Raw genomic sequence first — 126505 nt, 5'->3', positions numbered from 1 at the left:
TCTGGATTTGGGAACTGGGGCACTTCCCTCCGTTCTCCTTTGGTAGAAGGTGAGGAAGAGGAAGATGATGAGGAGGAAGATGATTTGGATGAAGAAGTCATTGATGACGAGGAAGATGAAGACGATGACCTGGAAGGTGAAGAGGAGGAGGATGGAGTAGATGATGAGGTGAGGCTGTCACTGGTTCAGCACCAAGGTCACGTGTTTGTCCCTTGTGTGGTGGCCCAGATGTCACAGGAGCCTCTCCAGGGCACATCTGAGGAGTTTGCCATCCACTCTGGCTCTTGCCCTGCACTCTGGACTCCTGAGAGTCCACAACTCCAAAGAGTTTCCCAGTTCAGTCTTGGCCTGGCACTTCCCATGGCTCTGAGTCTGATCCATGCAGCCCCGTCCCTGGGGATGTGAGCAGCTCTTGGAGAACCAGCAGCTTCTGCCACCCTGAGCCTTCAGTGGGGTGGGAGAGGGGAAGACTGGGGTTACTGCTCATGGGGCTGTAGTTCGTGCAACAAAGCCTCTTGTTTTCATTCCAGGAGGAAGATGAGGAGGAAGATGGTGAGGAGGATGAAGAAGATGAAGCTGAGGAGGGTGAGTTGAGTCCTAACAATCCAATTCCTTGCAGAGCTCCCTCAGCAGTCAAATGTTTGGTGGTTTTGGAGCTTCCTCAGCCTCAGTGCAGGGCTGTTGTTGCTGCAACTTTTCTGGACAAGCTGGTACTGAGCAGTGTCATCATCAGGGGTCACACAGGGAGGGATGGGTTTCAGGACCTCCAAATTCCAGCCATGCTGGGTAATTCCGGGAAATGTGAGGTCAGTTGCTTAGAAAAGCAGTTCTGGGAACAGATGGGCGGTGCAGGAGCAGGGCTCCTGTCACAGGAGTGTGTGAAGGAATCTCCTGGGGACACCTTCCCCTCTCACCAGCCTGGACCTGAGCTTGGGGCCAGACTCCTCTGGTTGTAACAAACATGAACACTCAGATGAAAGTTGGCAGAATATTCTGGCTGGTGTGAATTCAAACAATCTTCGATGAATTATGGAATTGTTAAGGCTGGGAAATCCCTGTGAGTGCAACGCCACCATGTTCACCACTGACCCCTGTCCCCAAGTGCCACATCCACACTTTTTGAACAGTTCCAGGGATGGTGATTCCACCACTGCCCTGGGCAGCCTGTGCCAATGCCTGACCACCTTCTCCTTGAAGGGATTTTTCCCAATATCCCATCTTAAACCTCACCTCATGCAACTTGAGGCCGTTTTCTCTTGGCCCTGGTACTTGTCACCTGGGACAAGACTGAGCTTCCCTGGCTGTCCCCTCCTGTCAGGGAGTTGTGCAGAGCCACAAGGTCCCCCCTGAGCCTCTTTTTCTCCAGGCTGAGCCCCTTTCCAGCTCCCTCAGCCCCTCCTGGGGCTCCAGCCCCTTCCCAGCTCCGTTCCCTTCCCTGGACATGCTCCAGCCCCTCCAGGTCCTTCTTGTCCTGAGGGGCCCAGAACTGACCCAGGATTTGAGGCCTCAGCACTGGGGGCCATGAGCTTGGTCAGGAATTCCTAAATTCTGCAGATGCTGTGTTTTTGAGGGTGCTCAAAAAAAAAAAAAAAAAAACAAAAAGCCCTTTTCAGCTGTTACCCAGGATGCTTGGAGGGCAGAGAAAGTTGTTGGTGTCTCATGTCAGCCCAGGGTGGATCTGCTCCCAGATGGTGCCAGTCTTTCCTGTGCTTGCTCAGCTGCTGCCCCCTGGGCTGGGCTGGAAGAGTGAATCCCCCTTCTCTTTGCAGACCATCTGTGTGGGGAGAAGAGAAAACGAAGTCTAGAGGATGAAGGAGAGGAAGATGCAGAGGATGAAGAGGATGATGAGGATGACTGATCCCAGCGAGCCAATCAGTTTTACAGACTCTGACTGTGCTTGTCTTAACCTCCCCGTTGTGTCTGTGTGAGACTGTAAATCCCTGTCTCCCACTCCTCCTCCTCCCCCTTTGTATGGCTGCAGCGTCCACAATATATTTTTTTAAGATTTAGAATACTGTAGGCATTCAGGGGAATCTTCCATACAAGGCTCACTTTTTTCTCACAAGTATCTCATGACCAAAGGCTTTTCTCCGTTCGGTGGTTTGTGCAGCAGCTTGCAAAACAAAACAAAAAAAACAAAAAAAGAGAAAAAAAAATCACGGGAAAAAAAAAATCACAAAAAAAAGAAAAAAAAAAAATCTCCCCCTTAGGGTATCTGTGTGTCTGAAATCAGCTGTGCCACACTGGACCCAGAGCTCCAGCTCACACCCTGCCAGCACAGAAGGCCTTTGCCACCCTCGTGCCCTCAGCCCAGGGCTCTGAAGACGCTTTTTGAGCCATCTCGGGTGCAAAATCTGGTTCATCTCCGTGGACTCGGAACCATCCCTGAGGGTGTGTCAGATCTGAAATCATGGTGATGTGATCTCTGGACATGCTTGAAGATGCTTTAGTGCTGGGGATGGGGGTTGCCTGGGGTTTTGGGGGGGAGGGAGGGAGGGGCTGCTTGCATGACCAGGTACCTCTGCTGATGCACCTTGCAGTAGCCCTGCACTTGCTTTCCTAATATTTTTATAAACTGGAACATTTTTCCCATTGGCCAGCTACGAACCCTCCCTTGGGCTGTGCCAGGTGAGGGGGTTTTGTGGCCGCGTCTGTGCTGTGGGGAGGCTCCCGGTGCCCTGCAGCACCTTTGGGAAGGGGTAGGGAATGCAGGTGAGGGGATACTGCTCCTCCATCCGCCTCCATTTCACACTGTACGCCCTGTGCAGCCACCATCACTGTGATGCTCCTGCAGACCGTGTTAGCCTGTAAATTCTCAGGGTCCTTCTGCCAGCCAGTGCCACCTCTGCACAGGCCCCCGGTGCCAGCCTGGCCTGGGCATCCTCCTCCTCCTGTGTTCCCAGCATGGAACAGAGCTCCAGCTCCCCGCCCGTGTCCCCACTCCGGGGGTGCCACCCCGAGGTGACTGGAGGGAGGATTTGGGGAGCCCAGCCCCATTCCCACCTTCCCTCTCATCCCAGAGGTGTCCAGCCAGCGCATCCCGTGGGAGAAGGGCCCGGGGAGAGGGAGGGATGCTCGGGGTGGGGACAGCGCTGTGCTGCTGCCCGGGGGTGCAGACAAGCACTGGCACTTTGTGGCATTCCCGCTGCGTGCTCCGGGCGCTCCGGGCGCCCCCGGGGCTCCAGCCCTCCCCTCCCAGCGGGGTGTGGGGTGGGTGGTTGTGCTCTGCAGCACGGCCCCGGTCCTGTCGCTTCGTTCTCGCTGGTGTCTCTTGCATTGTACAGTCGCTGTGACCATTCGGAGAAGAACTAATCCTGTAAAATGCAAACTGAGTAACTTATAAATGTTTTAAGGAATTTTAAAAAGAAAAGGAAAAAAAAAAAGTCAGAGCAGCAGTTACTTTTAATTTTTTTTCCCTGCATTTTTAGCAGATTGTATGGATTTTATATTAGCCTAGTAACTGTCAGGTTTTGATTGGTCAAACTAGTCCCAGAAATAAGGATCTCCAGCCCTTTTGTATCTTTTGTTACAAAATTTGGATAAAACTTTAATAAAGACTTCAGTTTTTAAAAATCCATTGCAATGGAGCTTGTCTTGGCTGCCTCTGCCTTGGGAACAGGCAGGAATGCTCGGAGTGGGGCTTGGGGCAGGTTTGGGTTTCTCCTGGGAGCAGGGACTGTCCCCTGTCCCCAGGTGGGCTGGGTTTGGCTGGTGGGGACAGAGGGGGGGCTCTGCTGTGGGGTGGGGTCCCAGCACGATGGGGTCTGCAGGACCCCCATGGCCCAGTGCTGCCCTTGGAGGGGCCCAGAGCCAGATTTAGGGTCAGGCAGAGCTTGGGCAGGGTCTCCCCTCTGGCCTTTGGGGGGTGGACACCTGCCCTGGAGGAGGCAGGGGAGTGTTCAGTGGGCAGCTTCTTGTGCCAGCTGGGCACGGGGGGCTGAGCTGTGCCCCCTCCCCTCTCTGGGACCTCGGGGTCCCTCCCCTTGGGGGGCTCTGTGACCCTGTGATGAGCTGTCACTGTCAGGTCTCGCAGCTCAGGGACACTTCAGGGTGTCCATCCCCCTGCTCAGGGCCTGAGGGGACTGGGGAGGGCACAGTCCCAGCTCGGGGGGGCTGCAGGAGGGAGCTGGGGCACCCTGGGGTGCTGCTCACCCTGTGTGGGGATGGCAGCAGCAGGAGGAAGGGATGACAGGAGAAGAAGGGACGGCAGGAGGAGGAAGGGATGACAGAAGGCAGGGAAGACAGGAGGAGGAAGGGACGACAGGAGAAGGGATGACAGAAGGAGGAAGGGATGCCCACCCCGCCCAGGGGGCCATCGGGCCTTTCTGAGCCCCACCCCGGTGTTTGTGCCCCTCCCGGGGCTGGCAGCAGCAGAGCAGGGGCTGCCGGCTCTTCCATGGCTCCCATCCCTCGCTCCCAGCCAGGGCTGGCGTGGGCACCAGCAGGTCCCAGCACGCCTCCCCTCAAACCAGTTTGCAGCAAACTTTTCACCCCGCTGAGCTGGGACCGGCAGAGCAGGACTGGGGGAGCCCCAGGGTGCTCCCACGGGGGGTGCAGCCCCTCCAGGCTGGGCACCTGGGCCCCTGCCCCTCCCAGTGGCTCTTCTGTGCCATTCCATGCCCTCCTCCTGTGCCAGGGTTGGGACAGGCACCGAGGCTGCCCGGGGCTTGGGGTTCCACCCTGGGCTGGTTGCTGGGGCGCAGTCGGCAGAGGCTCCAGCCCTGCTGCTCAGGAGCCCTGCACGCTCTGGGATGTGCTGGCAGTGGGCAGGGGGAGCACGGAGCGTCCCTTCCCCTTTCCCAAACACTTCTCTTTCCCCTTTTCCACGCCAGCCCCTGGCAGGGCCAGCCCGGGAGCACAGGGTCACCCCCCTGTCGCCCCTCCTTTGGTTTTGGGGGGCTCCCTTCGGCCCCACGGGGATCCACAGAGCCTCTCTCGCCCGCCACTCCTGTACAATTCCCATTTATTATTCCGAGATCTCATTCCAGAGAAGTCCACTAACTCCTGAGAACCTACGGGGCTCTCCGCAGAGCCCCCGGGGCTGAAGCAACAAAACCTTTAGGGGAGGAAGATACACGGGCTCCGGGTGCTGGAGAGTTCCCGAAAATAAAAAGGGGAGAAATTCCAGGGGAAACATCTGCCCCTGTGGCACCCCAGGCCGGGCTGGGGGTGCTCCTGTCCCCAGGGAGAGGTGCCTGTCCCAGCACGGGGCCAGGGGCTGTGCTGTGCCCCCTGCCCGCCTCAGGGCACGGACGGGGAGGTGCTGGAGAGTCCCGCGGGAGCCCAGGGCATCAAAGCTGGGAGTACAGGGAGTTCTCCATCTCCGGCGGCAGCTTGGTGTGGAACGGGGCCAGGCCCACCCCGAAATCTGGAAGGAGAGGGAAGAGAACTGTCAGCACCTCGGGGTGGGGGGCACATGGACCCCCAGGGGCATCACAGGGACTGGGGGCACAGGGAGGGCACTGGGAGGGCACACAGACCCCCAGGGGCATTGCAGGGGACATTGGGAGGGCACTGGGAGGGGACCTGCACCCCGCAAGGACATGGCAGAGGCTGGGGGTACAGAGAGGGCAAGCACATGGAGCCCTCCAGGGCACAGCAGGGCTTGGGGGACACAGAGAGGGCACTGGAAGGGTGCACAGACCCCGGCGGCACTGCGGGGGCCGGGGGACAGGGAGGACACACAAACCCCTCCAGGGCACTGCAGGGGCCGGGGAAGCAGGGACTGGAAGCTGTCCGGGCTGTGCCAGGACACAGGGAGCAGGATGTGCCTCATCCCTGCGGGGCACGGAGCCCATCCCCGGGGGGATCCCTCCCGTACCCATCTCGGCCTCCAGGCGCGGGGGCGGGGGGTTCTTGCGGTGGTCCTCGATGTGCAGAGTCATCTCCTCGCGGGAGGCGGTGGAGAAGGGGCACTGCGTGCAGCTGTAGCGGCCCCGCGTGTGCTCCCAGACGATGCGGCTGTTGGAGGAGTGCCCTGCAAGGACGGGCGGGCAGGGAAGCACAGGGATCGGCCCGGGATCACCCCGGGATCGGCCCGGGATCGCCCGGAGCCGGGTGTCCCCGAATCTGGGAGCAGGGAGCCGGGCTGGGCCCCCGCCCTGGAGCAAAGGGCACAGCGGGTTGCAGCCCGGGCTCGGCACTGGGGGCACCGGGGGCACTGGAGCCCAGGCTGCTGCTGCTGCTCCCGCCGCCGCTTCTGCCCTCGGGGCCAGGCTGGGGGGTTTTGGGGGGGTGCAGCCGGCAACCCCCCTGCCTCAGAGCCCACCTGGGCCGCCTCCCCTCTCCGCGTGGCTCCCGAAAAGGAGGGAGCCCGCCCTCCCGCTCTGCTCTCCGGGCAGCACCGCGGTGCCCCTGGCGCCTCGCCCATCCCCTGGGGTCCCCCCGCCGCCCCCCAAACCCCCCAGCGACAGAAAGCAGCCCCCACCCAGTAGGTGCCGAACTAACCTGGAGTCACTCCTGAGCCAAAGCATGGGAGGAGTGGGCTGACACTCACACCTGCGGAGGGAATCGAGGGGCAAGACAAGCATTAGGTCTTCCCCTCCCTGGGGGGGGACACGTGGGAGGGCAGGCCTGGCCCGGCCCCCCCGCCCCGCACCCCCAGCACGCCGGGGAGCAGCAGGGCCGGGAGAATTTGGTGGGTTTTTGTGGTTTTTTTTTTTTTTTTTTTTGGTGGTCGCCGGTGCTTTGCCCAATCGAACACCACAGAGGGGGTGGCACGGGCGGGACGGGGCTTTGGGGACATGGCCGGGCCGGAGGGGGAGGACGGGGCCGGATCCTCGGCTGGGCGGCGGCGGGTCCTCCTCGGGAGCTGCTGCTGGTCAAGGCGGGAGCAGAAGAACGTTTGTCCCGAACGGCTCGGCGCGCTCACCTTGGCTTTTCTTCCAGACGGCGTTGGAGACGCTGGGGGGGCCGTGGCCCGGCAGGAAGGGCCGCAGGCGGTGCTGAGCCGGGGGCTGCGCCAGCCCGTAGGGCGAGGGGGGCACGTAGGGCAGGAAGGGCCCGGCCACCGAGGACGGGGGTGGCCCCGAGAACCGAGTCAAGGACGAGGGCCCGAACAGGCCGGGCTCCAGCAGCGGGAAGGGGTGAGGGGCCGGCGACACCAGCGGCAGCGGCTCCAGCGAGCCGGGCAGCTCGGGCAGCGCCGCCGGGCCAGTGTCCGCGCCCGCCGCCGGCGCTTCTTTCTCCGGGGCCCGCAGAGCGCTCGGCAGCTTGGGCAGCCCCTCGGGTGGCTTGGCCGGGGGCTCCTTCTCCGGGGCAGAGGTAGCGGGAGGCAGGACGGGCTTGTCGGGCTTGGGGGGCGGCGCGGGGCCGCTGGCGCTGTCGGAGCAGACGTGCAGGTGCTTGAAGAGGGAGCGGTGCGTGCGGAAGCGCAGCAGGCAGTTCTCACACCTGAGCGGTCGGGAAAGCGCCGTCAGAGGCGATGCTGCCCCGGGCACCGCCCCCAGCCCGGCCGCGCTGCCGCGGGGGCTCCGGGAGCTGCCGGGTGTCCCCAGAGAGGACGGGGTGGGGACAGGGAGCAGCCGGACTCACTTGAAGTAGCGGTTTGGTTTGTAGTGCACCTTCATGTGGGTCATGAGGTCCTGCATGCTGGGGAGAGTCTCGGTGCAGCCCAGGGTGGGGCAGTGGAAGGTTTTGCCTGGGCAGAGGAATTCAGAGAGAGATTCGGCAGCAGCCCCTCTGCTGAGTCTGCAGCACCTCCCGCGCTGCCCCCACGCCCATCTCCCACCACCAGCGCTGCCGCAGCTCTCAGCCCTGCTCTGCCCCCTCCCAGCCAAAAAAAGGGCACGCGGAGTGTCTCGGCCTTACCCTCGAGGGACTGCGTGGGTCTGTAGTGGACCTTCAGGTGGTCCATCAGCTCCTGCATGCTGGGGAAGGCCAGTTTGCAGCCGTAGCTCGAGCACTGGTAGTGTTTCCCTGTAAGGACACAGATCCGTCGGCCTCGTCCCTGCCCCGGCTGTCGCTGTCCCCTCCCCGGGGCGGGGCTGGGCTCACCTGGGACAGGTCTGCGCTTCAGCGGCCGCAGCTCCGGGGCCGGGGTCCCTCCGCTCCCCGCCACCGGCATCGGGGCACTGGGCAGGGCTGGGTCACTGCAGCCTGCGGGGGAGAGGTGGTGAGGCTCGGCCCTGCCGAACCCTCCTCTGCCCTCCCCATCCCTTCAAAACAGGGAAATGGGGACTGGGGATGTGGATGGAGAGGGCCAGGGAGGCTGGAGCCCTCCAGGGTGAGAGAGCTGCCAGGGAAAAGCCGTGGGGAAAGCTGAGGTGTGAAGGTGAAGCCTGACGGTGTCTGGAACACGCCGGGTGATGCCAGCTGCACACCTTGGTACACCCTGGCACATCCCGGCACATCCCTATGGGGGGGATTCGGCCAAAGGCACCTCCCAGCCGCAGTTCGCCCCCGAGGGCACTCACCTGCCCCCTCCGCGCCGAGGTTCCCCCGCAGGGAGAAGGCGGCCACGGCCTCGTCCTTCTCCGTCTTCATGGCCTGGCCGGGGCTGGGCACGGGCACAGCGACACGGCGGCTCCTCCCGGCGATGCTGCACCGGGAGCAGGGGAGGGAGGTCAGAGCCCAGCCCGGGGCCATAATGATTCCCTGCTCCTGCTCCTCCTTTTCTCTTCCTCTTTTTTCTCCTCCTCCTCGGCGCCCCGTGGTCGTGGGACCGACACTCCCACCCCGGGCCCGCAGGAGATAGCGGCTTCCAGAGCTGTCACTGTCCCTTTCTGCCTCTCCCACTCCAGGGTGGTTCCCAAAGCCCCTAAACGTCCCCCAGGCATCACCAGCATCCTGCTCGTGTCCAGCCCACAGCACCTGTAGCCAAAAATTCCCCTAAACTGCAGGATCCCCTCCAAGGCACGGCCAAACCAGGGACTGCTCCAGCCTCCTGCTGCCAGGGCTGGGGGGCTCACTGGCTGCTCCCCTCAAAATTCCGAAGGGTTTTCCACCCAGGAGGAGCAGCAGGTCCCACTGAGTGACTGGGAGCTGATGATGGGCACGTGGGGACAGTTCCTGCCCAAAAATTACATTGGCTTGGCCTCACCACGCCTTGGCACGAGGCTCCCACACGGATAAGCCAAACTTTAATTCCCAGAAAATCATCTGGAAAATCCCCTCAGTTTGGGAGATTTCTCTGTAATGTCTTAATGTTGGAGTGCGAGAGAAAATGATGATGATAATGGCAATAATAATGCTTATTATCATAAATAATAAGCAATAATAAGCAATGATGAAAATAAGGAAAAAAAAGGATAAAATAAAAATAATAAAAGGGTACAAATATTTATGATAATGATGATATTGATAATAATGACAATAACCACAACAATAATATCAGCGTTGGGACTGCGAAGTGGGCACTGAGCAATGTTTCCCCGAGAGCTCAATAACTCCTTGGGAAATCTCCCTGGAGATCAGCTCTGCTGGCTGGGGCACCCCATTCTTCCCGTTAACATCTGCTCCAGAGGCATTTTTCCAGCTTTTGGCTCTGGGGGGTCTCGCCCAGAGGGGCCCAGCCTGGCCAAGCTGGGCTCAGCAGCTGTTCCTGCAGCACTGGGATCACAGCCCGGTGGGGAATAAATCAGGGAGAGGGGAAAAATCCATGTGGGATTATTCCTGTGGCTGCCCCTGGGCTCCCGGCTTTGTCTGGAGGTTGTGGGGCTTTTTTTTGTTGTTGTTTTCTCAGCTCAGCAGCCTCGGGATGGACTCAGCCAACCATGGAGGGGGGTTGGCCATGGAACAGGGAATTTGGGGCAGGGTTGCAGCTGGTCATTGCCCAGAGGGGAAATTCAGCCCTGGATGGAGGGGGTGCTCCATCCCCATCCTCCATCCCCGCAGGACATCGGGGAAACACAGAAAGTTCCTGGCAGCTTTGATGGAGCTTTGTTTATGAGGTAGAGATGAGGGGTTTGGGGGGAAAAAATGGTCTTGGGAATCTTCTTTTTGGGGGGAGACAATGCTGAAAAGGTCGAGGCAGGGCTGTGTCTGCCTGCCCAGCCCCTGGGCAGTGTTCCTGTGGCACTGCCACATTTTGGCCCGACCCTGAAGTGTGGGAGCTGCCAGAGCTTTTCCTGGAATCACTGAGACAGCAGTGAAGCAAAATTCCTGCTGGAAATGCCTCTCTGGATCAGGATTGGGTGGCACAGCCTGGGCTCAGCACCCCTGGGACCAACAGCCTCCATGTGAGCCTGGGGGAGCACTGGGAGCTCAGGGAAGTTTTTCCAAGCAATCAGGAAATTCTTCCCCAACAGCACTGCCGCAGGGGAGTGGGAGCTCCTGGAGCTGCAGGGTCAAACCCAGCAGTGCCTTTGGATATTGGAACCTCTGTCCTGCCCCTCTGGGACCACAAATGCTGCTCTCTGTCCCAGTGATGCCTTGTAAGCTGATTTTTTTCCTCTGGAAAAGCTGGGAAAATGCCTCTTGAGCAGCTTTCATGAGGGCAGGAGGACACTTGGCTTGTGGCCCCAGTGTTCCCCACGGGTGACATGGCAGAGGACACGGTAGCAGCACTGTAGCATTGCCCTGTGCCCAACCCAGGACTGGTTTTTGGAGAGCAGGTGGCACCTGGACCATCTTGCTGTCATTTGTCACCTCCCATGGGATGGTGGCCAACACTTCTCCTCCTCCAGGACCGTCTGTTCTACAGCCCTGAGCGTGACACCCTGGCCCAGGTGCTGCTGACCTGCCACTGTCCCCAGCCCCAGTGACCTCCTGTGGTCACCAGAGATGTGACAGCCCCAGAGATGTGACCCCCTGATGACATGATTCCCCCAGGGACAGGACCACCCCCGGAAATATGACTCCCCCCAAGACGTGACCACCAGTGCAAACCTACCCTGGAACCCCCAGTCCCGAAGCCACCACTGTCACTGTCATTATCCCCAGGGTTTTCCCAGCTTCAGCCTCCCCAAAAAGCTGCTGACACCAAACTCCCTCATCCTAACCCCTGTGGGGTGAACAGGGACCCCAAAAACCCTTCCAGGGGGCTGCCAGCCATGAGAGTGGGCAGGATGTTTGCCGCTGCCGGTCACCCCGAGCAGGCTCTGCTGCTGATTCAGTGAATAATTAACACAGCTCATCCCCCACAAACCATCCGGGGGCTTTATCCACATGCCGAGACTTTCCTCAACCCACCCCGGGAGGATAAATGGGACAAATAATCCGATTTGAGTATCGTGCGTGCTCTGAGGCCCGAGGATGAGGAGGCTCCCCCCGAACGCGGCTCCTCGGCGCAGGAGATGAGACAAAGGCTGGGAACAAGGGGCTCATGTGATCGCGCAGCCGGCGAGCGCCGGGGGAGGCAGCGCCAGCGGCTCGGCTCCTGCCAGTGCCGCCAGCCCCGCGCTCAGATCCACAGCCCCAACCAAAACACACCCTGGCGATTCTCCTGGAGCCTTCGGATATCGCGGGGAGCCCCCCGAGAGCCGGGGGATGCTGGGGGGAGGATGCTCCAGGCGTCCAAGGCAAGGTGGATGCCCCAATCCCGGCATGGGCTGGAGCAAAGCTGCTGCCTCGGGTGCTGCCCCTCCCTGGGTGCGTTCCCTGCTTTCCAACTCGGAACCTGCCTGAGGAGCCCACCCCGAAGCCAGTGACAGGGTGGGCATCCAGAGGGGCGAGCGCTGAGCCGTGTGCCCGGCCTCGGTGACACATCCCCGTGGTGGCCACGGGGGCAGCTCAGCCCAGGCCCTTCTTCCCTCTGAGGGGGGGAAATCTGGGGGTCCCCACTATCCCCCAGACCTCTCCAAGCCCTGCTGCCAATTTCCCCACATTCCCACACCACCCTGGTGCCCACCATTACCTGCCTGCCCATCCACCCGGCTACATCAGCTCTGCAGCTGGAAAAAACCCACTTTCCCTTCAGGAGCCAGCTGGGGATGTTGGAGGTTCCCTCCTGAGCCTGCACAAAGCTGAGCCCGAGCGGCAGCACCAGACAAGTTCCCACCGTGGCCAAGGCCCGGAGCCCCGGCTCTGGCAGCACTCACAGGTGTGGGAGGGAGCACGGGGAGATCCCGGCAGGTGCATCCCGGGACGTGAGGGCAGTCCTGGTGTTCCCACAGGCCACACGCCTGTCAAACCCCAGGGCTGGTGGCTCCCTGTTAGCCCCACAAAAGGTAACCCCACGGGAAGCCCCCATGGCTACTGGTTTTTGGGGCTGGTAGCCCCCCACGGGCCATACACCCATGGCTACAAGTCCAGGGGGTAGTGACAGCCCCGGGGGCACCCCATGGGCAGTGGCCCGGTGAGCCGGAGCCCCCGCGGGCAGCAGCCCCAGGGCTGGTGCAGGTCCCTGCACAGTCCCGGTACCGCGGGCCCCACTCCGGGACCGCTGCTGTCCCAGGGCAGCTCCAGCTCGGTGCCGGTCCAGTCCCACGCGCCAGGACAGCTCTCGGTCCCAGTCCTGGCCCGGTGCCGGTCCATTCCCCGATACCAGCACAGCCCCGACACCGGCACAGCCCCGGAGCTGGCTGATCCCCGGTACCGACCCAGCTCCGATGCCAGTACATCCCTGGCCCGGTACATCCCCCGGTGCCAATGCTCCCTTCCCGGTGCCAGCATAACCCGGTACCGGTACATCTCCGGTGCCCATACGGTCCCGGTGCCGGTCCCACCCCAGCCGGTGCCGGCGTATCCCCGGTGCCGGTAAAACCCCCGCTGTCCGCGCTCCCCTCTGCGCCAGTCCATCCCCGGTGCCGGTCCGTTGCCCGGTGCCGGTCCTCCCCCGGTGCCCGCCCGTCCCTCCCGCTCCGTCCCGCCCGTACCGGGGCTGCGGCGGGGCCGGCGCCGCCCGGGTCGCGCATCAGCGGCGGGGCGGCCGCGGGGCCATTTTCTGTGCGGAGCTGTCGCGAGAGCGGGGGGAGGAGGAGGAGGAGGAGGAGGAGGATGACGGGGGGAGGAAGGAACGTGCGGAAGGGCGGGCGGGGGCCTCGGGGGGGGGACACGGCCCCGCCCCGTTCCATCCTTCCCCGGCTGCTTTTCCCGGGAGATTCTCCGCACCCCGCATCCCGGCGGCTGCGGGCATCCCGGGGGTTGGGAGCATCCCGGGGGTTGGGAGCATCCCGGGGGTTGGGAGCATCCCGGGGGTTGGGAGCATTCCGGAGGTTTGGGAGCATCCCGGGGTTTTGGAGCATTCCAGAGGTTTTGGAGCATCCCGGAGGTTTTGGAGCATCCCGGGGTTTTGGAGGGTCCCGGGGACTTTGGAGGATCCCAGGAACTTGGAGCATCCCAGGGGTTTTGGAGCATCCTGGGAGTCTCGAAACATCCCGGAGGGGAAAGGCATCAGCACATCCTGAAGCTTTTGGAGCATCCTGGGGTCTGGGATCTTGTCAGGGGCTCAGAACGTCCTGGGGACTCGGAGCATCCCAGGGGCTTGAGCATCCTGAAGCCTTGGAGCATCCCTGGGCTTTTACAACATTCTGAGACTTTGGAGCATCCAGGGAGTCTGTGGAGTACTCCAGGGGCTTTGGAACATTCCAGGGACAGGGATCATGGAGCATCCTGAGGCTTTTGGAGCTTCTGGGGGGCTTTGGAGCATCTTGGAATCCTCAGAGCATCCCGCGGCTTTTGCAGTGTTCAGGGGGCTTCAGAGCACCCTGGGGTGCTCAGACCCTGAGCCCTGTGGGAAGTCCTGGATCCCTTGGAGCATCCCAGGGCTTTGTGAGCACCCCAAACTCCTGGGAGCACCTTGGGCTCCTGGGGACCCCCTGGGCTCCTGGGACACCCCTCCAGCTCCTGTGTGCCTTGAGGGGCTGCCCAGACCCCTTGGACTCTCCAGCATCCTCACAGCAAGAGAAGCCCCTGAGAGACCCCCAAGTCTCTGGAGCTCTTTGGAGAATCCGGAGCCCTCAGGAGCACCCCAGGGAGTGCCTGAGCTGGCCCAGCTCCCACCTCCCTGCAGGGCTGAGCAGGAGCATCCCACCGACAGCACCCACTGCTCCCGTCCTCAGTCCCCCAACCCCCAGGAAGGGCTGGACAGTGCAGGAAGGAGTTTCCTAAATCCCCAGATTTTCCAAAGCAGCTCTTTTTCATTAAACTAAAATCAGGCACCTCCCTCTTGCAGTCTGCAGTGTAAGGACCCCTAAAAAGCTCTGATTTTCAGGAAAAATCACCCCAAGGACTGCAGGGGCTGAAAAAGCCCATAATGGGGGGAGAAGGGAGAAAACCACAATTTCTGGTGTGGGGCTGTGAGGAATTCCGTGGGGAACTTCCCATCCCAGTGGGGTTCTGCCCTCTGTTAATCCCACCCTGGAGGACGCAGGGTCCCCTGAACACTGCTGGAGCCCCACATCTGAGCTGGGGAGGTCTGTGTGACATGGGAGCAGCTCCAGTGGGGCTTTGGGAGGGCGAGAGGGAGGAAGAGGAGGGCCGGGCTTTGGGATCAGGGAGGAGGAGGAGGGCTCTGGGATGAGGGCTGTGGGATGAGGGCTGTCAGCCGACACCAGGCTGTGGGATCAGGGAGGGAGGAGGGAGGAGGAAGGGGAGGGCCGGGCTCTGGGATGAGGGAGGAGGAAGAGGAGGAGGGCCGGGCTCTGGGATCAGGGCTGTCAGCCGAGGCCGGGCTGTGGATGACGGAGGAGGAAGAGGAGGGCCGGGCTCTGTGGGATCAGGGAGGAGGGCCAGGCTGTGGGAGGAGGGCTGTGGGATGAGGGCTGTCAGCCGAGGCCGGGCTCTGTGGGATGAGGGAGGAGGAGGAGGAGGGCCGGGCTCTTGGATCAGGGAGGAGGAGGAGGGCCGGGCTGTGGGATGGGGGCTGTGGGATGGGGGCTGTGGGATGAGGGCTGTGGGATGAGGGCTGTGGGATGAGGGCTGTGGGATGAGGGCTGTGGGGCCGGGCTGTGGGATGGGGGCTGTGGGATGAGGGGTGTGGGATGGGGGCTGTGGGATGAGGGCTGTGGGATGAGGGGTGTGGGATGGGGGCTGTGGGATGAGGGGTGTGGGATGGGGGCTGTGGGATGAGGGCTGTGGGATGGGGGCTGTGGGATGAGGGCTGTGGGATGGGGGCTGTGGGATGGGGGCTGTGGGATGGGGGCTGTGGGATCAGGGCTGTGGGATGAGGGCTGTCAGCCGAGGCCGGGCTCTGGGATCCGGCCCCGTCACTTCCTCTGGCGCCGGGCGCGGCGCGGGAAGCCGGACACGGGCCGGCCCTTGGGGCCCTGCTCATCCCTCTCCCGGCTGAAAACCCTCTGGAGCAGCCCCGGCTGCCCACCCAGAGCCCCACCCAGCTGTCCCCTGCCCTGCCCTTTGGGATGTCCCCGGGCCGCACAGCCGAGGTCGCGGCTGCCACCCCGAACATCGGTGTGGCCCCACACGGCTGAGAGCCCCTGTCCCCGCAAGCTGCGGAGCCCCTGAGGAAAAGCTGTGACAGCTCCGTGGGCTTTCTCTGAGGGATCAGCCTTTTCCCTGTGGGGAAGCAGGGCATGGTGACAGTCCCCCGGTCCTGTTGTGGCACACCGCTGCCCCAACAGCGATCCAGATTCACACCGGAACGTGGAGATGCCTGAGCTGGATCCCTGCAAGAGCTGGATCCCTGCAAGAGCTGGTTTGTGTATTCAGCATTTTCTGGAGGGTTCACTGTGGGAGGAACGAGGCTGCGTCTGATCTGTGTCTGCCCACGTCACAGCTTTTGTCACAGCCCCAGTGGGAACTGGCACCAGGGTGAAATACAACCCCCAAACTCAAAATCTGAGCCGAGTTTGCTGAGTCTGGTTATTCACCGTAATTATTGACGATTCTATTCACATCGAAGAGCAGTTTCAGTCTCAGAATATGAACAAGCCGCCAGGAGCCCGTCCTTACTGCAGGGGTGTCCCCAGCTGAAGGGGCTGTGGGATCCAGTGCCTGGCACTGGCACAGTCTGGGAGCTCGTGAGGAATCGCTCCCTCTGTGCCAGCATTGCTGGAAACACTTCATGGAGCCACCCCAGGGCTCCACCGCCTCTGGAGGTGGGCTGGCAGGATGGTGACCTCCTCCTTTCCTCCAGCTCAGATCTTCTGCACATAATTGCCGGGGAAAAGCCCTTCCTTGCCGTGCAGCCGGCCTTTCCACCAGCCAGAAGCATCTGGGAAGGGGACCAGAAGTCAGGTGTGGTGCCAGCACGGCAGGGAGAGGAGCTGGGCAGGGCAGGAGCCTGGTACCTTCCATCAGGATGTCGATAACGTCCCCCACGTTGAAGCTGAGCTCGTCCACGTCCTGCCCCATGTACTGGTAGAGCGCCCGGCACCGCGGCCCCTCTGCCTTGGGCTGGGCCTTGGGGCGCCGGGCCGGGGGCGGCCGCTGGCTCACGCTGCGCCGGCGCTGCATCCTGAGGGCACGAGCCATGTGGTGACACCGGGAGGGCAGGAGGGCCTGGGCTGTGCTGCTCCCTCCTGCCCGTCCTGCTGTCCCACACCCGTGGGGTGCTCCACGCCTGCAGACCCTCTGTGCTCCCAGTTCAGGGACTGGGGGAGCTGGGGCAGGAGGAGCTGTCCATCCTGCCCATCCTGAGGTGCTCTATGCCCGCAGGGGAATTCTCCCAGTGCAGGGACTGGGAGGAACTGGGGCAGGATGAGCTGTCCATCCTGCTGTCCCCCATCCATGGGATGCTTTGTGCCTGCAGACCCTCTGTGCTCCCAGTTCAGGGACTGGGGGAACTGGGGCAGGAGGAGCTGTCCATCCTGCTGTCCCCCATCCATGGGATGCTCTGTGCCTGCAGCACAGCTGGGTGCTCCCAATTCAGAGACTGGGGGAAGTGGGGCAGGAGGAGCTGCACCCTCCTGCCCATCCTGCTGTCTCTCATCCATGGGATGGATGCTCTGTGCCTGCAGATCCTCTGTGCTCCCAGTTCAGGGACTGGGAGGATTGAAGCAAGATGTGCTGCCCATCCTGCTGTCCCTCACCCACGGGATGCTCTGTGCCTGCAGGTGGGTGCTCCCAGTTCAGGGACTGGGAGGACTGCGATGCACAAGAGCCTGGGAGATGTGTCCTGCCAGCAAAGCCAGACTGCCCCACTCTGGTCCCGTCAGAGGGAAAAGCACCTCCCAGCACTGGTGGCAGTGGGAGAGGAGGATGGGGCAGGGAGAGGGATGTGGGACAGGACCTACCCGGCCACTCCCTGGTCAGGCACGTTGAGGAAGTCCATGTTGTGCTCGGATGGGGGCCGTGCCTTGGGCTGATGGCGGGCAGGCAGAGCTGTGGCCGGGGGGCCCCGTGTCTGCTTCTGGGGCATCTTGTAGGTGTCCCTCTGGGCCCGGCCATCGCCGCGGGAGATCTGGGCGCCCCCGTTCCTGCAGGCTCCTAGAACACCCCATCCCAGCAGGGTGCATTACAGGGGGGCCACGGACAGCCTGCACCCCTGGGTGTCCCCCACCCTGGTACCCCTCCTCACCTCTGGGTGCTGCTGGGGCACTTCTGGAAGGGGCTGGATGCCTGCTGCCGCCTCTGCTCTGTGCTGCCTCCTTCCTTGTGGGCTCTGGGGGGACACAAGCCCCCCGTTAGGTGACAGTCCTGAGAGCCAGCTGTAGGGGCTGTGTCGTCCCCCCATTTTTACCCTGTTCCCCAAAGGTCCCCGTGCTGCCCCATCAGCAGAGCAGAAATGGGTCCTTCCCAGGGAAGACACAAACCCCACAGGGCACACCCAGCTCACCCCAATGCTCCCAGGCCTCCAGCTGTGCCTTGTGTCCCCCCTGTGCCACCCCCCAGTGCCCTGGCACTCACTGGCATTCCTGGGGAGCCCATCCCCGATGCTGACCGTAAGGGTTTTGCCTCCAGCTTTGAGGGCGGCCACATCGCCCTGTCCTCTGATGAAGGTGACGTTGCGGGTGCCACCGCCGCCCCAGCCCTCCTTCTTCACCCGAAACTGTAGTCTGGGGGCGAGAGAAGCCATGAGGCTGCGGTGACAGGAGCCTGTCCTGCTTTGTCACCTCTCCTGGCCTCCATCCTTACGTGTCCTTGAAGGAGAGGGGCAGCTTGGAGCGGGTGATCTCCTCGAAGCGTTTGCACAGGAGACTGATCAGCTCCGTCTTGAAGATGGACTCCAAGAAATTGTCGGCATTATTCTCGTGGAGGATGAAGAAGTCGTCCTGCCTGGTGCTGGGGGAGCAACCAGGGGTGTCAGTGCCACCATGGCTGGTGCCAGCTGGGCTGGTAGGGGAATTTGGGGACCCCACTGGGCTTGGGCCCACCCCAAGGATATTTGGAGGGAGATTTAGCTGAAAAACTCCCTGGATTCTGCGAAGCATCCATGGGGAGCCTCCTCCTCAGGGCTGGATGCCCCATGGATGAGGGACTGGGGAGCACCAGGGCATGGAGAGGCTGCTGGAGGTGAGAGGGGAAGCCCAGCCATAAGGACCCACCCTGCAGAGCCCCTGTAAGGGACACACCTCAGCGAGACGCCGCTCACCGCCTGCAGCTCCACCTTCTTCTTGAGCACCTCCTTGATCTGCCCCTTCTCAGGCCCCTTCTTCACCTTCTCCCGCCCGATCAGGTAGAAGTACTTGGGGGTGAGGATGAAGTCCCGCTTGATGGGCTGGGAAAGGGCAGGAAAAAAGGGGGTGAGGGGGTTTTTCTGGGAGGCACAAGCCCCACACACGCACACACACCCCAGCCAAGGGAAGCCACCAGGAGCTGCAGCCCCAGCCCCAGGTGTGTCCTGGTACCTTGAACCTGCGGTCGTATTTGGTGATGGAGTCGGCAAAGTCGATGCGCTCCCGCTTGGCCAGGAACTGGCGCAGCTCGGGCCGCTCCTCCATGCCCAGGTAATCCCCCACGAAATTCCTGTTGATGCTGTTCCTTCGCCGCTCCTTGAAGTTGTAGAGGATGCTGGCGGCTGGGAGGGAGCCCAGAGAGGGGCAGGTCGGACATGGCTCTGTGCTGGTGGCTCAGAGCCCCCCTGAACCAACTGTGGGAGCTGTCACACGGATCATGGCAGCAAAGGGGGGGCTTGTTTCATGCCCAGGTGCTTGAGCTTGGCTGGCTTTGAAACCCATTAACTGCCCTCAATAAACCTTGTGCTGTGGGGGGAGAGGGATGGACCCAGCTGTTTTCTGGTTTTTCCTCTTTGATTTTTTTCTGTGTGCTTGAAAGGGTGGGAAAACCCTTGATGGGGTCAGGCAGAGACCACTGGCTTGTCCCACCCTTCTCCCAACACTGACTCCCAACTACTCCCCCCCATCCCTGTGCAGGCCATGAAGTGCAGAGTGAGACAGTGCAAGGATCTCAGGGCTGGAAACAGGAGCAGGAAATCTGTGCTGTCCTTTCAGAGTGGGAAAAGACTCCCAACAACTCATGGGCCACTTCCTCCATCACCTAATCACCATTAGTGCCATGATTAGGAGCCAAGCTGCTGCTCTGCCAGCCGGGCTGTCCCAGTGAAAGGTGCCAGTGTCCCTGTCCCTGCCCAGCCTTACCCTCCTCTCTCATCTGCTCGTATTTGCGGATGGCGATGTGCCGGCGCCACGCCTTCTGGATCACCCGGGCGAAGCTGTCAAACTTCCTCTCTCGCATCTCCTCGAGCAGGAAGAGCTGGGAGGGACAGGCAGTGCTGAGCCAGGACACCCCAAACCCTCCCCAGCGATGCCCAGCCACGGGCAGTGTCCCCCAGTGTGGAGTCCTTCGAATCCCTCGGGGGAGTTGCCAGGGTCTTGCCCTGGAAGGATGGACCATAGTCTTCCCTGCCTAGGCTGAAAGAAAGCCCTCCCCCATGGTGCCTTGCACACTGTGGTCTGCCTGATCTCTCCCCATGCCCCTGGTTCTCCTGGTTTCTCCTTTTCCTGTTTCCCTGTTGGTTGTGGCATCCCTGGTGACTGGCCCCGTTTTCCCTATAGGTCACTGACCTTTGCCCTGCCCCTTGTACCCTCCCGTGCTGCTCTCAGACCATTGGTTTCTGACCCCTGTTTAGGCCTGTGCACAGCACATGGCCAGGTCTTTGTTCCTGATTTTCCTTAGGTGCCAGGAAAAAACCTCGCTGGAGCTGATAATACAAAGGCCCTTCTTGCCTCTCTTTACTGAACTCGCTGTGGTGTGTATGTGTGAGATGTGTGAGCTTGGCTGCTTTGCCTGAATTCCCCCCAAGTGGCTTTTCCACAGGAGATGCTTATTGGGATACAGGTAGCAGCTCCAGCATTAAAAAGCTACACCCCAGGGGTCAGGGCCACCCACCGACTCGGGGTTCTTGACGAACACCTTGCTCTGGCCCATCTGGTACTGGTCTGGGTCCATGTTGACCGAGCGCAGCAGGTGCTGCACCCCTTGGCGCTCGTCCCCGCGCCACGACGGCCACGTCTCGGGGGTGAGGATGGCATAGCTGTGGGGAGAGATCAGGGTCACAGAACCCACAATGGTTTGCGTTGGAAGGGCTCTTAAAGCCCATCCCGTGCCACCCCTGCCATGGGCAGGGACACCTTCCACTGTCCCAGGCTGCTCCAAGCCCTGTCCAGCCTGGCCTTGGACACTGCCAGGGATCCAGGGGCAGCTGCTCTGGGCACCCTGTGCCAGGGCTTCACCACCCTCACAGGGAACAATTCCATCCCATTATCCCATCCAACCCTGCCCTCTGGCAGTGGGAAGCCATTTCCTGTGTCCTGTCTCTCCATCCCTTATCCCAAGTCCCTCTCCATCTCCCTTTAGTCCCTGGAAGAGGCTCTAAGGTCTTGCCGAAGCCTTCTCTTCTCCAGGTGAACACTCCCAGCTCTCTCCACCTGTGAAGCTGCACCAGGGCCTCCCCACCCTCACAGGGAGGAATCTCCTCCTGCCGAGGTGCTGTGGGATCTGCCAGCCCCACGCCAGTGGCCGCTCACCGTTGCAGGAACTTGTGGAAGAGGCGGCGGTAGGCGAATCCCGCCCGGCGCACCCGGATGTTCTCCTTCAGCCCCAGGTACTCCACCTGGTGCTTCACCCTGTGCAGCAGGGAGGGACAATGTGGGATGACAGCTTAGGAGGGGACATAAAGGTACACCTAAAGATGACAATGTCCCCCCACTTATACTTCCCGAGGTTTGTGGACAGCTTGGAGGGACCAGCCCAGGGTGGCAGGTTTTTGGAGGAAAGCTGGTCCTGGCCAAATCTCCACGGCCATGTCCAGTTCCCTGGGCTCTGTGGGCTCCCTGTTACCTGCTCTCCTCCCAGTCCCGGGGTTTCTTGGTCTCGTTGGGTTTGATGCAGCGGATGTAGTGTGGGGTGCACTTCATGAGGGTGTTCACCAGGTCGTTGGCCTGTTTCTGGTGCAAGGATCGACCTCTGTAGTATCAAAGGGGGTGGTGGGAGCACCGCCCCTGCCACCGCCCCAGAGGCAGCTACTGCTCTGCAGCCCATGGGACACACCTTGATTTTGGAGCCCGCGGTGGTCGGTCGTCCCTTTTTGTCAGAATCAAGTTTTTCTGGGAAAAGCATCCGGATGAAACCGCTGGAAGGGAGGTGACAGTCCCCAGGTGAGAGCTGCCAGGCTCCTCAGGCTCAGCATGGCCTGGGCTGGGGCCAGCTCCAGCTCTGCCTTTTGCCACTGGGAAATCCTCTACTGTGGGGCTGTCCCTCCTGTCTGAGCAGGAGCAGGAGCAGGAGCAGGAGCAGGAGCAGGAGCAGGAGCAGGAGCAGAGCTGGTGGATGATCCCACTCTGCCCAGCCCTGCAATCCTGGGATGCCCCTAGTGCCCCGGGGCCATGCAGGACTGAGCACCCCAAGCTGTGACGCCCACAAAGGCAGGACCAGCCTTTCAGATGTGGATGTTGAGGACTCTGCCCTTTCCCCCAGCCCTTTTGGGGTGCCCCAGGTGGCCAGCACTGCCAGACTCACTATTCACTGCTCTGCATGAGCTCGATCAGGTCAGTGAAGAGCACATCCCGGTTGCGCTCGCAGAAGCCGTTCACATCATAGGACACCTGAGGACAGGAGGGGTCTCAGCTGCGGTGGGTGGGGCTGTAGGGTGCAGGGTACGGGGTTTGGGGTGCCCTACCCACCTTGCCAGCGTAGTGGTGGATGACAAAGCCTGAGTTCCAGCTGTTGAAGTGCTCGTGGGTGCCCACGGCCGCCTGCAGCTTCTGCAGCAGGGTCTGGTCGGCGCCCTCGCCCGTGGCGTGCATGGTGGCACACACGTCATCCAGGACACTCATGATCCCAGGAGGGTTCTGGGACAGGGAAGAGGAAGCCATGGGTGGGGCAGGGCCCAATCCTGCACCTGGTCACAGCTGCTTCATGCTGAGCCACAGCTTAGAGCTGGTGCCCTCGCATGCGTGCTGGAAGTGTCCAGGGCCAGGCTGGATGGAGCTTGGAGCACCCTGGGATAGTGGAAAATGTCCCTGCCCATGGCAGGGAGTGGGACAAGATGGTCTTTAAGGTTCCTGCTAACCCAAACCAGTCTGGGATTCTCTGCTTCTGGGCAGGACCAGCTTTTGCCACCTCAACAATCCACCCAGCCCCTGTCTCTGGGTGCCTCTGCTCCCCAGAAAGCCTCCCCAGCAGAGGGGCCCCACTCACCAGCTTGTTCTCTATCAGGTCACACACCACCTTGTTGTTGAAGTACTGGATCTGTGTCCACTTGATGCCCTCCTGCACATACTCCTCCTGGGGAAGCACAGGGAGAGTTGGGTGGGCCCCGAGCCCCTGGGATGTGCTGCAGACCCCCTGCTCCAGCTGTGCTCTGGGGAGGAAGGGGGTGCAGGAATTGGGGTGCTGGCACAGCCCCACAACCTCCAGCCCAGCCCTCTGTACCTGCTCTGCCTTTAGGGTCAGCTCAATGAAGATCTGCTGCAGCTTCTCATTCACAAAGTTAATGCAGAACTGCTCAAAGCCGTTTCTCTGCATGGAAAGATGGAAGAGAAAATGTGTTGAGTTGTCTTCTCCTCCTCTGGCTCATGGGGGAGACCCCAACCAGTAATGCTTGGTGCTACTCCAGGGACCCTTCTCGGGGCCAGCTGATCCAGGTGCTGTCTTTGCTGTGGGAGCAGGGCAGGACATTCCCAGCCAGGCTCCCAGAGCACAGCCACACACACCTGGAATATCTCGAAGCCGTAGATGTCCAGCACGCCCACGCTGTACTCCTCATATGGCTTCTGCATTGCCCGGTTGATGGACTGCAGGGACAGAGGGGACAAGGTGGGGACAGGGTGGTGAGATTGGCTGTCTCCTGGAGCAGGGGGTGACCATCCCCTCTGAGGAGCCCCACACACCTCCACAAGGAAGTCAAAGACGCGGGCGTAGAGCCCCTTGGCCAGGGCGTCCCGGGTGTAGGCTGCCTGCTCCACATTGAGGGTGACGGTGATGGACTCGGAGCGCCCGCCCCACTTGCTGTCCATTTTCCTGCTGGTGACCTTCTCGTTGAGGCGCTCCTGGTCGACCCCCAGCAGGTAGGCAGGGAAGGCCAGGGCTGGGCAGAGTGGGGCTGGTCAGGGCTGTGGCCTCCCCACCTGGCTCTGGCCACGGTTGAAACCCTCAGCCCCATCCAAATGTGAAGGACAGCAGTGGGACAGTGACAGGGGACATGGGATGGGTCCTTCCTCTCCCAAAGTGACACCTGGCATCTGCCCCCTGGCTAATCCAGCTCTGGCTGAGCCATTTGTTTGCTGTCTCAGTTTCCCCATGTCTAACCTGGGGAAGGTGCTGGTTCTGCTTCCCTCCTCTGCCAGGGGATTTGTGACACAGCCAGTTTGCTACTCATTCCCGAGGGCCCCTGGGACCACCCCCCTGTCCCCTGGAGCCCCTTGGCCACTCACAGTCAGCGTTCTCCACCCGGGCATAGTTGCCCTCCTCACGGAAGCTGATGTTGCCCAGGTGCAGGATCCCGGCCACGATCTGCAGCACCAGCTGCTGGTCCTCGCCGCGGATGCCGATGACCTGCATGGCGTTCTGGGGGTGCACAAACCCCCTGAGCCCCTGCCCAGCCCCAGAGCTTTTGGGGACTCTCCTCCCTCCCTCCCTCCCAGGCACTCACCATGGTCTCGTGGAAGTCGCTGCGGTCATCTGTGCCCTCCACCTGGTAGGTGTCAGTCTGGTTCAGGTAGAAGTAATAATCTGGGCTCATGATGCCCAAATTCTGCCGCTGCTCTTGGGATGCCCCTTGGATGAGCTGGAAGGGGGACAGGGGGCTGTGGTCACCCAGCTCCTGGTCCCCTCCTGCAGCCTGGTGGCTCCAGGCTACCCCCATACCTGATAGTAGATGTGGAAATTCCGCTCACACTCGTTCTGGCTCACCACACGCGACTTCTCCAGCAGGAAGTTGGAGATCTTGCCCCCGTCGGGTTCTCCGCCTCGGCTGAACTGGATCTCAAAGTATTTTCCCTGCTCCAACAGAGATCCCACTCATGATCTCAGAGCCCTGGCCATGCCTCAAGGGATCCCTCATTGCCCCCAAACCCTTCCCCACCAGACCAGGAGCTTTGCTGGCATCTGCAGCCCCTGGGGAAGAGTTTATGGGTTCTGTGGAGACCTCATTGCTCCCTAAACTGCCAAAGGGAGGCTGGAGCCAAGTGGGGTTGGTCTCTTCTCCCAGGTAACAGGATGACAGGAAATGGCCTCACATTGCCTCAGGGGAGATTTACATTGGATATAAGGAAAAATGCCTTCACTGCAAAGGTGGTCAGGCACTGGAACAGACTGTGGAGGAGTCACCATCCCTGGGACGATTTAAAAGCTGTGTGGACGTGGCACCTGGGGACATGGCCCCTTGGTGGCCTTGGAAATGCTGGGGGAATGGTAGGACTTGATCTTAAAGGTCAGCTTTCCAACCCAGCTGGTTCAGTGGTTCTGCTGCAGTGCTGACCCCTGAACCTGCCCTACAACTTACAAAGCGGCTGGAATTGTTGTTCCGGACAGTTTTGGCATTTCCAAAGGCCTCCAGCAGCGGGTTGGACTGCAGGATGATGTCCTTCACATGCTGGGGACAGAGGAGGGGAGGGCTCAGCACAGCTGTGTCCCACTCCAGGCCTGGGGACAGACCTGAGGCTTTGCATGTCCCCAGGCCTGGAGTGGCTGCCCCGTGTGTCACCATCAGCCAGGGGGACTGGGGGCCGGGGTGGTGAGGATCAGATGGGAGGTGAAATGATGAGTGGCAGGGGGGACAACAGACCTACCTGGACTTTCTCCCCACCCCCAGACACTTTGGAGATGTAGCCCATGATGTATTTTGCTGCCACTGTTTTCCCGGCTCCACTTTCCCCACTGTGCAAATGGCAAAACAGAGGAGATGTGAAATGGCCCCACCAGAGACACCCATCCTGGGCGCTGTGGGGTGGGTCCTGGAGCAGGGCCAGGGGATGACAGCAAGTTTTAGGGACTGTGGCCACTCCCTTGGATGGGGCTGCCCAGGGGTGTCAGTGTGAGCAGAGTGTGGCTCGGCGAGGAGCTGCTCCAGGAGATGTCAGATTTCTTGTCACCGGATTTAGAAGTGGAGGAGGGGGACTTGGGAGCCTCAGAGGGAAGTTTCGGACCTTGCCCCACATCCTGACCATTTCCCTTGCAACACTGCCCTGGAGAGCTGCATTGCACAAGGCTCTGTCCCTGCCTGGGACGTCCCTGGTCACAGCCTTGTGGCCCTGGGGGTCCCTCCAAACACCCTGGGGCCCAGGAGCCAACCCTTCAGCCACCTCTTAGCTGGGGAGAAGGGGTGGAGGGGACAGATGTCCCCAGGGGCAGTGACACCCCAGCTGTGCCCCGGTGTCCCCCAGTACCTGATGATGACACACTGGTTCTCGCCGTCGATCAGCATGTTCCGGTACATGTTGTCAGTCAGGGCGTAGATATGGGGAGGATTTTCATACTGGGCCTGACCAGGGGACAGGGACAGCGGGGCTGAGCACAGGGCAGCCCCCAGCTGCCCTCCCCAAACCCTCTTAACTTGCCCACAGGGGAACCAGCCTCTTCACACTGACCCCAAACAGAGGACAAGGACAGCAGTGCTGGGCACAGAGCAACCCCCAGCTCCCCAAATCCCCCTCACCCTGCCCATGTGGGAATCAGCCTCTTCCCACAAACACCAGCTCATCAGCAGCGTGGCTGGTGTTTTCCAGCTCTCCCCTCCTCCTTGGGAAGCTCGCTGGGGCAGAGCCACTCCGGCTGCATTTTACCATGTTTGGGTTTCTTTAGTGTGCATTTCTGAGCTGAATCCCCCAGGAATGTGGATTTGCTGCTGGGTCTCCTGTTGGGAGCACTGACCCCTGCAGCAGCCAAGGGGCTGTGGAGGATGTGGACCCTCAGGGGACGCCCCCCGGGGACTTTGCACAGAATTAATTTGCCCCGATTGCCCCCGGGGCAGCCTCACCGCGCCCTGGTACAGCTCGATCTCGCGGTCGGTGAAATACGGCATCTGCTTGAATGGGTTCACGGAGATCAGCACGGGCCCGATGTAGGTCTGGGCAGCAGGTCAAGGGCCGTGTGTCCTTCCCGTGTGCCCCTTCCCCACTGCCCAATCCCACCCCGGAGGCAGTGATGGGGTCCCTGCCACGAGGGTTTCCAGCTTGGCACAGGCAGAGCTGCTCTCTGCCCTGACCTGGGGCACTCCCGGAGCTTCCTCAGCCCTGGAGTGTGCTCGGCAGTGTGAGGGGTGCAGGAGCATCTCCTCAATTCCCTGGGCTGAAGATCGGCTCCAAAAGCTTCTCCAGCAGCCCTGGAATCCACCCTCTGCTCACGCCCCATTTGCGGCTTTTCCAGCAGGAACCCATCCTGATTTTACATCCAGGGAAACTGAGGCACGAAGAGGAGAGAAACGGCAGCTCCTGCCTTTCTCTGCCCACCAGCCATTCCGCTGCCCTTCCTGCACCATCCCCAAGTCACTCAGTGAGGGCAGGGCCATGGAAAAGCAGGGAATTGCACCTGGAAATGGTGCAGGATGGGGATGAGCTCCCAGCTGGGAGAGGAGATGGAGGTTGCAGATGAAGCCCTGCAGGTGGGGTTATCCCAAGCTTTTGATGTCCTATTTGTGTCCCACCTGCCAGTGGGGCAGGGGGAGAGCGGCCAAAGGGCAGCAAGAGGGAGCTTTTCTGGGAAATGCAGAAGCTTGGGATGTTGAGTCATGACTGGACTGGAGCCCTGCGTGCAGCAGCACAGAAAAAAAGGAAGAGAGAGGCTGCGTGGGGTATTGTTCCCCTCAAAAAAAAAAAACAAAAAAAAAAAACAAACCCAAACCAAATCAAAAAACCCAAAACAGCCAGCCCCAAACCAAGCCCCAAACGCATGTAAAGGCTCGGGGTGTGGGGAGCGGCGGCTGAGTCACAGCCGGGACAGCATCGCCTTGTAAGGACAGGGCCACCTCTCATGGGGAAATGGAGCGGTGTGGGCAGGAGCCCCAGCCCCTCTGAGCCCTCCCCGTGCCCTGCGGTGCCCCTCGGGCTCTGCTCCTTGTCCCCAGCAGGGCCAGCCCTGCGGAGCAGGAGCGCTGCCAGGGCACCGAGCTGGCCGCAGGCAGGGATGGGGTGAGCAGGGCAAGGCTTGGGGACACGTCCCTGTCCTCCCCCAGAGCTGTGGTGCTCAGCAGTGCCAGCTCGGCGGTGGCAGCAGGGAGCTGGGGCAGCTGCGTGTCCCCTCCGCTGGGATGGTGTCCCCGGTGTCCCCGGCACCGCTGGGGACCAGGGCTGGCACCTCCTGCCTGTACCTGCAGGGATGCTCCTGCTCCATCCAGCGTTTGCCTGGATTTGTGGGGGTTCAGAGCAGCCAGGACGTGCTGTGGGCATGGCTGGGGGTGGGTGACAGCAACAGGGGACAGTGGTCACTGCTGCCACCTCGGTCACAGGCAGTGTGCAGGAGCAGCGAGAGGTGAGGGGCTTTGCTCGGGGCTTTGTGGCTACAAATGAAGGAGCACAGTGGGTTCTGTGGCGTGGCAGGACGGGGTTTGGTTGTTGTGTCTCTGCCGAGCTCAGCTCAGCTTGGGAACGGCGACATTCCCGTCCCAATCCTGTCCCCGCAGGGCACGGGACACGCTGCACGCACTGGGACAGCTCCAGTTCATCCCAGGCCCTGACAAAGCCTTGAAGGCCATCCCTACTGCTCCCCGGGCCTGGCCCCACCGCCTGGGGAAGGATACGAAGATGAAATCATCCATGAAACGCTTCTTGAGGTTCTCCACGATGGCCTCCTCGGAGATCTTGGACAGCAGCACCATGTCGTCCACGCCGCTCTGCTTGACATTGTGGCTCTGCCAGTGGAAGCGCTCCTTGCTGCCCTGAAGGGACGGGGACACAGCCACTGTGCCGGGGCCACCTCCTGCCACCAGGGCTGGCTGTGACCCCCCGAGGTGCCAATGACTGGGACTTGTCCCCGGCTCAGCTGTCCCTCCAAACTTCGTGGTGCAGAGGGAGGGGTTTGGCCAAGCCGAGAACTCGCACAGCTCGAAATTCAGCTCTCTGGGGCTTGTCCCCACCCTCTGGGTGCCTCCTCACCTCCTGGCACCCGCAGAGGAGCAGATGGGACCTGCCCCAGCCCCGCTGCTCCTCACCCAGGCCAATGAAGCACTAACAAAGCTGTTGATGCACAGACTGATAATGAGGCAGAACAACGCAGGGGAAGGGTGGTGGTGGTGGCATCCTCTGCACCCCACATCCTCCTTGCAGCACCGGGCCCCTGTTCCCCTTCCTCCTGGCCCGGGAGATGCCAGCACCCTCTGCTCAGCTGTCCCCAACTCCCCCAGCTCTGTCCTGGGGACAGCAGCAGAGCTGGGCTGTGATTTCAGCCCTTGTGGGGTGAACCCTGGGCTGGGAGAAGGGGATTTCATCATGCAGAACCCACCCACAGGCCTCCCCCTGCCCTCGCTGTCCCCACAGACAAGCTGGGCACAGCTGTGGTGCCCCGTGGGCCCCGGCACAGTGCCCAGGAGGGGACGCCCTGTGGGGACCGCTCTGTGGCTCCTCTTTCCTCATGCCCGCGGTTCCTCTTTCACCCCCCGTGCTCCTGTCACCGATTTCACTTCTCTCCCATCAGCCCTGGCCTCTTTCCATTTCCCTTTTCTTCTTCTCTTCCCCTTTTGCTTGATTTTCCTGCTGGTTCTCAAGATTTCAGGGCTCTGTGTCCCGACGCCTTTGCAGGCTCCTGGCAGCCTCTCATTTTCTTTGGGTGTCCCCAGCCCCTCACAGCCACCCTGGGGTGTCTGTCACAGTGCTGCTCCCCTGCCCACCTCTCTCCTCACTGGACTCTGCAACCCCAAACATCCCCTGTGCCCCCTCTCCAAACCTCAAATGTAAGTCAAGCCCGTGTAGCTGCTGAAGGGGTTTTTGGCTCTGTTGTCCCACCACCTTTTTGTGGGGTGCACAGAGCTGGGTCAGCTCAGGGGGTCCAGGGCTTCTCACACAGCCTGAAATCACCCAGGAAGCTTCTCCTCTTCCTCCTGGGCCTTTTCCTTGCCTTCGTCCTAATATCCCCTAGGAAATCCAGCTGGATAAACACAGGCAGGCTCAGCCATCCTCTCCAGTCACTGTGGTGTCACTCAGGGAGCTGCCAGGGACCCCAGGAGCTGCCCAGCTTCACCCCAACCTGCCCCAAACCCTGGGCTTCAGGAGAAGGGTTGGGAAGAGCCCATGGGCAGCCAAACACCTCTGTGCCCTGTCCCCATCACCCCAAACCTGCTGGTACAGGCACCCTGGGCTCCTGATTGAGACCAAATTAAGGCAAAAGGAGCATTTCCTGCAGTGAGAGAGAGCTCAAAGGCGGTGAGCTGAGACCCGGAGATTCTCCTTCAGGCACATGACTTCTCAGAGCTCTCAGTGGGGAGAGGTGTCTTCACTCCTCTTCCTCTGGGCCAGCTCAGGGGCTTTCCTGCTCTGCTGGGGCACCTGCTGCAGCCCAGCTGTGAGAAAAACACCAGCTCAAGGTGCTAAATGAAAGGTTTGTCCTGGAGACCTGCAGAGCTCTGGCTGTTCCTGCCTGGCTCCCCTGAGCGTGTCACAGAGGGTTTGCAGGGCCAGGGCTCACTCAAAATTCAGGTTAAATTAGGCTAAAATCAGGATGAAGAGGAATTAAGATCCCTTAAAGCCCTGGTATTGTCCCAGCTCGGTGCCCAGAGAGCTCCCATGGGACAGAGCTGTAGGTGACATCCCTGTGAGGAGTGGGGACACAAGTGAATTTGCTTTCAGAGGTTTGGGGTAGCATTTTGTCCTTCCCCTGCTCTGCCCTGTCCCCTCTGTCCAGTCCCCTCCTCTGCCCCAGGCCAAAGCTGCCCAGAGAAGGACACCTGGCCCAAGCCATTCCATCCTCATGCCAAGCAGGGAGAAGCTTTTGTCCCCTCTCCATCTCCCAGGTGCCCTTTGCAGCGCCTGTGCATGAGGGACTTTGCTCCAAAGGTGGCAGGTGACACCTGAGGAGCCCCTCAGCACCCCCAGTTATGGGACAGGCACTGTCCCCACCCTGTGCACGGGGCCAGGATGCTCCTGACGCTCACACAGGATCTCTGGGCAGGAAGGGGAGCAGCCCTGTGGCAGCACATAAAAAAACACCGTGTTGTCTTCAAAGCTGCGGTCTAAACCACAAAAACCCTGCAGCCCTGAGCAAGGAGCAGACACAGCCTGAGTTGGCACCTTTGGAGTTGAGATAGGCCAAGCCCAAATGCACCAACACCTTAAAACCACCGGCAGCTGCGAGGAGCAGGATGTTTGTCACATCCCTGTCCCAGCCAGGCACAGGCAGGAGCTGGGGATGGGACTGGCCCTGGAGCTGGGCCTGACAGCGTCAGGATCACAGCTGCAGAGTCCTTTTGTCCTCCACCCACAGAACTGCTTCAGGTGGCAAGGAGGGGATGGTGCAAATGTCTTTGGGGACAGCATCTGGGCAGCCTGTTGGAGGTGACAGCCACAAGTGTGGGTGGCAGAAGGTTTATTTGCAGCCTGGCCACTGGCCCCTTCCTGTCTGGGGACAGACAGCATCACCCCAAGGGACACAGGAAGCAGAGCTGAGAACTGTAGCAGCTCTTTACCCCATGTCTGAGCATCTTCCTAATTTTGAGAGCTTTCTTCTTCCTCTTCTGCCTCCAGATCAACTTCCAAAAGTGGCTGCTGCCCCCTCTGCAGCCCCTGTCCCCTGCAAGGCCTGACCATGGGCATCAGCACCCAGAGGGTCCCTCCTGGCCAGGGGCATGTGGCTGCCACCCCTCTGCCCCACCAGCACCACCAGTGCTGGCACCAGCAGCACCAGTGGGAACACAAAATTGTCCCCTGGGTACCACGGCAGTGACAGCAAAATCCAAACCTCTCTGTGTCAGCACAGACCCATCCCCATCCCCTGGCTGTCCCCACCCTATCCTGGGGGACACCAGCCCCCAGCACCCCACACCCATCCCAGTGCCTCACCCAGCCCTGTCCCCAAGCTGGGAACACTGTCCCCTCTGCAGCAGGGACAGGGGCCAGGCCGCTGGCACCTCCCAAAGCAGCAAGGGAGCAGGTTTGGTACAGGGGAGGGCAGGGCTGAGGTTGCCCTGAGGTGGCAGGAGTAGGAGGTGACACCCAGGGTGGCCCGAGGGGAGCAGGGTGGGTCCCCAGGTGGGCCCTGCTGGCACTCACCATGCTGTCCCTGTGTCCCTCCCCAGGCAGAGGTGCTCGGGGCTCCTGTCACCAGCGGCCCGGGGCCATCCCTGAGCACTCGGGTTTTGCCTCTTTGCTGTAACATCGATTGTGACGAATTTGCTTTCCCTCCCACTTCCTCATTTACACCCTTCTGGGGGTGGAGAGGACAACGGCAGCTTTGCTGCTGGGAGACTTGGGGGTGGCTCTGCCCAGGGTGTCCCCACCTCTGCTGCTGCTGGGTGTCCCTGTGCTGGGTGAGGGAGAGGATGCTGGACAGAACCTGGCAGGGATGCTCAGAGCCTCGGTGACCTTTCCCCTCACTCTGTGGTGACAGTCGGATGTCACTTGTGCGGAGGTGATCAGACAGTGCTTGGATGTGGTTTTAGGAGCAAATTGCTCTTGGTTGCTGCATTTTTATTTTTTTTCCCCTCCCAGGTGTTTTAAATAAAAGAGGTCCCACTTGAGGTGCAGAGAAAAGGGGAGTTGCTGCAGGAAGCTGAGGCCTGAGACAGTTCTTGGCCACCCTGTCCCCACTGTCCCCTGCAGAGTTACAGAATGGTCTGGGTTCAAAGGGACCTTAAAGATCCTCTCATTCCATCCCTGCCATGGCAGGGACACCTTCCACTGTCCCAGGCTGCTCCAAGCCCTGTCCAGCCTGGCCTTGGGCACTGCCAGGGATCCAGGGGCAGCCACAGCTGCTCTGGGCACCCTGTGCCAGGGCCTCCCCACCCTCACAGCCAACAATTCCTTCCCAATGTCCCATCCAGCCCTGCCCTCTGGCAGTGAAGCCATTCCCTGTGTCCTGTCCCTCCATCCCTTGTCCCAGTCCCTCTCCAGCTCTCCTGGAGCCCCTTTAGGCCCTGCAAGGGGCTCGGAGCTCTCCCTGGAGCCTTCTCTTCTCCAGTGAACACCCCCAGCCCTCCCAGGCTGTCCCCAGAGCAGAGGGGCTCCAGCCCTTGGAGCAGCTCTGGGGCCTCCTCTGCACTGGCTCCAGCAGCTCCACGTCCTCCTGATGTTGTTCCCCAGGGCTGGGGCAGCTCTGCAGGTGGGCTCTCACCTGAGTGGGGCAGAGGGGCAGAATCTCCCCTCCCCTGCTGGCCAGTGCAGCATCACCAACATCGGGGGTTGTGTGATGGGGGAAATTGTTTCTCCATGTCTTAAAGCAGCTCTGGGTCAATCCCCACCTCTCCAACCTGCTCTGATCCCCAGGGAAAACCCTCCCCTGCTTCCAAACCCCTCCTTTGGGGTGGACTGTGGTGCTGTGGGTGCCCAAAACCAACCCTGGGCTGGGGGAACACAAGTGGGAGCAGAGGCTGTGCCCGGGATCGTAGCTACTCCTTTATTATAATTCATGCCGTTACGTCGCTCCTCCTCAGAGTTAGTATGTTAAACATTGGTCAGTAGATATATATTGATATAAAAATGGTGAAACACCCCCTCCCCTCGCCCAAAAAACGTCAGAACGGAGCATGGCACCAGGAAGGAAGAGAAACGAGGTTTGCTGAGCACCAGAGAAGCTGCGATCGGCTGAGGAGCAGGTGGACACAAAAACACAGCTGGGAGAGGAACACACGGGGGCTTTGCTCTGGGGGAAGGGGACTGTCCCCTCCCTGCACCGTGGGGGTGGCCCCAAGGGAACAAAACACGGCTTTGGAGAAAGGTTTCCCATCGCTGTGATGTGGAAAGGCCTGAAAATAATCATAATAATAACAATTACACTGCTAACAAAAGGCACATGCTTTGGAGAGTGGGAATCAGGTCTCCTCCACAGGCTGCCCGTAGAGAGATTGGCCCAGGTTTGGCCACGAGGTGACCAAAGGAGGAATTTCAAGCCTGATCTTTTCCCATCACTGGAGGCCTCCTGTGGGCAGAGGAGTGGGTGGCACTGGGACTGGCACCTCGAGGCCACAGCCACACGTGGCCAGGCTGCCTTTGGAGGCAAAGCACCTTTCGGAGACAAAGCACCTTTGGAAGTCAAGCACCTTTGGAAGTGAGGCCGCTGCAGAGGCTGAGGGGATCTCTGGGCAGGGACACTGTGACAGGAGTGTTTGTGTCCTGTGTCCTCCTCTGCTTTGCTCCCTGAGCCTGGCACAGCCTCGATGCCCATGGAGTGACCCCGAGCACGCCTCTGCCCCCACCTCAGCTCGTGCTCTAAGGGATAAAAACTGCTCCTAAAAGTGACAAGGGCGTTAAGGACAGACAGGGGAACACCCCAATCCAAGTTGGTCGCTATGGGAGTTTGGAGAACCCCCTCTCCCAGTTAAACTGGTGTCACCCTCTGCTCACGGGGTGACCTGCTCCCTGTCCCCTGCTGCCGGTCCCGAGGTGACAGGGTGCAAACCAAGGAGACTAAATCCCTGCTCCAGCCCCACTCCCCACAGCGGCTCCTCTTCATCCACCGCCCAGGAGCCACAAGCCACGCTGGTCCCCTGAGGCACCTGAGCCCTCCTCCCTGTGTCCCCTGGGATCCCGGGGAAGGGCAGCAGCCCCGGGAGTGCTCAAGCCCCGTGATGGTGCCCTGGGGACCCGGAGCAGGATGAGGCAGGAGCTGGGCCAGAGGTGCCACCTCCCTCAGTGGCGCCTGCGGGACCTGGCTCTGCTACGAATAAATAACAACATCAGAATTTCAAGTAAAGTCCCTGCTCTGCCCAGCTCCCCCCTCTCCCAGCGCTCATCCAACTGGGGCTGCAGTGGTTTAACTGGGAACCTGCCATGGTGAAGCTCGGGGGCCACGGGGATCTGTGGGGGACGGGTTTGGGGGACGCCGGCTCCTGCTGGAAGCGTGGCTGGAGTCTGTGGGAGCCAGGGGAGATTCCCAGGGCGGGCAGGGAGGGCCCGGCTCGGAGCACTCCGGTGGAGATTTGGCCTTCCAGTTTTGCCACGGGGGTCCCGCTGTGTCCCACTGTGTCCTAGTGGCCCTGGCAGGTTTTACAGCACATCTGTCGAAAGTAGGTCCGGCTGCAGAACTTGAACTTGAGGACGAGCGGGCAGTAGGCCACTTTGTTCACATCCTTGCACTCTGCAGGGGACACAGAGCAGGGGGAGCAGGGTCACAGCCAGGCCAAGGAGATCCTGGAGGGTTTGCCAGGAAGCTGAAAGACGCAGCCGTGATGAAGAAGCTGCTGAGGACCTCACTAATTAAAACCTCTCTTGGCCAAAGTGCAGTTCCTGCGTTTTTCAAGGTGTAGTTCCTTCATTTCTTGGGGCCAAGGCACACCAAGTTGGGACCAGAGACACGGGATGATCACATTTCAGAGTGATTTGTGTTGGAATGGACATGAAAGACCATCCAGTGCTACCCCTGCCATGGGCAGGGACACCTCCCACTATCCCAGGTTGCTCCAAGCCCCATCCAACCTGGCCTTGGACACTTCCATGGATGGGGTTTCTCCACCCCAAAGCCCCCCAACTGCTCCTGTGCTGGCTCCAGTGTCCCTGTCCCCAGCAGGACACGTGTCCCCTCCCCAGAGACCCCTCACCTTCAGGGTTGTCCGTGGGCCCCGACTCGCACTTGGTCTCGCACTGCTGCATCCCGGGGGGCTGCAGGGCCTCCACACAGTCCATGGACGGCTGCCCGGTGTGCGCCAGGCACTGGACGGATCTTCTCTGCTGGCCAAGGCCACACTGGGCAGAGCACTGTGGGGACAGCACAGGGGGAGCTGCCGTGGCCACCACGGCTTTAGGAACACGACAGCAGTGGGCACAGATGGGGGTTCGGGGGTGCAAAGGGTGCTGGAGGTGGTTGTCCCTCCCCTCCCCAGCGGGGACTCCCTGCCATGACTGAGTGCTGTGGCCCTGCATCCCAAACCAGCTTGGTTTGATTCTCCAGGGCTCAGGGAGGATCCCCCTCCCAGCCCTAAATCACTGGCCTTTCCCAGGCCTCCTGCACCCCGATGTCCCCCTGCAGCTCGAGGGGTTCTGGAGGGCAGGGAGGACTGTCAGGGCCACCCCACTGGGCTCTGGGGGGGATCAGCAGTGGCTCTGCTTGGCAGAAGGGTCAGCCCACCTCTACTACTGCCCTGCTCACCCCCAGCCATCCATGGGGACCCTTCAGTGACTTCTGGGGGGTCCTGCTAGACCTGGGCCACCCCCAGGGTCAACTCTGCCCTTGGGTCACCATCACAAATGAGCCAGAAAGGGAGCAGAGAGCACTGCCATGGGGTCCTGCTGCGTAGTTGTGGTGGCCACACAGTAAAAGCCTCCTGCACCACAGGATCTGAAGGGCTGGGGAGGCTTCTCCTGCAGTCCCCCCATGGGTGGGGCTGTCCCCTACCTCTCCCCACTCGCCGGTGACCCAGCGGGGCGGGGGGCAGCGCCGCAGGTTGCACCTCATGCTGGTGGGGGGCTTGGCAGCCTCGTGGCACTGGGCCGTGGGCAGGGTCACGCTGTGGTCGCCGCTCTTGCACAGGACGATGCGGTGGCGGAAGCCAGGCCCGCAGCTTGGGGTGCACTGCAGGGACAGGGGACACGGGGGACACGGGGGACACGGTCAGGGCAAGGAGGGGACACAGGCAGCTCTGGCTCCCCCCGTGCTGCTCCCACCTTTCCTGGCTCCTGAGCTACAACATTCCCACACTGCTCTCCATGGCCGTCACGGGTGATTGGCACTGCCCTCCTACGGAGCAGTGCCCTCGGAGACATGAGAGATGATGTCTATCACAGAATCAGAATATCCTGACCTGGATCCCACAGGGATCATTGATCCAGCCCCTGTCCCTGCACAGACACCCAACAATCCCACCCTGAGCATCCCTGAGAGCCTTGTCCAAACCCTCCTGGAGCTCTGGCACCTTGGGGCTGGGACCATTCCCTGGGGAGCCTGGGCAGTGCCCCAGCACCCTCGGGGGGAAGAACCTTTCCCTGAGCTCCAGCCCAGCCCTGGCACAGCTCCAGCCCTTCCTGGGCTCCTGTCCCTGTCCCAGAGCAGAGCTCAGCCCCTGCCCCTCCGCCTCCCCTCAGGAGGAGCTGCAGCCCCCGAGGAGCCTCCCCTCAGTCTCCTCTGCTCCAGCTGGACGAGCCAAGTGCCCTCAGCCTCTCCTCAGACCCTTCCCCAGCTCCGTGTCCCTCCTTTGGCACTTGCCTCTGACCAGTCCAGGGCCACCCACTCTGGAGGACATGTTTGGTTGTTGCAGGGCTCCAGCATCTTTGGCCGTGGCTGGGAGCAGGAGGCATCATCCAGGGTTTTCTCCTCGCTGGCAGAGATCTTCCTCTTGCAGAAGACGCTGCGGGTCCGGACGCCCTCATTGCAGCTCCGGCTGCACTCGGACCAGTTCCCAATGGCCCAGCTGGAGATGGGTCAACAGCAGAGCTTGGAGGGGCACGCTGGGCTGGGCTTGTCCCCACACTCCTGCACACAGCCCTGGTCCTACTCCAGCCACAGGCAGCTGTGGCTGAACCACAGAGTTCCTGCACATCTGCCCTTCCACTTCAGGAGAGAAGCTGGGACAATTCCTGAGGGACTCACTGAATATCTGGGACACAGACGAGAAACCCCATTCCCCAAGAGAGCTGCTGCAGGCAGGCAGTGTCACCAGTGGGGGCTGTGACTTGGGAATGGCAGCCAGGGGGGAATCTCACTCTCTTCCAGCCTGGTTTTCCCCCCTGCCCCCTGCCCAGGTACTCACGCTGGGGGACAGGGCTCGGTGTTGCAGCTCCTCTGCCGCTCGGGCACTTTGGTGTCAGCGCTGCAGAAATGGTTGGGGACGGTTGAGCCATCGGAGAGTTTCCTGCACACCACAGACTGGATCTGGCTGCCTGCCCAGGGAAAAGAGGGAAGGGGCAAAGGGAGGAGGAGGCTGAGGCTGGAGCAGAGCCAGGCTGCGGGTACCAGCCCCACAGCTCTGCTCCCACAGGGTGATGTGACACAGCAGCCGCTTGTCCCTGCACATGGAGTCTGAACTTATTCCTCCATTCATAACCACGGGCTTCTCTGACACCTCCAGAAAAAAAGGATGGTTTGGAATGGTGGTGTCAGTGCCTGGATGTGGCATTCTGGGGGACAAGGTGGGGATTGGGCACAGGTTGGCCTCAATAACCCTGGAGGGTTTTCCAGCCTTGATGATTTTGGGATTCTAAAGCTCATTAGTCAGGGGTTCTCATGCTCAAATGAACCTGTTCTACCTGTTCAAATGAAGCCTGGCCTTTCTGGGCAGCACTTGGGGAATAACAGGAACAAGGAAGGACAACACTTGATCAGTGTCTGGAATGGAAGACAAGCCCTGAGCTTTAAACAGGGAACATTATTGGAACATTTTTTCTGAACCCCAGCTCAGCTGCCCCTCCCAGCCAGGCTCTCCCAACTCCTGAGACATGGCCCAAACCTGTGTGCCAATCCCCTTGGGAACAAGCCCAAGGATTCAGGGCTAGCTCCCCTCTAGATCTGAGGCCACAGGGGCTGTTCTGATCAGCCAACCTGTCCTTGCTCCATCCCTGGCAGTGCCCAAGGCCAGGCTGGACAGGGCTTGGAGCACCCTGGGACAGATGAAGGTGTCCCTGCCCATGGATGGGGTGGCACTGGATGGGCTTTAAGGTCCTTCCCAACCTAAAGCCACTCTGTGACTGATGTACTGCATGAATAAATGGGTTTAAAAAGGGGTGGAGAGGGACAGGACACAGGGAATGGTCCCCACTGCCAGAGGGCAGGGCTGGATGGGATATTGGGAAGGAATTGTTGGCTGTGAGGGTGGGGAGGCCCTGGCACAGGGTGCCCAGAGCAGCTGTGGCTGCCCCTGGATCCCTGGCAGTGTCCAAGGCCAGGCTGGAGAGAGCTTGGAGCAGCCTGGGATAGTGAAAGGTGTCCCTGCCATGGCAGGGGGTGGAAAAATTTGATCTTTAGGGTCCTTCCACCCACACCTGTGGCCTAGCTGAAGATGGCACCCAGATTCTTTGCCCTGGCACTGCCTGACACAACTCTCACACGGCTGAGAGCAGGGTGGGGCTGTGCAGAGACTCCAGAGCTCCTCAGAGCCCACCAGAGGCCCAGACACAGCACAAGAGGGTCCCACATGTCCCCCCAAACCAGCGCAGCACCGAAGCTCACCCCCTGCACACAGCACGGAGCACTTGGTCCATGGGGTGTAGTGCCAGGAGTACTGGCTGGAGCCATCCCTGCCCACCGGAGCGTTGAACTTGTAGCGGATCCCCTGTGGCTCCGTCCGCACCAGCACCTGCGGGAAAGGCACCCCTGGGACATCAGTGCCACCACAGGGACCACCCAGGTGACATCCCACAGCCCCTCTAACATCCAGGGCAGCTGGAATCTTCCCCTGGCCCCTTTCCAGCCTCTCCCAGGGCTGGCAGGGCAGCCACCAGTGGAGACAGCGGTGTTCGATCAGAGAATGAGCTCCCAGGCACTTAGGGGTGGAATCATCCCAAACCTGACAGATTAGGGTGGAAGATCTGGGGATTAGGGAGGGAGGTCTGGGAGTGCCCAGTGGATAAAGCACTGGCCTCCTAAGGCACAGGGATTGTGGGCTCCTGTCCCTCCTGGGGTGACTCTCTCAAAGACTGCATGTGACACTTGGTGCCATGGCCTGGCTGACAAGGCCGTGTCAGGTCACAGGTTGGACTCGATGCTCTCAAAGCGCTTTTCCCACCTAATTAATTCTGTGATTGTGTGAATTTAGCCCAAATCACCTCTGGTCTCTGTGTCCCTTTACTCCCAACACCAGGGGCTGATCAGCTCCGATCCCCACACAGCCACGGCAAGGTCCCTCTAGCCCAACTAGAACCACGCTGGCGGGGGTATGAGGTTACCAACCATGACAAAGAGGGTGATGTTGGTGGGTCCCAAAGCCTCCAGGGACTCGGGCTCTTCAGGAGACCTCCTGTAGTGGAAGGTGGTGCCGGCGATGTCGAAGCGCCGCGGGGGATCGATGGAGAGCCTCCCGTTGATGAAATATTCCCCACTGTCCCCTCGCAGCGCTGCCAGGGCACGGGACAGAGCTCAGCACCAAGGCTGGAAGCACTTCACCGACTCCAGCCAGGTGCTCCTCACCTGCCGGGCTCAGAGCATCGCCAGGACAGAGGGACAATGGCATCAGCCTTGTCCCACAGGGAAGGGGCTGGCTCAGGGTCACACAGAGCCACCAGCAGGGTGGGACCAGTGTCCACAAGGTGCGGCCTCAGCCTGGCCAGCACCTCTCGGTGGGCGCGGGGAGCTCAGCTGGGCTGGGGACGAGCTGCGGCCACCAAGGCAGGCTCAGATGGAGCTGTGCAGACCGGGCCGGGGCTGCTGGAGCTCCTGGGGCTGCTGGAGCTGCTGGGGCCCGGAGCCGGGCTGTGTTTGCCCGGGAGAGTCGCTAGAGGGGGATCGGACCGCTCGCTCCTTCCCCTCCGCTCCCACGCTCCGACACTGCGGGAGCGGCTCCTCCTCGGCACGGGGAGGATCCCCAACGCTGGAGGGGCTGGAGGATGATGTTCCCTCCGTCTGGGACGCCAGGAGACACCTCAGAGGGGCAGAGCTTGGGGACAGGGGTCTGCTCAGAGAGCAGAAATCCAGACACCAGGAGGTCCTGGGCAGGGAGGGATGGGGGCACAAAGGGAGTGGACGGGAGGGATGCTGCCAGGAGAATCCTGCCGGGGAGAGCACCCCGCCCTGCATCGCTCGGAGGACAGGCAGGAAAAAAAAAAGGGGAAAGAAAATCCTCGTTGTGAAAGCGGCACTGAGCAAGGCTGGAAAACCAAGCCCGAGGGAAACGTGAGCGTTTTAACCCCCAGGATGGCAGAGGGGAATGCCAGCGAGGCACAGGCAGCGCCGGGAACTGCAGCATGTGGGGTTTGCTCACACGGGACAGGGACACTGGGCCACACTGCCCCGCTGCCTTCTCCTGCCCTAAATCCCAGCCTGGGACCCACCCACCCCATTCCCAGCTGCAGTGGGAAGTTCTCCTTGCCAGGCCTTCCCCAGCCCCTGTGAATCCCAGGGGAATGGCAGGTTCTGGCTGGGATTTCAGCGTCCCCAGCCCTGTCTCACCCAGGTAGTTGATGGAGAGGTTCAGCTCCCGGATGTCGATGTGGACGGAGCCCTTGGGGATCTGGATCACCTCCTCGTACCCTGTGGGACAACCAGGGGCTGCTCAGGGGGAATGCTCAGCCTCCAGTCCCAGAGCCAGGGCTGCCCTGGGCTGGATGGAGTGTGAGCCAACCCCTTATCCACGGGGAAATGATGGGAAAAGCATTTTGGGCACCAAGATGGAGTGGGTCTGCACTGTGACGGGACTGGCTGTACTGGGAATGTGCTCTGGATCAAGCCTGGCTCCAGGGCAGTGTGAGCTGGGGAGCAGGGAAGGAGCTCAGAGCTCTGTGTCAGAGATTTGGGCACCAGTGGAGGCCAGGGCACAGCTGGGCTGGTGGACAGCAGGGATTTGCTGCCTCCTAGCCCGGTCCTGCCCCTCGGGATGCTGCTCTGGGATATGTCCCTGCCTGTCCCCAGGGCCAGGTGAGCTCAAGGAGGGATAGAGGGTGAGCAGGCCGTGTGTCCCCTACCTCCCTCGGGCAGGGAGTGGTTGAAGACGCCCTCGATGGTCTCGCAGGAGCTGCCATCTCCCCCACACACCCGGCACTTGTCCTCCTTGGAGTCAGAGCCCAGCACCCGGTCACAGCCCACGTGCTGTGGGAGGGAGCAGCAGGAATGAGCCAGCTGGAGGGGCTCTGTCCTCCCCACAGCAGAGCCCAGAGCCCCTCACTGCCCTGGACACCTCAGTGTCACCTCTGCCACCCCTCTGCCGGGAGGGTCTCTGCAGGGCTGGGAGGGTGCAGGCAGGAATCCTGGGATAAAGCAGAGCTTGGGGCACCTGTGTGGAGCCCAAGGGAAGGCCTGTCCCTGCAGCTCACGTGTCCTTGTGGCCTCTGTCCCTCTGCCACCGCCTGTGGGGTGGCACAAGGGTCACAGCTGTGCCTCCCCCTGGTGCAATCCCACTTTGTTCCACAGTGTGTTCAGCCCCATGGAGACAAAAAGATCCCAGAGACACAGGAAGGGAGACAGACACTCTGTCTGTCTGTCTGTCTGTCTGTCTGCCTGCTGGCCATTCCCACTGTGATTTCTTATAATTAACTTCTAGAGCTCCCCCAGATCCCACTGCAAGGGAAACATCAAAGGGCCTGGGGCTGCACAGGCTGGGAGTGCAGAGATCCACAGGCAGGGAATGCCTGGAGAGGGGATGGGCACAAGCCCAGGGGTGGAATGCTCCTGCTCCCACTGGGTGTCCAGGCAGAGAAATCACGGAATCCAGGATGGTTTGGGTTGGAAGGGACCTTAAAGCTCATCCCATTCCATCCCTGCATGGGCAGGGACACCTTCCACTGTCCCAGGCTGCTCCAAGCCCTGTCCAGCCTGGCCTTGGGCACTGCCAGGGATCCAGGGGCAGCCACAGCTGCTCTGGGCACCCTGTGCCAGGGCCTCCCCACCCTCACAGCCAACAATTCCATCCAAATATTCCCTCAATCCCCATCCTCTGGCAGTGGAAGCCATTCCCGGTGTCCTGTCCCTCCATCCCTTGCTCCCAAGTCCCTCTCCAGCTCTCCTGGAGCCCCTTTAAGGACCTGGAAGGAGCTCTGGAGCCTTTTCTTCTCCAGGTGAACACCCCCAGCTCTCTTAACCCTCCACCCTCCCCATGTCTGTGTGAGCAGTTTGGGGGCAGTGCTCACCTGCCCGGGGGTGTGTCCCTGTCCCCCCTGCCCGGGTGTGTCCCCTGTCCCACCTTGCACTCCCCGTTGACACAGATGTCGTTGCTGTCCTGCCTGCACGGGGTCCCGTCCACCACGGCCGCCGCCCGCTCTGTGTAGAAGTTGAAGCCCTCGGCCAGGCAGTTGAGGGAACAGGCCTTGACACCCCCTGGGGAAGGAGCCAAAGCAGAGAAAAGGTTTGGAAAACCAGGAGGATGCCCCTGGAGAAGAGCCAGGCCCTGGAGCTGGACCCCTGAGGGGACACTGTCCCTCCTGCACTGCCTGGGGACATCGGCTGGATGTGACAGGGAAGGAAACAAAGGGATTTGCTCTTATCTGGGTCACTCCTGGTACTTCACAAGTTGTAAAACCCTTCTGCCCGCTTTACCAACAGAGAAACTGAGGCAGCAGCTCCTGAGTTACCTTTCCAAGGTTACCTTTCCTTTCTCAGCTGCCAGAGCAGAAAAACCAAGTTACTGGGCCAGAGAGACCACTCCTTTCTGTCTGAGCATGGTGATAACAAATCCTTCCCAGCAAAGGTGACAACAGCAACGTGAGGATGAAGGAGAAGGATCTTCAAGTTACAGCTGAAGTCTCTGGATTTCCGATATCGTCCAACAACCTTTGCCAAAGCAGCGCCCCAGGAGCAGCACTTGGATATCCAGATAAAGTCCCTGGGAGCAGGACGTGGGTCCAACAGAGCATTCCCTGCCTCCTGCCACTGGTTTTGTCAAGTCCTGGTGTGGCTTGTGGCGTTTGCTGCCTTTACTGACATCCCAGGACCCTGGCTGAGGTTCCTGAGCTGTGGCAGTAACCCTGCTGCAGGCACCACCCACAGCCCTGGTCCCTGTGCCAGAGCTGGGGAGCACCTTGGATGGGAGGAATGGGAATGTGCAAAGCTTGAAACTCAATGCAGAACATCAAAGGGGCCGAGGGAGGGGAGGGGAGCCCAGCTGTGCCTGGGAGTGCAGCTGGGGGGAAGAGAGAGCAAAGCTGGGAGAGGGAGGAACAGGAGGAGACACGAGAGGGGAATTCAGCAGCTTGGAGGCATTTTGTGGAGCAGGATGTCTGGGCAAGCCCCTGGAGAAGCTCTGGGAAGCAGATGCTGAGCAGGGTGAGCTCAGCAGGCACCACTGAGAGCAGGGGCTGCCCCAGGGCCCAGGACTCAGGTCCCACTGTGGGCACACTGCTCCATGTGGGATGATTCCTTAGGATTTTAACTTCTATATTTTTAATTTCTTTCTAATCCTGCAATTCTTTAGTGTATAACTCTAAACTCCACACACAGTGTGAGCTGCTGCTTCCCCTTTTTGGTCAGACACAACAATTCCTCTCCAGGCCTGGGAATCAAGGACACCTCCCTGTCTCAGGCCCTGAGGGATATAAAAAATGAGTTGGGGGGGAGGGGAGAGTGGCAAATTTGGGGTAAATGGCTTCATTAGCTGAAGCTGAATTTGGAAGATTAACCCCCAATATGCAAATGGACCAAACTCATAAAAGTGTGAAAACCTGTGACCCACTGTCCATTTTTGAGAGTAGCTCCTGGGTGGGTTTCATCTGCCCCAAATGTACCTGAAGGCCCTTCAATAAATAAAGGTCCTCTTCAATAAAGGCCCTCTTCTTATTCCCTTAATTTTGCCTGGCCTCTGTTTGTAGGTAGCCCTAAAAGGCACCAGGGGTGAATCCCTGCTGGCTCTGCCCACTGCTCACTTGGGAAAGGCCTTCACATGGGGATTCCTGCCCTTAAAGTCCCCTGGAAGGGGGACAGGGACAGTGAGGGAGGGAGAGAGGGGCGACTCTGCATTGGCACCCATGTCCTGACTGCTCCATGAGCTGGCTGGGCCACCTGAGCTCCGGGACAGTCCCCACAGGCTCCCTGGGGACAGCATCCAGGCAGGATTTGCTCTTGGCAGCCAGGTCACCATCCCAGCCTCCAGAGGAAAGGAGACTGGAACCAGTGCTGGAAACTGGAGTGTCCCTGGCACTCAGCTGGCCAAGGGGTGCCCTGGGCATCACCTTGTCCTTGTTCAGGTGGCTCCAGTGACAGCTGTGTCCCCATGAGAGCAGCACTGAGCACAGCAAGATCCTCTGAAACAGCACAACGTGCCTTGGAACTCCTGGAGATGGGAGGAGAGGGATTTCCATAGAACCTCTGGGACCTCTGAGCTGGCCAAGGGAATGTTGCTAAATACAATTATGGAATCCCAGAATATTCTGACTTTGGAGAGACCCATGAGACTGATGAGGGATCCCCTGTCCCTGCCCAGACACCCAACAATCCCACCCTGAGCATCCCTGAGAGCCTTGTCCAAACCCTCCTGGAGCTCTGGCACCTTGGGGCTGGGCCCATTCCCTGGGGAGCCTGGGCAGTGCCCCAGCACCCTCGGGGGGAAGAACCTTTCCCTGAGCTCCAGCCCAGCCCTGGCACAGCTCCAGCCCTTCCTGGGCTCCTGTCCCTGTCCCAGAGCGGTGAAAGGCTCAGCCAGACACATCCTGGAGATTGCGACCCCCTCCATTCACTTGGGGTCTGTCGTGGCTCCTCCTTTGCCCGTTTAACCGAGCTAGTAAAATAGAATATTTTCAGCTGGCTGCTGCCTCCGAGGATGTTTTGTTCCTCCTGCCTGCCCTCTCCCAAGGAGGAATTAAGCCTTATTACAATTTCTGACGAGCAATCTCCTGTTTTCCGCCAGCTCCCGCTCCTCCCATCGCTCTCCCCAACTCCCGCATCGCCCAAAGAGCGAAGGGAAGAACGCGGCGAACAAAGCAAAGCAAACAAACAATTCAAGCCGCATTCCAGGGGGGATCTGCGGACTGCTGAGCTCAGCGCTCCTCTGCGGGGCTCCGTGTCCTGATCCCGGCCTCTGGGCTCCGGGATCGCTGGAAAACAGCCCCGCACACAGCCCGAGCTCAGGGACCCGCTGGGGAGCTTCTTCCCTTCCCGAACGCCCGCAGGTTGGTGGCCTCCTCCCCCGGCTTGTGGGGCTCTCCTCGTGGGGTCTGCAGGGTGAAGGGGCTCCATGCCCAGGGTATTCCCCAAAGGAATGTGCAGTGAGGCACCCCCAAAGCCGCCCACCCTTTTGGGAAGCCCGAGGGGAATGAGCTGAGCAGGGGAAGGGGCTCATGGGGCTCCCAAAGCGCCCCGAACCAAGCTGAGGAGCAGATTTCCTGCCAGCTGGAGGCAGGAATGCCCCAGGATGAGGTTGCCAGCAAAGAGGGATCCTGGGGGGCTGCTGACACCCCCCGGCTCAAGGCCTCTGGGCGCTGCTGGGAGGGCTCAGGAGGTGAGGAGCAGTCCCCACTGCCACCCCAGAGGCTGGTGGCACAGGGGGGGACATGGGGACAGAACATGAGTGGCAAGGGCAGGACAGGAGGAGGCTGTTCCCTTGGGGTGGGATCTAGGGCATGGGGAGGGTGGAGGTGCAAGGGAAGTCCCCACGTCCCCCAGGATGTGCCTCTTACACCCAAATGCCACCAGGGATCACAACCCCCCCCAGGCATGTGAGGATGAAGGTCCTGGTGCTGCTGAAATCACCGAGTCACAGAAGGGGTTGGGTGAGAGAGGATCCTAAAGCCCATCCAGTGCCACCCCTGCCATGGCAGGGACACCTCCCACTGTCCCAGGCTGCTCCAAGCCCTGTCCAGCCTGGCCTTGGGCACTGCCAGGGATCCAGGGGCAGCCACAGCTGCTCTGGGCACCCTGTGCCAGGGCCTCCCCACCCTCACAGCCAACAATTCCTTCCCAGTATCCCATCTAACCCTGTCCTCTGACAGTGGGAAGCCATTCCCTGTGTCCTGACACTCCTGGCCTTGCTAAAATTCTCTGCCTTTTTTCCCAGCCCCTTTTAGGTACGGGACACAAACCACGTCTGAGAAAGTTCTGAGAGAGAGCCCAGACTTGTGCAAAGAAGTTCCTTGTCCTTCCCCACTCCATGGTCCCTGCCTGGGCCACCCCAGGGGACAACAGGAACACCCTTTGACACTGAATAAACAAAATGAAAGTGCTCCCCGTGACCACTGCCCACAGCCAACGTGGGAAGAGGAGCTGAAGCTCCCAGATCCCTCAAAACACAGCACTGTCAGCACTCCCAGCATCCCGCCAGGGGAGAGGTTTCAACACTTATTTTATGGCAGGGGAAGCTGAAGCAGAGGGAGAGAGAGGAAGGGGCTCTTTACAAAAGCCAACAATCCATTTCAGGGTCAGAGGACACCTCTGGGGGGATCAGCTGGGCAGCCAAGCCCTGGGCCAAACCTGGGGGGTTAAAGAGGTCTGAGCCAGGGCAGCTCCAGCCCGCAGGGTTTTCTTCCACCTTGGCATCCACTGGGGGCTTGGGGTGACTTTACAGCCTCACAATTTTATTACATTTTTATTGATCCATCCCCTGCAGCCTCAGCACAGCTGCTCCAGCTGCAGGAGCCCCGCTGGGAGCTGGGCTTGTTTATACAGCTGGGAAGGATTTCCCCAGTCCAGTTCATTAACTCCACCGAGGAGACGAGCTGTTCCTCCTCATTATTAAGAGATTTCTGCCACAGAACCTCCTCCTGCCCTCTCTCCTCACCAGACCCTTCTGCAGGAGCCAGGGCTGACCTAGGGAAGAAGGAAGTGCAGCTCTTTGAGGGATCCATTGGATCCCATCCCTTCTCCTGCTCAGGGAGCTCTCCCTGCCTGCTCTGTCTCCTCCCCATCCTGCACCAGACACTCCCTTCTCTTGTCCATCTTCTTCTGCTCCCTCAGCAGCTGAGGAACCAGGAGGAAAGAACAGCTCCAGAGCTGCTGGGGCTGGTTCTGGCTGAGCAGTGAAGGTTGCACAGGGGGAGGTGACCCAGGATGTGGGCACAGCAGGTTCCTGGAGGGATGCACAGTCACTGTCACCTGAGGGCACGCGGCACATCCCAGCAGCACAGAGAGGGCAACCAGAGCTGTGGAAATCCTGACCAGATGTCCCCAGACCCCCTGGACCACGAGCCCCATCCCTGCAGAGCGTGGGGAGAGCAAACCTGTCTTGGGTTCAGTGCAGGATGTATTCTATTCCCATCTGTTGAAACCAGTTGAAGAGGTGTTTTTATCTCATAACTCCAGGGGGAGGGGATGGGGGTCTTCTGTTAAACCAGCTGGGGCAGGGTTCTTTTTGACCCATCCTCCCCCAGAGGTATCTGCTGTTCATGGGCCATCCAGGCTCACTGCAGGGCTGAGACAATTCCATTGTCCCATTGGGAGATGCTCCACCCAGGGGGAGGAGCCCAGCATTCCCACCTGGATCGCCCCTGGGATTCAGAACACCAGCACAGCCTGTTTGCACTGGATCCCCAGAGGGAGACCAGACCCATCTCAGCACCACTGGACCCTTCTACAGGATCATCTCTGCTCCAACAGAACCTCATCTGTCACTGCAGGAGGACTTCATTGGACTGTTACCAGCACCCTGACCAACAGGGTCTCTGTCAGTGTTTTTCTTTCTTTCTTTGGGTTTTTTTGTACTACTACATTTTTACTATTCCTAGCAAAGAACTGTTATTCCTATTCCCATACCTTTGCCTGAAAGCCCCTTAATTTCAAAATCACAATAATTCAGAAGGAGAGGGTTTACATTCTCCATTCCAAGGGAAGCTCCAGCTTTCCCCTGGCAGACACCTGGCTTTCCAAACCAAGACAGAACCTGGCCCAGCCTCACCTCCCCGGTAGGTTTTCCAGGTGTAGTACTTCCCTCGGAAGGGCACGTTGTCGAACTCGGCGCACTGCAGCTCTCGGAAGTCCTGCGAGCCTGGCGGGCAATCCTGTGGGCACACGGCCACTGCTCACTGTGGGGCCACTGCCAGCAGGGCTGGGGCTGCTCCAGGCACTGCCACCAGCCCCTCGGGGACAGGGACACCAGCCCTGACACTGCTACGAGGTGACAGGAAAGTCCTTCCTGCAAAGCTGGGCATGATTTGAAGACCAAGAACATGAGGAGGGGCCCCAGGAGCTCTGAGTGATGTGCCCTTGGGAGCAATCCCTCAAAACCAAGTGCAAAGCCCCGAGAAGCAACAGGACCCATCTGTTTCCCACACCAGCAGCCCGTGGGGGTTAAAGCTGTAATTCCCCAGGTCCCAAGCTTCACCGAGCATCCCCTCAGCACAGTTTTTCCTGTAAATCTTTGAGGTCTAAGCCTCAGCCCCGGGAAGCAGAGTCTGACCCAGCCTCTCCTGAGCTGTTCTCACCGGAGCAGCCTGGGAGAGGCAGCGCTGTCCTGGCAGAGCTGGAATCCTCTGTCTCCCCTCCCTTCCCTCCTTATCTTCGGGCCCCTCTGCATCCCGAAGCCCCGCAGCCCACCTGCCCCTGGAGCAGCTCCCACACCTGCCTGGTCCTGCCTGGAATTCCCCACTGTGGGATTGCTGCCGGCACTCCCCGCCCTGCTCCTCCTCCTCCCACATCTGCACAGAGCACCCCACACCTGTGTGGAGAGGCCTCATCCCACCTGGACAGGGCTGATCCCACCCGCAGAGGGCTCATCCCACTTGGAGAGGGCTCATCTCCCCTGGAGAGAGCTTATCCCATCTGCAAAGAGCTCATCCCAGTGTGACAGGGCTCATTCAACCTGGGAAGAGCTCATCCCACCTGGACAGAGCTCATCCCAATCTAGACAGGGACCATCCCACTGGGAGAGGGCTCATCCCAACCTGGACAGGGTTGATCCCTCCAGTACAGGGCTGATCCCACTGGGAGATGGCTCAATCCTCCCTGGACAGGGCTGATCCTCCCTGGACATGGCTGACCCTCCCTGGACAGGGTTGATCCTCCCTGGACACGGCTGATGCCCCCTCCCATCCCCTCCCATCCCCAGCCCCACTCACGTCGGTGTTGCAGGAGCGGTAGCGTTTCCTCTCTCCCAGGCAGTACTTCCCTCCGATCGTGGGCCTGCCAAAGAGGGGAGGAGATGTTGGACAGCTCCAGGCACTGCTTGGGGCAGGTTTTGCCCCGAGGAGCTTGGGGTGGCTGCCTCAGGTGGCTTTTCCCAACCCTCTTCTATCACAAGGACTGATCCTGCCTGGGCATGGCTAGACCACAGCCCCTAAAATCTCCCCCGAGTGGATCGAGGGCTTTGCACAGAGGGTTTGGGGCTGTGGTGCAGCCCCAACACCAACGCAGAGCAGAGCTGGACAAAGGCATTGAAAACCTGCCAAACCTCCCAGGAGTCAATAGTGGAATGGAAGCAGGCCCAGCTTTATGCCAAGGGAACTAAGTGCAGCTGTCACTGATGCAGCAGGTGACGTGGAGGGACATGCACAGGGCTGGTGTGGCACTGGAGAAGGGGATTATTGTCAGGATCTTTAATAGGATAATGTACCTGCTCCACTGAGAATGGCCTGAGGTGCTTCTCCTTCTCTCAATCCCTTTCTTCCCCTCACCCCCTCTCAAAAATGCATAAATGGAAGAGGCAGAAATTGTTGGGTGAGCCAATTCTCCAACTGGGAAATCTCCTGTCTCCTCGGGGCAGTGCCATCTGTGCCAGTTTTACAATTCATTCTCTGCTGTTTCCCTCCTTTCCCAGCCTCAGGCACTTGCAGGGCTGGGAGGAGGAACCAGAGGCTGATAAAGCCCCTTCCCTGCAGGAGCAGAGTGTGGAGTGCTCAGGCACCTGGAGCTGCCTTCCCCCAACACCTGAAGGGCTGGGGCTTGGAGTGTGAATCCCCCTGGGCCAAAGCCACACGGGCCCAGGAGTGCCCAGAAATGTGAGGATTGAATCAGAACCTTCAGGGAAACTAAAATACATAAATCCACACAGAAATGGGGTAGAAATGCAAGTGTAGTTTTAAATAGAGACTGAAGTAGCTAGTAAAAAAAGAGAGCTAATACGTAGTTTATAGTTCAGTAGCATTGCCTTTTGCAAAGTTAGTTAAATTTTAGTCATAACAAAAATAATGAAGCCTTGCTGAAAATTCCTAGATGGAACAGAAAGAATTATAGATATTAGAATTTGTGTAAGAATTTGCATTGGCCTTCGCACATCAATCTTAACTTAGGATTGGCCCAGCAAGAATATAGAAAATTCGTGTAAGTACCTAATTGGCTAAAAATAAAATAAAAATGCACTGAGAATGTTAGAACACACACACAGGACTCATGAAAACAGTGATGCTGCTGCTGTTGCTGTGACTGCTACTGATAAGCTGCTTAGGGGACATGGAATATGTGCTGCTGCTGCTGTGGCTGCTGCTTCTGCTTCAGAATTATAAACTTTATGTTAGGTTTCTGCAAACTGCTACAGACTGATAACTTTGCCTTCATGACACTGATTTAATGATGCAATAAAGGACTTTGCTTTTACAACTACCCAGCTTCTTGAAGCTTGAGTGAAGAGGCCCAAACATCTGGGTGTCAGCTGGGGACACTGCAGGGCCACAGTGACAGGGTCACCTGAGAGGAACAGGTCTTCTGCCTCCCTGTCCCTAGTGCTGCAAGGATCAGCCTCTTCAGCTGCTGTGGGGATGCTGAGCCTGGAGCTGGGCATCAGGGGCCAGAGCATGGCTGTTACAGTGGCTCTCCCCCCCTGATCCCTGGGGACACTGCAGGGCCACAGTGACAGGGCCACACACTGGGGACACTGCAGGGCTGTGGTGACAGGGCCAGCAGTTGGGGACACTTCAGGGTCACAGTGACAGGGCCAGCAGTTGGGGACATTTCAGGGTTGTGGTGACAGGGTCAGTGGCTGGGGACACTGCAGGGTCACAGTGACAGGGCTAGCCTGGGGACACTGTGGGGCCATGGTGACAAGGCCAGCAGCTGGGTACACTTCAGGATTGTGGTGACAGGGCCAGCGGCTGGGGACACTGCAGGGTCACAATGACAAGGCCAGTGGCGGGGGACACTGAGGGTCACAGTGACAGGGCCACCATCTGGGACACTGCGGGGCCACGGTGACAGGCCCACCCACACGTACCTGGGGCTGTCGCAGTGGCGCACGGACGAGGACACACCGCCGCCGCAGGTCCGGCTGCACTCGCCCCAGGAGGACCAGGACCCCCAGGCTCCATCCACGCCCTCCGGCCGTGTCCCGAAGGGAACACACTCCCTCTTGTAGCACCACTGTGGGGACACAGAGCTTGGGACATCCCCAGGGGACACGGGGCCAGCTCAAGGCTGGGATTTTCTTCTTTGGTCCTGAGGAATCTGAGCCTGGAGCTGCAGCGGCCTCAGACCCAAATCCTCCAAGGCAAAGAGCGCTCGCCTCTCACTGGGGTCAGTGGGACCTGTGTCCCCAGCCCCTGTGGCACCATCCTGGGGACAGGGAGGCACTGGCAAGGGGTCACATCCCACACGTTTCCCAGAGCAGCTGTGGCTGCCCCTGGATCCCTGGCAGTGTCCAAGGCCAGGCTGGACAGGGCTTGGAGCAGCCTGGGCTATGGAAGGTGTCATTGCCCATGGCAGGGTGGCACTGGATGACTTTCAAGGTCCCTCCCAAGCCAAACCAGTCTGGGATTCTCCTCTGAAAGAGGTCCTGGGTCCCACACCTCACATCTTATAAAAACCTTCAGCAGAGTTCCAGGTGATCCAGGCAGGGCCAGGACCCCTGGGGGACATGGACACAACCACTGCCAGGACAGAGTGAGTTTTGTGTCTACTGGGAGCTCCGGCTGGGGTTTGTGTGTTCAAAATGTCCTGATCAGTGAAAGGCTCGGGTTCAAATAAAGTTTAAATTTTAGTATCGGCGTTGTTGTGTCATTGTTCTGCTGAGGATCCTTAAAGAACCCGCCTGTCCTTGTCCTACTGGGAGACAGATGCTCATGGAAGTTTGCCTATGAAATATTTCCCTCAGGCCTGGCACGTGTCCCACACCCCCTGGAGTCCCCAGCCATGGCAGGGGTGGGACAGTGCCAGAGCCGCCGCTGCTCTCCGGGCACGGTGCCGGACACAGAGCCTCTGGGGCTGAGTTAATCCCAGGAAGGAAGAAAGCTCTGTGTGCTCCTTCCAGGGACTGGGAACCCACCCTGGAGCCGCTGGCACAGCCTCTCCCTTCTCCTCCTGAGCCAACTCTGCATGGGCAGCCGGGAAAAATGCACAGCGGCTTCCCAGGAATCCCAGCTCACCATCCCTGGGAGCACCAGAGCCTCTCCAAAGGGGTCTCTTGTGGAGGAGATGCTCTGCAGGCACAGCCTGGATACTCCACAATATCCCCACAGCCTGGGAATAGCTCCAGTGAGTCCTGGGGGCTCCTTCCCTTCCCTTCCCTTCCCTTCCCTTCCCTTCCCTTCCCTTCCCTTCCCTTCCCTTCCCTTCCCTTCCCTTCCCTTCCCTTCCCTTCCCTTCCCTTCCCTTCCCTTCCCTTCCCTTCCCTTCCCTTCCCTTCCCTTCCCTTCCCTTCCCTTCCCTTCCCTTCCCTTCCCTTCCCTTCCCTTCCCTTCCCTTCCCTTCCCTTCCCTTCCCTTCCCTTCCCTTCCCTTCCCTTCCCTTCCCTTCCCTTCCCTTCCCTTCCCTTCCCTTCCCTTCCCTTCCCTTCCCTTCCCTTCCCTTCCCTTCCCTTCCCTCAAGGCTTCTGAAGAACCCTGGTTAAAAAGCAGTTAAAAAGCTGGGAGAAAGGGATGACTAAAAGTGGGAAAAGCTGGGAAAAAGGAGTGGAAAATGCCACTGTGGGTTCTTGGGCAAAGACAGGTGAAGCCATAACAATCACAGGAGATTAATTAATTTAAAAAAAGGAGGATCTGGGAGGAGGAAATCCCCAGAGGTTTGAGATGTGGGCACAGCAGAGCTTGGCTCAGCCTTCCCTCACACTGGCTGCCAAAGCACAGGAATTTTCTCTCTCCTTTAATATTTCATACTTTAAATTCCCTGGTCCTTCTGTCTGCTCTCCACAGGGAGAAGCCAGGGAAGACCCTGGAGAGCTGCTCCAGCCAAGGGCTGAGCTCTGGGGCTCACCCCAGGAGCTCCAGCTGGTGACAATGCAGAAACTTAACATAAAAGTGCATATTCTTCCACCCAAGGCCATCAAATCACTTCCAAAGAATGAATGGATCCAACAGGATTAGCACAGGGAAGTAACTGGGGGTTCAAAGTGAGCCAGAATCCTCACTGGGAGCGGCTCCCACAAACCCTGGGGCTGTGAGTGCTTCACTTCCCTTCCCTCCAGGCTTTTGAAGAACCCTGGTCAAAAACCAGTTACAAAGTGGGGAGGGAAAGAGATATTTAAAAGTGGGAAAATTTGGGAAAAAGCCATGACTAGGAGGGAAAAAATGCCACAGTCCCTGTGAGTGTGCAGCAAGAGGGATGTGCCGCCCCAGGAGCTCTGTGCTCCTCTCTGCCCCAGTTCCCAGCAGAACTGAAAGGAGCATTGGCAAAGAATCATGGATTTGTCAGAGCTGTGGTCTCCCCTGCACACCAGCTGCTGCAGCTTCCCCAGGATCTGAAAGTTTCTTGGGAATTACTTTTCTTCTAGTGGCATGAGGAATGTCCCAGCCCTGATTCTCCATTGTCCCAACCATTCTCCAGTGTGCAAAGGCTCTTTGTTTGAGCTGTGTGTTCACTTTGTAACTGGGGAAAATGGGTGTAGGAGGAGCAGGGAGTGAAGCAATCAAGGCAAAATTCATGGTCAGGGAAAATCCTGCCCTCCCCTCCCAGGCGAGGGTGAAAAACCATGATTTCATCACAGCCAGTGTTTCCCAAGTTCCTCTGAAAGCAAAATCTGGGAAAACTGGGAGGAAAAAAAATCCCCTTTCTCAGATCAGCCAGGAGATCCTTGGAGATCTCAGGAGATCCCAGGAGATCCCAGGAGATCCCAGGAGACCTGAGGGCATTTAAGGACATGGCATCACTTGAGGTCACCTTGCTGTGCCTCAGGGGGGACACCAAGAAGGACTTTGCTGGAGCAGGGATTTCCCATTCCATAGTCCACATCACACTTTCGATAGTCCATATACCATACTCCATATTCCACATTCCACATCCCATATTCCACAGTCCACACTCCACATCCCACATTCCATAGTCCATATTCCATATTCCACATTCCATATTCCACAATCCACATTCCATATTTCCCATTCCCCATTCCACCTTCCACATGCCATGTTCCATGTTCCACATTCCACAATCCACGTTCCATATTCCACATCCCACATCCCACATCCCACATTCCCCATTCCCCATGCCATATCCCACATTCCCCATTCCCCATTCCCCATTCCCCATTCCCCATGCCATATCCCACATTCCCCATTCCAGCAGTGCCCAAGCTGCGCTCTGAGCAGACTTTGGGGTGATTTCTTGGCTCCTTGGCACATCCCAGCCTCCCTCCAGGGCAGCTCTGGACTCTGGGAGTCAGGGCTGGACAAGCTGCTGGGTGCTCCTAAACCAACTCCACGCCCCCAGCGCCAACAATAATCCCATTTTTGCTGGAGAAGGGATGCAAGCCCTGTGTGCCAGCTCCCTGCAGTGCCCAGGGCTGCCTTACCCCCTTGTCGATGGTGTTGGTTTGGCAGATGGTGCCCTCGGCCGCGGGGATGCTGTTGGTGATGCAGCGGTTGCTTTTGCTCAGACACCACAGCTCACTGCACACTTCCTGCAAAGAGGGAGATTTGGGGACAGGCAGGGGCAGGGAGGAGAGGAGAGACAAAGAAACAAAACCCAGATCAGGATTTGTTTGTGCCAGGGGCAGCGTCACACCCGGGAGGCACCGGCTGGGCGGGGCACGGGGACAGGGGACAGGGGACACGGGGACACGGAGTGTCTTCAGCACGGTGGGGGAAACACGAGATCAGATCAGTCACCCCAAGGCACTGACAGCTGTCCCCCTGCTCCGGGCTCAGCCTGAGCACTTGTGGGATTCCCTGGATGTGGAGGTTCCTCAGGCTCAGGGGGCACAGCCAGCCCATGCCACAGGGGACCTCTCCTGTGTCACCTCTCCTTGGTGACACTTGAGCTAATCCCACTGTCCTCTCCTCTCTTCCCAGGGCTGAGGGATGTCCCCAGTTTGGCATCTGTGCAGTGGAGCCGTTCCTGGCTCCTGCCATGAGCATCCCAAAGCCAGGTGGATCCAGAGCTGCCTCTGTGGGAACCTCGGGCTCCTGCGAGCATCCACAGCTCAGCTGGAGATGTCCCTGCCCACAGTGTGACCACTGGGGTGCTGGCCACCTCCAGCCAGCCCAGGAATCCCAAAGATTCCTCTGGAATTTTTAGAGCTGGTTTTTGAAGGATCAAAATAATGCCAGCTCCCGAGCCAGCCCTTCAGAGCTGGGCGCCTCTCGGTGTCTGCCCAGTGCAGTTGTGTCCACTGGGTGACTCCAGACTTCTTTCCAGGAGGTTTCCTGAGCCACAGATTCTGAGCTTCTGCCCACCCTGACCTCTTAGACCTCCAGCAAACAAAAATCTCCCCTTGTCTGTCACAGAACCCACCCAAAAGTGAAATCACAAAGTCCGGGCCCTTTCCAGCCCCTCAGTCCTCCAGGATGGACTTCAGCATCTGAAAACTGCAAAGCAACTCCTAAAATCTCATTTCCTGAGTTTCCTGCCAGGTCCCCATCCTGCTCCTGTTCCTACTGGAATAACCTATGGAAAACTTCCTGCATTTCAGGAGTAGCTTGCCATGCCTGAGGTTATCCAGGAAATGTTAAACAGGTTCCCAGTGACAGAAACCATCCTGAGATGGGAGCAGGGCCTGAGCTGCCACTGCCAACGTCATGGAATCATGGAATTCACCTTGGAAAAGCCCTTAGGATCATCAAGTCCAACCATCAACCCTGCACTGCCACTACTAAGCCATGTCCCCAAGTGCCACAGACACATGGGTTTGGACAATTCCAGGGATGGGGACTCCACCACTGCCCTGGGCTCCCAACGCCTGTCTCACCCTTTCAGTGAAAAATTTTTCCTAATAACCAATCTAAACCCGCCCTGGAGCACCTTGGGGCCATTTCCTCTTGTCCTGTCACTTGTCACCTGGGAGAAAACTGAGCCCCTCTGGCTGTCCCCTCCTGTCAGGGAGTTGTGCAGAGCCACCAGGTCCCCCCTGAGCCTCTTTTTCTGCAGGCTGAGCCCCTTTCCAGCTCCCTCAGCCTCTCCTGGGGCTCCAGCCCCTTCCCAGCTCTGTTCTCTTCCCTGGACACACTCCAGCCCCTCAGTGTCCTTCTTGTCAGGAAGGGCCCAAAACTGTCCCCAGGACCTGAGCCACCTCAGCAGTGCCAGCACAGGGGACAGTCCCTTCCTTGCTGGTCCTGCAGGTCACACCATTCTGACACGAGCCAGGATGTCCTGGGCTTTCTTGGTCACCTGGGCACACTCTGGCACAGTGACCATCAGCCTCCTTCTGTGTCAGGAGCAGTGGCCCAGCAGACAGCTCTGGCAGCCTGTCCCCAGTGAGGTGACAACCCATTCCTCACCCCCCAACCTTCCAGCCCTGCATTCCTGCCCCCAGAGCAGGATGAGCTGGGGATTGCTCTGTTTGCCCCTGGGGCTGGCAGAGCAGAGCACCCCAGGGAGAGCTGGCAAAGGGAATTTGGCTCCCAGCTCCCGTGCCCCAGCCCAGCTGCACATGGCTTTAAGCAGGGAAAGGAGAGGGTCTTTCCCCTCTCCAGGCACCCACCCCTCTGTGCTGCTCTGGCAGAGCCACAGTGACCACAGGGAAGCAGGAGCCCCTTCTCCCTGCACCAAGGGCCTCCTGGTGACCTCCCAGCTCCAGTCATAGAATCACAGATTGGTTTGGGTTGGAAAGGACCTTAAAGATCTCCTGTTCCAACCCCAGACACCTTCATTAGACAAGGTTGCTCCAAGGCTGATCCAGCCTGGTCTGGATCCCTCTCCATCCTCACTGCACCCATCAGTCACCCCCTGGCCTGGCCTGGAGGAAGGGATGCTGCCCTGCTGGCTCCTTCCCTCTGGAATTTGTTTCCAGGGGCACAGGAGGGGTGGGCTCACACATTGACCACCCAGATTTCCCTGCACACAATCGAGCCTTGGTGCCCTTTGGGTTTCTCCCAAACCACGACAGGGCTGGAGGGGTCACCCAGGGACACCTTTTGTGACCCTTGGATATATACAGGAAGTGTCTGCCTGGGCTAAAAATCAACTGGGAGATGGGGGAAGTTCCCATTCCCTGCCTCTGGCTCAGCTGAGCAGGGACACAGGCCCCAGTGGGTGGCACCTGACATGGGGACACCATGACCACGTTCTTTGGGGTCAGACTGCTCCTGCTGCATCTGCCCCATGCCCAGCAGGCTCTGGGCCCCTGGGCCATGTTCAAGGCACCAACTTTGCCCTTTTGTCACCAGGATGAGCTGGTGGCACCGGCAGCAGCTGGGGCAGGGTTGGACCCTCCCTCACAGTGACAGCCTGGGTGACACCAGGGCACTCCCACAGCAGAGCTGGGCTGGGCTTTGCACAGAGACACAGAAACTAAACCCTGAGCTGATGTGTTTGCTCCTTCACAGCTTTCCAGGGCATGGACTGGAGCAGGGAAAGACCTCTGAGATCACTCAGTGCTGTTTTGTAATGACCCCCAGATTTTCAGCCAGCCCAGAGTGCCACATCCAGGCCTTCCTCAGACACCTCCAGGGACAGGGACTCCAAACCTCCCTGGGCAGCCCCTGCCAATCCCTGACCACCCTTTCCATGGAGAAATGTGCCCCTGCTGCCTGTGCATCCCACTGCTGCCTCCTCTGTTTTCCCTAGAAGAACGTGGATACTTTAAGGAGCTCAAGCAGCCCTCCCATGCAGATGTTCCTTCAGCACTCTGTGCAGATCCATGGCAATGTTTGGGATATTGAGAACAGCAAAGGGCCAGACTCAGATCCGGGAAAACTCTTTTCTCCTGGAGCAGCCTTTCCTGTCAGTGCTTTTCTGGGATCAAGAACCAGGGGATGGCAGGGAAGTGGCAAGGAGGGGAGTTAGGTGGGCAGCAACCTCCAGCACACCCCTCACCTCACCTGGGACAGACTTTTCCTGAGCTTATATCAGCAGCACAGTGACTTCTGGTAAGGATTATGAAAAATAAGTCCTTATTCAAAGAGAAGGGAGCCTGGACGAGAGGGATCTTGGGGACCAGCAGCAGCCAAGGAAGAGGCAAGAAATCTCTTGCCGTGGGATTGATCTGACCCAAACTGAGCTGGGATCAACATTTATGGATGGGACACCCCGTCCTGTGTGCTGTCCCAGGGAAGCACAGCATGGAGCTCACTGGGAACACAGCAGTGCCCCGGGTTTGGAGCAGGACAGGATGTGGGCAGCAGGGACAGCCCCATGTGATGTCTTAAGTTTTATCTTTCATGTGTTTCAGGTGCTGGGCTGCCCAGGGGATCAGCTCTGAGCTCACAGTCGGTGTCACTCAGCTCTGCACACAGCAGGAACACAAAACAAATCCTTGTCCTGCTGCACACCAAGGACAACTTTCAGCCCAAAAGCCCAAACAGGGGTGGGCTGGAGGGAGGAACAAGAAGCATGGGACCTCACAACCTGAAGCTTGAATTGCACAGTTAAACCCCTACATGCAAATGGACCAAAACTTATAGAAAAATGTGAGACCTTGTGACCATTTGTCCATTTTGTGACCATTTTGGGCTCATCTTGGGTGTAGCCCTGATCAGGCCCTGCCTGCCCTAAAGCCTTTCAATAAACCCCTGCTTCATTCTCTGGCTCTGTCCACTCTCTGTTCCAGGTCAGCCTTCCCAAGGCATCACATGGACCCTTCCTCCCCCCTCCCCTCCTCCAGCCCTGGGACCCCGTGGATATAAAGCAGGAAGGCTCTCTACCCCGTATTTACACTGGCGGGATTTGACTCCGTACTGGAAGCGGCACTGCTCGTCGGCATCGTAGGCTTGGCCCGGGGCCACCGTGGGGTAGATGAAATCCTGCCTGGGAGGAGCGTTGTTCAGGCACAGTCCCATCCCGGAGCTGCAAGCAGACAGGGACAATCAGAGCTCAGAAAGGCTGAGGGCAGAGAGCACCTGAGGTGGGGATCAGAGCTGCAGAGCTGAGCTTGGCGGCTTGAGGGGCAAATCTGGGTCTGCTCTGGGCATGAAAAGGTGCTCTGAAATCCTTCCAGCTGTGTGCTCTGGGCTGGGAAGCACATCCTGGTTCCAGGGTAACTCTGGAAGTATTGATCTGAGGGTTTGTAGAATGCTGGAATATCCTGAGCTGGGAGGGACCCTGAGGGATCATCAATCCAACCCCTGTCCCTGCCCAGACACCCAACAATCCCACCCTGAGCATCCCTGAGAGCCTTGTCCAAACCCTCCTGGAGCTCTGGCACCTTGGGGCTGGGACCATTCCCTGGGGAGCCTGGGCAGTGCCCCAGCACCCTCGGGGGGAAGAACCTTTCCCTGAGCTCCAGCCCAGCCCTGGCACAGCTCCAGCTGCTCTGCAGGCTGCTGCCAGCCCCTGGTTGTCCCCATGGCAGAGCGCAGGGGTGTGCCCAGGCAGGTGTGCCCGGCACCCTCAGGTGGGCACAGGGTGGGCAGAGGGGCTGCTCCCCTCCCCAGCTGTGAAGCCCCAGATGAGAACAACCAGAGCCTCCCTCTCCAAGCCGATCTCCTGCTTGCCAGAGCTTTGTAGGATCATCCAAATCCGGCCAGAAACGCCTTTCCCTCCCCTTTCCTCGCTGCTCTCTGAGCTCCCCCTAAATCAAGGTGGCTGTCATCACCCCCAGCCCCACACCCTGCACACACCAGGTCCCACTGGAGGCTCCTGGAGCCCGGGGTGGCCAGCACGGAGCACCAGGAGTGGGATGAACTCTCCATCCTCCCCCAGGCCTGCCAGGAGCTCGGGGTCAGCAGAGGACGAGGCAGGCGGGCTGTGCCACGTGCCTCACTGCCTGCAGGTCACCAGCCTGGGGACAGGCCTGGCTGTGGCCAAGCTGCAGCTGCCACCTGTGGGATTTGTGGGATTTGCTGCCCAACCACGAGGTTTGGCCAGGCCTCACAGGACAGAGGGAGCCCCTCAGGAGGAGCCCTGCCTGCTCCTCGGGCAGCCTTCCAGGAGCTGAGCTCTGCTGTTCAGACTCCCTGGGGGCTTCCCTCCACACTGACCCCACACTCCTGCTGCTTCCAGTCACCCCTCAAGCCCTGCCCTGTCTCCTTCCTTTAGGAAGTGCCATTGTCCTGCAAAAAACCTCGCCAAAATGGATCCTTTGGGATTGCTTTGGGATGGAAGCCCAGGGGCTCCCTGAACCCTGCACGAGGGTTTGGTTCAGGCAAGGTGGCAGCCTTGAAACTCTGGGATTTAGGAGCCTAAATCGTGATTTGGGTTGGGAAGGACCTTAAAACTCATCTCATCCCACTCCCTGCCATGGGCAGGGACACATTCCACTGTCCCAGGCTGCTCCAAGCCCTGTCCAGCCCGGCCTTGGGCACTGTCAGGGATCCAGGGACAGCCACAGTTTCTTTGGGCAGCCTGTGCCAGGGCCTCTCCACCTTCACAACAAAGAAATTCCTCCTGACATCCAATCTAAACTGCTCTCTTTTAGTTTTCATCCATCCCCCCTTGTCCTGTCCCTTCTCCTGGATCCTAAAGGTGCTCTGTAAGAAAAAGAAAGCCAAAATCTTTGCCCTGCTTTGCTCATTCCCACTAAAAACTCCTCCTCATTGCCTGGAGAAAGTGCCTGCACCAAGCAGACCCAGTCCTGTCCCCAGACCCTCCTTCCCCACACACCAACCCTTCTCCGCAGCTCCTGGCTGAGCTTCAGAACCAGCCAAATGCCTCCAGCGGGGACTGATCTATTTGTGAAGTTTCTGGATGTGAGAAACCCAAATAAAACTCTCCCAGCCACAAAATAAATGGCTTAAGGTGAAGGAAAACCCCTGGGAAGTCTGAAGGAAGGGAAGAAGGTGGCTCTGGGGACAGGATGAGGTGCTGGGACACAAGACAGGAGGCGCTGGGGGGATGTGGGGCCTTTGCTTTGGCTTTACCGCGGACTGGGGGAGGCTGGCGGAAGGGCAGGGAAGGGTGGGTTCCTTACTCCAGGAAGCTGGTGATGTAATCCCTGCTGCAGGTGGACCACACGAAGGGGTTGGTCTTCATGGTGATGTGAGCAGCCATCAGCTTGGCCGTCTCCTGCCCCCGCGAGCCGCAGCTGTTGCCCACCCCGTCGTGGTTCATGCCGAACCTGGAGGCAGCAGGGCACAAAGAGAGGAGCTCAGGGGGGCTCTGGCAGCCCCGGGGAGGGTCTCCAGCCCCTGCTGGCGGCACAGGGACAGCCGCACTCACGTGTGGCCGATCTCGTGGGCGATGGTGAAGGCGGTGGCCAGCCCGATGTCCTCGTTGATGCTGCAGCTCCGCTCCCGCTCGCACATCCCACCCACGGGCGCCAGGCCTGGGCAGGGGACACAGCTGTCACACAGGGCCACCGCCGAGGGGACACGGCGGGCTTTGGGTGTGGGGACTGAACAGACAGAGGGCTTTCATGACATTGCAATAAGCTGACGTAGGCAGGGGTTTGAGACAGGGCTGAATTTTAGGCTGTGAAATATTTGGAGTGTAGAAAGTTTTTGAGCTGTATAGAACATAGATGTGATATATATATTATATACGCATAAATATTAATAGATATAAGTATACAAAATTAAATAAAATATATTAAATGATATAATGCAATATACTATATATAATATAGTATATATATAGTATATACAATATACTATATATAATATAATATATAATATAATATATAATATACAATATATAATATATAATATACAATATATAATATATAATTTATAGTATATATAACATATATGTTTATATATTTATAGTATATATAATATATACTATAAATATATATTATATATATATACACTATAAATTATATATATTTATAGTTATATATTTATAGTATATATATAACATATATACTATATAATTTATAATATATAATAGATGTATAATATGTGTATATAGTATTATAGAGATTGTATAATTATTGTTATATGTAGTATGTAAATATAAAATATATTAAAACCCTGCAAATATATATAAAGACATATTTATATATTTATATATAAATATTTATTTATTTATATAAAAATATAAAACAAGCAACTATTGTATGCTGTAAGGTGCACGTGTAGAGTTTGTTGATTGGCTTGAGTAGATGCTTGTAAGCTTTTAGCATCAGCCTATTGGCTAAAAAACTTTTTAAAGGCCTTGGAACAAAGAGAACTTTGGGTTTTGTTGTTATGGTGTGAGTTTCACATCTTTTATGTGTCTACCTTCACTGAGGCTGATAATGAAATAAAAAACTCGTGGAATGCCTCTCAGTCGCCCCATCCCATTGTCAGAGATTAGATCCAACACTTGGGGACGGCCTGATGTGCTCCATGCTCTGTAACTGAGCACAACCAGCTCCTTCTCTCCATTGCACTGGGCTTGGGGATGGACTCAGGGACATGGTCACTCGGCACTGATGGTAAACTAACAGTGACAGCCTCAGAAATGCTAATGAAGGGTCAAAATCCTCTGAATTTTGTACCCAAACGGTGCAGAGGGAAGCAGACCTTGGCACAACCCTGCTGGGGGAATCTCAGATGGGCTGCACCAGCCCTGGGGCATCCAAACCTGGCCAGGGATGGCTGAGCAAGCCAGGATCCAACCTTGGCTCTGCCTGGCACCCCCCAGGAATCCAGCATGGCTCATTTGGAGGAGTGGATGATGCTGAAATTCCCTGAATTGTGACAGAAAATTCGCTTTGCCCACCCTCCACCAGCACAAACTGTGCCCTGGGTCAGGGAAGGGGCTGGCTGTGCCTTGGAAGGATTTGAGCCATCCCAGCACCCCCAGCCTCCCTCCCAGGCTGCTCCTCTGCAGCCACACCGGGTCCAAAATCCAGAGCTCTCCCCTTTGCACTGCAGGATTCAGGGCAGAAATCCCTCCGTGCCTGCTCCGGCTACAGCAGGGTGAGACAAATGAGCCAGAGAGGGCTGCAGGCTCTGGCTGTGCCTCGCTGTCCCTGGACAGCCATCACAAAACACAGCATTTCTCCCTGCTCAGCCAGGAATGCTCCAGCAGGCCACAGACCAGCCCTAATTGTCAGTGGTTCTTAATCATCAGGCTGGAGCTGGCCCAGGGATGGAGCAGAGCAGAGTTCCAGGGCCCAGCCAGCCCCAGGGCTGCTGCTTCAGCCTTCACAGAGGGGCTGGAAAACTCTGGTCTGCTCCTGGCCCTGCTGCTGGTGCTGGGGCAGGAGCTTCTCCTTCACTGGGAAGGGGAATGGAACAGTTGGGAAAGGGTGACACAGCTGGAAAGGGATGGCACAGCTGGGAAAGGGGATGGTACAGCTGGAAAGGGGATGGTACAGCTGGAAAGGATGGCACAGCTGGAAAGGGTGGCACAGCTGGAAATGGGATGGTACAGCTGGAAAGGGGATGGTACAGGTGGAAAAGGATGGCACAGCTGGAAAGGGTGGCACAGCTGGGAAAGGATGGCACAGCTGGAAAGGGGATGGTACAGGTGGAAAGTGGGTGGCACAGCCCACCCTCATCACATTCCCAAAGTTCTGTGTGCTGCTGAGGCTGTGTCAGTTGTACTCACCCAGGGTGCCACAGGGCTTGTTCTTGTAGATGCAGATGTCATACCTGTGGAGGAGAGAAGGCAGCGTTACGGCATTTCTGATTTGGGGGGTTTTTCATTTCGCTGATGTGTTCACATCCAAACCACTCCAAACCAGCCCGTGGAACATCTCTGGGAGAGAAAGTACCAATGGTGACAGAGAGGACAACTCTCACTTTGCCCAGGCTGAGATTCCCTGAGGGTTTTAATAACATCTCCTGTCCTTTAACTCTGGGGCAGAGCTGAGGTTTGGTTTTGATGAAATGTGGTGGTAGAGCATGAGCAGGGAAGGGAATGGAGCAGGGAAGGGGCTGGAGCCCCAGGAGGGGCTGAGGGAGCTGGAAAGGGGCTCAGCCTGGAGAAAGGGAGGCTCAGGGGGGACCTGGTGGCTCTGCACAACTCCCTGACAGGAGGGGACAGCCAGAGGGGTCAGGCTCTGCTCCCAGGGAACAGGGACAGGAGCAGAGGGAACGGCCTCAGGCTGGGCCAAGGGAGGTTTAAATCAGATTTTAGGGAAAATTTCTTCATGGAAAGGATTATCAGGCATGGGAACAGGCTGCCCAGGGCAGTGGTGGAGTCGCCGCTCCTGGAGGTGTTAAAAACATGAGCAGATGTGACACTTCAGGATGTGGTTTAGTGAGCAAGAGGATTCAGTCAAAGGTTAGGCTTGATGATCTTGGAGGCCTTTTCCAACCTTAACGATCCATAAATCAGCTGGGACGAGGTTATTCCAGACCTGGAGCTCTTTGGGTTTGGGTGGGTCCAGCTCTGCTCCCCAGCACTCCCAGGGGCATCGGGCACAGGGGGAAGGGGACAGGGCCAAGCCCTGCTCTGTTAGCTCAGGTCTCTGGCAGGAAATGTTATCAATCGAACAGAGAAACACAGAATCTCAGCATGGCTCAGGTTGGAAAAGACTTTAAAAATCATCTCATTCCACCCCCTGCCATGGCAGGGACACTTTCCACTATCCCAGGGTGCTCCAAACCCTGTCCAGCCTGGCCTTGGACACTGCCAGGGATGGGGCATATGAAATTCTGATTAAAAACAAAATAAAAATAAGGAAAACATTTCAGTTTGGACACATGTTCTATTTCAAACCCCACTGTGGTTTCGTGAAAACGCTCAAGTGATTTTTTTAATCTATTTTTTTTTTTCAGTTCAGTTCTTTACTGAGAATTTTCCAAACAAATCTAGTCTGGGTTGATTCAAGGTGACTCTTCCCTCTGTTCCTGGCCTCGACTTCCAGCCATTACATGAAGGAATCCACTGTTTGCACATCGTTAGCTGAGTACAAGGAAAGCTAAAACAAGGAGAGCAAAAACCTCCTCCGGATGAAAACGCAGCGTCCTCAAAATGGGAAGAAGTGGCAGCTCCAAATGAGACCCGTTTGGGTTAGAGAGGGAATCTTCTCATTTCCTTGCAAAGATGAACACTTGGGGTTTGCAAATCTGGGCTGAGAACTGGGTGTGGTGGGGGTAACTGGGGGATTGGGGACAACTGGGCTGGGCCACCCCGGAGCCAGGCTGGGCTTGCACGGAGGATTGTGACCCCAGAATAGGTTTGGGGACACGCAGGGGGTGACGATTGTGACCCCCAGAGCGGGTTTGGGGACACCAGCACCGCTGTCCCCACTGACCCCTCGGGGATGACGGTGGGCGGTGAGAAGTGGCAGCACACGAGGGGTTAAGTGTGACACATTCCCGGGGATGGCTCCTGTCCCTTTGGCCCCTGGCACTCTCTGCAAGTGCCCAAACCTCTCCCCTCCTCTCGGCAGGAAACCGAGCGAGTGCAAAACATTTGTTGCTTTGTTTTGAGCGAAAGCCTTTAAAGCCTTCGGAGGCTCTGCTTTGACACGTCCCTGCAGGAGAAAAAAAGCCCCGAGCTCAGCAAGATCTTATCGGGACACCGGGAATTTATTGGGGCCGGATGCGCCGGGCGCTGTCCAGGCTCAGCGAGCGGCTCCGGGCTGGCTCAAACATCTGGAGGGAGGATGGAGAGCTCGGAGCCGGCGTTTGCATCCCACACGTGGAGGGAGGGCAGGAAAAAGCTGCAGCCCCCTCGGGAGGGGGAAAATCTGGGGCTGAGGGGCCTTTTTGTCTCATCCATGGGAAGTTCCAGGATTTTCTCGCGCTGGAGCTGGAGCAGGAGAGCAGCGCCGGGGCTCCCCTCTCCAGCACTTTAATTTCCTGACTTCCCTCTGCTCTGCAGGAGAGGGGGGAAAGGCACAAAATGATGTTGGGTTTGCCTTTGGCCCCACCCAGGGGGTTTGGCCTCTGCCCAAGCAGGGATTAGTGGGCACTGGAGGGACAGTCCTGGGGAGTTCAGCACTCCCTGTGCCCTCCACCGCTCCTGCAGCCTGTGGCCTTCTGCTGCTCTGCCATTCCTGCCACTGTCCCTGTCATCCTCTCTGTGTCCTCCTTCCTTCTGGCTGTCCATCATCCATCCATCCATCCATCCCTCCATCCATCCATCCATCCATCCATCCATCCATCCATCCCTCCATCCATCCATCCATCCATCCATCCATCCATCCATCCATCCATCCATCCCTCCATCCATCCATCATCCCTCCATCCATCCATCCCTCCAACCCTCCATCCATCCATCCCTCCATTAATTCATATCCATCCATCCATCCATCCATCCATCCATCCATCCATCCATCCATCCCTCCATTAATTCATATCCATCCATCCATCCATCCATCCATCCATCCATCCCTCCATCCATCCCTCCATCCATCCCTCCATCCATCCATCCATCCATCCATCCATCCATCCATCCCTCCCCTCCCACACCTCTGCTGCCCCAGGCTCGGGCACACATCAGTTCTGATGGTTTTTTGTTGTCCTGCATGTGGCAGCTCAGAGCCCTTCACACAGATCTCGGGGTCTGAGCCAGCATCCAGGTCCCTCTGCTGACCTCCCCTGCTGTGACAGGGGCACAGGGACACCGGCAGGGCAGGGCTGTTCCGAGGATACAACTCATCCCAACAAAAATATGCTGATCCCCATCCTGAGCTGGCTGGAGCCAGTCACTGTCCTGAGATCCTGCTGGAATCCTCTCCTCCTTTCCAATCAGAGGCTGTCAGGGCTCTTCATCCCAGCAGGAAGCTCCAGGATTCCAGAGTGGCCTCCCACATGGGCCCAACTTTGCAGAAATGTCCCGTGGCTGTAAACCGAGCCATGAGAGCCCAGCAAGGAGCAAGGGAAAACTGGAGAGTGACAACAAACTGGAGTGGGGACTGATAATGAACTGGAGTGGAGATTGATAATGAACTGGAGTGGGGATTGATAATGAACTGGAGTGGAGACTGATAATGAACTGGAGTGGAGATTGATAACGAACTGGAGTGGAGACTGATAATGAACTGGAGTGGAGATTGATAACGAACTGGAGTGGAGACTGATAACACCGGAGTGCAGGGTGGTAAACTGAACTAGAGGATAAATAACCACTTGAAGTGCACAAATCTGCATGCAGTGAGAGTCAGGAAGCCCTGGATGAGCCCCTGGACACACCTGGGGCCAGGTGTCCCCCAGGGGCAGCGCTCACCTGGTGATGAGCACGGCGGTGTCGTGGTTGGCGATGCCGTTCTCCGGGATGGCGTTCCCGTTGCCGTTCCTGTTCACGATGGATTTCTGCCACTTGCAGAAGCTGTCCAGGGATTTCCCAGCGTGGTGGTTGATCTCCAGCGTGGGCTGCAATGGAAGAAACAGGAGAGTGTGTTCCCAGAAAAGCTGTGGTGGGAAGGCACCGACACCACTCCAGACACCCCCAATTCCTCATGGGAGCCATGGGAAAGCAAGAAAAGTGGGATTTTAGGAGAAATGAAGCTGCTTAAACCTCCCTAAAGTCACCTTATCATGGAAAAAATCGGATTCCCAGAGGTGTCCTTAGCCCAGTCCTCAGGGGACATTGGGAGGATGTGCAGCACTGGGGGAATTCCTGGGAGTGACACCCAGGGGAGACACACAGCTCCTGAAGTGCAGACACAGGACGGGCTCAGCAAAGCCCAGCTTACCTGATCCTCGGTGAGCAGGATCAGCCGGGTCACCAGGATATTGACAATATTGCCCAGACTCGAGTCCTGGAAAAGTTTGGCAACCTGACCTCCAAGAAACAAGAAAAGAGGAGTCTTAAAAATGAGCTCTGTGGCCGGGCGAGCTGGGGAGGGCTGGGCACTGCTGGGAATCGGGGCCGGGGTCTGAACACGACATTTTTGGAAAGCAGGGATGCGAATGGGACTCCACGCCACCACTCGAGCAGCAAAATCCCCCAAACCACGGCCAGAGCTCGTTGTCTCAGAGCAGTGAAGCCAAAACCCCGGAGCCCAGGTGGGGCAGCCCCCAGTGCTGTGGCATTTTGTGCAGCCCCGGGGATGGAGATTTGCAGAGGGGAGAGCACAGCATCCCCCAGGAATGTGCCGCCACACAGAGGCGGGTGTTTGGGGTGTTTCGGAGCAGATGAAACGCTTCCCAGCCGGGATTGTTTGAAAAATCTGGCGTCGGCTTTAGAAATGCAAAGCGTGAAAAGCGATCCTGCGGAGGACGGGACAAAGAGCCGTCACAGAGGGGCTTTCAGAGGCTTGATGGAGAACTTCCAAGCCCAGCTCACCTCACGGGAGGACCGAGCGCGGCCAATTGAGGCTGTTAAAGCATCTCAGGCTGGTACCCTGCCGCCAGCAGTGCCCCAGAGCAGCATCACACCTCGGGGGGGATTTCTGCCTCCCCTCTCGCTGCTCAGCCCCCAAGCGTGAGAGCTCCCCGTCCTTATGCTTTCCCATGTGTTTCTCAGCTTGCCCGGCCGCATTTGCAATGCTAATTCGAGCTGAGAGATGCTGTTCAAAGACAGGCTTTTGTTCTCACAGCCCGGGGTCAGACAGGCCAGAGTTTACCTCTCCAGCTCCCACTGCTCAGCAGCAGCAGCCTGGCAGGATTTTTGACCCCCAAAGCCTCGCTCTGAGCCTTGGGGAGAAGCCGCTGGAACAGATCCGATATCCCCACCGGGTACGGGAAACATCTCCTTTTCCCGACACGGACATTTGATTGAGCAGGAATTCTCCCCCAGCCCGAGGGGCTCCTGGTGCGGGTATAACACTTACAATATTCATGATGGCCAGGATGTACTGCTCGATGTCCCTGCGGCCGTGGTAGCCCACCATCATCTTGTCAGCCACCACCAGGGTCTCCACGTAGCGCTCGGTGCTCACCGACCTCTTGAGGGGCAGCTGTCCCCGCTGGCTGTGGTTGCCCGAGGGCTTCAGAGGGGAGGGTTTCAGCGTCCTCAGCCACCAGTGCCGCCCCTTCCAGGGCTTCTCGTCTGCAGGAGGAGGGAATGGCATGGTTCGGATGCTCTCGGGCACAGCTCCCGGCTCCCAGGGGTGAGCGGTGGGTTTGAGGGGAGGAAAGGTCATGAGGAAGCTGCGCCAGGGGAAGTTCAGGTGAGATGTCACAAAAGAATTCTTCACTGAAAGAGTGATTGGGCACCGGAATGGTCTGTCCAGGGAGGTGGCGTTTAAATCATCCCTTGGAAGTGTTTAAAAAAAGCCTGGATGTGGCTCTGAGTGCCGGGGTTTAGGTGATGAAGAGGTGTTGGGTCATGGGTTGGACTAGATGGTCTTAAAGGTCTTTTCTAACCTAGTTCGTTCTGTGATTCGGTGATTTGTGCACCACGTGTGGACCCAGAAAATGTCCCCAAGTCAGTGCAGGGCTGTGTCAGCCCTGCTGGCATCTCCTGTCCCCTCCTGTCCCCTCCTGCCCAGCAGATCTGTGCCCAGCCCCCTGCAGCCCCAAGCCCCCGGGCTGCCCTGCCCTGTCCTGTGCCCCAGGGTGGCTTTAGAGGCTGCACAGCCACAACGTGAGAATGAAGCCCTTGCAGACCCTTTCCTCTTTCCTTGTCCTGCCAGGACCTGGATCTAGAACTTGGTTTTTCCACCACAGGAAGGGCTGTGGCCTCTGCAGCAGCAGCTTTGTGGGACTTTGCTTCAGGTGCTGCTGACCCGAGCCTGGGGATGTCCCCAGCAGAGCCATCAAAGTCCCCACCTGGAGACCACCACAGCTCAGGAGAGGTGACTGGGAGACTCCAGCCCTGCTCCTGCCCTGCCAGCAGATCCAGCTGGATCCCTTCCCCTGCTCTGAGGCTGCATCATCACATCCAGTGAGGCTGGGACCGTGGGCAGACCTCAGGCAGCCCCAAAACCTCACAGCTCCAGCTCCTCCAGCCACCCAGGGGAGCTCCTGGGGGTGTTCAGGGCCCAGGGGTGCTGGACAGGACAGGACAGGACAGGACAGGACAGGACAGGGGTGGCCTTGCTGGAGCCATTGCACTGTGGCTCCCACTGCACTTCTCTGCTTTCCAAGAAGCAATTAGGAGCAGGCTAAATTATTTCTGGAAGCTGGGGAATGTGGCAAAGAGTCAGCAGGAGTGGAGCCTGCTGGGACTTCATCCAGTGTGGCTTTGGGGGTTGGGGAGGCCAGGGAAGCACAGGGTGGCTCCAGGGACACTGGTGGGGACACCCAGAGAAGGTGACAGTGCCTTCCAGAAGGTCAAGTGTCAGTGTGGGGAAGTGTCACTGCTGGGGCAGTGGATGGACGCCCTGAAGTGACACCCAAAGAGGAGCAGCCAGGGACAGCTCTGCTCTGTCCCCACAGACTGACCCCTGAGGAGCCACCAGACCCCTCTGCAGGGATGGCACCTCCCCTCAGCCTCTCTGAACCCAGGGAGAGGCATCCCCTGGGCCTGCAGCATTTTGGGGAGATGATGAAACTCATCACAAGGGCCAGGGACTCCAGCCAGGCTCTGGGACAGACTGGTGGGAAGGGCAAAGGACCAGGAGGGCACATGGGGACAGGTCAGGGCAGATGTTTGTGGGGCCTTCTGGAGGTCAAAGCCCTGGAGGTGCAGAAATGGGGTTGATGTGCTGTCACCATTCTCCCTAAACACCCCCCAGAGCCCCCTGTGACGGGCCAGGCCCCACATCCCCACATTCCACCCTCCAAGGGCCTTTTCCACCTGGTCCCCACCAGCAGCAGAGTTGTCCCAACATGGACACGACCTGCAGTGGCCAAACCCCAAAGGCAAGGCTGCGCTGAGCACTCGTGAGCTGTGATTTCCCAACACTCTGCAAATTGGCCAAATCTGGGAGGATTCTTCTGAAGAAAAACAAGAGGTGGGTTTTTTTTTTTTCCCTTCTACTCCATGCTCTATTTACAAATTTTAAAGCCCTGCTGCAAGGAGGAGAGGACGGAATCTTCCCAAATGCGTAGAAATGGGTAAAAGTAAACAGAGAAAAATCTGGAATTCAGGAGATAACTTTGGTTCTTTGCCAGATGGAGCAGAGTGGACCCGTTCTGCCAGGATTTTCCCAGCCTGTTTGGGGCTGGATTGAGGAGGAGGTGGTGGGAGAACCTACCCAGCACTCCACAGGCTGCGTCCATGTGAGGGTACTGCAGGGACGAGCGCTTGTACACCACGTGGGGGCTGCCCTTGCCCTCACCCTCTGCACTGACGTTGGCTCCAGGGCTCAGGGGCTCGATGAAATATTCCTCCTCATCCGCCACGATCACCCCGTGCTGCAGGAGGGAACAGAGTGGGGACAATCACTGAGGTGCTCAGAGAACTGGGGGACATCCTGGTGGCTTCTCACGGTGAGCTTTTTGCTGATTCACCCCGGATTTCTGGGGACTGACAAAAGCTGTGGAGGAATCCTGCACAAGCACTGAACTACAGGAACCCACAGAGCAGAGGAAAGGCAGCCAGATGGTGGTGGATGCCTTGGGACATCTGTGTTCACTAAAGGCCTCTGGAAATCACAGCCTGGCCTTGCTGAGTTATGAATGAGTTGTTTCCTATTCCACCCACTCGGTCTCAGTGGGATCCCTGTGGGAGCCCAAAAATCCCTTCAAACACAGCAGCACTCAGCTCCGAGCTCAGCCTCCCCAGAAAACCTTCTCAGGCAGCTCAGGACCATCCCCAGCAGCTGGGGACTGGGAGCTGCAATCCCCAGAGGCTTTGGGAAACACCCCAAAGGTTCCATTCTCGAGGCTGATGAAGCAGAGGCCACCAGCAGAGCCAAACCCCTTCTCTGGAGCCTGCGTGGAGCATCCCAGCCCCTGGTACACCTGGGATTGGCCACTCCAGTGAGCTCATCTCGGGTTTGCTCCCTTATTTGTTTTAGGTTTTTTATTCTTTGACTGACTCAGCGTCAGCTGTGAGCCCAGCCTCTGCTCTCTGAATGGATCCACCTGCGGGACAGTGACAGCCAGGAGGAGCAGATGGCAGTGGGGTGACCACCAAACCCAAACCTACAGCCTCCCTCCTCTGTGCCCTCACAGCAACATTCCCTCTACCTGAAAGGTCTGAGCAATGCCAAAAGTTTCTGGGGGCCCAACACGAGTTCCATCCCAATTCCTGGCACTGAGCTTCTCCAAGGAACCTGGTGCTCCATCAGCTGAACTTCACCAGCGAGTGACCAAGGCACGGAAATGTTCCTGACATGGCCCAAACACCATCCCAAAGTCCAGGAGTCAAAGCTCCCAGCTGCCATCCCCTTCCCTGTGTGCAAGCACAGCTCTGGGCGCAGACACAGCCCTGCCCTGCCACCAGTGTGTCCTCTGGATGTTCACGAGGGCCAGGAACTCCAGCCAGACTCTGGGACAGACTGGTGGGAAGGGCAAGGGCCAGAAGGGCACATGGGGACAGATGTTTGTGGGTCCTTCTGGAGGAAGGACTAAGCCCTGTAGGTGCAGAAATTTGCAGGAATGTACCTGACATGGCTCAAACACGATCCCAGAAGTCCCAGCAATCTGCACCCTTTGGATGTCCTTTCCCAGCTCCCTCTGTGCCTGAGGGACAGGAGCCCTGCTCTGCCGGGATGGGGAGCTGGGAATTCTGTCCCCGTGGAGCATCCCAAGGCCCCTCCATGGAAACACCTCTTGGAACCCTGGAGGCTGAGGATTTCAGCCTTTCTGTGCTGAGGAGCATTCACCCTCAGGCAGGCATTGCTTTTGACTTGAGGCCGTGGAACAGGGTTCTGAAACTGAGGGACAGCACTGGGGTATTGTGTGTGTGTAGTTTGAATAGGATTGTGTGGTGTCACAGAGCGGAAAACTCAGATTTGGGATTTTAGTATATAGTTATATATGGGGCAAGGTGGAGGACTTTGGGCATTGTCTGAGTCCTTCTTCTTCATGGGTTTAGGTGGTTTTCTGTGTCTGCCTTGGGTGGTCCTTATTGGGTCAAAAACATAAATAATATACATGTCATCTCATCTATAGGTGTTCAGCACTTAAATAACCTTGGAAAGAGTTAGAGGTACTGCATTTTACCTTCATTTTCTACCTTGCTAATTAAACCTCACGTCTCGTGAGGCTGTAAATAGACAAGAGTTAATAAACACCGAGTCCGACCACAGAACTGCGACTCCCGCCTATTAACCCAGACCTCGGCACAAAAAGAAGCCAGAACCATCACAAACACCACCGGGAACAGCTTCCCTGCCGGGGCTGGGTGGGGAGGACCCCTCCGGGGCACTGTCGCTGCCAGCCGGGGCTGTGGCTGTCCCCTCCCGGGGCAGTGTGTGCCGGCCCCACTGCCGGGGGATTTCCTCCTGCCCCGGCTCCGCTGCTCTTGGCTCGGCTCCGCCTGTCCCGGCACAGGCGAGGCACTGTGAGCTTCCCGTGGCCGGGCTCCGGCGGGATGCCCGGTGCACAGGCAGCTGGAAAAGGCAGCCACACCTGGGGGATGGATGGGGGAAGGAGAGGAGGTCACCCCCGGGAGAGCAGAGCGCGTCCTGCCCCAAATCCAGGAGCTGCAAAAGGGATGTTGTCACTCCAGGCTCTCGGGGGCTCCACGCCTGCCTGGCACCTTGCAGCAGCCAGGTTTTGGATGTCACAGGCGCCCAAAAACTGTCCCAGCGCTGAGCCCGAGGGCTGAGCTCGCAGGGCCGGGGCTGGACACGGCACGGGGCTGGTAAAGGGGGCGGTGAGAGGTCCTGGGGGAGCCCTGTGGTTTGTGGGGGAGTGGGCTGCGTATCCTGTGTGTGATTCATGCAGGTCAGCTGCAGAGCAGGGAGGGTTTGCACTGTCAGCTCCAGCCACACCGGGAAAGGCACAGCCACGGCCTGGGGCTGGCTCTGGCAGCTCCTGGGGGAGCCGTGGGACGGCGGGGCCACCTGGCTCTGTTCCTCCTCACCTGGCTCTGTTCCTCCTCACCTGGGTCCCTCCAGGCTCTCCTGTTCATGCTGGGCTCAGGGGGCTCCCCAGGAAAGCTGCCCCTGGATCCCTGGCAGTGCCCAAGGCCAGGCTGGACAGGGCTTGGAGCAGCCTGGGACAGGGGAAGGTGTTCCTGCCATGGCAGGGGGTGGAATGAGATGAATCTCAAGGTCCATCCCAACCCAAACCATTCTGGGATTCTCTGATGAAGACCTGGCCTTTCAGCCCATCCTCTGACACGAGTGAAAAGAATGACACTGCTCTCTGCTCATTGTTTTCTCCTGGCTGTGATTTTTTGATGGTGGGACATGATGGATCCTTGGGATCTCTTGCAGGTCAGGGATTCCAGCTCCTGGCCAGGCTGAGGCAAAGCTGCTCCCTGGAGCCTTCCAGCTGCTTGGCCCTTCTGGCAGCTCAAAATGTGGAATATTTTTGAAGATGGACCATGTCACCCTTTGCTTCCAACAAAGGCTGGGACTGGGGCTGTCCTGTGCAGGAGCAGGATGGGCTTTGATATCCTGGTGGGTCCTTTCCAGCTCAGGATATTCTGGGATTCTGTGCCTCTGGGAACTGGGTGACTTTCCCCTGGCTGAGCCTGAAGTCCAGCAGGGACTGATTTGTTTCTGCAGGAAATTCCCCAAACACTGCAGCCTACAGAGCCTTGGGATAGCAGTTTGTGGAATGCATTTTTTTCCTCTGCAGGTGATGGAGAGGAACAGCCCGGCCCAAAGGGCCCTTCAGGACACCCTGATTGTGGCTCTGGACCAGGAGCATCCCAAATCCTTTCATCTGCACTGAGCAAAGGGAATCCAGGTTTTGCAGAGTCCAGCTCTGAGCTTTGGAGGGTTATTTTAACCTGGCTCCTTGCAGGAACAGACCCAGCAATGAGGTGTCTTCCCAAGGAGGCAGAAGGAGCCTTGGGGTGAGCATGGCTCAGGAGAAAAGTCTCCCTGTGGCTTCCTCAGGACATCTGCAGCTGCCACAGGGAGCTGAGAACACAAAACAACAGCAGCAGCCCAGCACACAATGTGTGGGGTGAGTCCTGCTCCCTGCCTGCCCTGGGGCCAGGCTGACAGTGCCTGTGGCTGGGAGGAGCAGCCACTGGGAGCGTGTCCAGAATGTCCAGGTGTTGGGAAAAGGAGTCACTGGGAGCGTGTCCAGGTGTTGGCATCCAAAGCTGGTGTACTGCAAGGTGAGAGCTGTGCTGGGGGTGTTCAAAACCAAAGTGTCTCAAAACCAAACCTTGCAGGCACAGGAATTCCTGAGGCATGTGGGAGTTTGGGGACAGGAGGACGGCCTGGAGCTGTGTTCACAGTCATCCCTTTCCCTCCCCCTCGAGCTCAGCTCACCCCAGAACCAGCTCAGGTCCCAGTTTGTGCCCAGTCGCCACCAGAGCCCCCAGGTGCCTGTGCAGCAGCACCTGTGCAAAGGTGGGTCAGGGCAGTGCCCCCTCAGCAGGAACCTGCCCCTGGGGACCCTCTTCTGTCCCTTCCAGGATGGGTGGTGCCCTCCTGGAGCGGAGCCTGCTGGGGATGAGGGATGGCACAAGTGGGTCAGTGGTCACCCAGGGCACTGCAGAATATCCCCCATGGCAAATCCAGCCTCCTCTCTACCAGCTAAACACATTCCAGACTCCTCTTGCCCAAATCTCCAACCCCACTGTCCTCACTGACCCCAAAACCCTCCTCCCTCATCCTCGCTGTGTCAGTAACTCTGGAGGGCAGAAGGACAGAGTTCAGGCAGAGGAGAGCTTGTTGGATGACCCTCTGTCCCTCTCTGTGCCTGGCTGCATTTTCTTCCAGACAGCCCTTGGTGCCTCTCCAGAGCTAAACACGGCCTGGGGACGGAATTCTCCCAGTTCCAAGTGCTGCTGGGCCATTGCTGCCCCGGCCTTGCTGCCCTGAGGAGTGGGAGGGCAGGGGGATGCCAGATGCCTCCGGAGCCAGCAGCACCCAGCTCAGCCTTTGTGAGCACCATGAAATTCCCTGGGACTGGAGCAGAGTTCCCATGTCCAAACAAAGGGCTCGGGAACCAGGAGTTTGTGCAGCTCGGATTGTTGGCTGTGAGCTGGAAACTTTAGACTCTGTGATATAATGAGTCAGATTCTCATTTCTGTTAATAACCCACAGCACTGTTCTGGCAGGGTCACCCTGCAATAAATCAAATGGGAATTCATTCCCATTTGGAAGCTCTTCCACACTGCCAGAATGCTGCAGGGAGGTGGGGCTGGAGCAGAAATATGAACCTGGCCTAGGGAGTCTTTTTCTACCCCTCCAAGGGAGCCATCAGCCCTGGGATTCACTCACGGGGTATGTTTGCTCCATGCCTCCATCTGGCAGCTCAGGAAATGTGCTGTGCGAGCCAGAAATATCAGAAAATCACAGAAAAATAGGGATGGAGGTCCTCAGTCTATTCCCAGGGCTGGGAGATTTAATAAATCATACCTGGAGGGGTTTTGAGAGCCTTTTGTCTGGCCTGCTCCTAAAGATCCCCCAAGATCTCGCTTTCTCCAAGCAACCTAGTCCAGAGCCCAGCTGCTCTTACACTGATGTCCACCACTAAGATTCCTTGCTCATATTTAAGACTGGGATGTTCAGTTTGAGCTGTCAGGACTTGGAAAATCAACCATTCCCACCCTCCTTCCTTCAGCCTTGCTGCTTTTGAGTAAATGCCACCTTGCCCCTTCTCGATGTTCTCCTTTTTCATATTGAAAAGCTGATTATTTCGGGGTTTTTCCCCTCAGAAGTGACATTTTTTAGCTCCTAAAAAATGGCCAGAAGCAACTGGGATCCCCAGGAATGCGTCTGCAGTTGGAAGGATCTGGATGCACTTGTGACATTCCAGCAGCGCTGTGGAATCCCTGCCCTCCCACACTTCCTCCCCACCAGCACACACAAAACATTCTTTGCTGTTGCTGTTGGAAGAACTTGGGGAGAGCCGGGTCCAGGTATCCCCCAGAGAGCCAGGATTATCCCATTCCAACCAAAACCAACGGGAAAAGGCCCAGAAACTGGCCTGGAAGTGAGACACAGAGCAGGAACCACCGTGGATGTGATGAGGGATGTCTGCACCCTCCACTCATCGTCACCCCCGTGTGGAATATTTCCACTTGTCACCAACCCCAAGCTTTTCCCACCACATGGATCCACCTGCTGGGGGATCAAAGCTGTTGGCACTGGCCCTGGCTGGCCAAACCAGACTCACCAGCCCGTTGCAGTTGCTGATGGCCACCTTGGAGCTGAGGTACTGGTCCTGCAGGTGGCCGGCGTAGTGGCAGTCCTCGTGGAAGTCGTGCTGCCAGTCCATGCCATCCCGCTTCCAGTACTCCACGGTGAAGTGCTCGGCCAGCAGGTTGGAGTGCAGGGTCAGGTTGAGCAGGAACTGGGTGTGGTGGGCAGAGACTTTGTAGAAGACCTGCTGCTCCGAGGGCTCGTAGGGCAGGGAGCGCCGCGGCCGCGGCTTCAGCTGCCGGCGCATGTCGAAGGTGAGGAAATCCCCGTTCTGGTCCACTTGGATGGGGAAGGCGATCTCATAGTGATCCAAGCTGGAGAGGAATTCCTCTGGGGAGGGAAGGACATGCATGGGAATCCCAGAATCACAGAAGGAGTAGGTTGGAAGAGACCTTCAAGATCATCAAGTCCAACCCAGCCCCAACACCTCAAATAGATCATGGCACTGAGTGTCACATCCAATCTTTGTTTAAACACATCCAGGGAGACAATTCCAGTACTTTATCACTCTTTCTGTAAAAAACCTTTTCCTAATATCCAAACTGTATTTCCCTTGATGCAGCCTGAGGCTGTGTCCTCTTGTTCTGTCAGTGCTGCCTGGAGAAAGACACCAACCCACCTGAGCACAGCCACCCTTCAGGGAGTTGTAGGGTGATGAGGTCACCTCTGAGTCTCCTTTTCTCCAGGCTGAACAACCCCAGCCCCCTCAGTCATTCCTCACAGGGTTTGTGTTCCCAGCCCCTCACCAGCCTCGTGGTCTCCTCTGGACATATTCAAGCATCTCAACGTCCTTCCCAAACTGAGGGGCCAGAACTGGACACAGCACTCGAGGTGTGGCCTCACGAGTGCTGAGTCCAGGGGAAAGATGACCTCCCTGCTCCTGCTGGCCACACCATTCCTGATCCAGGCCAGGTGCCATTGGCCCTCTTGGCCACCTGGGCACACTGCTGCCTCATGTGCAGCTGCTGTCACCAGTGTCCCCAGGTCCATTTCCACCTGGGGATGATGCAGATGGGAATAGCAGCTCCCTGCCAAGGGAGTTGAGGACTCAGCAATGCCAGCCTGACTGCAGGGCGAGGGTCAGGGTCTGATGTCTTAAGTTTTATCTTTCCTGTATTTCAGGTTCTGTGGTGCCCAGGGGCAGCTCTGAGCTCACAGTCAGTGTCACTCAGCTCTGCATGCAGCAGGGACACAAAACAAATCCTTTCCCTGCTGAAGACCAGGGACAACTTTCAGCCCCAAAACACAAACAGGGGTGGGCTGCAGGGAGGAACAAGAAGGATGGGACATCACAACCTGGAGCTGGAATTGCACAATTAAACCCCAATATGCAAATAGTCCAAAACTTATAAAAATGTGAGATCTCATAACTGTTTGTCCATTTTGTGACTGCTTTAAGTCAGCCTTGGGTGTAGCCCTGGCCAGGCCCTGCCCTGCCCAAGGTGTGTCCTTATAGGCCCTTCAATAAATATCTACTTTATTCTCTAGTTCTGTCCAGTCCCTATTCCAGGTCAGCCTTCCCAAGGCATCACCACGACATTCTAAAAACTGGAATCCCAAAGCTCTGCCCAGCCTTCAGGATCCTGCAGGAAATTCCCCAAACACTGCAGCCTACAGAGCCTTGGGACGGCAGTTTGTGGAATGCAATTTTTTCCTCTGCAGGTGATGGAGAGGAACAGCCCGGCCCAAAGGGCCCTTCAGGACACTCTGATTGTGGCTCTGGACCAGGAGTGTCCCAAATCCTTTCATCTGCACTGGGCAAAGGGAATCCAGGTTTTGCAGAGTCCAGCTCTGAGCTTTGGAGGGTTCTTTTAACCTGGCTCCTTGCAGGAACAGACCCAGCAATGAGGTGTCTTCCCAAGGAGGCAGAAGGAGCCTTGGGGTGAGCACGGCTCAGGAGAAAAGTCTCCCTGTGGCTTCCTCAGGACATCTGCAGCTGCCACAGGGAGCTGAGAACACAAAACAACAGCAGCAGCCCAACCTCCCCAGTCAGAGCTGCAGGGGCTGCAGGGGCACAAAGGCCTTGAAATGCCCAATCTTGATATCAAAATAAGAGAGAAGGCCACCAGAATTCCTCCCATGGTGCTATAAATGAGCAGGGGAAGAAGTCAGACACCCCAAGTCCCCAGCCAGGTCTCTGTCTGTGACCCCATCCTGCCTTCACAGCTCCCTGGGCTGGGTTTTATCACCTCAGCCTGGCTTAGCAGCTCCTCTTGGGGCCCTTGAGTGAGCCTGTGTGGTGCCACCCAGACTGTGCTGTGACAGGGGCACTGTCCCCAGCCCCTGTGCTGTGATATGGGCACTGTCCTCAACCCCTGTGCAGTGACAGGGACACTGTCCCCAACCCCTGTGCAGTGACAGGGGCACTGTCCCCAGCCCCTCTGCTGGCACAGGAGCGCAGCTCTGCAGGCTGTCAAACCAGGCTGGCACCCTGCAACCTCTGCAGAAACTCCTCCTTTCCAAAGGAAAACGTCCCAGGGGCTGCCAGGTTGGATCTGAGCAGGGATCTGGCTCTGTCTCAGCCCCAGAGCTTGGGCTGAAGATGGGAAATATCCGGGTGCTGCTGGATCAGGAGAGCTCCTCCTCACTGAGTGTCCTCCTGAACCCCTCGTGCCCGGAGGCTTTGAGCCTCCCCAGCCCTCATGGGAGGGGATGTTCCCTCTGATCCCTCTGGAAAAGTTTCCCTGTGCTTTCTGCATCCTATTTGTTGTTGTTTCCTACGCAAACAGGAGGGGCCTGCTGCTCCAGGGTGGCTGAATTTTGCCTGGCTCCACAAAGAAACCACCTCCAGAGCCTTTCCAGCCACCAGAAACTCAGCCAGCTCCAAACTGCACTCTCACCACAGGGCAGCACTGGAAAGTTTCCTTTCCCTCTGTTTTCCAGAGTGGGAGCCTGACAGAATGCTTTCCTTGGCCACCAGGAATGGCAGAGCCCTTCCAGCCTCTGGAATTAGGGGTGAGCTCCCATCTTTGCTGACCATAAACACTGCTGGCACCTCTGCCTTGCCAGATTTCATTATTAGGTTTTTAACTTCCCGTGCTCCAGCTTTTCCTGCATCCCAGCATCTCCCTGTGACGGGGCTGGGCAAACGAGGGTGATTTTTTGCACTTAGAAATGACTTCAGGCTCGGAAAAATTTGCTGTGGGAAGTGTTTTGTTTTCCTTTTTGCCTCTTTGCAGCACATGTGGGCTTGGAAAGGAGTGAATCAGAGGGTGGTTTGTGCTCACTGTGGCTACAAAGCACCTGGGACTCGGGGCTGGAGGCTCTCATCCTGACCTGAGAGACACTTCCAGGAGGAAAAACGTGTCCAGAGCCTGAGGGGGAGGTGGAGTGTGAGAAGCTGGTGGTGTTGTGGGGCTGGACACTGCATCTCCTCAGGGACGTCACTCTGAGGCATGGGGAGAGGCCAAGAGCAGTGCCCTGCATCACAGAAAGGGTTTGGGAAGTGATGCTTTAGAGTGGGAATGCCTCAAATGGAAAAATCATCGTGGAACAGAATCATGGAATGGTTTGGGTTGGAAGGGATGTTTAAGTTCATCCAGTGCCACCCCTGCTATGGCAGGGACACCTTCCACTGTCCCAGGCTGCTCCAAGCCCTGTCCAGCCTGGCCTTGGGCACCGCCAGGGATCCAGGGGCAGCCCCAGCTGCTCTGGGAAAGTTGTTCCAACAATTCCCTGTTCCCTGAGCTGTTACAAACTGCACCCTGAGTGTCCAGGCTACATCTGAACCTCTCTGCTGCCTTGCAGAACCCTTCAGTGCCAGGCTGCTGCTCCCCACGAAGATTAAAATTAGAGCTCATGGCTGATACCTTAATCTTTCTCCTGCATAAACCAAATGCACTGATCTGGAGTGGTGCACGTGGGGCACGAGGATTCTGCTCCAGAGCTGCCTGCAGCGAGTCCCGGGCTGGTGATAACACTGCCCTTCACTCTGTGACTGCTCCCAGGAGATAACAGAGCCTCACCCTCTCCAAAGGGTGTTGTGCGGATTAGGAACTGTCTCAGCAGCCTGGTGAGGTGTTTGGTGACACCAAAACCAGGGCTCTGACAGCAAGAGGGGCCCCTGGGGCAGCAGGGACTGGGCAAGGACAGGGACTGGGGAGGGGACAGGGACTAGGGAGGGGACAGGGGCTGGGACAGGGGCTGGGGAGGGGACTGGCTGCAATCCTGACATGGTGCTCCCAACACACCACATCCATCCCATGGCCCCACATCCCAGTACCACCACGGGCTGGGAGCCATCCCCAGAGCTGCTCAGGGCCTGCCCTGGGGGAGCAGAGGTGTGTTAATCCTGGGTTTAATGGAGCTGTGTCACCCCGTGGGGGATGCCAGCGTTGTGAGCTGGGACGGGCTGATCCCACAGCAGTCCCGGTGGGTGCAGGGTGGGAACTGATGGGATGCCCAGAACAGCCCCCAGGCACTGCCAGAGCCTGTGGAGAACAGCACCAGGAGCTGGGAGTGCCTCAGATCTGCCTGGAGAAGGTGCTCAGCTCCCAGCTGGGGCTGGCTGCTCTCCTGGTGCTGCCTGTCCCTGCCCAGGGACACTGAGGGGCTTCGGCTGCTTTTGTCCCCTTCCCCAGCTCTGCTTCTCCAGCCAGCTCAGGGCCCTGGTCACCACAGCCTGCACTGCTCACCAGCCCAGGAATGTCACCGGCGGTGGCCTGGCCAGGGCTGGGCTGGGGCACAGGGGCTGCAGGATTGTGGCTGTGTCAGTGGGTTTGAACACCTTGCACAGCAAATGTCCCACCCCAGAGCTTGCTCCTCTCACCTCTGGTGCCTGGTGGCAGTGTTCACCTTGCTTTTTACAGAACAATCCTAACAATATCACCATTAATCAGTTTGATTCCACTTTGTTGTCTGTGAGTGTTGTTTGGACTCCAAGCTGGGCTCAAGATTCCACCCCATTTTCCATTCCCTTCACTCCTAACCTGGAATAAAATCAGGTTCCAAAGCACAGAGCTGTGGGCAAGAGACCCACGCTCCCCTTTCCTTAGCCCCTGAGTGTGACTCTGTTCAAACAGGAGTTTTAACGCCAGATGGCCACAAATACACTTAAAAAATGTGTGTACAAACCAAACCTGCTCCTCCAGCAGCACAGTCCCGTCCAGACTCTGGGCAGAGGGTTTGGGTGCTCCAGCACTGCCCTTCACCCCTGGGCACGCCAAGGACAGGCATACACAAAGCTCCTCCTAACAAAGCCTCTGCTCACCCGAGGATTGCTGCTCCCTGGAAGGGAACCACCCCTGCTGCCACCACAGCTCCTTTCCAAACCTGTCACAGCCCCGGCTTTGCACTGACCCAGCTGCTCTGAATTCTGCCAAAATCACAGGGTGCAACACCCGAAAGCAGAACACCTCCATCCCTTGGAGACTGATGGAAAACCCCAGCCAGGGCCCTGGGAGGAGCTGGGCAGGAGCAGAGCTGGAGGTGTCTCCACCTGCTCCCCCAGTGCCTCCCCAGGCCAGCATTAGGGTCCTGCCAGCAGCAGTGGGGGGGATCCAGCTCCTCTCTCCCCACAGGTGAAGCCAGTTCCTCTCCCCATGAGTGAATCTAGTTCCCTTTCCCATGGGTGCGTCCAGCTCCCCTCCCCAGAACTGAATCCAGCCCCCCTCTCCACAGATAGATCCAGTTCCCCATTCCATTCCATTCCACCCCATCCCCATCCCCATCCCCATCCCCATCCCCATCCTGTCCTTATGGGAATCTGAATCCCACAGAAAGTGAATTTCTACTCCTGTTTTCCCATCTTCACTGTGCCGTGAATGGTTCTGGTGCTGCAGGGATGTGGAATGACACCCGGCACAGCCCGGGGATGGTGCAGGGGAGGTACAAGGGGAAATCCAGGAGATGATTCCTGCCCCAGCCCATCCCATATTCCCATGCCATCCATCCCTACCTTGTGACTGGAAGGAGTAGCCGGGGAAGGAGCCCCCGGCCAGGCCGAGGGTGAGGGTCCAGGTGAGGAGCCTCCAGGCTGTGGCCATGGTCAGCGCCGCTCGCGTCGGAGCAGGGAGGAGATCTGTGCCGGCTGGGAGGGCGCTGTCCCCACATGTCTCTCCCTCGGCCACCCCTTATGTCCAGAGAGGAGTCCCGGGTCCCTCCGCAGGCATCCTGGGCCGCTGCGAGCTCTCCCGAGGCCGGCGGGGACGGGCAGGGCCGGGCCAGCACCGCGGGCTCAGCACGGGCTCGTCCCCAGCTCCGGCATCGCCCCTGCGGGGACACGCGGGGGTCAGCGCGGGACGGGAACCAGGCGGGCAGGGATGGGGAAAGAGGGATCCTGGAGAGGGCAGGAGTGGGATGGAAGGAGAGGAAAAGAGGAGAAAATGATGAATGAACCCCAGCGGCTCCTGCTCCCCGCTGCGCTCCCGGGGTTCTCCCAGCTGGGATTTATCCGGTCCCTGCGGGAAGGAGCTCAGCATCGATGGGAATCCTTCATCCTCTGGCAGCACCCTCGGGGAAAAGCAGCCCCAGGAGTGCTCTGTGTCACCCGATCCCTTAAGGAGAGCAGGAAATAACTGCACTGGCAGGGGGGTGGTGAGCAGCAACCCAGAAATCCGCTCTAGGGTTTCCCTGGATTTCGAACACACCTTAGGGACTGTCACCGCACTGAGGGAAGAGAACTTGCTCTCACAGTGTACTGGCTGAACCTAAAACAGTGATGGAAAACAAAGAACCCATTCAGGGAACTCAGCCCTCAACCCCATCCACAAATGGATCCCGAGATTCCAATCGCATTTGTTCTTTAAAATGCTCTGCTAATTGCTCCGGTGAAAGATTCCTGGCTCGCCGAGAATTTCCACTCAGTCTGAGGCGATTACATCAAACTCGAATCGTGCCGGAGACTTGCACGAAGCCTGTGGGGTTTTATACTTGCCCACCCATTCCGTGAGTGTGGGATGAGTGCAGCACATCCCTCACCTCCCAGAGAATCCCAAATATCCCAGCGGTGACGCTGCGGAGCAGCCCAGGAGCCAAACCCAAACCTCCCTGCAGAGGTGGCAGATAAAGATCTGCAGCAGTGGTGGAGCAGGGCTGGGAAAGGCTCCCCGGGAAGGGCAGGATGAGCTCCTGGAAAAGGCAGGATGAGCATCTAGGAAGGGCAGGATGAGCTCCCGAGCATGGGAAGAGGCTGGAGATGGTAGGAGGTTGCTCTTTGCAAAGATGTCTGCAGCCAGGGCCTGTGTGTGGTCCTCATCCCAGTAAGGAAACCCTTAACCCCTGCCTTGCTCTGCTCTGGGCTGGTTTAAACAGCCCAGGCCCAAGCTCAGGGCAGAGGAGCTGGGTCCTCCTGGGATCTGCTGCACTCCCCTTCCTGTCCTTCTGGGAATCTGAATCCCTGAAAGTGAATTTCTACTCCTGTTTTCCCGTCTTTACTGTGCCATGAATGGTATTGGTGCTCCAGGAGCATCACAGAATGGTTTAGGTTGGGAAGGACCTTAAAACTCATCTCATTCCACAGGGCCAGGGACACCTTCCACTACCCCAGGCTGCTCCAAGCCCTGTCCAGCCTGGCCTTGGACACTTTCAGAGATCCAGGGGCTGCCACAGCTGCTCTGGGCAACCTCACAGGGAAGGATTTCTTCCTAAAATCTCATCTAAATCTCCTCTCCTTCAGCTTAAAGCCATTAACCCAAATTAATGTATTTTCCCCCTACTAGGCAGAAACGGTAGGAGATGAAACACGCAGCTTTAAACACAATTTGGAGTTGCATAATTTAAAGATTTTTCACTGCTTATTTACAGTTAGGGATGGCCAAAGATCCCCAGTGAGGCCTCGGCCTGGACTCCCCAGTCCCACCCGGGGCAACGCCAAGATTTTCTCTCAAAGCCTGGACACGACACGATGGTGGCCTCCAAAACTTTGCATCCTGCGAGTGACCTGAGAATAAACTGCCTGAGAGGGGGCAGCTCTCACCTTGGGCTGCTCCTTTTCCCTGGGACAGGTAATGGGAATCAAGGAGTGGGAGGAAGAGGGTTGGGGCAGGAATTCTGCCCCATTCCACCCGCACGTGAGATCCAGTGACAGCATCACCTCTGGTGCCAGCCCCGGGCTGTGGCACGGCCAAGGCAGAGCCAGGGCCAGGCAAGGCACCAGGGGGCTGCTCTGTGCCCGCTCCCAGCTGCAGGAATCGGGCTGGAAAAGGGAGAAGTTGAAAGCAAAACCCTCGCTTAAATCAGCATCTCCCAAAACTCGAGATTCCGCCTTTCAAACCCCGTCACAGCTCCAAAGCCCACGGAGCTCTGCTAAAGTGGATTTTCTCCTGGGTTTCACACGCCTGATTTCCCGTTTTCCAGCTGTTGAACCCTTTTCCTCCAGGCTCTCGGTGACCCCGCGCGGTGCCCCCGTGTCCCCGCTGCCCTTCCCCTGCTCCGCATCCCCCGGAACAGCGGCCGGGAAAGGAGCCGCCGGCGCCAGGAGCCCGCAGCCTTGACCTTGGGGGAAGGAGGCGCGTTGGGAGCAGCACGAGGCAGGAATTCCAGCTGCAAAATTCCTGCGGGTCGGGCTGGGGAGGGAGAGCCGGGCTGCGATCCCTCCCTGCAGGCAGCGGGGAGAGCACGGGCCGGTCCCTCCCAGCGCTGCCCCATGCCCGGAGCCGAGGAGCAGCAGCAGCCGGAGGAAGGAGCAGGGAGCCGGAGGAACGCTGCTGCTTCCATCCCTATCAAGTTTTCCATCACCTCACTGCGCAGCTTCCCGAGGAGCCCCGGCGGGACACGGGGATCGCACGGGCCGGGCTGGGGACAGCCCGGGGACAGCCCGGGGACAGCTCGGGGACACGGGGTGACCTCTCCGGTCTCGTGCCTCCCTCGCTTGGGCCGCTTCCGATTTGCTCCTTCCCAAGGAATTCGCTGTCCTTGGCAGGCTCGGGCCGGGCTGACGCTCCCGGCTCCCGGTGCCAAGGGTGGCTTTGGCCGCGTGACCCCGAGCGACACCGGGGACAACGCCACCGCAGCGGCCAGGTCACCTCCTGCCACCCCAACGACCCCCGGGAAGGAAAGGGCTGGGAGAAGGGGGTAAAATTCCAACCGGAACGAAGCGAGGAGAGCAGAGGAGAAGGAGGCAGATGACAACTGTTCCTAATTTCAGCCGCGGCGCTGCAGACAGAATTCCCTGAAAGCTGCTGGCCGGCTCCAGGGGCAGCCGGGGGAAGGTAATAGGAAGCAGATGGGCGCCGCTCGGGGCCAAGAGGAAGGTTCAAGGTGCCTCCTAGTGCAGGGAAGAGGAATTTAACTGCTTTTAAAGATGCAGGGCCCGGCGGCTTCCAGGTTTCTCATCCAACTTTTGCAAATTATGAGCTCAGGTGTCCTTTCCCCTTTTTCTTTTTTTTTTTTTTTTTTTTTTTTTTTTTTTTTTTTTTCTTTTTTTCTTCTGAGGGAGAAATAAACACAAACACAGATTTCTGCTTCCAGCTTGCCCCGGGGGGAGGAAATACTTTTAGTGCATCCCCTGCCAGGCCTTCAACTGACAACTTCCAGACATGGGAGAACTGGGAGCACTGGGAGCAGTGGAGAAGTGAGAGCAGCACCTCAGTGGGAGCACTGGGATCAATGGGATCAATGGGATCAGTGGGAAAGCAATGGGAAAACAGTGTGAGCAGGACCTGACCCCTGCACCACCCTAACAGCATTTCTGGGCTGTGTTATTTTAAGGAATGAAAGCCTCAAGGTTCTTTTCTTCTATAAAACGGGGAATCGACACCACCCTATAAGCACACTGGGGTTATCGGGGTTATCGCGGTGCCACATCCCACAGCTTGGACCCTTTTAGGCCCCAGGTGCCCTCTGACCCTCCCATGGGGCTGCTCAGCCCCACAGCAGCCCTGGCAGCCCCTACAAACAGCACTGCAGGGATTTCTGCTGCTCCAGCTCCTCCAGTCCAGGAGTTTTTCCACCAGGTCAAAGTTTATCTCTGGGGGAAGAGCTGTGAGCCCCGGGCTGGCTCCACAGGCCTCATTTTCTCTGGAATCCGAGTTAAACACGGCAGGGACTGCAGGGGGCTGGGATTTGTGGCTCAAGGGCTGTGCCAGTGCAGCCAGGGCACGTGGCAGCAGCAGCAACAGGTTTTTCAGGCTTTTCCACCACCCACATGGGTCCCCTGCTACCCACGGGGGGCTCTTTGCCACTGCTGGGGTCACAGCTGCCCTCCAGGACACACAACAGCCTCACAGTGCCTGTGGCTCCTGATACTGATCCCAAAGTCACACGAAAAACATTCCTCTTGTCACCTGCTTCGTGGTGGGCCACAGGTTTTGGCAGTAAAGCCTCAGCTGGAATCAACTTTCACCCTTCCAGTGAAGAAATTTTTTCCTCATATCCAATCTGGACATCTCCTGGGGCAATTTGAGGCTGTGTCGCATTGCTTGTTCCCAGGGAGCAGAGCCCGGTCCCCTCGGCTGTCCCCTCCTGTCAGGGACTTGTGCAGAGCCACAAGGGACCCCCTGAGCTCCTCTTCTCCAGGCTGAGCCCCTTTCCAGCTCCCTCAGCCCCTCCTGGGGCTGCAGAGTCACCGAATCAATGATCTATGCATAGAACCATGGAATATCCTGAGCTGAGAGGGACCCTCAGGGATCATCAGTGCAGCCCCTGGCCCTGCCCAGACACCCAACAATCCCACCCTGAGCATCCCTGAGAGCCTTGTCCAAACCCTCCTGGAGCTCTGGCACCTTGGGGCTGGGACCATTCCCTGGGGAGCCTGGGCAGTGCCCCAGCACCCTCGGGGGGAAGAACCTTTCCCTGAGCTCCAGCCCAGCCCTGGCACAGCTCCAGCCCTTCCTGGGCTCCTGTCCCTGTCCCAGAGCAGAGCTCAGCCCCTGCCCCTCCGCCTCCCCTCAGGAGGAGCTGCAGCCCCCGAGGAGCCTCCCCTCAGTCTCCTCTGCTCCAGCTGGACGAGCCAAGTGCCCTCAGCCTCTCCTCAGACCCTTCCCCAGCTCCGTGTCCCTCCTTTGGACACTCTCCAACAGCTTTGGATCCTTCTGATCTTGTGGTGCCCAAAGTGCCCCCGGCACTGGGGTGAGGCTGCCCCAGTCAGAGCAGGGTGGGACAATCCCTCCCTGGGCCCGGCCAGTGATGTTCAAACCCTTCTCCTCATCTCTACATCCCTCCTCCTCCTCACCCCTCTCTCTGCACACCCCAGAGCCTGGCAGGGGCAGCTCCCTCGCAGCTGCTGCTGCATTTCTGTGTTTTCAGGGGGTGTCTCTCCCGCACTCCCCGGGGCCGTGGGTGTTCCCTGCGTGCTCAGCCACCTCCCAACTCCCAGCTCCCAGCTCCTGGCAGGTCCCTGCACGTTCCTGAGGATGGAATAAACAGCCCCGCTGCCCCCACCGGGCTGCTCCTCCCGCGGCACGGGGTGAGCCCGTGGGGGATGCTGTCCGAGAGACCTCCGCGGCCTCCCGCAGGAGAACGTCCTGATATCCCCGACAAAATATTCGCCTGGGCTGCCAAGTGGAAAACATGCTGAGCTGCAGATGGCAGAAGTCTCCCCGCAGTCATCTTGCCAGCACGACAGGACTTCCACTGGGAAGTCATTTCTCAGCTCTAGGGCAGCACTAGGGGTTAAACCCACAGAAACCAGCTTTTTTTTTTTTTTTTTTTTTTTTTTTTTTTTTTTTTTTTTTTTTTTTTTTTTTTTTTTTTTCTGCCAGAAGCATCTGCAAACTGTGAGAAAGGGGTTAAAGTCACAGGTCTGCAGAACACAAAATAAGAACTTGAGCAATAATCTGCTTTGCTGCTCCAAGCGTGGCCTCTCTGGGGCCACGGCGAGCAAAGAATTAGAAACATGGAGTTATCCCTGTTCCCAGAACACTGCAACCTCCAGCCCTGGGATGGCTCCTGCCTGCACAGCCACCCTTTGGCTGCCCTGCAACCCTTCTGACACCAATCCCAGCTGGTGCGACGCCAACTCTGCCAGTCCCTTCCCCGCTGGTGCCCCCGGGGCTGGGAGGGGGCCCAGGATGCTCAGTGCAGCCCCTCTTGCTGATTCCCCTCACCCCAAGAGCTGTTCTTTGCACACCCCAGTGACTGCGGGTCCTGTTTCAGCTTCCCGAGAGAGGAGATGCCGTTTTCACACCGTTAAAACCAGATCCGACCCCATCCAAAGGCGATGTGGGAAATGCAGACCGACACTGCCAGGGTGACCCTGAGAGCTGATGGGTCTGACCCGGGGTCTCTGTCCCCCTGCCCGCAGCCTGGGTGCCAGGGGCACACCCTCCTGCCTTTGGACCAGCAGCTCCCTCCTCCAGGCGCTCCGTGGTGCTCACAGCCGGCCCTGCTGTGCTCTGGCCGGGCACACCCTGCATCCCTTTGTACAGCGGCTTCACGGGCCTTTGGGCTCCCTCCAGCTCTGTGTGGGAGGAGAGCTTTTTTTCTTTTTTTTCTTTTTTCTCAAAAACACGAGAATTATTTTACAGTCAAATCTATTCAGTGCAATCTTGGTGAGGAAAGGGGCTGACCCTCTCCCGCCTCGCTCCTCTCCAAAATCTTTCATTTTGCCAGCAGAGGGGCAAGAGAAGCCGGTGCCAAAGGCAGGGCAGGGAGAGGAGAGCTGGGAGCAGCGACCTCGCTCTGACACCGCCTGCTTGGCCCTCTGGAAATCCTATCCCCGTGTTACATCAGGATCTGGCCCTATCTGGAACGCCGGGGTCACTGCACTTCTCCGAGTGTGGTAAAATGCTCGGAGGTCCTCAGCAGGAAAGCAGGAGGGAGGAGCCGGCTCGGATCCTGCTGGGGATGAGGAGGTGGGTCCGGGGCAGGGCTGAGCCCCGCTGGAGCTGCCAGAGCAGCGCCACAATTGCAGCAAGGTGGGCACTGACATTCCCCGTGCTCCCATCCCGGCACTCCTCCTGCCCTCGGGAGAGGCCTCCACCAAGCAGGTCCACTCTCAGACGGGACTTATGCAATAGTTTGGAGCCTCTCCATGTGACCCAGACTTGCTGGCGCTCTGCCATCGCTCTCCTCGCTGGCTCCAGCCAGGCACGGAGCGGCGGGATTAGAGACCGGCCAGTCATTAACGGAGTGCGAGTCATTAACGGAGTGCCAGTCATTAACAGAAGGTACCAGCCATTACCAGAGTGCATCCCCCACCACACAGGGCCCTGCCAGTGACACACATGTCCCATGAGTGAAGGGACACGCGTGTCACCCACATGCACCCAGGGCACAGCTGCAGCTGCCTGTGTGCATGGGGATGGGGATACACGGGGTTTGTATGTGCATTAAACGCTATTTGCATATGGATGCACCTTATCTGCATGTGATAACGCGCTATCAGCACGAGGATACACGTTACCAGAATGGGAATATGCGTTATTAGCACGAGGATGCACGCTCTCTGCATGGGAATACACATTGTCTGCATGGGGATGGATGTTATCTGCACATGGATAACACGTTATCTGCACACGCTACCTGCAGACAGGTCTGATGCCCACATCTGTGCGCTGCCACCCTACAGATATTCCATGGGCAAATGCCATTTTTATACCCGGCCTCTCCATGGCCTCCATGTCTGTGGGGTTCAGCGCAGCCAGGACAGAATCCCGGGCCTGTGCACGGGCAGCTCTCCCTGTGCTCCCGCTGCTCCTCCCAGCACGGAGCAGCACCAGGGCTCTGCCAGGAAAGCGCCCCGGGCGCTAGGGACGGCCGGGAGGGCTCACACCTCGGAGCGGAGCAGACTCAGACCGAGACATCTCCATCCCGGCAGGGCTGGCTCCTCTCTCCATCCCGGCAGGGCTGGCTCCTCTCTCCATCCCGGCAGGGCTGGCTCTCCTCTCTCCATCCCGGCAGGGCTGGCTCTCCTCTCTCCATCCCGGCAGGGCTGGCTCCTCTCTCCATCCCGGCAGGGCTGGATGTTCTCCATCCCGGCAGGGCTGGCTCCTCTCTCCATCCCGGCAGGGCTGGCTCCTCTCTCCATCCCGGCAGGGCTGGCTCCTCTCTCCATCCCGGCAGGGCTGGCTCCTCTCTCTCCTCTCTCCATCCCGGCAGGGCTGGCTCCTCTCCATCCCGGCAGGGCTGGATGTTCTCCATCCCGGCAGGGCTGGCTCCTCTCTCCATCCCGGCAGGGCTGGCTCTCCTCTCCATCCCGGCAGGGCTGGATGTTCTCCATCCCGGCAGGGCTGGCTCCTCTCTCCATCCCGGCAGGGCTGGATGTTCTCCCATCCCGGCAGGGCTGGCTCCTCTCCATCCCGGCAGGGCTGGATGTTCTCCATCCCGGCAGGGCTGGCTCCCGCAGCTCCCCTCCAGCAGTCCCGGTGCTTACACAACGCAGCCCCGCAGGGCGCCGAGCCCTGGGCTTGCACACAGACAAACATCGCCCTGTGCCAAGCCCGAGCTGTGCTCACCTGTGAAACCAGCCCGGCCCTCTCCAGGAGGGAGCTGCTCCGTGCTGGGAGTCCCAGCTGAGGCAGGAGTGTGGTTTATGTGGTTTATGCCGTTCCAGCTCACAAGCAGCTGTCACAGCTCTCACACACCAAGTGTTGCACCCAAAATTTGGCTTTTCATCAGCCAGACTGTAGGACAGGGCCCTACCCCAATCACAGAATGGTTTGGGTGAGAAGGGACCTTAAAACTCATTTAGTTCCATTCCCCTGCCATGGCAGGGACACCTTTCACTGTCCCAGGCTGCTCCAAGCCCTGTCCAGCCTGGCCTTGGGCACTGCCAGGGATCCAGGGGCAGCCACAGCTGCTCTGGGCACCCTGTGCCCTCACTGCCCTCACAGTTGACAAAGACATGTCTGGTTATCAGGCTGGATGTGCTACAGGGACAATGGCAGTCCCCCTACAGCCCCTGTCACCAGGTGCCACACCCTGTGCACCCACTGTCCCAGGCTGTGGAGGGAGACACAGGAGAACTCCACTGAGCTTCCCAAGAAAAGCCTCTGAGGTGACTCCTGCTACCTGGCAGAGCTGCAAGAAGCACTGAGGGACCTGCAGCGAGCCCAGGGCTCAGCAGCTCCTTCTGTCATGTCACAGCACAGCCCCATCCAACAGCAATGGCCCAGTCCTGGCCAGGGGATGGATTCACAGCACGGCCCAGCTCCAGCTCCAGCTGGGCTGAGCTGCTCCTGCCAGGCTGAATTAAAGAATAAGCGAGGTTGGAAGGGACACGAGGGGGTCTCTGGTCCCCTCCCAGTCCAGAACTGGGTTACCTTTGATGTTAGATCAGGAGCACACAGCCCAGCCTGTCCCCGAGGGTCACAGGAGTGGCTCAGAGGAAAGGCAGGGAGCTCTGGAGTGGGACCCTAAAGCAGCAAAGCCAGTTTGGACCTCCCTGTCCTCCAGGAAACCAGAACCAGTCAATAAAGTGACATCGTGGTGACACAGAGAAAGTGTTCACATAAGTCACAGAATCACCAGGTTGAGAGACCTTCAAGATCACTGGCAGTCCAACCCAGCCCTAACACCTCAACTAAACCACGGCACTGAGTACCACATCCACTCTCCTGTGGGATGAGGCCTCGCAGAACAGTTCAGCAGAGGAATCCCTCCAGCCCTTACAGACCTGCAGATCCTCCCCAGGCTCTGGCTCCTTGGAAGCTCTGGACAGAATTTTTGGGCCCTTTTCCCCTCCCTGTAAGTTCTTTACTCAGGGAAACACGGCCCAGGTCAGCTCCTTCCTCCACGGCCAGGGAATGAAGAGTCCCTGACCCTGACAGGACTGAACTCATCTTTTGCACTTTGATTTTGGTCAAAGCCACTTCCCACCAAGGTCACAAAACCCACAGGAGGAGGCCAGGACTTCACCTGCCAGTTTAGCTCATTTGGGACCAACATTTAGGAGTGTTTGAGTTCAAAAAGATTTGCAGGACTGCACAGTAACAGATTCATTTTAAGTAATTTTTCCTTTTAAATTAAACTATGGAGTAGGAAACACAATATTGATAATGGGAGATCAACAGAAGTGTAAAGCTGTGGATGTCCCATCCCTGGCAGTGTCCAAGGACAGGTTGGATGGGGCTTGGAGCAATCTGGGACAGTAGAAGGTGTCCCTGCCATGGCAGGGGTGGGACAGGCTGAGCTTTAAGGTTCCTTCCCACCCAAACCATTCCATGATCCCATGAAAGACGCTGAGAAGTCAGACATGGAATATCCCAAGCATTTCCCAGCCTGGGAGGATGCAGAAGGTGAGAGAGGAGCAGCAGTGGAGCAGCTGGATGGAGACCCTGCACTTCACACGTGCACTGAAGTTGTTCCACTGCAGTTAGACGGAGCTCAAATATTCCAGCAGTTTCCCGGTGGAGACTCTCCCAATCCTTCAGCTGGCTGCAGGCTTTGCTGAAGGCCCTCACAGTCACCAAGATGGGAAAATTGCCTTGGATGGTGTCCCTTTGAACCTCCCCAAGGCTGTCTCCAGGCTGGTGGCTGCCCACGTGTCTCTCTCTCCATCTGCAGCACGAGATCCGACCTGCTCACAGATCCCGGGAAGTGTTTGTAACTCCTCGCCCTGCAAACAATTCCTACAGTGGTGGGGTCAAGACTTCTCTGCCTTGTGCATCTTCAGCACTTCTGAGCTGACATCTCCCAGCCAATGTTTCTGCAAACGTGACGGGTTTGGTCCCAATTCTGTTTGTTTTAAGCTCATTTTGTGTTAACCCAAGCCCGAGGCAGGACAGGACGTGACAAACACATCCTGCGGTGCTCCCGGCTCAGAAGGAATTAATTGCTGGAAACTTGGCAAGAAAAGTGGGGTTTGGAGTCGGGGGTTTCAGATAAGCTGGAGATAAGGTTTACATGGACCCATCCCTGAATGCTGAGAAGCCTCCGCGGAGCTGCTGCTTGGGGAAGCAGAACCCAGGCTGCCCCCGGACCAGGATTTCATGGAATGGTGAGAACAGCGGCTCCTCCCCAGCAGCCCCTGGGTGGCCTGGAGCCATGGGTGATAAGAGAACCTCTCATGTTTCAGGTTGGAGGAACAGACACTGTTTATGTCGAGCAGCCATCACCTTCCTCCCCTCGGGGCTCCTCTTCAGCCTCTCAGGCTCGGCTTATCGGAGCCTCCCGGTGCCAAACGCAACAGCTCGGCCCCTCCAGCCTTATCCAGGCCTGATTCGCAGGAGATGACAGCACCTTTCCCCTTCCACCCCAGCAGCAGCCGCGTGGGGAATGCGGCTGGAGGCGCCCCAAGAGGCGCCGGGAGGTTTTTTGGGATGTGGGGAGGAGGAGGGGAGCGGACGGCGCTGCCCCGGGGCGAAGCAGGAGCAGCGGGAGGCTGAGGATGGAGCAACCGGAGCACTCAGCACGTTCCATATATGGAGAAACTTTGGGAACAACCTCCCGGGCACTGCGGGGAGCCTCACTGATGGAGGCATTTCGGAACAGTCCGGACCAGGCTTGTTCCTACCTCAGGGAACATCCCGGGGTTGGGAATCACCTGAGTGTGCCACTGAGCATCCCCTGGGCAGCGTGGGGGAGAGCCGAGGGGAACAAAGGCTCCCTGCCATGGGCAGCGCTGCCCTCATCCCGCCGGGGGAGAAGAGAGGGAACAGGATCGGAACCAAAACTCTGCCGGGGCCGGGCCGCCTCCAGCTCCGGGACATGAGCCGGGACTGCGGCACGAACACAAACCCCCCTGAGGTTCGCATCTTGGCCACAAACAAGTCCCCCAAAAATGGGCCTCGGTGTGAAATTTTGCTGCAGAGAGTACCTGCCCCCAGCACAGCTCCACGCTTCCCTCCTGGTCGGTTCTTGCCCTCTGCAAGATGTTTGCCAAGGTTATTTTATAAACTGCTTTCTATTTATAGGCCAGCTCCTTCAGCTCTAATGAGATAATCTCCTGGCACCTCACCATCACTAGTATTTACTTTGATGTTTAAAATAACATCTTCTGAGGGATTGATTTAAAAAAAAAATTAAAAAAATTAAAAAAAACCACCTTTAAAACATCATCAAAGCAAAGAAAGGAACGAGCAGAGCAGTGGGGCCGAGCTCCTGGGGATGCACACGGAGTCAGTGACACTGCAACTTTTTCAGGGCAGACTCGTTATAATCCTCTGAGCACATCAGGAGGGAGAGAGGCATTGGCAGCTCCTGAAGATGGAGAGAGAGACAGGCAAAGAGGGAGAGGCAGCGCGGGCTGTGTTTATTCTCAGGAATGAAGGCAGCAAGGAACGTTTCATTCTGCAGCAGGGCTCGGAGCTGCTGCTCTCTGTAATCGAGAGCTTCGCCCCGGGCAGCTCAGCAGAGGAGATTTGGGGTTTGGAGCAGCCAACATTCAATCCCTGGGTTAATATAATTCAATAAGAGCAGCCGAGAGGGGCTGGGGGAGGCAGCGCACGAGATCCCGGCTCCTGCTGCCTGCAGCCACTTTGAAACACAAGCCTGCGTTTTTATGGAAACTCTGAATGTTGGAGAAGGGTGAACATGGTTTTCATTCTCATAAATGTTTTTCCAGCATTCAAGGCTCTCCGGGCTCATTCCTTCTCCAGGGAGACGGTTCTGATTTCAAAGAACATTCGCGTTCCCTCCACCCCAGACCACCCCACTCCAACCTCAAAGAGCCTGCTCTGGAAAAATTATTTTAAAGAGCGTTTTACCTTTTCGAGTGCTTTCCCTTCTTTCTTCTTTTTTTTTTTCCCCCCTTTTAATTCCTTCAGCTTCTCTCTCTCTCTTTTTTTTTTTTTCCTCTTCTTTTTCCCAGCAGCAGCCAAAAGCTCCTCTCTCCCCCTCAGCTCTGTGCGTGTCAGAAAGTTTCCAGGCTGAGGGTTTGTGTCGCCTTCCTTAAGAACCTTCTTCTGTCAGACCCAGGCAGAGCTGGAGTTGGAGGCTTTGCTAAAAAGTCTCCTTTCAGGAAGTGAGCAGTAATAAGAGAGCGGCTCGGAGGCAGCACATGGATAGGAGCTGCTCAAGAAAAAAAAAAAAAAAAAAAAAGAAAAAAAAAAGAAGCAAGAAAGAAGGAGGAAAAAAAAAAAAAAAAAAAAAAGCCCAACAACTTTGCTCAGGAATTTTGCCAGGATTATCCAAAAGAAAAAGAAAAAAAAAAAAAAAGGAAAAAAAAAAAAAAAAAAAAAGAAAAATCCCCAAACCCACAAGGCTGGAAAAGTCCCACCCTGACTGCTGACATCAGTGCAGAAGGCAGGTCTTGGCTGAAACAGTATAAAACTAATCAGCCTTTCTGTGGAGGAGCAGGGACGGAGCTCGGGGCTGCCCTGGAGGCGATGCCGGCGGCTCCCCTGCGGATAAACCATCCCAGGAAAAGCCATGGAGGAAAGGGGCCTGGCTGAGAGTGGCACACAAAGCAGATAAAGCAAGACTGCTTCGGTTTTGCTTTGGGGTTTTTTTTCCCCTCCCAATAACAAACAACATCCTTCATTTTCACCGGAGATTTCCAAACGCTTTCAAAAACCCGGGGAGTGTGTGAGGAAATGGCCTGAAAGGCTCCACAGCAATGGCAGGGACTGGCTTGAGAACCGAAAAAAGCCCTCAAGAATTCGCCAGTGTTCTGAGCAGTCCCTTCCCTCCGCAGTTACATCATTCAGCCCCGCTGGCTCCGGTGATTCCGGCATTCTCCTGTCCTGCTGCCACCGTGGAGTGTCCCACCGAGGACAATCCACCTCCAGAGTGAAAAAAATAAACACTGTAAAATAATCAAATGCTGCTTGTTTCCAAACAGCCGCCTCACAGGACACCTCCAGCAATCAGCAACAATAAAATGCAGGAGCTCATTTCCTCCGCTCTGCTGAAGGCGGCTCTGGGATTTCAAAGCTGAATTTGTGAGCCTTGGTGGAGAGAGAATTACCTGGCAATGCTGCAAAGGCTGGAAAAATGAGCCTTTCCCGGCTGCCCTGCTTTTCCCTGGGAAGGGAGAGGGGCCCTGGGGAAGGACACGGGGAGAGGATGGGAGCAGCAGGGTGAGGATGGACCCCCAGCCTGAGCCCCCTGCGGGCACAGAGCAACCCCAAACCCACCCTTTTCTTCCAGGAGGATTTGAATGAAGAGTTAAGAGGTGAAAAGTTGCCGGGGGGAGAGGAAACATATAAAAATACCCGTTTAATATATATTTCCTATTATATATCTATATCCATATCATATGTTCACATAGATTTTCATATATGATATGAATATATATGAAACATATTTTTATTTATGCTTCATATATAACATAGAAAAATATATATTCCATTCACATATTTCACATATATATGGATTTAACAGGGATATTACATTCATATACATTTATATAAATGTTATATGGATGTAATATTTACATCTATTATATAGTTTCATAAAGAATGTATATAAAATATATGTTTCATACGTATATATATTTCATATATGTTTATACGTGTATACATATACGTGCATATATATGTATATATATGTGCATATTTTACATAGATACATATAAATATATATATTAATATATATATGTATTTCATAGATGTATATGTGTTTCATATATATATGCATATATAAAGTATATATATACACTATACATATATATACTTTTATATATATGTGTATATATAACACTTTTATACATACTTTATATATACATACTTTTTAATGTGTGTATATATATACACATATACTTTTTATATATACGTGTATATATATACTTTTATTATATATATGTATATATAAAGTATATATATACATGTGTCTATATATACATATATATATATATATTCATGTGTATATATATATACACATGTATATATGTATTTTAAATACATATATCTATGTATATAAGGTATATATGCACATATATGAAGGCCAACTCGCCAAGCCTGAGACGCCGGGAGGGGATTGCAGGGGGAGAACAGGATCTGCATCCCTGGGCTGCTGCTGTGGGTGCCAAGGGCTGAGGACAGCCCCGTGTCCTGCCCTGACCCCTGCAGGCACAGCCGCTGCCAAAGCCACGGGACGAGCCCCGGAGCTCCTGGCCCCGGTCCCTGGTGCCACCCAGGCTGCCCTGGCCCCGGCCCGAGGCCACCAGACCGTGAGATGGGGATGGAGGAAGGAAAAAAACCCTCAAAGGCCTGGCCAGCGCCGTGTCCTGATGGGGTCCTGGCCTAAAAAAGAAAGGGGTGAAAGGAAAAGCAAGAAAGTGTGGTGCTTTTTGTGGGGCATCCCCCTAAAACGTCTGCTCTCATCAAAGCAGGGTGGATCTGACCTGGAGCTGTACCAGCTGTAATTGATATTCTGCCATCAGTTTGTTAAAACCCTTTTTGGAGCACCCTGAACTCTCCTCCTGGGATGGAGCAGCAGCAGGAGATGCCCAGGAGGGACCTCCTGAGTCCCCCAGCATTTTGTGCTGCCTGGAAGGTTTGCTCATCTGATCAGCCCAGAAAAAACAGGGAAAACATCCTCTGCTCTCAGGAGGAGCTGGCTGAGGGTGGGAGATCACAGCCCCCAGCTCCACTCCAGCCACTCTCTCTGTCCAGACTGGAAAGGGCTGGCTCTGCGCTGGAAAACCGAGTTCAAAGGGACTGGGATTGATTGCTGGGCTGGATTTTGGGCCAGTTCCCTGGCTGGGTGGACAGAGTGGTTTCCTTCCTCCCCAGGCCACGCTGGCCATTGTCTGAGCCCCCAGAGCACACCCAGAAAAGAGCAACTGAACAAAATATTTGGGGTTTAATTGAATGGTGCTGCTGGTGGCCAAGGAAAAACTAATTGCTGCAAGCGTGGCCTGGTGCCATTCCAGGGGTGTTCTGTCTGCTGGGGCTTGTCTCAAACACACTCTGTGTGGAATGAACAGAAACAGGGGGGCAGATTTCCTTCCCCAGAGAGTGGCTCTGTTTTGCCAGACCCTTTGGAAAACTTGTTTTTCCCTGATTTGCAGGGTTTCCAGTCCCTCCTGGATGGTAAATACAGAGTCAGAGACTCCTGACTTACAAAGCAAATTCCCCCAGCTCAGCACTGCTCTGAGGACCCTCAGATCTGTACCAGACCAGCTCCAAAAATGGGCTTTACTCCAGTCCGGGCCTGTGTCTGAGGAGGGGATGGAGCTGCAAGCCAAAGCCTCCATCACCTGCCCAAATCCTGGAGAACAGGGAATGGTAAAACGACCAGAGGCTCACAGCAAAGAGGAGGAGCTGATAAATAGCATAAAGGATAAAAATTCACAGTGCATGAGGTTGCTGGAAAGTTCATTTTTCAGATTAGTGTGGTACCAGAAACAGGCTGAAAACCTGCTCCATGGGCAACCAACAACCCCCACATTTCATCTCCAAAATCACCCAGCTGCTTCCCCTCCCCAGGGTGAGGAGACGAGGCTGAATTTCCAGCAGATATCTGAAATCCTCGCTGAATTTCCAGCAGATATCTGAAATGGTCTCTGTCCTGGGGATGGAGAGGAGCGGGCTGGAGCAGCCCGGTGACACTGCACCCTCCTGTGGCTGCACGGGGCGCGCCGGGATCCGGGAACAACCGCGGGAGCATGGAGACCCCTCGGGGTGCTGGAAACACCTCGGGATGATGGACTGAACCCTTTGGGACCATGGAAACGCCTCGGGATGATGGAAACAACATGGAAACCCCTCGGGATGATGGAAAACCCTGCCGAGATGATGGACTGAAATCCCTCAGGATGATGGACTAAACCACACCAGGATGCTGGACACAACAGCAGGACCATGGACTGAACCCCCTTGGGATGATGGAAACCCCCTTGGAATGATGGAAACTCCATTGGGATGATGGAAACCTCATCAGGATGATGGACTAAACTCCCTTGGGATGACGGAAACTCCATTGGGATGCTGGAAAACCCCTGGGATGCTGCAAACTCTGCCAGGATAATGGAAACCTTTTGGAATGATGGACTGAACCCCCCTGGGATGATGTAAACCCCTGAGATGCTGAAAACTCCTTGGGATGATGGTCTGAACCCCAGGGAAGCACAACCACCGACACTTCCAGGCTGATTTGGAGCTCCCTTTTGGTGCTGGATGATGCCCAACGTGTCCAACCTGCACCACACCAAGGCCAGGGCTCGTTTGAAGGCCTGAAAAAGCTGCAGACTGTCCTGGTTGCCATTAGGACACACAGGGAACGCTGCTGAGGCCTGACGGGGTAATTCTGTGTAAGCATTTTGTACATAAAATGAAATATTCTCCTTGCCTTGCTATGTCTGAACTGCAGGGCCTGGGCAGAGTTCCCAGCTCTGGCTCTACATCACAGCCTGGCCCCAAGTCCATGTTGGGACAAGCTCCTTGGCCACAGACTCACCCTTTTTATGGCTGTTCAGCACCCAACACAACAAAGCTCCATTCAGCCCCTCAGCTACTGCAGCAATAAACAAAGTGTTTGTTTTGTTTGGAGCCCAGAGGCTGCAGGTTGAGAACCTGCGAGTGAAACAGGCTGGAAACAAATGGGTTTGTTTATCCACCGGGGCACAGACTTGTAAACTAATTGCCCAACAGTAAAGCTGGCCTTAATTAGTCCCGGGTGTTAAATGAAAGAGGGTTGGTGTTTCCCAAAAGTGTAACTCCTGCGTGAAGGAGCCACAGGCTTTGAGAGCAGAGCCATCAAGAAGTGGTTATTGAGATCCTTGTGCCTGATCCCAGGATTCTGTGGGGATTTTGGGGCAAAGGATAAATGTTCTGGTGGGTTTTGCTAAGGGCAGTGCAGGGGGCTGTGTTAGAGTGCTGCATTTTCACCCCAGGGTCTCACCTTGTCCTTGGAAAGAGCTTTGTTGTGGATTTCTGGGGAACCATCACGAAAAGCTCCATGTGAAAACCTAAACAAAAGGTTCCTGGGGGGAGTTTGACATTCCATGGGGCTGAGGGGTGCTCAGGGATACCTTGTACTCTGCCAATCCAACCTATTCCCAAATTGTTTTATTCCAATCAGTCCTGAACATCATTAAGCTCATCATTCTTAATCAGGCCTCAGTCCCAACTTCCACAGAATCATTTTCTACCAGCTAAAGTAAGAAACTTTGGGATTGCTCATCCATCTCCTCAGGACACCTCTTTGCATTCAGCAGAAATCAGTCATGGATGGGGCTTGGAGCATCCTGATCCAGAGGGAGGAGTCCCTGCCCATGGCAGGGGCTTGGAACAGGACGAGCTTTAAGGTTCCTTTCCATGATTCTGTGGTGCCACAGCTCCCCTCCAAGGCTGGCTCTTGTCCCTGTACCCAACAATTCCAGGGTTGGTGGCAGCGAGCTGGGAATGAAACAGAGATTTTTCCTCCTGGAAAGGGAGAATGGGAGACATGAGGAGCAGCTGGAAATCCTGCAAAACACAAACACCCTTTGGTGGGGCTGGAGCTGGATGGTGCCCAGCCCAGCTGACAATGGTGGCAGTGGAGATGGAAGGTCCTCTGCTCAGGTGACAACATTCTGGTCACTCTGGCACCACAAAGAACTGATGACTGATCAGAAGCAGGGAGGAGAACCAGGCCACGAGAGGCTTCTTGGGCTCCTGAGCTGCTCTGGCCCATCACAACCCACAGCTCCCACACAGCCCCTCACAGAGCTCCTGGCTTGGGTGTGGAAAATCCAAAGAAATTCAGTTTTCCTTACTCCTCTGTGACTTCCAAGGGGCCCAGCCTGGCAGGACAACGGCTCTGACAGGAGGGGACAGCCAGGGGTGACTGGGCTCTGCTTCCAGGGAACAGGGACAGGATGAAGGAAATGGTCTTCAGCTGCTCCAGGAGGAATTTGGAGGACATCAGGAGGAATTTCTCCATGGAAAGGGTGCTCAGGCCTTGGCAGGGGCTGCCCAGGGGGATTTGGAGTCCCCATCCCTGGAGGTGCCCAGGGAAGGCCTGGACGTGGCACTCAGTGCTCTGGGCTGGGGACAAGGTGAGGATGGGTCTCAGCTCAGCCTCGATGACCTCAGAGGGCTTCTCCAGCCCAGCTGATTCTGTGATCCTGTGGCAAACACACTCCTGCACAGAGATTCCCTTTCCCACCAACATCTGCTCAGTGGGAACTGTTCAAGGAGACAACTTTGCTCCCCAAGCAACGTCTGCCCCTGAAACGTTCATTTCAGTAACTAGAGCTCCTCGCCACCTCCCTCTGACCTGTTCTGCTCCACAGCAAACCCCTGCCCTGGTTTGGAGAAGATCTCAGAGCTCTTTCACTCTTCAGAGCTGCACAGCTTTTGTTTGCTCTCCTTTCCTTTCCCTTCCTGCGCAACGAGGAAATAGGGTCACATTTCAGAGAAACCCAGCGAGCGGTGGTTTGCAAATGCCAGAGCTCTCAGTGGATGCTGCAGCCTCTTCTTTCCCAAAAACCAATCAACCCTCACTCAAGAGAGATTATTTCCCCTCTTTTTTCCTTCCCTGCTTCCCAGCTGCTGTAGGGAAGCCCCCAAGGCGCCGTGCTCCTCGGCAGAGCAGGTAAGAGGCACTTTTTGTTCGCTGGTGCTGTCTTGGCTGGCGGGTGCATCATGGCTGCTTTGTTCTCCCTGGTGCCTTTCTGCAGCACCAGGGGCTTCAGAGGGAGGGTCCTGGGAAGTGTCGGTGTTAAAGGTCCTCGTGCAACCTTTGTTTTCCTACTGATCTCTCCATTGGGAAAAAACGGGATTGAGTTGGAGGCCTCACGTTCTCTTTGAAGCTGAGGGGTTCAGACGGGTCAGAAGACGATGAGATGACGACTTGTGGTCCAACACTCCTGGCCAGCCATTCCCCTCCCTTTGCCTCTGGACCTGGTATCAAAACCCGGGAAGTTTCTCTTTAAATTTCCTGCGAGCCTCAGTGGCACAGTGGGAAGGTTTAGGATCTCAGTGGGAAGGTTTAGGATCTCAGTGGGAAGGTTTAGGATCTCAGTTGCACTATGGGAAGGTTTAAGATCTCAGTGGGAAGATTTAGGATCTCAGTGGCACAGTGGGAAGGTTTAGGATCTCAGTGGCGCTGTGGAAGGTTTAGGATCTCAGTTGTAATGTGGGAAGGTTTAGGATACCTGGCACCTGCTGGATAATGCTCCAAACACTCCAGGAGAACTTCATAGATTTGCTGCTGGCCATCGTAACAATAAATAGACAGAAATCCAGAGGCAAACTCCCTTTAATTCCCATGGATTTCTCTGTCACCTCCTCTGGTGCTACTCAGTGAGAACAGGCACAGTTCATCAGTCCAAACGCAGTCTGAGGTGTTGGGGAATAACCTGGGACGAAGGAAACTTGGCTTTGAACCTCAGAGAACCTTTGCTATCTATTAGACTTGGAATAAACCCCACAGGACACCAGGGAAAACCATCCCAGTGAAGAACTGGAGGAGTTTCAGGCTCCTTGCTGAACAAACGGATCTACGGGGCTGTGCTTCCTGATTTATTTATGATTCTGCTGATTTCTATCCTTCATCCTTATTTTTCCTCTTGGGAAGGGGGACCCAATTCTCTGAAAAGTTTGTTTATGTTGCTGGAAATAGGAATTCCTAAAGGAACATGGGTGATGCCATGGCAGGATTTAGAATCCACACATATTCATATCCAACTTTAAAAGTTAATTTGCATTAAGATGTTAGGAAAGAGGCTTTCAGATATCTCAGATGACAATCCATAGTCTCTCCTTAAAGCACCCAGCTCCAGGAAAAGCAGAAATCCTGGGAATTCTGGCTCAGTCCATGATCCAAGCCCACTCAACCAGGCACAGAAAACTTGGCTTGAGCAGCAAAGGTCAGGAAGGACAAAGGTGTCAGTTAAGCCGAGTTTTCCCCACACAAACCCCAAACAGGTGGGACCAGAGGCACAAATGTAGAGAGGCTGAAGGCAAAGGGTGCCACTGAAAGGATTTTTTCTTTCACCTCTGACAACATTTGGGGTTGAGCTGGGGTAATATGGCTGGGAAGAGAAAGGAGTGGGGAGCAGCTGCTTGTGGGGCAAAGCAGGAAGTTCTGGGGGGTTGGAAATACTCAGAAGTACAAATAATTGTTATCAGGTGATTAAAGGCTCACACGTTTTGTTTAGTGCTTGATTTCCCGGGAATCTCTGTGGACTCATAGGGAGAAGCAGATGGTAACAGCAAGTGAATGAGTTGGGAATTAAAACCATGGAATCCCAGGATGGATTGGGTTGGAGGGGACTTTAAATCTCATCCCATTCCACCCCTGCCATGGCAGGGACACCTTCCACTGTCCCAGGCTGCTCCAAGCCCTGTCCAGCCTGGCCTTGGGCACTGCCAGGGATCCAGGGGCAGCCACAGCTGCTCTGGGCACCCTGTGCCAGGGCCTGCCCACCCTCACAGCCAACAATTCCTTCCCAATACCCCACAAAAATCTCCCCTTTTCCAGTGGGAAGCCATTCCCTGTGTCCTGTCCCTCCATCCCTTGTCCCAGTCCCTCTCCAGCTCTCCTGGAGCCCCTTTAGGCCCTGGGAGGGGCTCGGAGCTCTCCCTGGAGCCTTCTCTTCTCCAGGTGAGCACTGCCAATGTTTAATGCCTGGGTAATGTAATACAGGCTGTAAGTACATACACCTAAATATAGACATAGATACAATAAATGCATTAATATTTCATATAATTAAATATAAGAATAGAATAGATGATTAAATAGAATTAAATATAAGCTCAAAGTATAACACTTGTTTATTCCTTAGTGCAGGAATGTGCATTTTTAAACACAGCTTTTGATTCCTGAATGTGCTGATTTAGCCTTGAAATATCCCAGAGGTGCTGGGAAAAGGTGTTGGGTGCTGGGTGTGGAATTGAATGGGCACAGCAGAGAGAGCCCAGGACATGGGACAGGTCCCAGGGGCCATGGGGACCATGGGCAGCTTCCACAAACTCCACACAGAGCCAGGAACCAAATTCCAGCCTCAGTGAGGGAGGCAGCCAGGATAAAACATGAACCAGTCTGAAATAACTACATCTCCCCACATCCCATCCAAATCATTGGAACAAACCCCCTTTGCCACTGGAATTAAAAAGAAACAAAAATGCCCTGGGCAGATCTGATCCTTCATTTCTACCTCAAAAAATGTTGGCTGAGCTTTAGACTCAGAAAATAGGGATCCCAAGCTGCCTGTGAGTGGAGCATTTCCACACTCAGGGAATGTGGGAACAAATTCCCACTGTCCCTAATAAATCAGTGCTCACATGCAGGGATGTCCCGACCCCTCAGAGCTGAGGATTTCTTGCAGGAGCAGAGCTGATATCCAACCCTCCCATTTCCCAGTTGTCTTCGTTTTCCTCTTCAGGAATTTCCTCTTCAGGAATTTCCTCTGCCACCCTCTGATCCTACCCAGTTTAATCTCTGTTTATCCCCACAACACAGACTAATAAAGGAATGGTCTCTGTCTGCTTTGAAATAATGTTCCAGAAATGCTGAGGCCAGGTTTGAGCTCCCAGTCCCATGGAGACCCTTCCAGAGCATCACCAGGACATTTCACACCTGGGATTTTGGGCCCTCAGCTGGATCCTGCAGGATTCCTTTCCTTGCTGCAGTTTAGATTTCATCCTTAGGTTCATCTTTCCTCTTTTAAAACTCCAACCAGAGCTTCTGATGCTCAACAAACTTTCCTGCTCTTAAACTTTCTCCTTTAACTTTCCACTTTCTGACCTTCCAGCCAGGAGATTCCAGTGCAGGATCCATCAATCCAGGTTTCCATTGCTCTGGCTCTTCTCCCCAGAGCTGGGAAGGCGTTTCCTGAGATGTCCAACATTCCCTGAGCAATCCAGGAGCTTCCCTGGGAGCAGCAAACACCAAAGGGGAGATGTGAGGACCTCCATTCCCAACAGGATTTGAGGCCATTTCCAGCAGATCCTGGGGAAGCAGGACCTCAAACTGCTCCTGGCCACTGGGGTTGCCCATCCCAGCATCTCCCAGTTTGAGCCAAGCTCAGCCAGGCCCTGCTTTGATCAGTGCCAGAACTGAAACCTCCTCAGCCATTCTCTGGCTTCCAGCAGGACCCAGGAGTCCCTCAGTGGCAGAGTCCCTTCAGCAGGGACAGATGCACATAAAGCCCATGGGATGGGTGCTGAAGGAGGTGAAACTTTATGCAGGACTTGTCACCTGAACCTTGGGAGACACACACAGTCTTTTTATTCTTTTCTTTTATTCTTTTTATTCTGAATGAGCCCAAAGCACATGGGAAAGAACCACTTCACCTCCTGGGTGCCCCTGAGAGGCTGAAACCACACAAAATTCCTGCAGGGAGTTCAGAACTCAAACAGATTTAGGGCTTTGGCACAAGAAATGGGGTAAAAGGTTTCAGGTAATGCCAGATTTTTCTGAAAATCCTACGGGGTTTTAAAGCAGCAGCAGAAGTTCAGTTCTGAGCCTTGCTGGCCGTAGCACAGGAGGTGTAAGGATGATTAGTCCTTCAAGGCCCACCCTAAATCCCAGATTCCCAGAGCTGGAACGTGCTTCCTGGGGGCAGAGCAGGAGTGTAACTTGGAGAACTCCAGCCCATTGCTGCTTCTCATCATCCTCACCTTCAGGACAGGGATCACCAATGTCACCCCCAGGTACAGAACTGGCCCCTGGGGGCAGAGCACCAGCAGCACCTTTGCAAGGAGCAAAGCTCTCCTCACCCTGGGCACTGCCTGGGGTTGGGAAGGGACAGGGAACAGGGAAAAGCTTTTGGGAGAATCTCCCCAGTTGGGAGCACTGAGCTCACAGAGCAAACAGGAGCCGCTTCAGAAACATCCCTGGACACACCCAGGAAGGGCTGGAGCTGTGCCAGGGCTGGGCTGGAGCTCAGGGAAAGGTTCTTCCCCCCGAGGGTGCTGGGGCACTGCCCAGGCTCCCCAGGGAATGGTCCCAGCCCCAAGGTGCCAGAGCTCCAGGAGGGTTTGGACAAGGCTCTCAGGGATGCTCAGGGTGGGATTGTTGGGTGTCTGGGCAGGGATAAGGGCTGGACTGATGATCCCTGAGGGTCTCTCCCAGCTCTGGATATTTTGAGATGCTCAGAAAATTCTCTGTTGCAAGAGTTAAATCCCAAAGCAGAACCTCGAGCTCCCAGTTCATCCCCCTGGAGCTTTGGGAAGGGCTTGCAGTGGATGGATGGAGGAAATGGGACACTCTGGATTCTGCCCAGGGCTGCATTGGGCAGAACTGGAGGAGCAAAACTGCAAAGCAGGAATCACTGAGCAGCAAAAGCACCATCTCTGGGGTTATTTGATCCACCAACTACACCAGGAGTACTGCAGCACGTGCAGAAAATAAGTGAAGTCTCAAACCTTCTTTAATGATGATTCCACCCAAACCCAGTCACTCTCTGCCAGCACTTCAGGGATGTTTCTGTCTGTCAGGAATTAACTAGACAGGGAACACAGACAGATCAGACAGATCTCGTAGAGACCCCAGCCCCAGCATCTCTCAGTGACTGACTCCAACCCCGAGCTCAGATCTCACAGAAAATCCTTCTGCCTCCAAGGTGCCCAACACAGCCACGCTTTGCCCAGGTTCTCTCTTATTCTGGCCAAAACCCCGGGGGTTGAGTGTTTTAAACCTTTCAAGTCTCTGACAAAACCAACTGATTTGTGCCTCTGAAAAGCTTCACCATAATCCCCCAGCCAGGGCCTCTGAAGTGACTCAGGTGTGACAGGCTGGACCAGGGAAGAACAGATTATTCAGGGTTTGGCTCTCCTGCTCTCCATCTCACCAGAAAACCCCAGTGCCGGTCTCTGGAGCAGAGTGAACCCTTACAATTTGATTTTGGAAAGATGCAGTCAGCACTGAGCGCCCTGAAGCAGCTCACACCCGAATCTGTTGTTGAGATCTGCAGGGCAAGTGGAAAGTGCTGGTTTTTACAGTGAAAATCATAACTTTTTTTCCTGTCAGATGTTTGTGCAGATCCAGCAGATTAGTTGTGAACACATCCATGTATGGTTTGACCCTCGGTTTTTATCTGGGGTTCGGATCTTACACGCACAGAGCTCCAGAGGCAGAGGTGGGAGCACTCCACAGAAATAAAATAGCACACCCAGAGCTTTGTTCTGTTAATGCAGCCCCAGGGAGGAGTGTGAGACTGAGCAATGCCCCTAAACCAGAGGAAAAGCAGCTCCCAATTTCTGTATCAGATGTTCAAGCCCTGTTGTCATTGTCACCTCCAGGACAGAGGGGCTGGATGGAAGTTCCTGCCAGAGCCAAACTGGGCAGGCTGGGCACAGCCTCCAGAGCTGTGGCTGAGCTGGGAAAGCATCCAGCAAATCCTGCCCCAAGGAACAGCATTTGGGTGTGGAGGCAGACAAGAGTCTGGAGAGAAGCCCCACAGGCACAGCAGGACAGGGGACAGCAGAACGTTCAGGGGTGCTCAGGGCTGGCTGCACCGCCCCAAAATCCACTCACAGACAGCTCCAGGCCCTTCTGGGAGCTCAGCTGGGCCCAAGCAGGGCAGGACAGCCCCTGCTCAGCTGCCAGGGCCCTGCTTTCCCTGGGATGTGCAGGGATTTCCACCCTGCCTCTGCTGGGAGAGCTGAACAAAAGCTGCTGGCCCCATGGAGCAGCTGCAGGGGAAAAAAGAACTCTGCTCTCAGTGCCCCAAAATATGGCCAGGAACATCCTGCAGAGCTGGGAGGGACCTCCAGCACCAATCCTGGGGAGGCCAGGGCACCTCCTGACCCAGAGCTCCTGAGGCTCCCTGGGAGGGATGGCCCTTCATGGGGACAAGTCCCTTATGTCAGGAGGAGAAGGAGCTGCCTCCTCCCAGAGTCCTTTGGTTGTTATTCCAACAAGCCCAGTTATTCCAGTGTCCCCCAGTTCCGCTCTCCCAGTTGGCCCCTTGGCCTCTCTGCCCCTTTCTCCATTATACATCCTTCCCCCGAATGTTCTCCCTTCCCCTGAAATGTTCTCCCTTCCCCTGGATGTTCTCCCTTCCCCCGAATGTTCTCCCCTCCCCTGGATGTTCTCCCTCCCCTGGATGTTCTCCCTTCCCCTGGATGTTCTCCCTTCCCCTGAATGTTCTCCCTCCCCCTGGATGTTCTCCCCTCCCCTGGATGTTCTCCCTTCTCCTGGATGTTCTCCCCTCCCCTGGATGTTCTCCCCTCCCCTGGATGTTCTCCCCTCCCCTGGATGTTCTCCCCTCCCCTGAATGTTCTCCCTTCCCCTGAAATGTTCTCCCTTCCCCTGGATGTTCTCCCTTCCCCTGGATGTTCTCCCCTCCCCTGAATGTTCTCCCTTCTCCTGGATGTTCTCCCTTCCCCTGGATGTTCTCCTTCCCCTGAAATGTTCTCCCTTCCCCTGAATGTTCTCCCTTTCCCTGAATGTTCTCCCTTCTCCTGGATGTTCTCCCTTCCCCTGGATGTTCTCCCTTCTCCTGGATGTTCTCCCTTTCCCTGGATGTTCTCCTTCCCCTGGATGTTCTCCCTCCCCGAGGCCCCGCTGGCCCTGGTTTGGTGCAAAGGGATAAATGTGAACGGAGGGGATGGATGGGCTCCCAGGGGTGTAACACTAAATTTAACCCAGCGGGGTTCAAGGGAAGGAAGAACATTCTGGGATGGGTGCCTATAGGGTAACAGGGTGCCATGAACTTAACAAACCAACAGAATGATGAAAACTACGAAATATGAACATGTGGCTGCAAAGCCCCGTGAGAGGAAGGTTCTCCTCACCAGGACCTAAAAGGGTTTTTTTCCCCATTTGCCTCAGTCCCGCCAGGGTTGAGGCATAACTGCCTTGGGGATAAACTCCTGGGCCTCCACAAATCCCTGTTCCTTTGACCACAGTGAAATTTGTGCCCATGGGCTCCTGTTGTCCCCCAGGTCCAGCTGGGAGGGGAGCAGAACATGAGGGCCCCAAATGTTTTCTGTGGGGCAGCATTGACTCCCTTCTGCTCCTTCCAGTGTCCCTTCCAGGAGGGAAATGCTGGTTTTTGCCTGTTGTGGGATGTTCAGCTGCAAGATCACCTCAGAGGTGTTTTTCCTGGGTGGAAAAGTGAAGGGAGAGGTGAATGGTGCCCGTGTGAGAACAGCCTGAGCACGGGCAGTTACTGATTGATGCAACCTCCCCTTGAGAGCACAGCAAGGACAAACACCAGGAACTCACCAGACCATGGAGAATGAGTTGTTTTTTTTCACCTCAGTCCTGATCACTGAGTTATAAAAAAGTGCTACAGAATATTTACCTGCTGTGCATAGGGAGGGTTGCACTCTCCTTTCCACACAAAAACACCACCAAAAAATGTCACCAGCATAAGCAAAATCCTTCTGTGTTCAGCGTTTTTCAGTTTTTCACAAGAGACTGACAGAACTGGAAATTACATTGGCCCCAGAAAGAAAGCAGGATTTTCCCTAATGGAACTCAGCACTGCAGGAATTAGATATGGGAAAGTCCTGTGAGCTCATCCCGGGTTCTTCCTGCCTGGGGAGGATTGTTCCCATTCCCTGATCTGCTGCGGAGTGCCTGGCAATGGGACTTCCACTCTCCCCCTGCTCCACATCCTGCTGAATTTTCTTGCTTGGAAATGTTTCTTGATCCCCAGACTTCCTTTCCACTGATTAATTTCTTCTGCCTTATCCCTGTTTCCTTTTATCAGCACATCCACAGCAGTTTTTCCTCTCTGAAAGAAACTTGTGCTCCTCAGATGCTTCTCCTTTGCTCTCAGATGTTCCCTCATCACCCTTGGCCAACGATTAATGTTTGTCTCCGTCCCCAGGGCTGAGCCCATCAATCAGCCCTTTCACTGCTCTTTCCTGAATTGTCACATTTCCAACACTTGGAGGCTCAAATCAGCCCCCAAAATAACTCATTTCAGCCTCACCAACATGCTGGGATCATGGGGCTGAGCCCCAGGGGCGGTATTTATTTTATTCTTTAATTTCTAAACCACAGGGAATGTTGAGGTCTGTGTAGACTGAACTCCTCGTGGTGTGTCTGAGCAGCGGCGAGAGCACCCAGGGCTCCTCCAGCTCTTCCCCACCCGGCAGCAGCTTGCACCCTCTGTGCCCAGAGGAATGTTCTGAATATAAAGATAAACCCACGTTCATTTTGTGGTGCTGGGAGCTGCTGGTGGCCCCTTCACCTGAGCTTTCAGAGAGCAAAGCTGTGACTCACAGACAGCAGAGCCCCTGGCGCTGCGAGCACAGGGAATCGGCTGTGGTGCCTCAGCCAACTGCAGAGCTGCACATTTCTGTACTTCTATCTTTCTAACCTGCCCAAAGCCCCTCCAGCAGGGCTGCAGGAGGTTGTGTCCCTGTCCCAGGCACTCCTGGAGCACAGCAGCCTCCGTGCCCCACTGGAAGGTGAGGATGAAGCAGCTCCAACATCTGCTGCAGATGTTCAGAGACCACAGTGGTCTGGGGGAGCAGAACCCCAGGCAGAAGCCCCTGTGCAGTGGCCGTGGGCAGCTTTGGGGCAGCTCAGGGCCCAGGGAAGCCTTTGGGGTGTCCAATCTGAGGTGACCAACATGTGGCACTGACACAGCAGCAGCACAATGAGCTCGGTGCTGGTTTGAGTAGGAGCTGCTGGGTTTGGGATGGATAATGGGGCCAGTTCCATACTCAGAGGGTGGTGAGGCCCTGGCACAGGGTGCCCAGAGCAGCTGTGGCTGCCCCTGGATCCCTGGCAGTGCCCAAGGCCAGGCTGGACAGGGCTTGGAGCAGCTTGGGACAGTGGAAGGTGTCCCTGCCATGGCAGGGGTGGCACTGGATGGGCTCTGAGGTCCCTCCAACCCAAACCATTCCATGGTTCTGTGATTCCCTGTTTCAGTTCTCCTCTCCAGGAGGGACTTGCAGACCTGTGCAGGTGGCTCCAGTGGAGGACATTGAACCAGACATGTACCAAGTGCCACACCTGCACGGGGATGTTATCCAGAGTGAGAATGCCTTTAAAATCCACCTTGGGAAGCAGCGAGAGGAGAAGGGAGGAGGCTTTGGGCAGAACCCTCCGTGTCTGGCAGCACCCACCACACAAAGCCAGAGCTCAGCAGGGAGATGTCACTCAGGGAGACACAACAACCATTTCCTCTCAGAGCTACATTAAAGCAGCATTACTGAAGGTGGGAAGCCCAGCCGTGTCAGTAACTTCATGCCTGTATCACCTTTCTTGTTAAACAGCAGAGGCAAGGCAAGAACACAGCTGCTCATGCACCAAAGCCACTGTCACTTGTGGTTGGAAATAGAGCTGCGAGCCCCTGCAGCACCTGGACAGGGAGTGGGGCAGGGGTGAGGAGGATCTCAGGGCAGCTCAGAACCTGCTCAGCACCTTCAGCAGCACCCAAACCTGTGCAGGGCAAAGTAAATTTATTCCCAGTGCTCTCAAAGCCCTCTGTGTCCCCTTTCCTACCCCCTGCCGCCAAGGAATGGGCTCAGCCACAAGCTCCTCAGTCCCTCATATAAACACCTCATTTGATTTTCCTGCAGTCTGACACTCCCCAAAACCCCCTGCACTGGCACGGGTCAGTCTCCAGGCCCCTGATGTTGTGTATAAGTTGTTATTTCAGCAAAAGGTGATGCAGGGAGGCCAGGGAGAAGCAAAGGAAAAACCAGAGCCCTTCTCCTCCAACCTGTGCATAAACTGCTGCAGTTTCCCATCCTTGGCCGCTGCTCCATCCCAAAGCCAGAGGATGGGCAGCATTTCTGACTCCTCTCCATCTGTTGTCGACACCTTGGTGGCAGGGACGAGGTGCTGCAGCCCCAGGACAAAGCTCCTGACCCCATTTGCTGAGCCAGGGCTGAGCTGGGAGCCGCAGGGCAGGAAATGGGGGGGTTGTGTTTAACCCTGTGCCTCAGCCCCTCATTAAAAACTGTTCAGGATCAACGCCTCTGGAGCCAGGAGTGTTTCCAGTGGCTGCACAAAGCCTCAGCAGGGTGTTTTCACAGCCTTCCCAGCTCAATCCGCAGGCAGCAGAGGAGCCCAGGCTGCCTGAGGACAGCACACAGGAGTGTCCCAGCAGTGCCACCCTGGGCTCAGCACCCTCCTGTCCCAGAGGGAAGCTGCTCAGAATACTCAGGGATATTTGGTGATGTTTCTACAAACCAGGGGCAGCTCCAAGGGCTTCTGTCCCTGCTCTAACCCAGCCTCTGGCAGAGCTCTTCCCTGAGCAGGACACAGGGATCAGGGCACTTGTGCCTGTCTGCACCTCTGGATGTTCCTGAAATATTGGTGTCAGCTGGAGCTGAGACAAAGAACCACATTCAGTTCAATTTTCTGCTCCTGTCATTGCAGCGTTTTGGGGAAAACGTTATCCTTTAGGAAAAATTTTGTTAGTTACATTCTGATGTATCAGGGGCTGCCAGACCCGTACCTGGGATAAATAAACGTCCAGGGATCTTTTCAGAGGAGAGAAGGAACTGATGCCCTTTTTTTTTTTAGAGAAAAGGCCCAGAATTTTGGCTAAACTCCTCCAGGTGGTGGCAGAAGTGGAGTCAGCTCTGTGGCCAGCGAGCCACAAGACAAAGTGACCCAGCAGTGCAGAGAGCCCCACGCCTGGATGTGCCTTCCCATCCCCATTCCCCCTCAGAGGACACCCAGACAAACCCAGTTTTATCAGAGACAGGTTCTTTCTCTGCTAAAAAGAGCACATGGAAATAGGAGCTGAGTTTGTGCAGGTCCAGAAGGATTCCCACAGCCCTCTCAGAGTCCTCTTGCTGCAGTGTCTTTGCTGTGCTTTGGCTGCTCCCTGCCCTGTGGGAGCCCCTCACAGAAATCCCTGTCCCAGCCTCTGCGGGGAGGCACCTGAGAAAACCCAGAGGAAGTCGGGTGACACCAAAAAGCAGCTTTCTGGGAACCAAAAGGCTGCTTTCTGGCAGTGCCAGTGTCAGAGAAACCCAGCCTGACGTGAGCAGGCACAGGCCACTTTTTCTGACTCAGAGACTGGGCTCCTGAGAGGTGTTTGAAAATATTTGATTCTATTTTCAGTCTCAGGAGAAGGCCGAGATGCTACAGATGTTACAATTCACGCCATCAAAGTGAGAAGCCAAACTATTTCCTAATTACACCACATTGTAAGCGTTTTTTGGCCCATCAGCTTTTACCACGCAATGCTACTAATGCTTTCAAGCCAATCATTTAAAAATACATCACATAGGACCTACTACAACACATCTTTCATGGTTCCATTTCTCCAAAATGTCTAGTCTATTTACAAATTACAGAATTCATTAATAGAATTCATTAACAGAATCTCCTCATTAATAGAATTCATAGTTCTATTTCTCCAAAATGTCCAGTCTATTTACAAAATTAACAGAATTCATAGTTCTATTTCTCCAAAATATCCAGTCTATTTATAAAATTAAGAGAATTCATAGTTCTATTTCTCCAAAATGTTTAGTCTATTTACAAAATTATCATTTGAAGCTTGTTTCTGGTTCAATTTCTCTCAACAACCAGAGGGAAATGTATCCAATTCCACGGCCTTTCTAAGTCAGCACACTTTATCTCAGAGTTTGCACACTGTGTGAACCTTTGAAAATTCTCTCCAAGCCCATTTCCCACCGTGGCCCTGTCCCTGCCATCTCCTGCTCCCGGGGCAAATCGCTCCCTGTCATTAACAAATGACCCCAAAGCAGGAACAACCCCCAGCAGGACCTTCAGTGCCCTCTGAGGGCACCACACCCGCCTGGTGTGGGATCCTGGCACGGAATTCCCACTCTGCCCTTGGAAAGGAGGAGCATCCTCAGCCAGGGCAGAGCAGGAGGTGGCGGCCCAGAGGTGACACAGGTGACAGCAGGCAGAGGTGGCAGCGTGTCAGGAAGGGCTCTGTGAGCAGTGTGGCCCCTCCAGCACTCACCACAAGCATCAACTCGGGGGAATGAATGTTCCCCTGAGCTGAGGGAGCCTGTGCAGCTCAGCTCCTGGCTGCGAAGTGACAGCAAACGTGTCACTTTTGTGACACTTTGCTCACTGGGTCAGCACTGGCTGCTCCAGCACACGTGTGGCTGAAGTGTTGGGAAAGGTGAGACAGGAAAAGCCTACAAATGTGATTGCCTGGCAAGACACACTAAAAATATAAAACCTGTGAGTGAAATAGAAATGAAAGTTCTGAGATGCAGGCATGGCAGGCAGGAGGACAGCGATGGGCTGGTGATGGGCTGGTGATGGGATGGGTGAGAGGGGCTCAGGGAGTGGCCCCCCAGGTATCTGGGAAAAGGTAGATAAGAAAAGCAGTCTTTAGAGTTTAGAATACAGGATGATAAGGTCACAGAGCAGTTCTCATAGGCTGCGTGCAAAGTCTGTAGGGTTTGTGTCTTGCGCCGGTTGGTGGCTGTAAATCAGAATATTCAACCCAAAAGGAGATAAAACGTGTTGGAACAAAGCCCTCAGCCCTTTAACTTGCTCTCTTACATCTCTTACCTCAGCTCTTACCTCTTCAGCTTTCTCTCTTACCTCCCTTACCCTGCTCTCTCCTCTTAGCTCTTATTTCTTACCTCTCTCTCTGTCCTTGGGGCTCCCTGCAGCCCAGGCTGCTGGCTGGAGGCAGTCCCCTGCAAGTGTTTCTGTGTCTCATGTCTCCCTGCCATCCACGGGTGTTCTTACACTGGAGCACAGCATTGCTGAGGGTGGAAAAGGACTTTAAGGTCCTTTAATCCCGTGGTAAAGCCAGCACTGGGAAAGCCACCCCTAACCCAGTCCCCAAGTGCCACATCTCTTTAATCCCTCCAGGGATTTGGATTCCACCCGTGTCCTGGGCTTCAGAACCCTGATACTCAGTCTGAGCCTCCCCTGGCACAGCTTGAGGCTGTTCCCTCTTGTCCCATCACTTTTTACCCGGGGAAATGAGTGATCCCAGCCAGCTCCTGTCAGGGACTTGTAGAAAGGAGAAGGTCCCTCCTGAGCCTCCTTTTCTCTGAGCCTCACAAGCACTTGAACAGAGCCATCCCCTCTCTTTTGGGCCCCCACTGACACTGGGATGGGGTGGCATCAGGTCTGTGGAATGGATTTAGGAGGGGGTAGAGGGACACTGAGCTCCCCAGGACCAACTTTTCCCTGGTCCTGCCACTGTCAGGAGCCTTCCCACCTCATCAGGTCCCTCCATGGACCTTGAAGTGTTGTGGAATCCAACATTTTTCCTTTTGAAAAGGACTTGGGGATTGTCCCTGGGGCCAAAGGGCTCCCACGTTTCACTTCAGAGGGGCAGGAGGGGATCAGGAAGGAATTCTTCATGGAAAATCCGGCACTGTCAAGCACTGGAGTGGGCTGCCCTGGGGAGCAGTGAAACACCTGGGAGGTGTTCACTAAACAACTGGACCTGGCACTCAGTGACTGGTGGTGTTGGGTCAAAGGTTGGATTTGATCTTGGAGGTCTTTTCCGCCCTCGGTGATTTTTGATGGATCATTTCTGCACCGGGGACACTGAGGACTCAGCTCGGGTCAAGGGCAGCGAGAGCACAGCAGGTCCTTGGGAGGAATCAGGGAGGTTTTCCTGCAGATTTACTGGAAACTCCCCCATTTGGGGCAGCTGTGAGGCACTGAGCTCCCCGAGCACAGAGCAGATCGTTATCTGCACACAGCCCGTGTTTGTGAGCGCAAACACAAACTCAGGCTCTCACCAACTCTCACTCCCACACAGCTCAAGTGTTAATCAAGGGCTGAGCAGCCGAGGCTTTAATGAGCAGCCAGCAGGGAGGGCAGAACAGCAGCTCCAGCCAGGAATGTGTGTTCCTAAACGTTGGGGAGAGCTGCCATGGAGTGCATAAATAATTAAACATCAGTAATTAGAAGAATGCAGCCAGATCGAGGCAAAGGGAAGTTTTTCAGGTTTTTCTTTGAACTAAGGAACGTTGCATAGAATCAAAGTTACTGCAAGTGAAATCAAAATTATTGCATGTGTTCTGTTATTTAAGATTAAAAAGAAAAAAAAAAACCCAACCCCAGGAGTCCTCCAGGAATCAGCTCCTCGGTTCCTCCTCTTGCACAGTCCCAGCCAATCCTGGGATGAACGATCTGGAAAGGTAACTTGGACACTGCAGGTGTTTTCCAGCCTTTCTTCTCTTCAACCATCAATCAGAACCAAGAGAATAAAATGCAGGGAATGGAGGGGACAGGCAGAAGGTCCCTGGCTGTGCCCATCACCTCTGCAGCAAACAGCTCTGGAACACAGTGCATTTATTCTGGCATTAAATGCAGTGGGTCCAGGCAAGGCACCAGGAGAAGGAGCTTTGTGGCCATTTGGCATCAGGAGGGGACATGGAGGCAGCAGAGGCCAGGGGAGCTCGGGGCAGAGCCAGTGCCCCACACCCACCCCCTGCCTCCACCTGTGGTGCTGCTGCAGGATGGCAAGTCCCAAAACTGGTCCATCCTGGGGCCATCAGGAATGACCCCAGAGCAGTCCCAAACCCAGAGTGTCCCCTGTCCATCAGGAATGACCCCAGAGCAGTCCCAAACCCAGAGTGTCCCCCATCCATCAGGAATGACTCCAGTGCAATCCCAAACCCAGAGTGTCCCCTGTCCATCAGGAATGACCCCAGCGCAATCCCAAACCCACCCTGTCCCCGTGCCCATCATCAATCCCAAACCCAGGGTCCCCTGTCCATCAGGAATCCACTCTGGAGCGATCCCAAACTTGGTCCATCCCTGTGTCCCTCAGAACCCACCCTGGAGCCTCTCCATGGGACACCCCAGCCCTGAGGGGCACAGATTTCCCCTCTCAGCCACCCCCAGGCACATTTTCCTGGCACTTCTCTTGAGCTGCCTCTCCCTCCCTTCCCCAGTTAAACTCCATTTAGGGAATTGTTGAAAACACCCCAGACTGGCAATGAAAGCCACCCCAAACTACACCACCCCCGAAGCGCCGGAGCCCCCAGATTCCCCTTTTTACCTCTCCTGGCTGGTTCCCCACCATGATTCCCATCCTTCAGCCCTTCCCCACCTGATCCCCTCCAGGCAGTTCCCTGTTTCCCCCCCAGACTGTCCCAACACCCCTAAGAGCTGTGTAATCAGGGATTATCTGAGGTGTGTGGGATTATTGCTGCCAGGACAAGGAGACACACAACATGGTCCTAACAAGGTGCTGAGCCTTGCCAGCGCTGCCTCCAGTTTCACCAGCACAACCCCCTGCCCCAAGTGCTGTTCTGGGAAATCATAAAATCAAACCGGTTCCTGTTGGTTCTTGTTTGATCTGAGTAAAAACGAATGGCCAGCTATAAATAGATCTGATTGAGTGCCATCTCCAGGGCTTCCTGCCTGCCTTTCCTGTGTCTGGGGGCACTGATCCGACTGATTTCACGTGGGAGTTGGTTTTTTTTCGGGTGCATCTTCACGTCATGACACCGACTTGCCAACGTGGCCATCACCAGAAGGAGCCCTGGGCTTCCTGCCCTGCTCCCTGTGCCCAACCCGTGGGACACCAGGCACCTGCAGCCCCAGGGACAGGGATTAAGCTGGAAAAATGAGGTCCTGTGAATTGAAATGAGTAATGGTGGAGGGTCCCTTGCACAAGTTCTTTCAGGTGTTGATCCACAAAATTGGTTTTCATTTTTGGCTGCATTTGGCAGTGTGGGAGAATGAAGTTAAAGGAGATTTGTGCAGATCTGTTGGGAGGATGAAGTTGAAGGAGATTTGTGCTGGTCTCTTGAGGTTGTTCAGGTTTGCTCAGGTCTAACCAGAAGTGGTGCCAAGGAACAGAGCTGGAGTTTGGGAGAGGAATTAGAGGAGACCCTGAGCTGGTGTGTGGGCAATGAAAGCAGCCAGGACAGCAGGACAAACATTGAAAAGTAAGAGCTTTAGAGGGATTATAAATCTTCCTGTTCAAATCTGCTCTCAGGCTTCAGAGGCTGACTTTCCCTCGTGGCTCACAACTAGGAAGGTTTTTCTCAGCAGAGTAATTTCCTGCCAGGGTTGATCTGAGACAGCAAGGCTTGGGTGGTGGTACTTGACCCAATCTCTGAGCCCTGGCTCCCTCTCCTATTTCTGTGAGGGTTTCTTCACTCCCACCTCTGTGTTTGGATAGGAAAACCAGTCTGTTTATAACAGAGCAGCCTGTGTGGGCAGCTGGAAATTCTGTGAGTGCTCTCATGTCATCAATAACTTCTTCCTTCTCGTTTTCACCTGGCTGAGCTACTGACAAAAGTGTTCCATTTGCTGTGATGTTTTGCTCCTGGACTTCCCAGTGAAGAGATTCAGCATGTCTGGGTGCAGTCTCACGGCTGTTTATCCCAGTGGAAAGCAGCAGCTCACAAAGGAGGCCATCGACGTCCCCTGCCCACTCAGTATTTGCTCTTCCTCATGAACGTGACTCATGAATGTGACTGCAGCTAAACCCAAGAGCTGCAATCCTCACTGCTCATCTCCTTCAGCCCATTCTCCTGGGAGCTGCCCTCCCCTGGGAGCAGGCTGAGGTCGGGCAGAGCTGGCAGCCAGCTGCTCTCAGGAGCTGAACCTGGGGAACCAGCTCTGGGGGCCAGGAATGGCTTTGGTGCCTGGAGGCATCCCAGGATTAGGATGCTTTGCTTTGGTTCCAAGCACCAACTCCAATTTGGGATTGAGCCTCAGGGTGTTCTCATTCACCTCCGTGTTCCAGACTGGCAGCTGTGCCAAGACCCCACTTTGCTCCATTTGGTGAATTTGGTGACAGGGCCTTCACAATTTGGGCTGATTTGAGCTGTGCCTGGGATGGTTTCTGCTGGTCCCTCAGCCTGGCTGTGAACCACTGATGCTTCCTGTTGTGGTTTCCTGCCTCAGCTGAGACGCCTCCTCTCTGCTCTCCCTTCCTGTTCTCATCAGGGCCATTTCAGAGCTGCATGGGGACAGCAAATAGGTAGAGGAGGCTCTGGCTGCCATAAATCAGCTCCTGGCTGGCCTTTGCTGCTGAGGGCTGGGCAGGGCAGGGTGGGCAGGGCAGAACTGAGCCCTTCCAACACAGAGATCCAGCCAAGCCCTTCCCAGCTCCAGTGATGCCAGGGGATGGCAGGAGGGCCCTGTGCTGCTGGGAGGGATGAACCAGGCTGGCAGGAGCCAGGGCAGGGCAGGGCTGACCCCCAGGACAGGGCAGGGCTGACCCCCAGGACAGGACAGGGCAGACCCCCAGGACAGGACTGACCCCCAGGACAGGGCTGACCCCCAGGACAGAGCAAGGCTGAGCCCCAGGACAGGGCTGACCCCCAGGACAGGACAGGGCTGACCCCCAGGACAGGACAGGGCAGACCCCCAGGACAGGACTGACCCCCAGGACAGGGCTGACCCCCAGGGCAGGGCTGAGCCCCAGGACAGGGCTGACCACATGCCCAGGCCACAGCAGTGGGCTCAGCCCATGGGGAATAGACTTCTCCCACCACGCCCAGAAAAGTCAAAAACTCGGAAGACTCAGGGCAAATACCCAGTGTGCTGCCCCAAAATCGGATGTTTCTTTGCTCCTCAGATGAGTGACGCATTTGCGGGAGGCACAGATGGAGAAAATCTCTCTGATCTTTTTGGGGTCATTGTCTGGGCAGGAGCAACCTCAAAGTTCAGGCTCTGGGGAACAAATGAGATCCTTTAGCCATGATAATGTTTCCATTGATTACAGCAAAACTGGGCTCCTTCAGCACCCTCTGAGTGGGGTTTTAGATGATTCAAGATAGAGATATAAGTCCTGTACAGACACAAGCCCCAAACTTCTTCCGCACCAGGGGCTCTGCAAGGACTTGGTCAACGAAGGGCCCTCCCTGCCAAGGGGATCAGAGCATCAGGAACCAGCCAGAGCCAGGTATTGTAGGGAAAAATTCCACAGATTGTTTAAAAAAACAATTCAAGGAAGGTTTCTTCTTGTTCCTGCTGACTGATGGTTGATGTCTGCCCAGAAGCACTTGGGTTTCTCCCCTTTCGCTGTGCTTGGTGCAGTTGTTTATCTAAATGTTGTTTTAGACATTTCATATTCACCTCGTGTTTTAATCTTAATGTATTTAAGGCTTTGGCCTTCTAGACCTCCATGGCAAAACTCATTTATTCAGAGAGGCCAAAGAATTTCCTTTTATTGTGAACAGGGCTGGAGAGAAAATGGTAGGAAGTCAAGGCTAAAAACATCAGGATGGATTTAAGGAGCACAGTTTTAATAGTGAAGGTAATCAAGCACTGGAGGAACTCACTGTAGGAGTTGGGGCATTCTCACTTGCTTGAGATCTTTAAATCAGTCCCAGGTGGTTTCTCTGTTCCTTGGTGTCTATAAATCAAGATCAAGTGGATTCTCTGTTGTTGGAACGCTGGAGGCTGAAAATTTCAGTCTTTCTGTGCTGAGGGGCATTGGCCCTCAAGCAAGGACTACATTTGACCTGAGGCTGTGGAACAGGCTTCCAGAATTGAGTGACAGCACTGGGGTTGTGGGTGTGTAGTTTGAATGGTATTGTGTGATCTCACTGGATGGAAAACTTAGAATTTGGGGTTTTAGTATATAGTAATATATATGGGGCAAGATGGAGGATTTAAGGCGTTGTCTAGGTCCTTCGTCTTCACCTTCTTCTTCTTGGTTTCGGGTGTTTTTTTATAATTGGGTAAAAGATGTCTGCACTGTGGGCCTTGGGTGGTCAGTTATTGGTCAAAAGTATAAATAATATAGGTGTCATCTCGTTATTGGGTGATTAGTACTTAAATAACCATGGAAAGAGTTAGAGGCACCTCCATTTTCTGTCTTGTTATTAGAGCTCACACTCCTGAGCTGTGATATAAATAAGAGTTAATAAACACCGAGTCCAAACAGGAGAACTGCGACTCCCGTGTGCTAATCCCGGCTCTAACACAAAGAAAAGAAGATAAAACCCAACACTCTGTTGCTTGGGATCTTTAAATCAAGATCAGGTGGATTTTTATTTACACTTCCCAGCCCCAATAAGGGCAGAACAGAGGGATGTGGGATGCTGTGAGTTTGAAACGACCCCACAGAGAGCCAGAGGGAGAACCTCTAGACAGGGAAATCTGGACCCCAGCTAAACCACTTTGCAGGGTGATGCTTCAGGGCCCCATTTTCCATAAATACATCATTATTGTATTGGGGACGGCTGAAACAATGAAATGACTCCAATCTTCTTGGAGGGCATATAGAAGTGTTCATTAAAAAGGCACATCCTTTTTACCTGCTGTACTGATACACTGAACCCAACGGGTCATCCAAACCACCACCTCTTCACAAACATCTTTGCAAGTAAACAAGTTGGAAAAGCAGCAGGTGCAAAGATTCGAAACTGTTTGGAATATCTTCCCCCAGCTCCTCCAGAGCAACCTGTGGAGCCAATATTTTCTGAGCCTGAGCTCTTCCCAAGGGAAACTTTTCAACAGTTTTCTTTTTCCCAAAACAACCTTGTGTAAACAATATTCCTGTCCCATAAGAACAGGTGTTGTTTGCTATTTCTGTTACTTAGCCAATGGGAGAGGTCTCAGTTCTATGGAGCAATAATGTGCCTTCTTAGTGAAGCACGTTATAAAAAGGCTAAACGGCTTGTAAATAAAGCTTCTGATTTCTATTCCCTTCTGACTGGAGCCAAGCATCTTTATTGTGTCCTATTGCAACAACAACCCTTGGGAAAGTCCTGACCTGCTCTCCACAGGCTCTGCAGGCTGCCCCATTCCCAACCCTTCTCTCTGAGCAGGCTGTGAGCACCCGCGGCGAGCGAGGGCGCACGGGGAGATGCCGGACGCGGCCGCCCACCTGCCCTTCTACTACGGCAGCATCGCGCGCTCCGAGGCCGAGGAGCACCTGAAGCTGGCGGGGATGGCAGACGGGCTGTTCCTGCTGCGGCAGTGCCTGCGCAGCCTGGGCGGCTACGTGCTGTCCATGGTGTGCGACCTGCAGTTCTACCACTACCCCATCGAGCGCCAGCTCAACGGCACCTACGCCATCCTGGGGGGCAAGGCGCACTGCGGCCCCGAGGAGCTCTGCGAGTTCTACTCCAAGGATGCTGACGGCCTCTGCTGCCCCCTGCGCAAACCCTGCAACCGCCCCAGCGGGGTGGAGCCCCAGCCCGGCGTCTTCGACAGCATGAGGGACAACATGGTGCGAGAATACGTGCGGCAGACCTGGAAACTGGAGGTACTGGGGCTTTCCGGGGTGGGCTGGGGAGCTGTGGCTCCTGTGGCGCTGTCGTGTCCTGCTCGTGGCACAGCGGAGTGGGGTTCCTCTTCTTGGAGGGTGCTGGTGCTACCAGGGGTCTGAATCCTGCTCTTTCCCCATTTCTTCTGCACACGCTGGTCTAAAAACCTCCCCAGGCCTTCAGACCCGTCTTTGGAACAGCTGGAGCTCACTTTCCCCCAAGTGTCTTTCTCCTCTGCAGCCCATGGGATGCTCCCTGCCTTAGACCAGAGCTCAGACCCCCAAACCCAACAACCCATCCATAAAGTCAACAACTCATCCCAAACCCCAACAAACCCATCCCAGAACTAAACCAGTTCATCCCAAGATCCAGTGACTCATCCCAGAACTAAACAAACCCATCCCAAACCCCAACAAACCCATCCCAAACCCCAACAAACCCATCCCAAACCCCAACAAACCCATCTCAGAATTAAACCAGTTCATCCCAAGATCCAATGACTCATCCGAGAACCAAACAAATCCATCCCAAAACCTAACCACGGAGCTCCAGAGGCACATAAAGACATGGCCCAATGCCATGGACGTGTCCCTGGCACTGCTGGCAGCAGAGTCTCCGTCCCAGTCCTGGGACTGGCTCAGTTGGTCAGAGCACGATGTTAATAATGCCAGGGGTTCGGGTTCCATCCCCATATGGGTGCATTTGCTTGATAATTTTACTTGATGGTCCTTGTGGGTCCCTTCCAATTCAGAATATTCTGTGATTTCTGGGAATATCTCTCCATATGTAAGATGCCTGTGCCTGTGTCTCCAAATGTGCTGAAATGAAACCAGACTTAGATTCTTGCTCTGGACTTTTTTACTCTTTGGAGTGGAATTTTTGCCTCTGTGGAGGTTTGGCTTTTTGATTTTTTTTTTTTTTCAGTGAAGGTTTTACCCATGAGACCAAGGCAGAGGGTGCTGGATCAGGTCTGTGTGTTATTTAAATTTAAAAATAGCCGCAAACAAATTCCTGCATTTTACTGCAGACTGGAACATCTACAATATATGCAAAATCGAAACTCTAAATGGTCCCACTGGCAGCCATGGACTTCATTTCTTTCTGCCTGCTCCACCTTGGCTCCTCAGACACTTCCAGGGGTCATTTTGTTTTGTAGGAAGGGGCTGCCCAAGGAGGTTTGGAGTCCCCTTTCCTGGAGGTGTCCAAGGAAGGCCAGGATGTGGCACTCAGTGCTGTGGGCTGGTGACAAGGTGGGGATGGGTCACAGCTTGTACTCGATGACCTTGGAGGTCTTTTCCAACCTAAATCATTCTGGGATCCTCTATTTTCTTTTAAGTCCTCAGAGACAAATGGCAATCTCCTTATGGAGCCTTTCTACAGAAGCGCTCTAAATTTGGCCTATTTACACCAAACGTGTTTGACAGAATGAGGTATTTTATAGGGTGAACGAGGTGTTCTATAGGGTTCCTATAGCTGAATGACGTGTTCTGTGCTAAAATGAGGTGTTTTGTAGCAGAATTCTCTCCCAGAACGGGGGATTCTGTAGGGTTTCCCCCAGAGCCGGTCCGTGGCCACCTGCAGATAACACAAAGGACATCGCCACCTCCTGGCAAAGGGACAGCAGCGGTTTAACACCGGAGTGAGCCCGGGGCGAGCAATTCAGGGTCTCTGCCCCAAACGGCACCGACCCTGCCAAGCGCTGGTGGCCGAGCAGCCAGGAGGGCAGGACACCAGAAAGGTTGTGCTCTAAGGGAAATCATGGAGTGATGGAATATCCTGGGCTGGAAGAGACCCACAGGGATCATCAGTCCAACCCTGCCCAGACACCCAACAATCCCACCCTGAGCATCCCTGAGAGCCTTGTCCAAACCCTCCTGGAGCTCTGGCACCTTGGGGCTGGGACCATTCCCTGGGGAGCCTGGGCAGTGCCCCAGCACCCTCGGGGGGAAGAACCTTTCCCTGAGCTCCAGCCCAGCCCCAGCACAGCTCCAGCCCTTCCTGGGCTCCTGTCCCTGTCCCAGAGCAGAGCTCAGCCCCTGCCCCTCCGCCTCCCCTCAGGAGGAGCTGCAGCCCCCGAGGAGCCTCCCCTCAGTCTCCTCTGCTCCAGCTGGACGAGCCAAGTGCCCTCAGCCTCTCCTCAGACCCTTCCCCAGCTCCGTGTCCCTCCTTTGGACACTCTCCAACAGCTTTGGATCCTTCTGATCCTGTGGTGCCCAAAGTGCCCCCGGCACTGGGGTGAGGCTGCCCCAGTCAGAGCAGGGTGGGACAATCCCTCCCTGGGCCTGGTGCCCCCAGGACACGGTGCCCCTTTGGGCTGCCAGGACTCAGCTGTGACTCAGATCCAACTTGCCACTGACCAGGAGCATGAGGCTGAATGACACCCCATCACCCAAACATTAACATTCTCCACATAAACGTGGTGCCTTCTCTCTTCCCTCATCAAAGCCAAAGGACCCCATCTGGATTTAAGGGATTAGGTCAGCTGAGATAAGGCAGGAATTCTGCTCTGCAGCAGAACAGAACTCAGCCACTGCTGGGTTTGAGTTACTGATGAGACTTTCCAAGTTGCCAGTGCCTCAGATGAGCTGTGCTGAAGCCATCAGCAGCATGGCAGGAGATCTCTTTCCCTGCTCTTTCCCAGGGGGATGCCCTGGAACAGGCCATCATCAGCCAGGCTCCCCAGGTGGAGAAGCTGGTGGCCACCACAGCCCACGAGAGGATGCCCTGGTACCACGGCAACATCAGCCGGGAGGAGGCGGAGCGGAGGCTCTACTCGGGGGCACAGCCCGACGGGAAATTCCTGTGAGTATCCAAACCCCTGCGACGTGCTGGGGTCTGTGCAATCCCTGCAGCCCCTCGACACGATACCCCGGGTCTGCCCTGGGCAGGACAGACCACAGTCACCTGCCCAGCCTGGCAGAGAGAACTCCCCAGTGGTGCCCTGTACACGATGGTTTGCCCTGGTTTCCCCCCTCCCTGATGCCCCTGGCCCTTTGGTTTCTTCTTTCCTCTGAGTCTCCATTGGTTTTGGGAGCTGGTGACCAGCCGTGTGTCCCCTGTAGGACACTGACCTTCCCTGCCCTTTGTTCCTCCCCCAGACCTCAAGGTCATTGGCTGCTGAACCCAAATCAACCCCAAGTGGAGACAAGCTGATGATCTCCCTCTTGACTCTGGGTTTCCCTTCGGCTCCTGGCAATAAACCTGCCAGAACTGATCCAGTGCTAAGGCCTTCTGCCTGTCCTGGCTGAGTCAGACACATGGGGGGTGTGGATGTGTGAGCTGACTGCTTTTGCCTGAGTTTCTCCATGTGGCCTTTCCACCGGAGAGGAATTCATTGGGATCTGGGCTCCAGCTCCACTCCCGAGTAACACAGCACCACAGGGATCCCTGGGGTTTTCCCCATTTCCCAGCCCAGTGCCCCGCTGTTAATGGTTCCACATGATGGACGAGGTGTAGCTGAATGTGCCCAGAGTGGTTACAGACATTTCAAAGATGGGCTGAGCCCCAAACCTCTCCTTGTCCAGTGTCTGCCCCCACCACGAAGAGCCGATGCGGAGTTTTATTTGTTTCTCCTATTTCAATGTCTCTATAAAGTTTGGTTGCTGCTGCACAGGATGATGAGGGATAGAGGGTTCAGTGGGGGAAGATTATAATAAACACTGACAGGTTGGCCCTGTCAGGCCCAGAAAACACAGGAGAGTGTTTT

The 126505-nt window shown here is 56.6% G+C and overlaps 5 protein-coding genes across 10 annotated transcripts in view; 2 read left to right on the top strand and 3 right to left on the bottom strand.

Annotated features, from left to right (window-relative positions):
- LOC136371941 (acidic leucine-rich nuclear phosphoprotein 32 family member B) overlaps window positions 1-3573 on the top strand; it is an 8487-nt gene extending 4914 nt beyond the window's left edge. For 2 of the 4 annotated variants that reach the window (XM_066336334.1, XM_066336332.1), the window contains exons 5-7: window positions 50-168; window positions 531-585; window positions 1770-3573. In XM_066336334.1, the coding sequence (XP_066192431.1) occupies window positions 50-168; window positions 531-585; window positions 1770-1858 (263 nt within the window). In that variant the 3' untranslated portion in view covers window positions 1859-3573. Of the gene's footprint in view, window positions 1-46; window positions 169-530; window positions 586-1769 lie in introns of all 4 variants that reach the window. The other 2 variants (XM_066336333.1, XM_066336331.1) reach the window with 1 other exon arrangement.
- A 1373-nt stretch (window positions 3574-4946) lies between these two features.
- Window positions 4947-12859, bottom strand: ZNF414 (zinc finger protein 414). Of its 3 annotated transcripts, XM_066336322.1 has the most exons (9): window positions 12756-12859; window positions 8415-8539; window positions 7996-8097; window positions 7810-7917; window positions 7534-7639; window positions 6872-7392; window positions 6448-6498; window positions 5822-5977; window positions 4947-5368 (listed from the first exon to the last, which is right to left on the bottom strand). In XM_066336322.1, the coding sequence occupies exons 2-9, from the start codon at window positions 8482-8484 to the stop codon at window positions 5292-5294; spliced, it is 1191 nt and encodes a 396-aa protein (XP_066192419.1). In that variant the 5' UTR covers window positions 8485-8539; window positions 12756-12859; the 3' UTR covers window positions 4947-5291. The 3 variants fall into 3 exon arrangements, with proteins under 3 accessions (XP_066192419.1, XP_066192417.1, XP_066192418.1); XM_066336320.1 differs by lacking the exon at window positions 12756-12859 and having other exon boundaries at window positions 8415-8765; XM_066336321.1 differs by lacking the exons at window positions 6448-6498; window positions 12756-12859 and having other exon boundaries at window positions 8415-8765.
- Window positions 12860-15685: 2826 nt separating this feature from the next.
- MYO1F (myosin IF) lies at window positions 15686-31537 on the bottom strand. The gene is made up of 28 exons (XM_066336299.1): window positions 31434-31537; window positions 27974-28111; window positions 26216-26305; window positions 25626-25720; window positions 25029-25116; window positions 24743-24832; window positions 24106-24237; window positions 23891-24025; window positions 23673-23805; window positions 23130-23326; window positions 22953-23033; window positions 22672-22758; window positions 22438-22524; window positions 21921-22088; window positions 21757-21842; window positions 21289-21370; window positions 21079-21185; window positions 20766-20864; window positions 20128-20272; window positions 19377-19491; window positions 18627-18796; window positions 18351-18496; window positions 17914-18060; window positions 17686-17834; window positions 17357-17440; window positions 17073-17265; window positions 16128-16294; window positions 15686-16051 (listed from the first exon to the last, which is right to left on the bottom strand). Exons 1-28 carry the CDS (start codon window positions 31434-31436, stop codon window positions 15975-15977), a joined length of 3291 nt encoding a protein of 1096 aa, XP_066192396.1. The 5' UTR covers window positions 31437-31537; the 3' UTR covers window positions 15686-15974.
- A 1215-nt stretch (window positions 31538-32752) lies between these two features.
- Window positions 32753-96033, bottom strand: ADAMTS10 (ADAM metallopeptidase with thrombospondin type 1 motif 10). The gene is made up of 25 exons (XM_066336340.1): window positions 95566-96033; window positions 82938-83251; window positions 77016-77371; window positions 71012-71171; window positions 68702-68919; window positions 67622-67705; window positions 67153-67298; window positions 63580-63623; window positions 61261-61366; window positions 61013-61159; window positions 58809-58950; window positions 54521-54628; window positions 51017-51162; window positions 48930-48993; window positions 47771-47873; window positions 42137-42270; window positions 40923-41046; window positions 40411-40491; window positions 39196-39359; window positions 38476-38602; window positions 37061-37190; window positions 36517-36721; window positions 35710-35886; window positions 34916-35072; window positions 32753-34455 (listed from the first exon to the last, which is right to left on the bottom strand). The coding sequence occupies exons 2-25, from the start codon at window positions 83023-83025 to the stop codon at window positions 34346-34348; spliced, it is 3321 nt and encodes a 1106-aa protein (XP_066192437.1). The 5' UTR covers window positions 83026-83251; window positions 95566-96033; the 3' UTR covers window positions 32753-34345.
- A 26325-nt stretch (window positions 96034-122358) lies between these two features.
- The window catches only part of ZAP70 (zeta chain of T cell receptor associated protein kinase 70), a 14952-nt gene continuing 10805 nt past the window's right edge, over window positions 122359-126505 (top strand). Inside the window, exons 1-2 of the mRNA XM_066336313.1 lie at window positions 122359-122798; window positions 125441-125601. Coding sequence (XP_066192410.1) covers window positions 122397-122798; window positions 125441-125601 — 563 coding nt within the window. The 5' untranslated portion in view covers window positions 122359-122396. The remainder of the gene's footprint in view (window positions 122799-125440; window positions 125602-126505) is intronic.

Source organism: Sylvia atricapilla, chromosome 26, assembly GCF_009819655.1.
Source record: "Sylvia atricapilla isolate bSylAtr1 chromosome 26, bSylAtr1.pri, whole genome shotgun sequence".
Lineage (NCBI taxonomy): Eukaryota > Metazoa > Chordata > Aves > Passeriformes > Sylviidae > Sylvia > Sylvia atricapilla.
Note: the sequence above shows the minus strand (reverse complement) of the source record. Positions and strands in the feature narration are given on the sequence as shown.

Excerpts from the sequence above, each read along its gene's own strand:
- ZNF414 (XM_066336320.1), bottom strand. The coding sequence starts at position 8,586 with ATGGCCCCGGGCTGGGCTCTGACCTCCCTCCCCTGCTCCCGGTGCAGC. Across the intron at positions 7,393-7,533 it reads AAACCAAACCGCTACTTCAA|GTGTGAGAACTGCCTGCTGC; the intron begins GTGAGTCCGGCT and ends CCGACCGCTCAG. Across the intron at positions 5,978-6,447 it reads TGGCTCAGGAGTGACTCCAG|GGCACTCCTCCAACAGCCGC; the intron begins GTTAGTTCGGCA and ends CCGTCCTTGCAG.
- MYO1F (XM_066336299.1), bottom strand. Across the intron at positions 21,186-21,288 it reads CCGCGGGCTCCAAAATCAAG|AAACAGGCCAACGACCTGGT; the intron begins GTGTGTCCCATG and ends TCCTTGCACCAG. Across the intron at positions 17,266-17,356 it reads TGCCCCAGCAGCACCCAGAG|GAGCCTGCAGGAACGGGGGC; the intron begins GTGAGGAGGGGT and ends GGGGTGTTCTAG.
- ADAMTS10 (XM_066336340.1), bottom strand. The coding sequence starts at position 83,025 with ATGGCCACAGCCTGGAGGCTCCTCACCTGGACCCTCACCCTCGGCCTG. Across the intron at positions 47,874-48,929 it reads ACCGCTCCTGCAACACCGAC|GATTGCCCGCCAGGCTCGCA; the intron begins GTGAGTGGGGCT and ends GTGTGCCCACAG. Across the intron at positions 38,603-39,195 it reads ACATCACCCTCTTTGTCATG|GTGCTGGTGCGGACGGAGCC; the intron begins GTTGGTAACCTC and ends CCTTTCCCGCAG.